The sequence below is a fragment of the Bos mutus genome, chromosome 24, assembly GCF_027580195.1.
Source record: "Bos mutus isolate GX-2022 chromosome 24, NWIPB_WYAK_1.1, whole genome shotgun sequence".
Lineage (NCBI taxonomy): Eukaryota > Metazoa > Chordata > Mammalia > Artiodactyla > Bovidae > Bos > Bos mutus.
The window spans coordinates 4,839,194-4,983,372 of NC_091640.1; the positions used below are offsets into that span (position 1 = coordinate 4,839,194).

The 144,179-nt window shown below is 38.7% G+C and overlaps 1 long non-coding RNA gene across 1 annotated transcript; it reads left to right on the forward strand.

Annotated features, from left to right (window-relative positions):
- The first annotated feature begins 30,088 nt into the window (after positions 1–30,088).
- On the forward strand, positions 30,089–94,762 carry LOC138985447 (uncharacterized). Its single transcript, XR_011462510.1, has 4 exons — positions 30,089–30,533; positions 62,751–62,823; positions 93,204–93,570; positions 94,586–94,762. It is a non-coding gene; the product is annotated as an uncharacterized lncRNA (long non-coding RNA).
- Positions 94,763–144,179: the final 49,417 nt, after the last annotated feature.

Here is a 144,179-nt window from a genome sequence, read left to right on the forward strand (position 1 = left end):
AAGAATTGGATATGACTGAGTGCACATGCACACACACACACACACACACACACACACACCCTTGTTTGCATCTAGAACAGTTTGACATGCTTGTTCACCCTTGCTTAGTGCCTGTGTTTACTTCTCATTACTTATGTGCCTGCTCAATCATGTCTAACTCTTTGCAGCCCCATGAACTGTAACCCACCAGGCTCCTCTGTCCATGGAATTTCCCAGGCAAGAGTACTGGAGTGGGTTGCTATTTCCTCCTTCATGGGATCTTCTCAATCCAGGGATTGAACCCATGTCTCCTGTTTGCCTCTCCTGCATTGGCAGGCAGATTCTTTACCAGTTGATCCAACTAGGGAGCCAATAATATAATGGCATGTCTGCTATTGTTTCTGCCAACTTTATTGTATTTTTGAGCAAGATATCTCTGCCTTTCAACACCTTTGTATCTAAAATGAAAGTATTGCACTTCAGTTGTCTATTCAATAAGGCATACGTTAGCCACACATAGCTATTTAAATTAAAATTAAACTAAAACTTCAGCTTTTCATTTGCACTAGCAACTTTTTCTGATGCTCAGTAACCAAATGTGAATAACTCTCTTATTAGATGGTGAATGTTTTAGAATATTCCCACTATCATAGAAATTTCTGGAGCTGCTACTGATTTACTGTCCTCCTCTCTGGCTATGTTGTACAATAATTAATATCTGGCTTATCATTTGGCATACATAAATGTCATGTAAATTAAAATGTTACATGCAAGATGGAAGAAATAATTTTTTCACATCTTTACCATTCTAAGCAAAAACTCATTGATATCAGCTTAAAATTGCATTGTCATTTTCAGAATTAAACAGCCCAAAGGATGATGTATAACAGAAAGATATTTAATTATCAACCATCTCCTCACTTTCTGCTGTTCAACACTCCTAACGGAAAAAAAGAACATATTTTTTCTTATTTTCAACTAAAAGTCTTTTTTGGAGAAAACTTTTTCTATTCCTTCCATTTCCTTGTTCTTCCTTTTCTGATAATAAATGTCATATTTTCAAAGACTAAAGTGAGCTTAGATAGTTTTTACAGTGAAGTATATAACTGAACGTATAATAAAAACTCAGCAGTGATAGATGCAGACATTTTTGAATCTTAACATGGTTCTCAAAGTTATAGACAATTTTATATCTCTTTGCCCTCAAATTGCATTTAATATCAAACCAATGCTTTTGTAATAGTCTTACCATATTCTTTTGTAGAAAATGTACGGAGGTGTATCACTGATTCATGGCAGATTTCTGAATTCTCCTTTCTTTCTCCATTACTGTTAAGTACCCAAAGAACCTTGTATAATATTTTGATTCTATATGTAATCATTATGCAAAAAACCACAAATGTCTGTTTGCAGTTTCTGATCACCTTTCTTTTGATGAAAACAGTTGAATTTAAATATTTAATTTACATAAGAGCACAGATTCAAAGACAGAATTAATTTATAATTTTATCAGAGAATATAAAGAAATATATTGTCACTTATGAGTACGATTAAATAGTTCACCATGGACTTAAAAAAAATCTTATGAAGGCATGATACCCCTTAGCTTCCTTGTCAATGCTTTTTGCCATACTAGTGTATATATTTATAGCTCGTTACAGATTTAGTTTTCATTTCCCTGATGAATTATACTCTTTCCTGTGCTAATGGCCATTTATATATTTTGTGAATGCTCTGGTGAAATATCTTGTCTAATTTTTATTGGATTATTTGTTTTGTTTTAAAATTTTAGTACACATATATTTACATTTTAATATATAATTTTAGTTCTGTATAAGGATAGAGGCAGCACATACACTTTTTGTGGGATTCCTGAATTTCAAATAAACACATATCTATCAAAGTGAAAGTGAAAGTCGCTCATTCATGTCCGACTCTTTGTGACCCCATGGACTGTACAGTTCATGGAATTCTCCAGGCCAGAATACTGGAGTGAGTAGTATTTCCTTTCTCCAGGGGGCTCTTCCCAACCCAGGGGTCGAACCCAGGTCTCCTGCATAGAGGCAGCACATACACTGTTTCTGGGAGTGCCGAATTTCAAATAAACATGCATCTACCAAAAGTTCATTAGTTTATTCTAGCAGAAGGTAGCTAAAAACCTGATTGGCCTAGTCAACCTCAACTTGGTGGTCTTGGCCTTTTAAGACCTGCAGGAAGCAGAGGAGACTTACAGTCTAAGAATCCTCTTATTTTAGAAGATATAGTCAGTATTTCTATCAGATTCTCTCTTTCTCTCTCACTTGTTGTCACTCTCATCCTTACTTTGTCACTCTCTAAAGGGGTGATAGCATTTCATGTTATTTTGAGAAAGTTGAAAACGATATGTTGAAAGTCATTTCTGAGAAGTTTGTAGTTCCTCCAACTATATGTTAATTCATTTGAAATATCTACTGACTGCTGATTGTATATGATGAACAAATGAATTTAGATCATGTAGCTAATTCCTCATGAAAAAGTCAAATATAGTATTCCATGAGTAAGGAGAACTATTCCAATCATTCAAGTGGTAACTATTTCAAAAATGCCATCATATAATTCAAATATACAAACCTTGATGTGTAATATGCTCTTAATAAAATTTGAATGGCTTGTTAAAAAAATGTGAACACTGAAGAGTTCTTGATCTGTATTTCCATCTTTCTTTTTTACTTAGTTATTTAAATTTTTGAAGTCATCCAAAAGTTTCTGAAATATTTCTGAGAGGTCATTTCTTACCAATCCCAATGATGAGATTTAACTGAAAAATGATACCATTCCTGGCATTCAGAAGAACATGATTTTCAATGAATCATTGGAAATTTCCAGTGACAATAGAAATTCTGAACCAAAGACACATGACTTAGACCATTTGTCAGTGAGTGATGACTGCTCTAGCAACTAAGCAACATCATTCATGATCGATTGTACATGAGCTGAGTCAAGGTCAAACTCTGCCAGGACCTTCACCCCATAAGGGCAGGGAGGGTGGGGCTGGTCCTGGGCTGGGATACAGCCAAAGGGCATGAATCACAATGAGACTGCAGTCACCAAAGAACATGAGTCAGCAGGGGAGTGGTGCAGCCTCCTGCAAGGATGCAGTTGGCTTGAAAGCACCTAGTGCAAGGAAATACCTGAAGTCTTCATAAATTTTGTTTCTTAAGGGAAAAGGTAATTTCATAGATATGAAGGATCATCAAAATGTAATAGAAATAGGCTTTAGAGTCATTTGACCTGGGATTACATCAATGGTCTTTGTCTTACTGAGGAGTCATCAGCCTCTTTGAACCTCAGTTTACTCTGTGGCCACCTAATTAAGTTGCTTATGTAAAAATTATCATTAACTGTGTGCATTGGAGAAAAGCAGAGTAGAGATGGAATAATATCAGATTTTTTTTGTCGTCAATTTCACTGCTCACCTGAAAATATCTCATTGAGAGCTGCTCTGGTCTCTGTCTTGGTCTTTGCATGCCTTGAACACAGCTTTTATTTATTAGAATAAGTTCACTAATTCTTAGTTTTCCGTGTTCCATTAGTGACTGTGGATGAAAACTTCTCTGCTGGAAGCATGCTGTGTCTTCACAAAGGCTCTGTGGGGAAGATTTCTCTACTTAGTCCTTTAAATCCTCATATAGTATAATCAAAGGGTCTTTGAAATAGTGTGACATCTATTTTATTGAGATATCAGAACTGATGTCCATTGAACAATATTTTTTATCTTCAAATAATGCAGTGTACTGGGTCATCTTACTATATAGGGAGTGTTGACTCTAGACTCTTGACTGTAGGCTTAAGTCAGAGAAGCCAGTTACACCAAGTGAAAAGAGCAGAGGAAACTTCCCAGGGCTTAGCCTGGTACAGAGCACCAAAATATTGGGGGAAAATTTGACAGCATCAGTTTTCAGAACTCTGGGAAATAACCAGGAGATTATAGGAACAAAGCAAGTGCTGAATAAAAAAAAAAAAAGCAACTTGCAAATGGTAGGAAAGTCCAATGGCTGTTTCGTTTGTGCTTAACTCAACCCTTTCCTGGTGTGGGGTCATTCTTAAAGATGGCATCCCTCCTTCCCAGTGTGGGATCCTGATTCCTGGGTCCAGAGAGAGCAGAACAAACCTCACCCATGGAGTTTGTTTGTTTGTTCTAGTCTGTCCAGGGTGATCTGAAGAAAAGATGCAAGCCACTAACCTTTGTTTCAGCTCACCAGCAACTTAGGATGGAAAACTAGTGGGCATTCTTTGAGAACATTATACAATGAATGAAAAACACGCAGATTCCTGCAGTGAAAGATTACAGTTGAAATGAACAATAGATTAACTGAAAATCTGTGAGAAAAATCAGGGGAAAGCATTCTTTGGTGAATTAAGGCCCTGAAAAGTGTCCGTGTACACTGAGGAGTTTGGAGAGCATGCTCATGTCTGTACAGAGGGTGCAGGCTCAGATAAGACCTTAAAAGACTCTAAGCTTCCACCTGCAGTTCATCACTAGGCATGATGCAAGCAGAATGTGAAGACAGAAGCAGAACTGTAAAAAGCCTGGCCAGGTGCTGGCTGATGGAGTGCCCCAAACAAAGCCAACTCACAAAGATTGGAGGATTTTTCCTTTTTCTTTTTATTTATTTCTTCTTTATTTCCTCTTCCACCCTCCCTCCCTTCCTTCTTTTTATCCTTCCTTGCTTCCTTTCTTTTCCTAGTACTCAATGAAATTTCTGTCAAAACACCAGCTAGACAAAAGTAAAAGAATAGAGACTTCACAGATCACATATGACAAAGAATACAGACTGTACAAAATTAGTTTGGCAAATTCACTAAACAAGCATACAGCCCACAGAAAGCAAAGAACTGAAGTGAAACAACAACAACAAAGCTTCCAAACCCTTAGGAAAGAGAAGAATGTGATTTTCAGAGTTACCATAATATTCAAAATGTTCAGTTTTCCATCAAAATCAGGTAGCAGGTGAAAGAACACGAAGATATGATCCAATTACAAAGCAATAATAGAATCTGTTCCTGAATAAATACAGATGTTGGACGTACTAAGCAAAAACTTTAAATCAATTACTTTAAATATCCTCAGAGAGAAGAGAAAAAATAAGGACAAAAATAAATGATCAAATAGAAAATATCAGTAGAGATAGAAATTATTAAAAAAGAACAAAATAGAAATTCTGGAGCTGAAATTTATTAATACAATGTGCTTAGTCAGTCAGTCATATCTGACTCTTTGCAGCCCCATGGAGTATAGCTCACCAGGCTCCTCTGTCCACGGGATTTCCCAGGAAAGAATACTGAAGTGGGTTGTCATTTCTTCCTCCAGGGGATCTTTCCTACCCAGGGATCGCACCCATGTCTCTTGTGTCTCCTGACTTGGCAGACAGGTTCTTTACCACTAGCACCATCCAAGAAGACCCCAAATTACAATAACTAAAAAAAAAAAGAAAACATCAATAGAGATTTTTGACTAAATATTTGAGCAGGCAGAAGAAAGAATCCATGAACCTGAGATAGATTAATTGGATGATCCAGTACGAGGAACTGAAAGAAAAGAATGAGAAAATTAACAGAGTCTATGAAACACCAACAAGAATATGAATGTATTCATAATTGGAGTCCTAGAAGGAGAGGAAAGAGAGAATTGGGCAATAAGAATCTTTGAAGAACTAAAGGCTGAAATCTCCCAAATTTTACAAATGCATGAAATTACACATCAAAAAATCTCAATGAATTCTAATAAGGATGAACACAAAGAGACACTTATTGAGACACATGATCAACTTGTCAAAAGACAAAGAGAATTTTGAAAGCAGCAAGAGAGAAATAACTCATATACAAGAGATTTCCAATAGGATCAACAGGCAATTTCTCATCAGAAACCACTGAGGCTTGAAGAAAGTGGCATGACATTTTTGAAGTGCTGAAAGGAAAAAAAAAAAACCTGTTAACCAAAGATTTTATATCCATCAAAATTCTTTAAAAATGAAGGAAAAAAAGAGACAGTTTCAGATAAATAAAAGCTGAGGGAGTTCATCATTAGTAGACTTACCCTATGAGTAATGCTAAAAGGAGTCAGTCCATCACCTTGAAGTGAACTATGACAAAAACAGTAACTCAAAGCTATATGAAAACATAAAGAGCTCTGCTATACAGATAACTGCAAAATATAAAACCAACATTGTTGATTTTTTGGCTTTGAATTCCTCATTCTGTTATCTATATGATTTAAAGAAACAAGTGCTTCAAATAATAATTGTATGTCTATGTTAATGGGTGTGCAATATATAAAGATATAGTTTGTGGCAATAACAACATAATGGGAAACCAGATTTGTATAGGAACAGATTTTTACATATTGTTGAAGCTAACTTGGTATCAGTTGAGACTAGATTGTTATAAATTTAGGATATTAAAGGAAACCCCATGAGAAACTCCAGAAAAATATCTGAAGATAATTCAGAAAAGAATATGAAAAGGGAATCAAAATGGTGCAATACATACACACATACAACAAAACAATTAGACACAAAAGAAGGAAGTACTGGAGGAAATGGAAACCATGAGGGGCATAAGATATATAGAAAACAAATAGTGAAGTGGAAGAAACATTGATAAGTTCTTCCTTATCAGTAATTCATTTATATGTAAGTGAAATAGACAACTCTTCAAAAAAAAAAAAAAAAACCAAATACAGTTGCTCAGTGTATGAAAAGGTGCTCATCTTCATTCAAATTAGAAAAGTGAAGATCAGAACCACACTGTGATATTACTTTGTTGTCAAAAGTAGGGGTCCAGCTGCTCACCCCTCAAAAGCCAAAAAAGAGACAAATTGGTCAAAAGGCAAGTTTGCTTTTTATGTTGGAGGCTGACAACTGGGGCAGTGGGGTGGACTGTTGTCCAAGGATAGATTCCCTCTCCCCGTGACGCGCCGACCTGCCAATGACAATCCGTGGGCAAGAGCTTTTATAGATGGCGGGAAGGGGTTCCATGCAGAAACAGCACAGTCACCTCTGAAGGTCATCTTGAAATTGGTCATCAGTGGTCTGAAAAGCATCATGTTGATTGTTTTAGGTACAGTTTTCGGTTGCAGGGTTGGATCAGTTTGTTCCCGTTTCTTTGGGTCAGTTCTCAGAATTGTAGCAGTTTATGTCATGGCTACAGCGTGGCCATTATATAGTTAGCTTCTTCCACTTGTTGGGGAGAGGTTTTAGTATCCATAAGGATCCTGCTCACAAGATATGGCTCGGAATATTATCTGTGTCCCATGAAGAGGCACTAAATGTTTACTTAATGACTAAACTAATATTATTTAGTCTTCTTAGGCCATTTTCTTTTGTTCCTGCACTTTCTCATTTCTCTGATTAAACTTATTCTTTGGCTAATGTTTTTCTACAGACAAAAGGCAGGCAGGGGATGGGGGGACAAGGACAAGAGAACTCTCTTCTGTTTCAACTTCACACTTACTAGTGTTAGCCACTCAGTCATGTCTAAATCTTTCCAATCCTGTGGACTATAGTCCACCAGTCCCCTCTTTTCCTGGAAATTGCCAAGCAAGAACACTAGAGTGTGTTGCCATTCCCTTCTCCAGGGGATCTTCCCGATCCTGGGATCAGACTCAGGTCTCCTTCATTGCAGGCAGATTCTTTACTGTCTGAGCCACCAGGGAAGCTCCCTTACCCCCACTGGATAGCTATTATTATTATTAAAACAAATTGTGTAAGGATGTGGACAAAATGAAACTCTCATAAATTCTTGGATTGTAAAATGATATAGCTCTGGAAAACACATTGGTGTTACCTCAAAATGTTAAACAGAATTAGCACAGCTCTACTTTTAGGTATATATCCTGAAGAATTGAAAACAGATACTCAAACAAATATTTATACACATTTGTTTATAGCAGCACATTTCTAGTAGCCAAAATGTGGAAATATTTTAAAATCCATCAATGGATTAATGGATAAACAAAATACACATAGATAGATGAAGTAGGAAATGGCAATCTACTCCACTATTCTTGCCTGGGAAATCCCATGGACAGAGTAGCCTGATGGACTACAGTCCATGGGGTCACAAGGAGTTGGATACCACTGAGCATACATTAAGAATTAAAAAACAGGCAATAGAATACTAGTCAGCCATAAAGATGATGAGAGGGCCCATACATTCTGCAATGTGGAAGGATGTTTAAAATACTATGCTAAATGATAGAAATCAGATACAGAAGGTCAGGTGCTATATGATCTCATTTTTATGAAACTCCTCAAACAGGCAAATTCAGAGGAGAAGGTAGACTGGTGGCTGCCAGGGGCTGAAAGAGGGGGAAGGGAATGATTGCTTAGTTGGCCTGTGGTTTTCTTTGAGTCTGACAAGAACACCGTGAAACTAAATAGAATGATATCTACACCATATGGTGAATGTAACAAATGCCACCGAACAGTTTTTCAAAAGTTATATGAGCAATAAATATTGGACTTGTCATCTGGTCCATGGAAATTTTATAAGGGTGAATATTCATTCTAATTTGCACTGGCCTTTTCTTATGCAGCATCTTTTTCCCTTTGTGAAATCTTTGAGCTGTGTTCCAGAAAACCTTGAGCTGCCCGAGTGGAAACTGGTTAATCTTGACTGATCCAAGGATACAATGGATCATGCACTTTCTGATTTTGCTGACCCTCCAAGCACAAGGTCTCTGTTTACTATTTAAAGAGAAGATTTATATTACATACTGCACCTGCAATTTTCTGTAATGTGTCAGGGCCCTTTTGGTGGGGGGTTAAACTTGTCAAAAATTGGTTGTTAAAAAACACCACCAAGGAGGACTTTATTGTTAATGATGGCCTTTTATTTTTTCATGACATATAATGATCTACTTCTAAACAGACTGGAGGTGACTTTCAATACAAACACAAATTAATCATGGTCACCAGAATTAATTAAACAAAATTACTACTCTGTTTTGCTCTAAGGGAATTAGTCTATCATATATTTCACAACGCTCTGGTCCACTTGCCCATACTTCTGTTTTTCTTCCATTCCCCTCATATCAGGTTTTGTTATTAACATATCTGTTTTGACACTGTATTTATTTATTATTTTTTACATTTTATTTATTTATTTTAATTGGTGGCTAATTACTTTACAACATTGTGGTGGTTTTTAAATTCTTCCTTTCATCCTACTTTTATGTATCCATACGTGCTTTGATTTGGGACACTTCATGTAACCATGGGCTGGTGTGCTGAAGTCCATGGGGTGGCAAAGAGTCGGACATGACTGAGCCACTGAACTGAACTGACTGAGGTAACCATGGTTATCCTCTGTCCTCTGCAAGCCTTGATTCTCTGCTCCCCACGCTTCTAACACCAAGAAAAGGGCTGAGTATGGATGTAACTCCATTTCTTCACCTCTATTCAAGAGCCATCACTCAGATTACAAAGCAGGTCTCAGATTGGTTGATCTGCCAGATTTCGGGTAACTTGTGGTTCTGCCTAATGAAAAAGAACACATCTGTACATTCAAGATGAATATGTAAGTTCACATGGTGTCACCTGCCACACCCCTTGGTTCATAAATAGAGGATGTGGTGGAGGGGACGTGCCCTGATCCTACTCTTCAGTGATGCTCTATCCATGCTGACTGAGGGAGAGGAGCAGGGGGAGATGCAGCTGGTTTCAGAGGTCTGGGGTCCCCAGCAGGGCCCTTTGCAAGGCATACAGAAATCACCAAGAAATGAAGATGAGAAGGGAGAATTTAAAATTAATTTTATCATGTCATATTGGGGTTTCCCTGGTAGTTCAGCTGGTAAAGAATCCTGTCTGCAATGCAGGAGACCCCAGTTCAATTCCTTGGTTGGGAATATCTGATGGAGAAGGGATAGGCTACCCACTCCAGTGTTCTTTGACTTCCCTTGTGGCTCAGTTGCTAAAGAATCCACCTGTAACACGGGAGACCTGGGTTGGGAAGATCCCCTGGAGAAGGGAAAGGGTATCCACTCCAGTATTCTGGCCTGGAGAATCCCATGGATTGTATAGTCCATGGGGTCACAAAGAATTGACACAACTGAGCAACTTTCACTTTCACTTTTTTCATATGAAAACAACAGAAAAATCGAAAATAATTTGCTAATTTTTGGTGAATAGAAAATTCATCAAATAACTAGGATTTTCAACCACAGCAATGGCCAAATAGGAAATCAGGATAAATCATACCTATATCTCTAGGAGCTACTCAAACTATAAGGTTCTTTTGTATGAATAAGGAGTTTCCCAGGTGGTGCTAGTGGTAAAGAAAAAAAAAGTGAAAGTGAAGTCACTCATTATTCGACTCTGCCACCCCATGGACTGTAGCCTACCAGGAACCTCCCTCCATGGGATTTTCCAGGCAAGAGTACCGGGGTGGGCTGTCATGAACCTACCTGCTAATGAAGGAGACATAGAGATGCGGGTTCCATCCCTGGGTAAGGAAAATCCCCTGGAGGAGGACATGGCAACCTACTCCAGTATTCTTGCCTGGAGAATTGTATGGACAGAGGAGGCTGGCAGGCTACAATCCATAGGGTTGCAAAGAGTTGGACACGACTGAGGTATGAATAAACCAACAAATATATGTGCAAATTATTCATGGAAAAATAGCTCAAAAATATAAAATCAAATGTGAATGCAAGGAGAGAGAGAACCATGTTTGTGATGGTAGAAACCTATATTATAAAGATGAGACTTCTCCACAAGGTGAAGTGAAGTGAAAGTTATCTTGCCTGCCATAATGATAGATATAAACTCCTCACAAATAGCAATTTTATTGATAAATTAAAAAATAGTTTAAAGCACACAAGTTAACTTTAAACAGTTTTATGAAAATAAATATTACTCAGTAGTGTCTGACTCTTTGTGACCCCATGGACTGTAGCCCACCAGGCTCCTCTGTCCATGGGATTTTCCAGGCAAGAATACTGGAGTGGGTTGCCATTTCCTTCTCCAGGAAATATATATATTTATGAAAATAATTTCATTGTAAATAAGATGTAATATTACATACATTTAGACACAAATACTTATAGTAACAGCAGATGTATGTTTGCAGACCACATCAGTGAAAATAATTCTTGGATTTTGGGGCAAAATTGTGGAAAAATTTAAAAAGACTTGTTCCTCTACCTCAGGTTTCTATAAGCGAAAAAAATGAAATCAGGAATGTGAAAAATGGAACTTCAAGTATTACTTAAGCAAGTTCAGCATTGCTGGCATTTTTACCACTTAAAGTATGGTGATTACATAATATGTTGTCAACAAAAATAGAGATAAAATCTATAGCTCTTTAAAACGTTTGGTATATAAGGTTTCTCCACGGATGGGGGCTTCCCAGGTGGTGCTAGTGGTAAAGAACTTGCCTGCCAATCCAGGAGACATAAGAGACTCAGGTTCAGCCCCTAGGTCAGGAAGATCCCCTGGAGGAGGGCATGGCAACCCACTCCAGTATTCTTGCATGGAGAATCCTATGGACAGAGGAGCCTGGTGGGCTACAGCCCACAGGATCTTACAGAGTGGGACACGACTGAAGCAACTTAACGTGTGCACACACACACATGCACAAATAGTGGGGTAGGTCTTTAAAGATAGTATCCTTCAAAGATACCACAGGAAAATCTGGAAAGGAAAGCCTGGTTGGGAAGTTTAAAATGTGCTGAAAGGAGGCTTTTTGCTGAGGAAGGAATTTATAAGGCTCTGAAACAAAGTTGAGTGACTAAAGAAAATTGCAGTGAAAGAGGCAAAGATGACAATGAGAAAAGATAGATAAATAAAGTTTACCTTGGGTGCTAAAGTCCTGAAACCACAGAATTCTGTTGGGTAAGTGTAAGAGGCAGTGCAATGTTAAGCTGATCACAGAAACTGTCTTTTAGAAAATTTGTGTCCTAATCCTCCTTCCACACCTGGTCTCTGAAAATTCAGACAATCACTCACATTCCCATTTCTCTAGGTTGACAGCATGCAAAATGAGGTCAGTGGTGCTTGTCATGTCCTGAGGCACAAAATTATTACCAAGGTTAATACAATATTATACAGGTGATTTTAGGCTAGTAAGTTAGTCTTAATGACTTTAAATAATATTGTTTGAAATGCATTTGTCTTCACAAATTGATTTCAAAGGATATTCAAGTCACACATTGTAAGCCACTCTAGGGGGTGATTTTGAGGCTGGATTGAGCTGTGCCTTGATCAGTGATGACACCAAAGAAAGTAGGAACATTTATTTACTTGGGTATCAAAGTGATTAAGAATATGTGATGGAGCCCAGTGGCCTGGGTTCAAATCCCAACTCAGGGTTTGTTACCTAAGTGGGCAATTTGAATGAGACATTTGGTAATTCATTTTCCTTATTGGTAAAATGAAGATAATATGAATACTTTCCACATACAGTTATTATAAGTATTATATCACATAGAATACATAAAACTATGATAGATGCACAGTTAATATTGCTATTACATGATAAATAGCAATGCTAAATACAGGACTGGATCTTCCCTGGTGGCTCAGATGATAAAGTGTCTGCCTACAATGCGGGATACAGGACTAGAGTTGGATTGGGAAGCACAAATTTAAGTTTAAGAAATGCTCCTATGATGGTTATAAAAGCTAAGACAGAACTGACAGCATAGTGAAGTAAAATGTAGGACAAAACCTTTAAATTGTTGTTGCTGTTTGTTGTTCAGTTGCTCAGTCACGTCCAGCTGTTTGTGACTCCATGGACTGCAGCAGGCCAGGCTTCCCTTATCAAACTCACGTCCATTCTGTCGGTGATGACATCCAACCATGTCATCCCCTTCTCCGCCTGCCTTCAGTCTTTCCCAGCATCGGGGTCCTTTCTGAGTAGTACTTGTACTTTAAGACTCTGAGACAAACATGGACTTAGACTGAATGACTTCCTCACTGGAAGCTTTAAAGCAGCTTTGACGCCCTAGGTACCCCTCTCTACCTGTCAAAATTCCAACCATTTTTTCAGTCCACTTTGTGGTTCTCAGTAACTGAACAGAACACTTCCTCTCTGTACCCACACCCTTCTTCCAGCAGCACTTAGAATTTCTCTTTTGAACATTTACAAGTTTTGAATTTTAATAGTTTATTTCTTCCTTGTCTCATGTGATAGACTAGAGGTTCACAAGTGTAGGCTATAATGACTCTCAGGGAACATTGATAAGATGTTTTGGGTTATCATAGTTGGTTATCATAGTTGGAGATGCCCGAAGGGCGGCGGCCAAGAGGAGTTACCCCACGTCCGAGGTCAGGGGCAGCGGCCGAGAGTACCAGACTGCGACGGCACAGGAACAGCCGAGAGGAGCTACCCCGCGTCTGAGGTCAGGGGCGGCGGCCAGGAGGAGATACCCTGCGTCCAAGGTCAGGGGAGGCGACGAGAGGAGTTACCCCACGTCCCAGGTCAGGGGCAGCAGCCGGGAGGAGCAACCCCACGTCCAAGGACCCGTGGCTGCACGGGTGCAGGAGGGCCTAGAGGAGCTACCCCGGTTGAAGGTCAGGAAGGGCGGCGGTGAGGAGATACTCCTCGTCCAAGGTAAGGAGCAATGGCTGCACTTTGCTGGAGCAGCTGTGAAGAGATACCCCACGCCCAAGGTAAGAGAAACCCAAGTAAGACGGTAGGTGTTGCAAGAGGGCATCAGAGGGCAAACACACTGAAACCATACTCACAGAAAACTAGTCAATCTAATCACACTAGGACCACAGCCTAGTGTTAGTTAGACAACTAACTCAATGAAACTAAGCCATGCCCGTGGGGCAACCCAAGACGGGCGGGTCATGGTGGAGAGATCTGACAGAATGTGGTCCACTGGAGAAGGGAATGGCAAACCACTTCAGTATTTTTGCCTTGAGAACCCCATGAACAGTATGAAATAGCAAAATTATAGGATACTGAAAGAGAAACTCCCCAGGTCAGTAGGTGCCCAATATGCTACTAGAGATCAGTGGAGAAATAACTCCAGAAAGAATGAAGGGGTGGAGCCAAAGCAAAAAGAATACCCAGTTGTGGATGTGACTGGTGATAGAAGCAAGGCCCAATGCTGTAAAGAGCAATATTGCATAGGAAACTGGAATGTCAGCTCCATGAATCAAGGCAAATTGGAAGTGGTCAAACAAGAGATGGCAAGAGTGAATGTCGACATTCTAGGAATCGGAGAACTGAAATGGACTGGAATGGGTGAATTTAACTCAGATGACCATTATATCTACTACTGCAGGCAGGAATCCCTCAGAAGAAATGGAGTGGCCATCATGGTCAACAAAAGAGTCCAAAATGCAGTACTTGGATGCAATCTCAAAAATGACAGAATGATCTCTGTTCGTTTCCAAGGCAAACCATTCAATATCACAGTGATCCAAGTCTATGCCCCAACCAGTAATGCTGAAGAAGCTGAAGTTGAACGGTTCTATGAAGACCTACAAGAACGTTTAGAACTAACACCCAAAAAAAGATGTCCTTTTCATTATAGGGGACAGGATGCAAAAGTAGGAAGTCAAGAAACACCCTGGAGTAACAGGCAAATTTGGCCTTGGAATACGGAATGAAGCAGGGCAAAGACTAATAGAGTTTTGCCAAGAAAATGCACTGATCATAACAAACACCCTCTTCCAACAACACAAGAGAACACTCTACACATGGACATCACCAGATGGTCAACACTGAAATTAGATTGATTATATTCTTTGCAGCCAAAGATGGAGAAGCTCTATACAGTCAGCAAAAACAAGACCTGGAGCTGACTGTGGCTCAGACCATGAACTCCTTATTGCCAAATTCAGACTGGAATTTAAGAAAGTAGGGAAAACCACTAGACCATTCAGGTATGACCTAAATAAAATCCCTTATGATTATACAGTGGAAGTGAGAAATAGATTTAAGGGCCTAGATCTGATAGAGTGCCTGATGAACTATGGAATGAGGTTCGTGACATTGTGTAGGAGACAGGGATCAAGACCATCCCCATGGAAAAGAAATGTAAAAAGAAAAATGGCTGTCTGGGGAGGCCTTACAAATAGCTGTGAAAAGAAAAGAAGCGAAAAGCAAAGGAGAAAAGGAAAGATATAAACATCTGAATGCAGAGTTCCAAAGAATAGCAAGAAGAGATAAGAAAGCCTTCTTCAGCGATCAATGCAAAGAAATAGAGGAAAACAACAGAATGGGAAAGACTAGGGATCTCTTCAAGAAAATCAGAGATACCAAAGGAACATTTCATGCAAAGATGGGCTCGATAAAGGACAGAAATGGTATGGACCTAACAGAAGCAGAAGATATTAAGAAGAGATGGCAAGAATACACAAAAGAACTGTACAAAAAAGATCTTCACAACTCAGATAATCACGATGGTGTGATCACTGACCTAGAGCCAAACATCCTGGAATGTGAAGTCAAGTGGGCCTTAGAAAGCATTACTATGAACAAAGCTAGTGGAAGTGATGGAATTCCAGTTGAGCTATTTCAAATCCTGAAAGATGATGCTGTGAAAGTGCTGCACTCAATATGCCAGCAAATTTGGAAAACTCAGCAGTGGCCACAGGACTGGAAAAGGTCAGTTTTCATTCCAATTCCTAAGAAAGGCAATACCAAAGAATGCTCAAACTACCTCACAATTGTACTCATCTCACACGCTAGCAAAGTACTGCTCAAAATTCTCCAAGCCAGGCTTCAGCAATATGTGAACCGTGAACTTCCTGATGTTCAAGCTGGTTTTAGAAAAGGCAGAGGAACCAGAGATCAAATTGCCAACATCTGCTGGATCATGGAAAAAGCAAGAGAGTTCCAGAAAAACATCTATTTCTGCTTTATTGACTATGCCAAAGCCTTTGACTGTGTGGATCACAATAAACTGTGGAAAATTCTGAAAGAGATGGGAATACCAGACCACCTGATCTGCCTCTTGAGAAATCTGTATGCAGGTCAGGAAGCAACAGTTAGAACTGGACATGGAACAACAGACTGGTTCCAAATAGGAAAAGGAGTTTGTCAAGGCTGTATATTGTCACCCTGCTTATTTAACTTCTATGCAGAGTACATCATGAGAAACTCTGGACTGGAAGAAACACAAGCTGGAATCAAGATTGCCGGGAGAAATATCAATAACCTCAGATATGCAGATGACACCACCCTTATGGCAGAAAGTGAAGAGGAACTCAAAAGCCTCTTGATGAAAGTGAAAGTGGAGAGTGAAAAAGTTGGCTTAAAGCTCAACATTCAGAAAATGAAGATCATGGCATCCGGTCCCATCACTTCATGGGAAATAGATGGGGAAACAGTGGAAACAGTGTCAGACTTTATTTTTCTGGGCTCCAAAATCACTGCAGATGGTGACTGCAGCCATGAAATTAAAAGACGCTTACTCATTGGAAGAAAAGTTATGACCAACCTGGATAGTGTATTGAAAAGCAGAGACATTACTTTGCCAACAAAGGTTTGTCTAGTCAAGGCTATGGTTTTTCCTTTGGTCATGTATGGATGTGAGAGTTGGACTGTGAAGAAGGCTGAGCACCAAAGAACTGATGCTTTTGAACTGTGCTGTTGGAGAAGACTCTTGAGAGTCCCTTGGACTGCAAGGAGATCCAACCAGTCCATTCTGAAGGAGATCAGCCGTGGGATTTCTTTGGAAGGAATGATGCTAAAGCTGAAACTCCAGTACTTTGGCTACCTCATGTGAAGAGCTGACTCACTGGAAAAGACCCTGATGCTGGGAGGGATTGGGGGCAGGAGGAGAAGGGGATGACAGAGGATGAGATGGCTGGATGGCATCACTGACTTGATGGACGTGAGTCTGAGTGAACTCCGGGAGTTGGTGATGGACAGGGAGGCCTGGCATGCTGCGATTCATGGGGTCGCAGAGTAGAACACGACTGAGCGACTGATCTGATCTGATCTGATCTGAGTTGGAGATGAGGTATATTCCTGGCATGGGTTGGGTAGAAGCCTTGGATGCTGCCAGACATATGCCCGTGCTCAATCACTTGGTCATGTCCAACTGTGCAGCACCATGGAGTATAGCCTGCTAGGCTCCTCTGTCCATGGGATTTTCCAGGTAAGAATACTGGAGTGGATTATCATTTCCTCCTCCAGATGCTAGACATCCTACACAAAACAGGGCAGACCTCTACGACAAAGAATGTCAGTAGTGCTGCTTTGAGAAACTCTGTATTAGATTATAAAGTCATTTTTGATGGCAGAGCAGATGTCTTATTTGCCTTTAATACCTGTATCTAGTGGATCGTTCACACAGATATTTCAGTAAAGATTTATTGATTTTTGAACTTAGAGCAATTGTGTAAATAAAGTCTTTGGGAGAAAATGTTTTTGTGTGAACCATTTCATGCTATAAAAGTGCTTTGGAGAAGATACTTATCTCAAAATGCTAGTACACAAGGATAATAATCAAAATGTTTCATAGAGTGTGCAACTAAGCAAGAGCAGATTGGAGGCTTGGACAAGCATTACTGTTACACCGGTGGCTGCCGGCTGAGTGCTGGTTGTGCGTCTACACTGAACATGCCACTTAACTTTTTTCACAAATGCACTGCAGAGATCATTAGTTCTTTTAATAAGCCTCTATTAGAGAAGGGATATTTTATGATACAGCTACTCTATGTAAATAAAGTAGATCCTCCCTTTAAAAATAAGGGCAAAAATGATTGGAAACATGAGTTCTGAACTTAGCTTCCATCAGGCTTTTACCAGAATTTATTTATTTATTTATTTTTGGCCATAGACTTTAATTACACTAGCCCAAAGGAAATAATAAGTTTAACGTTTAAGGCATACTTTTACTCTTTATATTTAATTTCTCCATTTATCACACCATCACACATGATACTATTTAATCACTTGATAAATTGACTTAATAATGCTGTTCACACAGCTAGAAGATAAATGAATGGAAATTTTATTCCTTCTGAAAGGTAAAAGTCTCTTCTGAATTATCTCAGAATGTATCATAAACTGTGTACTTTATGATAAAATAATTAAATATTCCACATGGCTCATTGAGTCTTTCTTGAGTAACACATTTAGGGAATTAAACATTGGTTTTGAATGATTTCTTCTCCTTAGAGAATTATTATATTTTCTAGTAATCACAGATTTAAGAACATTTGCCTAGTTCTTAGGGCTATCAATGCTGTACTTCATTTCTTAATTCTGGGTGACTCATATGCCTCTCCAAAGAACTAGGCATTTAAATGTAAAGTTTTCAGTAGGGATTTCTTAATTAGCTTTTAATAAGAGAAAAAAAATTAGCATCTGTGTGTCATTCTTTTTATTCAAAGAAAGGTAAGAAGTTATAATATTAAACAACACCATTATTCTAAATTTTTTGGAACCCTCAAGAACAAGAATTGAATTGATAATGCAAGACATAGGAATTTGTAAGTAATAAGATCAATACTTCCAGTTCATATAGTGTGCATGCTTTGAAATTAGAGTTAACAGGATATTTATGAAACCTAATCAATATAAACCTTCTTTCTTGGACAGTGAAAAGAAAATGTTAACAGACATAACAGAATATATGTTTTGATATTACTGGAAGTGGATGGTCCTAAATAAATTTAACTTAATACAAAGGCATTTGCTAATGTTTCCTTCAGTTACTTAACAAGACATTGAACTTGTAAAGTGCCTTACACTGTGTGGAACAGAGAAGGTGCAACGAAGTGAAACCCTTTGTAACCTATGTAACCCTCCCAAAGGAGTTTATTCACTTGATGTATTATTCAAATTCCATATATTCATACTTCATAGTTTTGCTACTTCCAGCAATATAGTTCAAAGTTTTATTTTTCAGAATTTTTATTTTTTCAGAATTTCATCTGTCTCCTGCCCTAAAGATCACAATACTCTTTATATTTGGAATGTCTAACATTGAAACCCCTTTCTCCTCTCATTCCTGCCTCTTTCAAATAAGCAAGTCATCACACATTTAGAATACACAGGCAATAGTGCAGCTGCCATTAAAATCAGAAAGTAGATGAAGGGTTCCCTCAAAGTAAGGAAAGATGGGGAATCAACAGAGATCATTTTACAAGAAAGTACACTTTAAAAGTCTCCTCTATTGGATGAGGTCACTTATTCCTACTTTTCAGTAGCTTTGACAAAGGCAGAAAGAAAGGTAAGTTTCTCATGGATCACACTGTCTCTTAGTTAAGTTGATCACTTCTTTACAGAAGAAACTAACTTTCCCCTTTTTACTGCATTCTGAAAGAGCCTTTATTAGAATATAAGGAATAAACAAAACCTTGTTATATTTTAGTAATATATTTAGTTTTTATAGAAAAATTTTATATGGACATGTATTTTATCAAGCAATTAATAAAATTTAAGGATATATCTTTAAATTTTACTTCAAAGACATTAGTATCAATGGCACAATGAATAAATGAAATGAAGATCACAAAGCACATCTCAGGATTCCTGAGGATTAATTATTTAGTCTTTTTGCAAAACTTGTATGTATGTACTATCTTTCATTTGCATTACATGATTAGTGTAATAAATAAAAATTGTAACAAAGGTTACAAAAGTAGTTAATAGCAAACAGTAGTTAATTTTTTGACATAAGCCATTACACAAATAATAAGGAGGACATTTATTTTTAAAATATGTTTATGATTCCTATGTAGGAGAAGAAATATGATTTTCAAAACATAAAAACAATCAAACATGGATCAGACATCTCATGGTTTTCTCCCTTAATTTCTTTATCAATAAGATTACCTCAAAAAGAAATTTACCATTAATTTAAAGTTTGGGCAATCTGTTTCTCTTATCATTACCATAAAAAGATCCCCAAGAATGGCTTTATACAAGGTATGCAGTTCATAATCCTTTTTCATGTTATTGTAACATTTTTAATTGTGACTTCATTTCTGCAATAATTTCTTAACCAATCCCTTGTCTCCTTTTTTCTTCTTTATTCTTTGACCAAACCAGACTAGAGTTTCCAAACCACAGCTCTAATTATATTATTTTCAGAAGAAGAAGGCTTCATGTATGGATGCCTTAGCATGAAGCCAAGTCTTCTCTACCTCAGAATCAATCTAGAAATCAAGACCATTCAGCATTTAGAACCACTCTTGATTAATGGACATTTCACTTTCTTGGCAATTTTGTTTCTCCTTCCAATTAAGTTTGTGCTTTGCTGCTCCTCAACTTTATTCACTATAGATTTCTGCCTGTTGAGACACTATATATAAATGAAGCTAGATTTCAATTGCAGATTTCCTTGTTAGAAACGTTCTTGGAGTTAATAGATTGCTCAATCCCTTTTAAGCAAATAAGGGGCCCAAGTCATTGATCTGACAAAAATGAATAGCCTCTCTAACTGTGTAACTAGACTTTCCAAACTGAACTGTATGAATGCTTGTGTTCATTGAGAAGGCTATTAAATGCATTTGATAAACACTAATGTAGTTTAATTACTGGTGTTAATTGGCTACTCCTAATAGTTATTGGTGGGGGAATGTATTGGTCAATGAAGATTTTTCTTAGTTTTCCCATCTTTGTTGTTAATTATTCCATGTACATCTTCTGTTTGTTAAGGATCAGGATCATGGCAAATCCAGAGGTGAATAATGTGGTTGTTGCATCAGGAAGCAGGCAAAGCATTGGGCTATATGCATCCAATCAACCCACTCCAGTACTCTTGCCTGGAAAATCCTATGGACGGAAGAGGCTAGTGGGCTGCAGTCCATGGGGTTGCTAAGAGTCAGACACGACTGAGCGACTTCACTTTCACTTTTCACTTTCATGCACTGGAGAAAGAAATGGCACCCTACTCCAGTGTTCTTGCCTGGAGAATCCCAGGGACGGGGGAGCCTGGTGGGCTGCCTTCTATGGGGTCGCACAGAGTCGGACATGACTGAAGCGACTTAGCAGCAGCAGTGGCAACAGTGGAGATTACAGAACAACTAGACAGTTTACTACCATGGCTCTCTGATAACAGACATTGTCTCTTGCTTTTCTGCATGTTTCTCTGATATCAGTTCTAGTTTATTCTAGCAGTTCTGAGGGTGAGGTTCAGCTGCATATTTGTTAAAAATCTCTCAAGATGATTGTAACATTCAACCAAAGAACGAATATCAAAACTGAGAAAATTGGCCTCTCTTAGGCTTGCAGAAATATTTCAGCAAATTGGGGCAGTTGTAGATCGGTCAGGTCACAACTCGTAGTTAGCTACCTTCTTCTGAGCAGCTATTTTTCCATTTACTCCTCCTGGGTTCTTTGGACTGGGTCACTGGACACCTGCCTCTGGAGGTGAGCATGAACAGAATCAGAGAAACCCTAACACATGCAGAGAACATCCAGGGGGGATTTTGAAGTATCTGAAGCTGATGTCTGAAAACATTTGTATTGACAGGCTCCAATGTCACCCCATTGTGTCACTTCCTATCGGGGCCCTTTCACATTTCAATTTCTGTTGTCCTTGTTCTTGGTGACCTCTGTGACCTTTTGTTAATCTGAATTCATAGTCTGTGATTTCTCCTGTGTAATCGCAATTTTGCTCATTCTTGGGTGTACGCCCTTGACTGAGGTTTATCCCTCACACCCCGAGTGAGGGGGGCAGATGATCTCAGATGGCTCAGAAATGATTTCTAATTTGGTTCAGATTTTCCTGGTAAATATAGCTAAGACAGGCCTGGCACAGAGAACATTCTTGATAAATGTCTTTTAAATTAACATTAAAGGGGGAGGAGCCAAGATGGCGGAGGAGTAGGACTGGGAGAACACTTTCTCCCACACAAATTCATCAAAAGAGCATTTAAACGTCGAGTAAATTCCACAAAACAACTTTTGAATGCCGGCAGAGAACATCAGGCACCCAGAAAAGCAACCCAACTCTTCGAAAGGAGGTAGGAAAAAATATAAAAGACAAAAAAAGAGACAAAAGAGGGAGGGATGGAGTTCCGTCCCGGGAAGGGAGTCTTAAAAAGAGAGGTTTCCAAACATCAGGAAACCTTCTCACTGCCGAATCTGTGCCGAGCTTTGGAAGCACAGAGGGCAACATAACAGGGAGAAAAAATAAATAAACAATTAAAACTCACAGATTGCGAGCCCTACGGTAACTCCCCCAGCGGAGAAGCAGCGCAGACGCCTGCACATGCCATTAGCAAGCAGGGGCTGGACAGGGAGGCGAGGTGCGGGCTGCATCGCTTAGAGTAAGGACCTGGCCTGAATACCCTGAGCGCTATCTGAGTGAAATAATCTGGGCTAGCAAACCAGACTGTGGGATATCTATCACGCAAAAAGCCAGCCCTAACCTAAGACACCACCAGGCCCGCGCACGGAACCAAGGACTGAACAGAGATAGCCGGCTGCAGACCTTCCCCCTCTGGTGACACGCAGCCAGAGCCGGAAGGGGGCAATTGAAGCCCCAGAGAGACATTATCTATAAAACTGTAAGCAGGCTTCTTTGCTAACTAAAACTTCTTGGCGGGGTCTGGACAGTCAACATCTGCCTGAGAAGGTGCGCCCAGTGGTACACCTAGATAACCGAGCGGCGGGGAGGCGATAAGTTGCAGCAATCGCGCTCGCCAAACACCTCATCACCTGAGCTGCTCGGACCTGGGAAGGGCACAAAACGCAGGCCCAACCTAGTCTGCGCCTCTGAGGACTACCCGAGTGCCTGAACCTGAGCGGCTTGGACCTAGGAGGTGCAGGCAGCCCAGGGCCGGACACAGATGGTCCCCGGCGGAACAACCTAGAGCCTGAGCAGTGTGGGCAGGGAGGCTACATGCGCCGTGAGCGGGGGCAGACTCAGTGTGGCTGAGGCACTGCGAGCACACGCCAGTGTTACTTGTTTGCAGCATCCCTGCCTCCCTCCCCACAGCATGACTGAACAAGTGAGCCTAAAAAAAAAAAAAACAAAAAAAGTGTCCTCCACTGTCCCCGTTGTGTCAGGGCGGAAACCAGACACTGAAGAGTCCAGCAAACAGAAGAAGCTATAACGGAGGGAACCTCCTTGGAAGCTACAGGCAATAGATTAAAACCCTGTGGTTACTACCGACTACATAGGAAGGGGCCTATAGATCTTGAGAAATAAAAGTCGGACCAAGGAACTAGCCAAAAATGAGCTGAATCCACAATACTCACAACAAAACCAGAGAAAGTCCTCGATATATATTTACTATTTTTATGATCATTCTTTCTTTCTTTTTTTTTAATTAAAAAAAATTTTTAAGTCCTCTTTTATTCCTTTAATTTTCACTTTTATAACCTATTACTTTGCAAAAAAAAGACCCTATTTTTTTTTCAGCAAAATTCATATATATATTTTTTATAATTTTTTGAACTTTTTTTTTATTCTTTAACATTATATTTTTGAAATCCCAAATTCTACTCTAGATTTTTAATTTTAGCTTTTTGGTATTTGTTATCAATTTTGTACCTATAGTTTTTTATAATTTCTGTGACTTTTTTTTTCTCTGTTTCTTTCTCTTCTTCTTTTATATAACATTGTATATCTGAAATTCTGAACTCTACTCTAGATTTTTAACTTTTGCTTTTTGGTATTAATGATCTATTTTGTACCTATATTTTCTTTATAATTTTCCCAACCTTGTTTGTTTTTGTTTGTTCATTTTTTCTCTCTTTCTTTTCCTTAACATCGTATTTTTAAAATTCCAAACTCTACTCTAGATTTTTAATTTTTGCTTTTATGTATTTGTTACCAATTTTGTACCTTTAAGAACCCAATCTTCAGTACCCATTTTTCACTAGGGAATGAGATTACTGGCTTAACTGCTCTCTCTCCCTTTGGACTCTCCTTTTTCTCCACCAGGTCGCCTGTGTCTCCTCCCTAACCCCTCTCTACTCTACCCAACTCTGTGAATTTCTATGTGTTCCAAACGGTGGAGAATACTTAGGGAACGGATTACTGGCTGGATCTGTCTCCCTCCTTTTCATTCCCCCTTTTATCCTTCTGGCCACCTCTGTCTCCTTCCTCCGTCTTCTCTTCGCTGTATAACTCCATGAACGTCTCTGAGCGTGCCAGTTGTGGAGTGCACATAAGGAAGTGATTATTGGCTACCCCACTCTCTCCACTATTGATTCCACCTCATCTCATTTGGGTCACCTCTAACTCCCTCCTCCCTCTTCTCTTCTCCATGTAATGCTGTGAACCTCTCTGGGTGACCCTCACGGTAGAGAAACTTTTTATCTTTAACGTAGATGTTTTATCAATGGTGCTGTGTAGAAGGAGAAGTTCTGAAACTACTGTAAAAATAAGACCAATAACTGGAAGTAGGAGGCTTAAATCCAAACCCTGACTCCAGGGAACTCCTGACTCCAAGGAACATTAATTGACAGGAGGTCATCAAACGCCTCCATACCAACATTGAAACCAAGCACCACACAAGGGCCAACAAGTTCCAGGGCAAGACATACCAAGCAAATTCTCCAGCCAACAAAGGAACACAGGCCTGAGTTTCAAGATACAGGCTGCCCAAAGTCACCCCCAAACCACAGACATCTCATAACTCATTACTGGACACTTCATTGCACTCCAGAGAGAAGAAATACAGCTCCACCCACCAGAACACCAACACAAGCTTCCCTAACCAGGAAACCTTGACAAGCCACCTGTGCAAACCCACACACAGCGAGGAAATGCCACAATAAAGAGAACTCCACAAACTGCCAGAATACAGAAAGGACACCCCAAAATCAGCAGTTTAAACAAGATGAAGAGACAGAGGAATACCCAGCAGATAAAGGAACAGGATAAATGCCCACCAAACCAAACAAAAGAGGAAGAGATAGGGAATCTACCTGATAAAGAATTCCGAATAATGATAGTGAAATTGATCCAAAATCTTGAAATCAAAATGGAATCACAGATAAATAGCCTGGAGACAAGGATTGAGAAGATGCAAGAAAGGTTTAACAAGGACCTAAAAGAAATAAAAAAGAGTCAATATATAATGAATAATGCAATAAATGAAATTAAAAACACTCTGGAAGCAACAAATAGTAGAATAACAGAGGCAGAAGATAGGATTAGTGAATTAGAAGATAGAATGGTAGAAATAAATGAATCAGAGAGGATAAAAGAAAAACGAATTAAAAGAAATGAGGACAATCTCAGAGACCTCCAGGACAATATTAAACGCTACAACATTCGAATCATAGGGGTTCCAGAAGAAGAAGACAAAAAGAAAGACAATGAGAAAATACTTGAGGAGATAATAGTGGAAAACTTCCCTAAAATGGGGAAGGAAATAATCACCCAAGTCCAAGAAACCCAGAACGTCCCAAACAGGATAAACCCAAGGCGAAACACCCCAAGACACATATTAATCAAATTAACAAAGATCAAACACAAAGAACAAATATTAAAAGCAGCAAGGGAAAAACAACAAATAACACACAAGGGGATTCCCATAAGGATAACAGCTGACCTTTCAATAGAAACTCTTCAAGCCAGGAGGGAATGGCAAGACATACTTAAAATGATGAAAGAAAATAACCTACAGCCCAGATTATTGTACCCAGCAAGGATCTCATTCAAGTATGAAGGAGAAATCAAAAGCTTTTCAGACAAGCAAAAGCTGAGAGAATTCTGCACTGCCAAACCAGCTCTCCAACAAATACTAAAGGATATTCTCTAGACAGGAAACACAAAAATGGTGTATAAATTTGAACCCAAAACAATAAAGTAAATGGAAACGAGATCATACTTATCAGTAATTACCTTAAACGTAAATGGGTTGAATGCCCCAACCAAAAGACAAAGACTGGCTGAATGGATACAAAAACAAGACCCCTACTTATGTTGTCTACAAGAGACCCACCTCAAAACAGGGGACACATACAGACTGAAAGTGAAGGGCTGGAAAAGATTTTCCATGCAAATAGGGACCAAAAGAAAGCAGGAGTAGCAATACTCATATCAGATAAAATAGACTTTAAAACAAAGGCTGTGAAAAGAGACAAAGATGGTCACTACATAATGATCAAAGGACCAATCCAAGAAGAAGATATAACAATTATAAATATATATGCACCCAACACGGGAACACCACAGTATGTAAGACAAATGCTAACAAGTATGAAAGGAGAGATTAACAATAACACAATAATAGTGGGAGACTTTAATACCCCACTCACACCTATGGATAGATCAACTAAACAGAAAATTAACAAGGAAACACAAACTTTAAACGATACAATAGACCAGTTAGACCTAATTGGTATCTATAGGACGTTTCATCCCAAAACAATGAATTTCACCTTTTTCTCAGGCTCACATGGAACCTTCTCCAGGATAGATCACATCCTGGGCCATAAATCTAGCCTTGGTAAATTCAAAAAAATAGAAATCATTCCAAGCATCTTTTCTGACCACAGTGCAGTAAGATTAGATCTCAGTTACAGAAGAAAAACTATTAAAAATTCCAACATATGGAGGCTGAACAACACGCTGCTGAATAACCAACAAATCACAGAAGAAATCAAAAAAGAAATCAAAATGTGCATAGAAATGAATGAAAATGAAAACACAACATCCCAAAACCTGTGGGACACTGTAAAAGCAGTCCTAAGGGGAAAGTTCATAGCAATACAGGCATACCTCAAGAAACAAGAAAAAAGTCAAATAAATAACCTGACTCTACACCTAAAGCAACTAGAAAAGGAAGAAATGAAGAACCCCAGGGTTAGTAGAAGGAAAGAAATCTTTAAAATTAGGGCAGAAATAAATGCAAAAGAAACAAAAGAGACCATAGCAAAAATCAACAAAACCAAAAGCTGGTTCTTTGAAAGGATAAATAAAATTGACAAACCATTAGCCAGACTCATCAAGAAACAAAGGGAGAAAAATCAAATCAATAAAATTAGAAATGAAAATGGAGAGATCACAACAGACAACACAGAAATACAAAGGATCATAAGAGACTACTATCAACAATTATATGCCAATAAAATTGACAATGTGGAAGAAAAGGACAAATTCTTAGAAAAGTACAACTTTCCAAAACTCGACCAGGAAGAAATAGAAAATCTTAACAGACCCATCACAAGCTCGGAAATTGAAACTGTAATCAAAAATCTTCCAGCAAACAAAAGCCCAGGTCCAGACGGCTTCACAGCTGAATTCTACCAAAAATTTAGAGAAGAGCTAACACCTATCCTGCTCAAACTCTTCCAGAAAATTGCAGAGGAAGGTAAACTTCCAAACTCATTCTATGAGGCCACCATCACCCTAATACCAAAACCTGACAAAGATCCCACAGAAAAAGAAAACTACAGGCCAATATCACTGATGAACATAGATGCAAAAATCCTTAACAAAATTCTAGCAATCAGAATCCAACAACACATTAAAAAGATCATACACCATGACCAAGTGGGCTTTATCCCAGGGATGCAAGGATTCTTCAATATCCGCAAATCAATCAATGTAATACACCACATTAACAAATTGAAAAATAAAAACCATATGATTATCTCAATAGATGCAGAGAAAGCCTATGACAAAATTCAACACACATTTATGATAAAAACTCTCCAGAAAGCAGGAATAGAAGGAACATACCTCAACATAATAAAAGCTATATATGACAAACCCACAGCAAACATTATCCTCAATGGTGATAAATTGATAGCATTCCCACTAAAGTCAGGAACAAGACAAGGGTGCCCACTTTCACCATTACTATTCAACATAGTTTTGGAAGTTTTGGCCACAGCAATCAGAGCAGAAAAAGAAATAAAAGGAATCCAAATTGCAAAAGAAGAAGTAAAACTCTCACTATTTGCAGATGACATCATCCTCTACATAGAAAACCCTAAAGACTCCACCAGAAAATTACTAGAACTAATCAATGATTATAGTAAAGTTGCAGGATATAAAATCAACACACAGAAATCCCTTGCATTCCTATACACTAATAATGAGAAAACAGTAAGAGAAATTAAGGAAACAATTCCATTCACCATTGCAATGGAAAGAACAAAATACTTAGGAATATATCTACCTAGAGAAACTAAAGACCTATACATAGAAAACTATAAAACACTGGTGAAAGAAATCAAAGAGGACATTAATAGATGGAGAAATATACCGTGTTCATGGATTGGAAGAATCAATATAGTGAAAATGAGTATACTACCCAAAGCAATTTATAGATTCAATGCAATCCCTATCAAGCTACCAACGGTATTCTTCACAGAGCTAGAACAAATAATTTCACAATTTGTATGGAAATACAAAAAACCTCGAATAGCCAAAGCTATCTTGAGAAAGAAGAATGGAACTGGAGGAATCAACCTACCTGACTTCAGGCTCTACTACAAAGCCACAGTCATCAAGACAGTATGGTACTGGCACAAAGACAGAAATATAGATCAATGGAACATAATAGAAAGCCCAGAGATAAATCCACGCACATATGGACACCTTATCTTTGACAAAGGAGGCAAGAATATACAATGGATTAAAGACAATCTCTTTAACAAGTGGTGCTGGGAAAACTGGTCAACCACTTGTAAAAGAATGAAACTAGAACACTTTCTAACACCATACACAAAAATAAACTCAAAATGGATTAAAGACCTAAATGTAAGACCAGAAACTATAAAACTCCTAGAGGAGAACATAGGCAAAACACTCTCTGGCATACATCACAGCAGGATCCTGTATGACCCACCTCCCAGAATATTGGAAATAAAAGCAAAAATAAACAAATGGGACCTAATTAAACTTAAAAGCTTCTGCACATCAAAGGAAACTATTAGCAAGGTGAAAAGGCAGCCTTCAGAATGGGAGAAAATAATAGCAAATGAAGCAACTGACCACCAACTAATCTCAAAAATATACAAGCAACTCCTACAGCTCAACTCCAGAAAAATAAATGACCCAATCAAAAAATGGGCCAAAGAACTAAATAGACATTTCTCCAAAGAAGACATACAGATGGCTAAGAAACACATGAAAAGATGCTCAACATCACTCATTATCAGAGAAATGCAAATCAAAACCACTATGAGGTACCATTTCACACCAGTCAGAATGGCTGCGATCCAAAAGTCTATAAGCAATAAATGCTGGAGAGGGTTTGGAGAAAAGGGAACCCTCTTAACACTGTTGGTGGGAATGCAAACTAGTACAGCCACTATGGAGAATAGTGTGGAGATTCCTTAAAAACCTGGAAATAGAACTGCCTTATGATCCAGCAATCCCACTACTGGGCATACACACTGAGGAAACCAGAAGGGAAACAGACACGTGTACCCCAATGTTCATCGCAGCACTGTTTATAATAGCCAGGACATGGAGGCAATCTAGATGTCCATCAGCAGATGAATGGATAAGAAAGCGGTGGTACATATATACAATGGAGTATTACTCAGCCATTAAAAATAATGCATCTGAATCAGTTCTAATGAGGTGGATGAAACTGGAGCCTATTATACAGAGTGAAGTAAGCCAGAAGGAAAAACACCAATACAGTATACTAACGCATACATATGAAATTTAGAAAGATGCTAACAATAACCCTGTGTACGAGACAGCAAAAGAGACACTGATGTATAGAACAGTCTTATGGACTCTGTGGGAGAGGGAGAGTGTGGGAAGATTTGGGAGAATGGCATTGAAACATGTATAATATCATGTATGAAACGAATTGCCAGTCCAGGTTCGATGCACAATACTGGATGCTTGGGGCTAGAGCACTGGGACGACCCAGAGGGAGGGTATGGGGAGGGAGGAGGGGGGAGGGTTCAGGATGGGGAACACATGTATACCTGTGGCGGATTCATTTTGATATTTGGCAAAACTAATACAATTTGTAAAGTTTAAAAATAAAATAAAAATTTAAAAAGTCAACATTAAAGAGATAAATTGTTTTTTAAAAAAACTAAAGGATAAAAATGTTCCCCCCTATATTTTTCGACAACAAAAGGAAATTCAAAATTACGGAGAATGTGTAAAAAGAGTACAAGTATACTCAAACAGCTTAAAAATCATCTTCTACCTTCCTTTATTGTTCTCCTGAGAATCTCTGTTGCTTTGGTTGGTTTTCCAGATGGCTCAGTGGTAAAGAATCCACCTGCCAATGCAGGAGATGCGGGAGGTTCAGTTAGATCTCTGGGGTGGGAAGACCTCCTGGGGAAGGGAATGGCACCCCATTCCAGTATTCTTTCCTGGACAGACAAACCTGGTGGGTTATAGTCCATGGGGTCACAAAAGAGTCGGACACGACTTAACTATTAACACAACAGCAACAACAAAGGAGAAACGTGTTTCCCCCCATATTTTTAGACAACAAAAGACAGTTCAAAACTATGGAGGACATAGAAAAGGAGGAGTAAAAGTGTGTTCACATAGCTTAAAAAAACTGTCTCTTCCCTTCCTTTATTGTCTCGAGAATCTGAGCTGCTCTGGATGGTGATTTATTTCGTGCCCATGAGTCAGGAGATTTCTTTGGTGAAGCTGCCGCCTTTCATTATTAATCTGATCAACAAGCTTGAGATTTTTGGAGGTAAGGAATGTAATCACAGTTGTATTGAGGTTTCTCTTGACAATCCTTTCAACAAATGGACATGCAGTGTAATTACTCTTGTCGTTGAGGCCTTCCAGTGGACAAGGAAGCTTAAAATAAAGCATGTGCATTCCAAATAGGCAAACCCTCAAGGGCGATTTCCCAGGGAACGCTAGCTCCAAGTGGGGGGACAATTCACGTAAATTTATAGCTATGTACTTTGAGGTAGTATAAGCATTTGCCCATAGTTTATTATTGGTTTGATATATTTTGTCTCTGTCAATTGGTTATAGAAAGTTGTTGTCATCATAACTGGTTTCCTTCAGGCTTTAGGTTCTGGTTACCTTGGTGGCTCATTCAGCTTCTCCCGTTCACCAAGCTTTGTTACACTTCAAGTTTCTCCTTCTCTGGAATTAATCATATTGTTCTGAGAGCATAACTGAATGCGGCCTCTGGCATCTCCACAGCAACCTAGCTGAGCAGTGTGCTCCCTCACTTCTTTGATGTCAGTCTTACTGCTAATGGACAATTGTGTTCCCATGCCCCCTACCAGACTGAAATCTCCAGGTTCCACAGCTATTTGGAACTCCACAAGCCAGAGTTCCCTAGGTCCCCTGGACTATTCTAATGTACACTGTTAATTAAGCAATGGTTATGTCACCTTCCATGTCTCTGATTCTACTGGGTCCTCAGGTTTTCACTTTATTATTGATACTCCTTTATTCAGCACGCATGCTCAGTTGTGTCCGAGGACTGTAGCAACCCCATGGACTGTAGCCCACTGTTCTGTTCATGGAATTTTTCAGTCAAGAATACTGGAGCAGGTTGCCATATCTTTCTCCAGAGGATCTCCCTGACCCAGGGATTGAACTTGTGTCTCTTGAGTCTCCTGCATTGGCAGGTGGGTTCTTTATCAGCTAAGCCACCAGGGAAGCCCTGATACTCTAATATCAATATGGTTGATATTCCACTATGTCATGTAAGTTTGCCTAAGAGATATTTTATATTTGGAGATTCCACTGAACAATCTAGGGTTTATTTAACCAACATCTAAACTATCATTTCCCACTAATTCTCTGCTCCCCCTCCACCACCACCAATCTGGGATGTGTTCAAAGTTGGGATGCTGTCAAATGTTCAGCCCCGAACGCCTGGAAATCACAAGTCATGGTTTGTTGGTCCTCTGGCACCTCCCATCCCCACACATGGACATGCTGATGACCCCCAAATTCCTGTTTCCCCAAGAATTCAGCCTCATAAATGTCCAGGTTCCTCTAACCTGTAAACTATTCCTGACAGGAACTGAGGCCTTTAGATTAACCAGCGGTTGCCTACAAAGCTCTCTTTGGGCAGCAAAGCCATAAGTAGGTCATTGATGATACAGCATGGACATTACCTGTGTCTTATTTGTCTGTTCTTGTTTTTTTCTCCCTCCCCAGGATAGTCTGGCCTGGGATGGAGGTGGGTGGACAGTGAATAAACTTTTTGTGTTTCAGATCAGACTGGGCAACTCCAAAACATTTCTTTGTGGGATTTCTAGGCCCATCAAAGGATTGGTCAGGGATCTAAGACAGCGGTCCCAAACATTTTTGGCACCAGGGACCAGTTTTGTGGAAGACAATTTTTCCATGGATGAGAGGTGAGGGGGAGACCTCAGATTCCTGCCCATCCCTGAACCAATCACAGTGGCAACTGACTGGGATGATAGTTACAAATCACTGTTCTTTAAAATTTTTAAATGAAATTTAAAAGTTTGATATACCCTCTAAATACCTACCATGTTTAGAATGTTGACTTTAGCCATCTGAGGAACTGTAAAGTCAAATTCTTACAGGTATTTAATATATTCTGGAAGCAAAATTATTATTTGCAACTTTTATGGCTCTGCTTGAGAATATGGAATGAATTAAGAGTTAGGAAAAAAGACCAGATGCTTCATGTGCTATCTGCATATATCTTGTCATTCCAGAAATGGCGAGACCCCAACCATCCTGAATATAGAATTTCAGAAGACGAGTTTTAAAACTCTAAACTGAGGCTCTTCCATGGAAAATTTAGAGTGTAATTCAAGTGATAAGCTAGCTTCTTTCAACCAAACATAATCATAATTTTTTGGGGGGAGGGGTTGAGGGTTGTTTTTTTTTTTTTGGTTGCATAGTGCAGCCTATGAGATCTTAGTTCCCAAATGAGGGACTGAACTCATGTCCCCTGCACTGGCAGAGTGGAGGGGAGTCCTAACCACTGGAATGCCAGGGAAGTCCCAAACAAATGTAGTTTTTAAACTCCTGTGGAAATAGGCATGGAAATTGCCCACATTATCTAGCAACATGTTCATTTATAACTCATTTTCCATATGTATAAAATGCATCAGACATTTTCTATATTAATTATCCATGTAGCTTTGCTAAGTCGCTTCAGTCGTGTCCGACTCTGTGTGACCCCATAGACGCCAGCCCACCAGGCTCCCCCGTCCCTGGGATTCTCCAGGCAAGAACACTGGAGTGGGTTGCCATTTCCTTCTCCAATGCAGGAAAGTGAAAAGTGAAAGTGAAGTCACTCAGTCGTGTCCGACTCTTTGCGACCCCATGGACTGCAGCCCACCAGGCTCCTCCATCCATGGGATTTTCCAGGCAAGAGTACTGGAGTGGGGTGCCATTGCCTTCTCCGCCATGTAGCTTTAAAGATAGTATAAAAATAAACTCATATATTTTGTTGTGAAAAGGAAACAGTGACAAGTTTAAGATACTTGTGTGATATACGGTCATATTATCTGATCATGTTGTTCGTAGTCGAGACTTACATTCTGTGATATTTGAATCTATCTTGTTCAGGACTTAGAGAATTTAATTATGCTTCTCTGTGACAAAGGGAAACAGTATAAGGTTAGAAACAAATGGCTTAGGATAGTTCTAAGCTAAGCAGGTGCTTCCGATTTTGTAGGTAGCAGGCATGTAAGACACAGTGATTTGAATCTACGGAATGAAGAGTTTGAAGCTAAAAAAAAAAAAAAAAGAAACAAGGGGGAATTGAATGCAATACGCTTATCATGGAGAAGGAAATGGCAACCCACTCCAGTATTCTTGTCCATAATTCCATGGACAGAGGAGCCTGGAAGGCTACATACAGTTCATGGTGCTGCAAGAGTCAGACTTGACTGAGCAACTAAACCACCAGCATGCTTATCTTTGCCCAGAATAAGCTGGGGATATACATAGGCAGCTAGAAATGTCTATTCTGTGTGTCTGAATTGCTGTTACAGGCAGACCTCAGAGACACTGTGAGTTTGGGTCCAGACCATCTTAAACTGATTTTCTAAACTGCTAATGGTAAAAGAAAACGAAAAGGGGAAATGCTGGAGCATAAATTAGATTTAGGAGATACAGTAATCAAAATGAACACATAGGCCTTATTTAAATTCAGAATTAAATATCTATACTAATACAAACAATTGGTGCATCAACAGGAAACATCTGAACATGCACAAAATATTAAATAAGATTCAAATAATACTAAGTGATTTAAGGTCAAATTTGTTAGGTAGATTAATGGCATGTTGTGGTGTAAAATTTAATATTTTTTCAATTAAAATGCATACAGAAGTTTCAGTGTAGAAATGATATGATATGTAGAATTTGCTTTAAACACTCCAGCAAAGATTAATTAAAATAAATAAATCCTGAACAAATACTACGCAAGAAAAATACAGGGGTGGTGACCAATATACAAGACTGACAATATGTCATAATTTGTAAAGCTGGTTGCTAAATATGTGGAGGTTTATGAAATAATATTCTCTCTATTATGCTTCAAATCACCACAATAAAAATTAGAAAATAATGTTCTAGTTTTATATAATCTTTTTTCTACATCAATAATTTTCTCTTCCTCACTGGTATATTCCTTTTAGCATATAAACATGCCACCTGTAGTCCCATATAATGAAACAATGTTGACAAATAAACAGACATATTTTTTTTTCCAACTGCAAAAGCATTTTTTGTTGTTGTTGTTCTTCTGAAAAGTAGTTCATTCTTTTTTCTTCTCACAAGCCTTTAGCTAAAAGTACACTCCTGAAATACATGGTTCAGTTCAGTTCAGTCACTCGGTCATGTTTGACTCTTTGAGACCTCATGGACTTCAGCACACCAGGCTTCCCTGTCCGTCACCAAGAACCGGAGCCTACTCAAACTCATGTCCATTGCATTGATGATGTCATCCAAACATCTCATCCTCTGTCATCCCCTTCTCCTCCTGCCTTCAATCTTTCCCAGCATCAGGGTCTTTTCCAATGAGTCAGTTCTTTGCATTAGGTGGCCAAAGTACTAGAGATTCAGCTTCAGCATCAGTCCTTCCAATGAATATTCAGGACTGATTTCCTTTAGGATGGACTGGTTTGATCTCCTTGCTGTCCAAGGGACTCTCACGAGTCTTCTTCAACACCACAGTTCAAAAGCATCGATTCTCCAGTGCTCAGCTTTCTTTATAGTCCAACTCTCATATCCATAAATGACTACTGGAAAAACCATAGCTTTGACTAGACAGACCTTTGTTGGTAAAGTAATGTCTTTGCTTTTTAATATGGCTGTTTAGGTTGGTCATAGCTTTTCTTCCAAGGAGCAAGTGTCTTTTAATTTCACAGCTTCAGTCTCTATCTGCAGTGACTTTGGAGCCCCCCAAAAATAAAGTTTGTCACTGTTTCCATTGTTCCCCCATCTATTTGCCATGAAGTGATGGAACTGGATGCCATGATCTTTGTTTTCTGAATGTTGAGTTTGAAGCCAACTTTTTTCACTCTTCTCTTTCACTTTCATCAAGAGGCTCTTTAGTTCTTCTTTGCTTCCTGCCATAAGGGTGGTGTCATCTTCATATCTGAGGTTATTGATATTTCTCCTGGAAATTTTGATTTCAGCTTGTGCTTTATCGCATTTCACATGATGTACTTTGCATATAAGTTAAATAAGCAGGGTGACAATATACAGCCTTGAAGTACTCCTTTCCTGATTTGGAACCAGTCTGTGTTTCCACGTAAAGTTCTAACTGTTGCTTCTTGACCTGCATACATATTTCTCAGGATGCAGGTCAGGTAGTCTGGTATTCCCATCTCTTGAAGAATTTTCCACAGTTTATTGTGATTCACACAGTCAAAGGCTTTGGCATAGTCAATAAAACAAAAGTAGGTGTTTTGCTGGAACTCTCTTACTTTTTGTGTGATCCAGAGGATGTTGGCAATTTGATCTCTGGTTCCTCTGCCTTTTCTAAAACCAGCTTGAACATCAGGAAGTTCACGGTTCACATATTGCTGAAGCCTGGCTTGGAGAATTTTGAGCAGTACTTTGCTAGCGTGTGAGATGAGTGCAATTGTGTGGTAGTTTGAGCATTCTTTGGCATTGCCTTTCTTAGGAATTGGAATGAAAACGGACTTTTTCCAGTCCTGTGGCCACTGCTGACTTTTCCAAATTTGCTGGCATATTGAGTGCAGCACTTTCACAGCATCATCTTTCAGGATTTGAAATAGCTCAACTGGAATTCCATCACCTCCACTAGCTTTGTTCGTAGTGATGGTTTCTAAGGCCCACTTGACTTCACATTCCAGGATGTCTGGCTCTAGGTCAGTGATCACACCATCGCGATTATCTGAGTGGTGAAGATCTTTTTTGTACAGTTCTTTTGTGTATTCTTGCCATCTCTTCTTAATATCTTCTGCTTCTGTTAGGTCCATACCATTTCTGTCCTTTATCGAGCCCATCTTTGCATGAAATGTTCCCTTGGTATCTCTAATTTTCTTGAAGAGATCTCTAGTCTTTCTCATTCTGTTGTTTTCCTCTATTTCTTTGCATTGATCTCTGAAGAAGGCTTTCTTATCTCTCCTTGCTATTCTTTGGAACTCTGCATTCAAATGGGTATATCTTTCCTTTTCTCCTTTGCCTTTTACTTCTCTTTTTTCTCAGCTGTTTGTAAAGCCTTGTCAGACAATCATTTTGCCTTTTTGCATTTCTTTTCCATGGGGATGGTCATGATCACTGGCTTCTGTACAATGTCATGAACCTCCATTCATAGTTCTTCAGGCACTCTGTCCATCAGATCTAATCTTAAATCCATTTCTCATTTCCCCTGTATAATTGTAAGGGATTTGATTTAGGTCATACCTGGATGGTCTAGTGGTTTTCCCTACTTTCTTCAATTTCAGTCTGAATTTGGCAATAAGGACTTCATGATCTGAGCCACAGTCAGCTCCCAGTCTTGTTTTTGCTGACTGCATAGAACTTCTCCATCTTTGGCTGCAAAGAATATGATCAATCTGATTTCAGTATTGACCATCTGGTGACGTCCATGTGTAGAGTGTTGTCAGAAGAGGGTGTTTGCTATGGCCAGTGTGTTCTCTTGGCAAAACTGTTAGCCTTTCACCTGCTTCGTTTTGTACTCCAAGGCCAAATTTGCCTGTTATCTCTTGACTTCCTACTTTTGCAGTCCAGTCCCCTATAATGAAGAGGACATCTTTTTGGGGTGTTAGTTCTAGAAGGCCTTGTACATCTTCATAGACATTCATAGAGTTACAGGTTTACTGTAGCATGGTCATTTGAATCCTGTCTTGTTATCTGCCCAATAGTTTACTTTCTCACTGGACGTTAAAAGCAGTTTATATAACATATTGTTGACATGGCCAGTGGCCAAATACTTAACACTGTGCCTTGAATTTTATAGTCTCCAACATTTGTGAGCATAAACTGGAACAAATCTTTACTGCCTAAGTCTCTGGCTTGACTCACTATTTGTGGGATAAATTATGGGCAGCCAGCAATATTCAATCAACACAATTCCATGTTAACTTATGTTTTTTAGCAATGTATAGCTTAGTCAAAATTTCCGAATAGCTCAAGATTGATACTCATTTTATTAAAATTCAATGTGAGGCTTTATTTTTGTCTGAGTTAGCTTGAGATACTTTGCTGTTGTTGATGTTGTTCAGTTGCTAAGTTGTGTCCAAATTTTTGTGACCCCATGGACTGCAGCACACCAGGCTTCCCTGTCCTTCATTATCTCCTGGAGTTTGCACAAACTCATGTCCATTACTTTTTAAAATCATAGGTAATTTCATTGACAAATGTATTTAAAATAAGGCATTTAATTGCCTTATAGTTTAAAAAATCTGCTTAATTTGAAAAATTTTATGTTTGAGTTTCCTACATTAACACAATAGGTTCAGACAAGGGTGACTTTTCTGTCCACTGACATTAATGAAAAGAATTCAGATTTTGCTGTTTGAGGAGCGTGATTCAGAGAAACCTTACCTTATCCTCCCATGAGAAACTGAGGCAGTATCATCATGGTGGAAGCAAACCAGTAGGACTTTTGTACCTGTTCCTAATTTTTCTTTTTATTTTGCAAAGTTAGATGGTTTGTCTTCCATTTTAACAAATGGCAATCATGCAGGGCAAGGTGTGTTATTTGTGACTCATTGCAAGATTATAGAGAAAACAAACAAATACCAAAGTTACCTGAAGTTGGGTGTCAGATGCGAAAGTCAGTATAACTTTGAAATTTATTTGTGAATTGATGAACAAAAAGAGTCAGAAAAGATGATTTTTGTAATTTGGATAGGCTTCATTGATTTTCCAGAGATCATGTAATTATGGGGCTTCCCAGGGAACTCATGGTGAAGACTCCACATGCCAATGTAGGAGATGTGGATCCAATCCCTGGGTTGGAATGATCCCCTGGAGGAGGAAATGGGAACCCACTACAGCTTTCTTGCCTAGAAAATCCCATGGACAGTGAAGCCTGGTGGGCTACAGTCCATGGGTCACAAAAAGTTAGACACGACTGAGCAACTGAACACACAGCACACTTGTGTAATTATAAATTCTTGACTACTTTTCCAGGCCTTACTGTTGCCATGAAACTCCATCTCACCTGGTCTTTACAGGGTTGTTTTCTGGAATTATGCAGCAAATGGGATTCCCTTTCCTACCAGTACCAATATGAAACTATCTTTTGAGTCCTGGGTTCCCCTTGAAATTATTTAAGCTTCATTTCTGGCCAAGGTCTTGATCAAACATTTTGCTTCTTGGATTCTTTTGTTGCTATTGTTCAGTTGTTAAGTTGTGTTCACTTCTTTGGTAAGCTCATCGACTGTAGCCTGCCAGTCTCTTCTGTTCATGGAATTTTCCAGACAAGAATACTGGAGTGGGCTGCCATTCCCTTCTCCAGGAGATCTTTCTGACTCAAGGCCCCAACCCATGTCTCCTGCATTGGCAGTCGGGTGCTTTACCACTGAGCCAGCATGGAATTAGGTTTGGGCAATTCATTTCTAATTTTGCTACAGAATCGATCCAGGTTCTGATATGCAGGCTCATTCACTGTAGACCTCAGTGAGACACAGTCTCTTGTATTAGAGAATGGGAACACTTGTGATACGATAGATCCTTTAAGAATAAGAGAATGCTCTCAGACAGACTTCTCAATTCTCAAGCACTTCATTATACAGAGACTTTGACTGGAATCCTGCCAGTGGCTTCAAATATGATGCTATTTTACAGATTGGAAAAAAGGACTCAGGGTTATCTAACAAGTGCACATAAATTGGATTGAATACATCATTCCTAAAATGCAATTCATGCCATCTCTGAGAATTTGCTATATACAAAATATCCTTGGCATTTCAAATTATTTTGATACTTAAAAAGTAGTTTTGTGGCACAGATTCTATTTTACTATGTATTTATTGAATAAATTCCACTTCACTATATTTTTCTAATATATTTTAAGACATTTTTTCCAATAGCTATCATTGTGAAATATTCAGCTACTAATTGTTAGATAAATGTTATCATCACTCTTAATCTTCAGTTCAGTTCAGTCACTCAGTTGTGTCTGACTCTTAGCAACCCCATGGACTGCAGCACGCCAGGCTTCCCTGTCCATCACCAACTCCTAGGGCTTATTCAAACTCATGTCCATTGAGTCAGTGATGCCATCCAACCATATCATCCTCTGTTGTCCCCTCCTCCTCCCGTCTTCAATCTTGCCCAGCATCAGGGTCTTGTCCAATGAGTCAGTTCTTCACATCAGGTGGACAAAGTATGAGAGTTTCAGCTTCAACATCAGCCCTTCCAGTGAATACTCAAGACTGCTTTCCTTTAGGATGGACTGGTTGGATCTCCTTGCAGTCCAAGGGACTCTCAAGAGCCTTCTCCAACACCACAGTTCAAAAGCATCAATTCTTCTTTGCTTAGCTTTCTTTATAGTCTGACTCTCACACCCATACGTGACTACTGGAAAACCATAGCTTTGACTAGATGGACCTTTGTTGGCAAAGTAAAGTCTCTGCTTTTTAACATGCTTTCCAGGTCGGTCATAGCTTTTCTCCCAAGGAGCAAGCTTCTTCTAATTTCATGGCTTCAGTCACCATCTGCAGTGATTTTGGAGCCCCCCCCTCCCGCCCCACAAATAAAGTCTCTCACTATTTCCATTGTTCTATTTGCTGTGAAGTGATGGAAATGGACCATGATCTTAGTTTTCTGAATATCGAGTTTTAAGCCAACTTTTTCACTCTCTTCTTTCACTTTAAAGGCTCTTTAAAGTGGCTCTTTAGTTCTTTAGTTCTTCTTCACTTTTTGCCATAAGAGTGGTGTCATCTGCATATCTGAGGTTATTGATATTTCTCCTGGCAATCCTGATTCCAGCTTGTGCTTTATCAAGCCTGGCATTTCACATGATGTACTCTGCATATAAGTTAAATAAGCAGGGTGACAATATACAGCCTTGACATACTCCTGTCCTGATTTGGAACCAGTATGTTGTTCCATGTCCAGATCTAACTGTTGCTTCTTGACCTGCATACAGATTTCTCAGGACACAGGTCAGATGGTCTGGTATTCCCAACTCTTGAAGAATTCTCCACAGTTTGTTGTGATCCACACAGTCAAAGGGTTTGGTGTAGTCAATAAAGCAAAAGTAGGTGTTTTTCTGGAAATCTCTTGCTTTTTCTATGATCCAGAGGATGTTGGCAATTTAATCTCTGGTTCCTCTGCCTTTTCTAAAACCAGCTTGAACATTTGGAAGTTCATGGTTCACATACTGTTGAAGCCTGGCTTGGAGAATTTTGAGCATTACTTTGCTAGTGTGTGAGAAGAGTGCAATTGTGCGGTAGTTTGAGCATTCTTTGGCATTGCCTTTCTTTGGGATTGGAATGAAAACTGACCTTTTGCAGTCCTGTGGCCACTGGAATATTGAGTGCAGCACTTTCACAACATCATCTTTTAGGATTTGAAATAGCTCAGCTGCCATTCCATCACCTCCACTAGCTTTGTTTGTAGTGATGTTTCCTAAGGCCCACTTGACTTCACATTCCAGGATGTCTGGCTCTAATCTTAATCACCGTTAACAGCCAGATGAATGATATTCCAGATTTCTCTATTTATTTTAAAATATTTTGTTACAGAATACTGAAAATATGCTCTATGTACCAGTAGACCAAATGTTACTTTTAAAGTCAAAGGTATTATGTCTTTTATCTAAGTGCTTTTGATACCTACTCTTTTTCACTGTTCTTTTGCACACCCCCTCTTATTTCTAGGTGTAGTTTTCTTCATATCGAATCTTACTTTTGGTTATTTTACCAGGTTTTCTGATGTATAATTTATATGACACGATTCACTGATTTTTCTGTACAATTCAGTGATATTTAGTAAACTCATGGAATTGGGCAACCATTACCACTGTTTGGTTTTAGAAATTTGCCATCACGTCAGGGAAATCTCTGGGATTCCCTTGGTGGTCCCGTGGTTAAGGGCCCCGCAGTTAAGGGTCCCGTTGTTGAGGGCCCCTGTGGTTAAGACCCTTGCTTCCCCTGCAGGGGGAGCTAAGATCCCACATGCCCTGAGGCAGGGCCAAAAAAAAAAAAAAAAGAGAATCTTGTCCCCAATTCCAAGCAGCCAGCAACCTTTCATTCCTATAGATTTTCTGGCTCTGCTTTAAGTTTGTGGCACTTCTTGAATCTGAAGCAGGACATGCTCTTTTTGAAATATATTGAACTTTTTTTTTTTTTTTTCCTTTCTATACATCATGAGCAGACTGAAAATTCTGGATATCTTCTCTAACTCTTACCTGCTGCTTTTTTACTAGACTTCTCAGCCTCTTAGGCTCTAGGAATTCATAAATACATTGAGGGAAAAGCAGAAGCAGAGTACTTACCAACTCTGGCACCTGGACTCTCAGTGCTAAATGCCTGAGGGGACTAATTTTTGTCTTTCTAACACGATATCACTGCCTAATATCACTGATCAGCTTTTCTTGTTTCAGCTTCTTTTGTAAAAATGTAGTTCTCAGTTTCATAAAGAAAATTAATATGAATACTCTGAGTTGGAGCTTTCTGTATTACATCAACATTCAGAGCATAAAGAGAATTAAAATAATTGCTCCCTTAAGAATCATTATTTACATATATTTCTCAGGACTCATACAGGAGACATGCATATGGCTAGAAATTTGCTAATTTCTCCACTTTGTAAGAAAAACAGTCCGTCAATGTGAAAAATATTGTTTCTTGGAAAGTCTTCAAAATTCGTCAAGTTCATTGATTTTTTGAAATGTTTCATTTATCTTGGAATCTTATGCTATCTTAGGTACAATAGATTATATTCTATGGTTGAAAAATATTTATTACTCTGCATGGTATTCTGCCTGCTGTAGAAGATGTATTCCTTTATAATTAGTTCTTTAGAGCCCTCACCATATTTTTATGATAAATTTCTAGTGGAGTGAATCTTTATACTTCTCAGAAATGTTTTGATAGCTGTAATCTTCAATAGAAAAAAAAATCTTTTTGCCAAGAAAAATTGATAAGAAATAGCACAGATCACTGACATAGATGTTTTTACATAATAATGAATAATTAAAGTCTAGGTTTGTTAGGTCTGGTTCTCAATAACGCCATCCCCTTGAGAACAATCTAGTGCTAGCAGTGCTTCTGAAAGTGTGCGTGTGTGTTCTCACTCAGCTGTGTCCAACTCTTTGCAACCGCATGAGCTGTAGCCCTCTAGGCTCCTCTGTCCATGGGATTTCCCAGGCAAGAGTACTGGAGTGGTTGCCATTTTCTTCTCCAAGGAATCTTCCTGATCCAGGGATCAAACCCGCATCTCCCGTGTCCCCTGCATTGCAGGCTGATCCTTTATCCACTGAGCTATTTATGTGGCTCAAAGATCACCTGCATGAAAATTCTTGCTAATTTTTTTCCATAGCAGATTTTTCATAGTTAACAATTTGAATGGAAACTAACAGCGGGCATCATTTCATTAAAAAGAAAATCCTATCTTTAAAGAAAGCTTTTGTTCCAGTTATCTTTTACCACTTAGCAGACTATCCTGAGTTTAGAGGTTAAAAATAATGACCAATGTATTAAATCTCATGATATTGTGGGTTTGACTTTCAGGCAGGTCTGGGAAAGTCTCTGGTTCATCTGATGTTGAAGGGTTTTAGCTGGTAGCTGTGCAGCTGGGCCAGGTTGTCTAAGATGACTGGTACCTTGGTGGGGGGCATGTGAAAGGAGGGGCTTAATGGGCTCCTGTGTCCCTTCTGTGTGGTCCCAGGGCCACTTCATGAGGGTTTTCTGATAGAGCAGTCATACTTCTGACTTGTCACCACTGGACACAAGAGGGCAAGGGGGGAGCTGGCTCTCCTCTTAAAAGCTATTAATATTTCCATAAATGCTGTATCACCTCTTGCACTGTACTTCTTACATCAAAGAAGTCACAGACTAACCCAGTTTCAGGGAGAGTGGAAATAGATGCCACTTTTCAATAAGAGGAGTGTCAAAGAAATTGTAGCAATCATTACCAGCCACAAGTCTGAAGTATTTTCATAAAGTATCCACCGTTTATACTGATGATTTAAAAATTAAAGCTGTGAGTTAAAATTTAAAGTCAGAGTGGTTGTACTTCCATAAAAAATCAGCATTATTGGTAACACTATTAACGAAAATGAATGTACACTTTTGCAGTTTCTCATTTTAAAACACTTTCTCTAAATGCATACCAACAGGAACACCATTATTACTTGAATCGGGTTAAAGCCATTATTTTAGAAAGTGTAATAATTCCTTCCTGATTATTTTGAGTAGTTTATATTATCAGTAATTTAGATGTAATCAACATATTTCCTGAGTAATCTATGAGTGGTCTCTGTGTTTCAATTCTCTGAAATATGATAATTTATTTTCCAGGTTTAATTGTCATGTTTTATATACAAAAATGATATGCCACAGATGTCTCAAAAATTCCATTTCTAGCATCATTTTCTTTGAGATTCTGTTTTGTTTCTATAGACATATAGAATGATAATATAAGATTATGTGACCTATGAATAATGATATTAAACCCAAGAACACGGTAAATGACCAGGATGAGTTGAAGAGTTGCCCAATGAACTTAAATACTAGAGTATAATTAATAGAATATAATAATTCAGAATGTCTATAAAACTAATGGGGAGAATTAAATAGAAACATAGAATGGATTAATGCTGAATTTATAACCAATGTTCCATAGTAAAATCAGATATACATTGAAGTTAGATATATCTTTAGAAGTGAAAATACTTTGTGGCAGTTTCATGTGAAGAAAAATCAGAACTTTAATTTGAATCTTTTCATTTGGTAGTGATCTGTAAGACTAAAGAAAATCACTATAAGAACTGAAAATATATTACCTACAAGAATATTTTTCCATCGATGTTTTCAAAGATCCAACTTGTGTAGTTAATAACAAGACTTTAGACCCCATAAACTTTATAAGTTGGAGATAAAAATTATTTCTATTTTTGTTTTCATTTAAGAAGATATTTCAAAGTGCACTGCTGCAGAACAGAATCTTAAAAGAAAAGGCATCAGATACTTATGTCTTCACTACATAATCATTTTAATCTTCCAGTCATTGTTGACTGATACATGTAGTTAATGCTAGAACTTCTATGGAGGAACTTGAATTTAGAGATTTTCTGAGAAGGGGTAAAAGGGGATTCTAAATCCTTAATAAGATTAATCAGGTTATTAGCTAAAAAAAGAACGAGTTCATTCAACCTACTTAGGAAGCAGATTCTAGTATCGTAAGTTACATATATATACATATATGTGAACTACATACTCATTTATCTATATATTTCCATTCATAATGAACTTTTAATAGAAAAGTTAAATCACCATAATGCTAAGTTAATGGGAAAAGCCAAATGAAGGATGTAACATTGTGAACCCTGAACAGATGTCCTAATCAGATATCATTAAAGGAGACTATTAGGTGAATTAAAATTGAGCCTTTCATTTGATACCAAAAATATATCCTTTAATTTATAATGAAGCTGTTATAGGTTGAAATACTCACCTGTGCAGTAGATGGAAAGTAGGTCTGACTTGTCTGGATTAGTGTCTGTAGTCCTTGCTATCCTAGGCCCCTAAAAAGAGATTGGTTACCTCATGCTGTTTGCTGAAAACAGTCAAATGGAAAATCAGACAAACTCAATTTCTTAAGCTTAGTTTCATGGAGATTCAGAGATGGATCATAAAGTCTTTTAGAATATTTTATAAGTTGGTTTTAATTAAAAAAAAGATATTTTATGTTTTATTTTTAATAACAATTTCCTGTGGGAATTTATTTTTTCAAATAATATTTTAGATTTTTGGGTCAATGTTTCTCAAACTAGGGAATGAAGCATGACCCCTGTAAGCCCTCTAGGATGTTTGAGGTATATATTTTATTCTTTAACAGAGGCCTGTATGATATTCAAGTGTGGGATGTAAGTAATATTTTTAGAGAGAGAGAGGGAGAAGTAGCATGCTCACTCAATCCTGTCGAACTTTGTGGGTCCCCATGGACTGTAGCCCACCAGGTTCCTCTGTCCATGGGATTCTCCAGGCAGGAGTACTGGAGAGGGTTGCCATTTCCTCTTTCAGGCAGGGAATCCTCCCTATCCAGGGATCGAACCTCCATCTCCTGTGTCTCCTGCGTTGCAGGTGGATTCTTTACCTGCTGAGCCATCAGGGAAGCCTCCTATTCAACCAAATAGCATATATTATATTGCATATTACTTCAAGAAGGTGTGTGTTTTATTTATTTATTTATTTGGAGTTTGCTGTACACCAAAGCAGAATATCAAAAACAGGTTTAAGTGTTCCTTTTCATACTGATCTTTCTGCATCAATTTATCTGTTTGACAATTCAAACTGACTTAGAAAGACAGATCTAATAGAGAAAGAGAGGACCTAGTTTTATTTCAGAGTTTCATTCAGACTGTTTTTCCATAGAGTCCAAACCTCAGAGTCTTTTGACATAGGTAGAGAGGGCTATTGTAATCTTTCCCCAGAGTCTTCAGTTTACAAGTGTGACACTATGTTAGATAAAATGCAGTTACTATAAAACTGGCATTTAGATATCCCCAGGTTGCATTTAGGATTTCCCACACCTATTGGTTGCATAATGTCCTTCTGGCTCCAACAAAGGAGATTTGTTTTGTTTTTTCGTGAGAGGACATGTGCAATGATTAAATGCCACAATTTGCTTTCACTATTCACACAGCTTCTGACAGAGGTGAGCCCTGTCAAAGGGTTGGGCTTGCAAAGTGAAAATGTTAGTCACTCCATCACGTCCTCGGGTCTGACTCTTTGTAAACTCAGCCTTCAGACTCCTGTCTCCATGGAATTCTCCAGGGAAGAATACTGGAGTGGGTAGCCATTCCCTTCTCCAGGGAATCTTCCCAATCCAGGGATTGAACCTGGGTCTCCCGCATTGCAGGCGATTGTTTTTTTTTTTTTTTACCATCTGAGCCACTAGGACTTGCAAGAGGGGCCATCTTTTCTTCCCTTTCTCATTGCACATATTGTGAATTCTCCTTTGCTTTCACAGCTATTTCAGTCACCATGTAGGCGTCCAGACATCCATCAGCCACACTCACCAACAACTAGGATTACCTAAGTATCCTTTTATTGACTCCATTTCTGGATGGGCTTGACCAGACAGATGAGGGCATTCTTGCTTCATGGGAAGTTGAGGCTGTCATGGGTGCCAAGACAGCCAGGCAATAAGAACCAAGGAGTGTGATGAACGGGTAGGCAACCTGGCACCTGGTGTCCATGGCAAGTATTTCTTTCATGGGACATATGGAACACAGCCAGTTGGTTTTTCCTCTTACTTTTCTCGGAGTGTTTTTATTTATCAGGTGTTTTAATTTCACTAAGCAGGCAAGAGAGTCAGGTTTTGGAATGTTTATCTCTTTTTTCCTGATTATATGCCAATTACCTACTGACTGCCAGAGAGTCAATCAACGACTAAGTAAACATTGGCAGGGATGAACACGGGTTGGGTACACTCACCTCTACCAACCTAGAGAGGACGGTGATGGTGTTATCTAACTCACAAATATGTGATTATATTCTTGCTATTTTGATCTATTTGCTTGGCACACTCCATGTGATGATTAACATTTATGGTTTCCTTGCCAAAAAGTACAATGCGTGTTTGGATACATGATCTCAACTGCAGAGTCATTTACAATTTATTTCTGTATGCCATATCATAGAGCTAATCACTTCTAGGAACTTAGTGCCAGGAATGAAAAAGGCGTAATGGAGCTTTATCCACAGCTGTTTAGGAATCAAGGATTATGTCTCCATGAGGGATGTTTTTAGAAAGGGAAATATGGCTCCTTTTTCACTACTTTTTCCTTATTTCAAGTTTAATGCATGTATATCTTAAAATTGTGACTTATAGGAGAAAATTAAATGAATGAAATTAAGATATTATCTATTTTAACATTCTGCCAGAAATTTTGCCCTCTTAACTCACAATCTTTCTTACTATACCATATCTGTTGCCTCAAAAAGATTCATATGAACTTAGGAATTCATATGCATGGGATGCATGGGATGTATGAAAAATTATTTTCTGCAACTTGGTAATTTAAGGGGCCATAAACAGCAAAACCATCTTGAAGACTAAAGATGAAAGATATCCTCTAATTGATATTAAGGAATGCTGTGGAGTGACAGGGCTTCCCAGGTGGCTCAGTGGTAAAGAATCCTCTTGCCAGTGCAGGAGATGAGGGTTCGATCCCTGGGTCAGGAAGATCCTCTGGAGAAGTAAAAGGCAACCCACTCCAGTATTCTTGCCTGGAAAATCCCATGGATAGAGGAACCTGGTAGGGCTACAGTCCACGGGGTCACAAAAGAGTCAGACACAACTTAGCAACCAAACAACAACAACAATTGAGTGACAATAATTAAGACCATGAACTAATGGCATTTGGAAAGACAAATGGACCAGCTGACAATCCAGAGATACACCTGTGCATACATACATGGTTATCTGATTTACAAAACCTGGTGCTATGTAACTCAGGGGGAAGAAATACATCCTACTCAATAAATGATGCTGAAACTAATGTATATCCATATTAGATATCTCAAAGCCCACACTAATTTGAGGTAGATCATAATCATAAATGTGCAAGCTTAAATTACAGTGCTCTTATAAGAGGACATGAATTGATATCTCTGTGAATTTGGGTAGACAATAGTCTGTAAAACAGAACACAAAAATAAGTAAGAGAAAAAGTTTATACATTTAAGTTCATTAAAATTTGCAACTAAAAAATTTAGATAAAAACCTTATCAAGTAAAAGATACTTACAGATAACTTAGAAGGAAATTTGCATACTGGGGCATCATTTTGTACACAAGGCATTCCCAAGGGGTGGTCTGCTGATCCCTTGGGGTTCTCGAGAGACTTTCAGGATGTCCGTGAGGTTGAAACTATTTTCAGAACAATTATGAGAATATTTACCCTTTTCACTGTGTTGACACTTAAACACGGATATTGCAAAAGCCATGGTGAGTGAATCATTGGAACATTAGCCTCAACAAGTGAGTGGTGATGAACTACACTTCTGTCATTTTATTTCTCCACAGCGCCACTCACAGGGGAAGGAAAAGGGCCAATTTTTACATAAGAACACACTTGGTGAGGCAGTGTGTGCTGTGTGAACAAACCTTGACCCTGGTGTCTTCATAGCACACGAAATGGGCAGTGTCCCAGAGCACACCTGCTTCATAAGGCAGTTCCACCGTTGCCTTTGGAAGAGCATCTATGTGGTCCTTTGAGTTTTAGGCAGCCACTTGTTTCCTGGACACCATTTTCATCTGAAGGAATGACTGGCAGACAATGTTTTTTTTAGCCTTGAGTGCTTGGCAGACCTTTTCTCAAAATGAACCAGGTGAGCCTGCTACTTTTTCAAGAAGCATTTGTTACAAATGATAAAATCCCAACTTTCACAAGTAAATTAAAATTATGAAAAACTTATATTTTTCACTGTGTGGTGGACAGCCCTCCAGGACATGAAGTATTTTGCATCCTAGGACCAGATCACCCATCACAGCTGCTGCATACAATGGTGGTGACCACGCCCTCATGTTGAATGTACTCTTCATGCACACTGATTAATGATGTGTGAATTTCCTTTCTTCCTTTATTCAATAACTAAAATATGATCACAGTAATTATTCTTTCAGGCTAATTATTATAACTGACCAAACAGCCCTGTTTCAAAGGGGTCTTTGGAAGTGTATACATTTGGAAGTGTATATAATTTGTTGTTGTTCAGTCACTAAGTCATGTCTGACTCTTTGCAACCCCATGGACTGCAGGACATGAGGCTCCCTCATCCTTCACTACCCCTTAGAGATTGCTCAAATTCATGTCCATTGAGTCAGTGACGATATCCAACCATCTCACCCTCTGTCGCCCCCTTCTCCTCCTGCCCTCAAACTTCCCCAACATCAGGGTCTTTTCCAGTGAGTCGGCTCTTCACATCAAGTGGTCAAAATATTGAAGCTGCAGCTTCAGCATGAGTCCTTCCAATGAGTATTCAGAATTGATTGCTTTAGAATTGACTGATTTGACTCCTTGCAGTCCAAGGGACTCTCTATATAATAGAACAAGTTTAAAATAAGCAGATGAGCAAGCTTGGGAAAGAAAATATTAAGGTTAAAAAAATAGGATAAAACCATTTGTAAGTTTAGCATCCAAATGGCCTGTAGAAATTTACACTTAGTTTCTTAGAAGCCAGTGAAGGCATTAAACAATCCACCTGCCTAATGCATTGCAAGATCTGAGCTACCATAAGAGAAGACTGGCCAGGAGAAGCACGCCTATTTCTGTCACTGCAATCCAGAAGAAAATGCTCCCAAGAGTTCACATCAAGAGGAATCTTAGTGATCTGTAAATAACATTATCAATAATAACTTTTATCCTTACTTGAAGAAAAGTAATGTGTGCCCTAGAATTTTTTTCTTAGAATCTTCCTCTTTTTGAACTGACAGAAAAATGCCAGAGCATAGCTTGGTAGGTGTCAAAACAATATGATCCTCATGTAAAATCCTCCAGACAAAATATCTTGATATAATGTATCCTATTATGATATGTATCAGTGGCTCAGTGGTAAAGTGTCTGCCTGCTAATGCAAGAGTCACAGGAGATGTGGGTTTGATCCCAGGATCGGGAAGACTCCCTGGAGTAGGAAATGGCAATCCGCGCCAGTATTCTTGCCTGAAAAATCCCTCAAACAGAGGAGTTTGGTGGGCTACAGTCCAGGGGGTCTCAAAGAGTCAGACACAATTGAGTGATTATATGCATGCACACACACACACACACACACACACTCATATTATCCTACTGGTTCTGTTTTTCTGGAGAATTTTGATTAATAACCTCCCCACTGGAATCCATTTATTTCCATAAAAATCCACTTCATTCTGGGGAAGCTTGAAGCTACTTATTCAGGACAGAAGGAACTGGAAAGGCTAATGACAATGCTGTAATTATCATGCCTGACAAATCTATGATGTGCAATTAATTTAAAATTTTACTTGCTATTCTTCATACAATTCAGAATGGCTTGTTTAATTGCTGTTTCCATATATATTCATGTTTTTGTTTTGCATTATGTGCTAGCTCAGTCGTGTCCAACTCTATGCAACCCCACAATGGTAGCCTGCCAGGTTCCTCTGTCCATGGTATTTCCCAGGCAAGAATCCTGGAGTGGGTTGCAGTTTACTCCTCCAAGGGATCTTCCCAACACAGGGATCGAACCCACCTCTCCTGCATTGCCAGGTGGATTCTTTACCACTGAACTGCCAGGGAAGGCCTCACACATCACAGAAAATACAAATTTCCAGTGTTATTATTTTTCATTATCTCTCCCACCCCTACAAAAATATAGACACTGCACCCAGGATGTATTTTCCTCTTCAGAGTTGTAAGCTTGGAGCTCAAATTGAAGAGGGCCTGGCATAGTAGATGCTCAGATGTCTGCAGATTAACTGAACACAATCTAAATACAAACAGATCTATGACAGGTATCATCCATTTGTGGTTAACAACAAAGGTTGTCTCCTAAAAAACGGAGTGTTTAAGATGTAGCTTTCCCAGTAGTAAGAGCATTATTTTGTAATTTTGTAGAGAAATACAGTTTATACTGTAAGCCATTCCTTCAGATGTAATACTTAAATTCATTCACTGTAGGTGAAACAATCATAATACCTGAGATAGAAGTCTGAATGATTAATATTCAGTTTTCTTGAATTTTGAATACATACGGAGATTATCTAGATATAGGTAAAATGTGTGATTCAGAAATAAGTAACTGGCTTCTTCACCTCATCATTTACAAAGAGCATATGAATATAGAACATCCTACAGGGCAATGCCTTACACCAATTAATATAATGTTCTAACAGATGGTAGAAAAAATGGTGCTTCTGTTAACATTTTGAAATACCACAAACATATATACTCAAGTAAAATTTTACTCAAATAATAGTAGGAAAAGGTTTGATTGCATTTTATTAAACATTCATTAAAATTGAATTTAATACATTTTAATGAAATCCAACTGTAAAAGAACACAATACAAAGGTAGAAATTGCTCTTATCTATTCTTCACATGCCCAGGATCCCGGTCTTGTCTTCTGGCTGCCCTCTCCTAATTTCAAATCCTCAGTGCTACTATTGACTCTGCAGGCATAGAGAACAGACTGTGGACACAGAGGGGAAAGGGGAGGGTGGGAGGAACAGAGAGAATAGCATTAACATATATACACTAACGTGTGTAAAATAGCCAACTAGAGGGGACCTGCAGAGAAGGCAATGGCACCCCACTCCAGTACTCCTGCCTGGAAAATCCCATGGACGGAGGAACCTAGTAGGCTGCAGTCCATGGGGTCGCTGAGGGTCGGACAGGACTGAGCGACTTCACTTTCACTTTTCACTTTCATGCATTGGAGAAGGAAATGGCAACCCACTCCAGTGTTCTTGCCTGGAGAATCCCAGGGACGGGGGAGCCTGGGGGGCTGCCGTCTATGGGGTCACACAGAGTCGGACACGACTGAAGTGACTTAGCAGCAGCAGCAGCAGCAGCAGTGGGGACCTGCTGCATAACACAGCAAGTTCAGCCTGGTGCTCTGTGATGACCTAGAGGGATGGGATGGTGGGGGAGTGGGAGGCTCAAGAGGAAGGGGATATATGTACACTTATGGCTGATTCACACTATTGTACAGCAGAAACCAACACATCGTTATAAAACAATTATCCTCCAATTAAAAATAAACTTAAAAAATCCTTTAGTGCTTTTATATTCATATATACATATGTACACATATTTTTATATCACCTTTTATGAGTGGGATTAAATATGCTGTTGTGTTTTCTTTTAGCAATTAGAGAGTTTCCATATATATATTCATTAATATATTTTAACATATTCATTTTATAGCTACTTTGTATTTTTAACATGATATGTGTTCTTGGTCATTCAGCTGTGTCTGACTCTTTGCGACCCCATGGACTGCAGCCCACCAGGCTCTCTGTCCATGGGATTCTCCAGGCAAGAATACTGGAGTGGGTTGCCATGCCCTCCTCCAGGGGCTCTTCCCAACCCAGGGATTGAATCCAGGTCTCTCACATTGTGGGAGGATTCTTTACCATCTGAGCCACCAGAGAAGCCCATAGCATTATATACTACAATATATTTAGCCTTTACTCAATGACAAATGGGAGAAAGCGATGGCACCCCACTCCAGTACTCTTGCCTGGAAAATCCCATGGACAGAGGAGCCTGGTAGGCTGCAGTCCATGGGGTCGCTGAGGGTCGGACACGACTGAGTGACTTCACTGTCACTTTTCCTTTCATGCATTGGAGAAGGAAATGGCAACCCACTCCAGTGTTCTTGCCTGGAGAATCCCAGGGACGGGGGAGCCTGGGGGGCTGCCATCTATGGGGCCGCACAGAGTCAGACACGACTGAAGCGACTTAGCAACAGCAGCAGCAGCAATGACAAATATTCAATTTTCAGATTATTACTTAACATAATGCTTTAAAGAATATCTTAAAAAATATGTTTTCATTGTTCAGTTGCTAAGTTGTGCCCGACTCTTTGTGACCCCATGGACTGCAGCATGCCAGGCTTCCCTGTCCTTTGCTATCTCCCACAGTTTGCTCAAACCTCATGTCTATTGAGTCAGTAATGCCATCCAACCATCTCATCCTCTGTTGACCCCTTTTCCTCCTGCCCTCAATCTTCCCCAGCATCAGGGTACATCTGTACAAATAAAGTGGTTTCATTGATGGCTCTGCTAAGACATGAAGCTTTCACTGCCCAAAAAATCCAATTGGCTAACAGTGACTTGTGAGCTTTGAGAGATTTGGATAATTCTTTCTCTGCTATTGTAAATATGGAAGGAAGACAGACAAGACTACAGGAAAAGATTCAATGTCTCTCTTGAGAATATGTAAATTCTCTAGTGTACTGCTGTCACCCGGTGAGATAAGATTTAGTTATGATTCATCATTCAAGCAATTTAATTTATTACATTGGTGATATCATAGCAAAGCCAAAGGATTTGTGAGAACTGCTCTAGGACGTATTACTAGGTGGGGTTGGTTTATTTGGTCAGATAATATATAGGGTCAGCCTAATCACTTAAATTCTTGGATATAACTTGAGTTAAAGAGCCAAGAGACATTCCACAGACAGCACAGGATAAATGTTTGTCTTTGCTAAATCCTACCAATAAGAAAGATGTGCAATGCCTTAGGTGGTTATCTGGTTTTGAAGGACACATGTGCCTCACTTGGGTTTTTTGTTAGCTATTATAGATAAAGTGACCAAAAATAAATATGAATTTAAATGAAAACCAGTATAAAAAATTCTTGCTGAAGGCTGTAGACTCAAGAGGTACTATTAAGAATGTATAGTTTCCATAAAAACAAATAATGTGAAGCATTTTTTTTCTACACTCATTCACCATTTACATATCTTCTTTGAAGAAAAGTTGTTTCATATTCTTGGCTTATTCATTGATTGGGGTTTTTCTTTCATATTATTGACTTTTTAGATTTCTTTATGCATCTGGATTCAAGCCTTTTATCAGATATGTGGTTTTCAGAGATTTTTCGTGTGATAGAAGGCTTCTATTTCTAAACTCTTACCAGTAGGTTTTTTTCGTTTTTTTTTTTTTTTTAAAGCAAAGTTTTGCATTTGGGGCAGCCCTATTTATCAATTTGCTTTTTTATGGTTCTTGATTTCTTGATTTTAGTTTTATATATAAAAATGCATCACCAAACCCAACAGATTTTCTTATTACCAGAAGTTTTATAGTTTATGTTTATGTTTTATATTCTGGTTTATAATCCATTTAAATTTAGATTTTGTGGCAGCAGGTCTGAGGTATGTGTCTGTTTTATTTTTATTTTTGCAAATGGATGTATACTTTTTCAAGTATCATTTGTTGAAGGATTGTCCTTTCTGTAATAAGTTACCTTTGTGCACATGTCAGTATTAGTTGAAAATGCTTTAGAGGTCTGTTTCTGAGATTTATATTCTTTTCCATTTATTTACATGCAACTATTCTCAATACCTTTCTGCCCTTTTATATAGTATGTCTTGGAATTATGCATTGTGAGGGTGCCAAGTTTGTTCTTTTTTAGTATTATTTTGGTTTTTCTTGTTCATTTGCCTTTAGAGTATATATATTTTTTAATTTAATTTAATTTTTAAACTTTACAATATTGTATTGGTTTTGCCAAATATCAAAATGAATCCACCAGAGGTATGCATGTGTTCCCCATTCTGAACCCTCCTCCCTCCTCCCTCCCCATACCATCCCTCTGGGTCGTCCCAGTGCACCAGCCCCAAGCATCCAGTATCGTGCATGGAACCTGGACTAGCGACTCGTTTCATACATGGAGGGTATGTTTTTTAAAAGTTATCCCAGGGTCAATAGCACTCATAGTAAAAAGGAGTTGAAGCTACATCTGTAATTTTGTGTCTCAAGAAAGCTTCAAAAGGAAACAATCTTCAGTTTCTTTTCTCCTTGTGGGTGGTCATAAAGAGTAATGGAAAGAACCTTGTTCTGTTAGGGGTCAGTTAACAGTAGATAGAATATGTTCAAATATGTCCACTTTTCCGTTACCCCTTCCTCACAGCCTGACCCCAACTCTGCCCTGCAAACCATAAACTGAACTACTCATTATTAATTCTAATTCTCTGGGTTCCACTTATACCCAATTTCCATGTATGGAAAGACTAAAGTTGGAGAATACATGTCTTTATGACCGCATTGTGCCAGACTGACTGTCTAGCCTAAATTTCTGATGCATTAATGGGGGCTGAGGGCAATTCTGTTGTTTGCTGTTCCTTGAACATGAGCCATACCTTGAGTCAGAAAATCAAAGTTCTATTGAAAAATCTACCTGCTGACACTTTCAGTTCACTCCCTCATTTTATTTTTTTTTCTTTTAAATTTTATTTTATTTTTAAACTTTACATAATTGTATTAGTTTTGCCAAATATCAAAATGAATTTAAAATCAGCTCATTAATGTTTACAAAAAGAAACTTTTTGAGATTTTTTTTTTCCTGGGAGGGTGATGAGTCCATAGATTAAGTGGTTAGGGTAAATTTCCTAACAAATGTTGGGTCTTCCTTTCCATAGAAATGGCCTAGCTCTCCTGTTATTTAGGTATTTGTTTATTTCTTCTGTCAGTAAGAGAAAAGAGGTTTGCTGCCAATATGATGCAATCACCTGATCATTGTGTTGCAGGTAATCTGCTCTGCCTTCTCTATCTGAAGTTTAGTAAGGCTGGGCTAAGGGTTTTTATTTATTTGGGCTGGTGAGTGAGATAGTGGTGATGATAGAGATATTTCATTCCCCCTGTTAGTCATAAAAAACCTGTTACTGAGAATTCAGCAGGCCTCCTGAAGACAGAGATTCTTACTAAATTATACTTGCAGCACACTCTTCTCATCTGTCAATGCCTCCCTTTCCCCACTTTCTCCTTCCCATTCTTGTTTTCTCAGCTATATAACATCCTGCTGAAAATGACTGAAAAATAGAGCATCTGAAAGTTTATGGAGGAAAAATTCTCAAATGTGTCTGAGAAGCATCCAAAGGGTCTGTGTGACTTCTCAGAATGACTAATGACCCTTACAACATAAATATAGCCCATTCCTTCCTCTTTTCATAAGTATACTGCAAGATTCTGATTAACAAATCCTTCCATGCTTGTCTGCAAACTACCTGCTATAATTTAAATTTGAGAAAGTCCACTCCTCTTCTAACCTGAGTTAAATCTACTTAGGTAGTGTGATCAAGAGTGGACAGTGCACATTTCAGCGTTGGTCATCCTGGGGTATTTCCAATGATAGGATGAAATTAGTATTCACAAAAGAGCTGCTTCTGCATTCCACAAGCATAACATAATTTAGCTGATAAAGTGCTGCAGGGCTTTCAGTGTTTGATGAAACAATTATCTGCTCATTTCAATCACTTCTGATTACCCAGCAAATCTAAGGCAATTAGATTGATTTTTTTACTCTCTAAAAATACAGGTATAGATGTGTACATTCATACATACACATGAATGCATGCATGCACATATATGTAACATTTATAAAGTGTATTGTGTGCATGCATGTGTACCATTAAACTTGTTATGTATTAAATCAGTTTAAAAATCACATGCTGGCATTATCTTTGCCTCTTGTTTTCTTTTTAATTCTTTTTCTTAGAGGTCACTTAACTAAATCTTAAAGGAATCCTAAACACAGTACCAAAAATCTAGAAAACAGTTCTTTAAGAAAATACAAGAGCAGGCTTTTGCATGGACTATTGATTGGATATCAATTCAAAGCATTCAATATGTATTTAGTAATGTAACAACAGATGTTATATATGGTGACCTACATTGGATGCATGAAAGACGTTGCTTAAAATGGGTAAGCCAAAGTCTCAGATTTTAGAGTCGAATGCATAACATAAGTGAGTAAAAATAACAGAGTCCTAAAATGTTTAGCCAATATATTCATGTGAGCTCAGACAAGAACTGCATGATACTTTTTGCTGTTGTTCAGTTGTTAAGTTGTGTAAGACTCTTTGCAAGCCTGCAGACTGTAGCCCGCCAGGCTCCTCTGTCCATGGGGTTCTTCTGGCAAGAATACTGGAATGGGTTGCCATTTCCTTTTCTAGATACCTTTTGGGGGGTAGTTAAGAAAGGGGCCAGGAAGGAAGGGTTGCACAAATGAATTTTTGGTATGATTTGACACTAATTCTTATTATTAAGTTATTACTTTATGATGATGAACAAGACCAGCAAGGGCACAGAATTTGTCATGAGAGGAGAGATCAGCCTTAGCAGGAGGCTAGAGGCAAGGAAAGCAACTCTGGCCATTTGGATGTTTGGTAACACATGTATAAGTCATGTAGGGGGAAGTGGAAGAGAAAGCTAGAACCTAGAAAACACAGTATTTCGTGGATTTAATTAAGCACTGTAGGCTGCTATTGACTTTCATTTTAGGTGTTACTCTCGTGTCTCAGATGGTAAAGAATTCTTTCCTAGAGAATCCCATGGACAGAGAGCCTGGTAGGCTACAGTCCATAGGGTCAAAAAGAGTCAGACACGACTGAGCTGACACGCACCTTGCAGAGCATATAGGGCATCCAAGAGAAAGAATGTAAAGGCCGAAAGTGTGAACTCTGCTTTAATGATTTATTATCCTAGTTTTTCAACAATCAAGTTCATATCTATAATTTATTCAACATTTGTGGTTAAGCTTCTTTTAGTACTAAATTATACATTTCCTCAAGGTTTTGTATTTAAGCAGATAATATGGAACTAAAATATAAGAGCTCTTGTCCTGAGGAGAATCTCATTCTGCTATCACAGAAAGGTTGTTTAATCAGCCCAGAAATGCTCGTATTTGTGGTCAGTTTTGAAATAGAAATCAATGAATTTGGCACAGTTAATCCCTCTTTTACTTTCTTTTTCATTTGTCAGCATTAGAAAAAATTACTGCTGCTTACTACAACATTCAGAATTGGTATCTTGATCAAATCTATCCTAGCAACATAACCTTCAGAGTTATTAGTCATTGGTATTTCTGCAAGAACATGTCTATTGGGAAATGTTATAAGCAGGAGTTAAAAGATTATGCTCAAGAGAAGCAGAATTACTGCCAGTTTAAATTAGGAAAGATTATGAGAAATAAAGAATGAAAGTAAAGACTGTATAAATGGTTTGTTGCCGGCATCTTGATCACTTAATTTTAATTTTGTATGGAAAGTGCCATTTTGTAAGACATTTAAAGAACAAGCTTCAGGATTAACTTCAGTTTTCACAAAGAAAATTAATAAAGGCCTGCGGTAGCATACACAATATTAGAATCACACTAAGATGTTCTGAAAAGTTTCAGAAGTCATATTTGAAGGTTGGAAGAAATTAAATACAAAATGCCTAAGAATTATTCAATCTTGAATACCTCCATTAAAGAGATTTCAGTGTAATTACAAAATCTTGACTAAAGTGCTTTCATTATGTGGGCATATAATTTGAAGCTCTAAGTTAAATTCACTTTATTTGTGCTAAAATCTCTCAGCTCTCATGGGTGTAGCAAATTAAGATAGTTGTCCTGGGCTTCATCGCAGAACAGATTTGATTCCTGTAGAGCCTGTTAACAGGGCAGTGACTCCAGGAGGCAGCTGGTAGGAGAAATGAAGGTAGCTACACCATTTGGTGCCAAACAAAGCCATGTGGCTTATAAATTCATCACAGTCAGCTTAGCAAGTAACAGTGTAAGAGTTACCCTCTTGATTTGAAAAATGAGGCAGAACAGAGTTACACATGCACAAAACATCCTATGTCCTTTCCTTCGTTCTTTCAGAAAGTATTTATTGAACGCCAAAATTCCAAGTTAGTACTAATGTCAAACACCCAAAAGAGGACATTAATAACATTGAGGGGAAGGTGAGCAAAAGAGTAATAAAATTCAAAGTGAGTGATGGGCAGCTTTTTTTCTTTTTTAATGGGTTGTTTGAGTAAAGTTACAAACAAAGAAACCTGAATGAAAAGAACATACATTTCATTTGGGAATAATTGTATATGCAACCTCTTGGAAGAAGAAATTATCCAGTTTTGTATAAAATCAGCATTTGTTTTGAGTGAATATTTTGCATTTAGAAAAACACTTTCCATCTTACTCGAATAGGGTTATACTCTTAACCACCTTAGTGATTATTCACAGTGGAATTTCTCTTCTTGGCAAAAAAGGAAGTTACTTAAGGGTTTATAAATTTACGCTTTTCCTCATAAGTTTTCTATTTAAAAAAAATGTTCATGCTAACATTGCGATTGTTTTAGGAAAACTTGTTAGTTGCTGATGATCCTCCGTAAATAGTCTGTGAGAGCCTATTAAATAGATCGTCACTTGCGGGGGCGTTCCTAATGGAAATGAAAAGGTAGATATTTTGAAAGAAAGAAATTGAGGATTAAAAAAAAAAGAATTACTAGCCAAAAGAAAGCAGATAATTATGTTGTATTTCTGCACAGAGCTGATTAATTCTTGATTTCTTTTTTTTTTTTTTGAGTATTGCTCAGTTATGTCTGACTCTTTGAGACCCCATGGACTATACAGTTGATGAAATTCTCCAGCCCAGAATACTAGAGTGGGTAACCTTTCCCTTCTACAGGGGATCTTCCCAACCCAGGAATCAAATTGGGGTCTCCTGAATTGCCTGTGGATTCTTTATCAACTGAGCTATCAGGGACGCATTAATTAAACCTATTTTCCAGTCAGGAATGAGACGCCAAAGTAGAGCACAAACATGTGGACCAGGTGGAAAGGAGAGGGTGGGATGAATGGAGAGCAGCACTGACATACACTGCTGCTGCTGCTAAGTCGCTTCAGTCGTGTCCGACTCTGCGACCCCATAGACGGCAGCCCACCAGGCTCCCCCGTCCCTGGGATTCTCCAGGCAAGAACACTGGAGTGGGTTGCCATTTCCTTCTCCAATGCAGGAAAGTGAAAAGTGACATACACTACTACGTGTTTAATAGGCAGCTAGTGGGAAGCCACTGTATCCCTCAGGGAGCTCAGCTCAGGCTCTGTGATGACCTAGATGGGGGATTCAGAGGGTGAGAGGGAGGCACAAGATGGAGCGGATATATGTATAGATATAGCTAATTCACGAGGTTATACAGCAGAAACTAACAACACTGTAAAGCAATTATATTCCAATAATAATAAAATTTAAAAAGTCAACGTCCCAATCTATTCAATCCCCATGCTGTCAGTTCAGTTCAGTTCAGTTCAATTGCTCAGTCATGTCTGACTCTTTGTCACCCCATGGACTGCAGCATGTCAGGCTTCTCTGTCCATCACCAACTCCTGGAGCTTACTCAAATTCATGTCCATTGAGTCAGTGACACCATTCAACCATTTCATCCTCTGTTGTCCCCTTCTCCTCCCACCTTCAATCTTTCCCAGCATCAGGGTCTTTTCCAATGAGTCAGCTCTTCGCATCAGGTGCCAAAGTATTGGAGTTTCAGCTTCAGCATCAATCCTTCCAATGAATATTCAGGACTGATTTCCTTTAGGAAGGACTGGTTGGATCTCCTTGCAGTGCAAGGGACTCTCAAGAGTCTTCTCCAACACCACAGTTCAAAAGCATCAATTCTTTGGCACTCAGCTTTCTGTATAGTCCAACTCTCACATCCATACATGACTACTGGAAAAGCCATAGCTTTGACTAGACGGACCTTTGTCATCAAAGTAATGTCTCTGCTTTTCAAGATGCTGTCTGAGCTGGTCATAGGTTTTCTTCCAAGGAGCAAGTGTCTTTTAATTTCATGGCTTGCAGTCACCATCTGCAGTGATTTTTGAGTCCAAGAAAATAAAGTCTGTCACTGTTTCCATTGTTTCCCCATCTATTTGCCATGAAGTGATGGGACCAGATGCCACGATCTAAGTTTTCTGAATGTTGAGTTTGAAGCCAACTTTTTCACTCTCCTCTTTCACTTCATCAAGAGGCTCTTTAGTTCTTCTTCGCATTCTGCCATAAGGGTGGTACCATCTGCATATCTGAGGTTATTGATATTTCTCCCAGCAATCTTGATTCCAGCTTGTGCTTCATCCAGCCTGGCATTTCTCATGATGTACTCTGGATATAAGTTAAATAAGCAGGGTGACAATATACAGCCTTGACGTACTCCTTTCCCAATTTGGAACCAGTATGTTGTTCCATGTCCAGTTCTAACTGTTGCTTCTTGACCTGCATACAGATTTCTCAGGAGGCAGGTCAGGTGGTCTGGCATTCCCATTCTTGAAGAATTTTCCACAGTTTATTGTGACCTACACAGTCAGTCTTTGGCATAGTCAATAAAGCAGGAGTAGATGTTTCTCTGGAACTCTCTTGCTTTTTTCGATGATCCAGTGGATGTTGGCAATTTGATCTCTGGTTCCTCTGCTTTTTCTAAATCCAGCTTGAACATCTGGAAGTTCATGGCTCACATACTGTTGAAGCCTGGCTTGGAGAATTTTGAGCATTACTTTGCTAGTGTGTGAGATGAATGCAATTGTGTGGTAGTGTGAGCATTCTTTGGCATTGGCTTTCTTTGGGATTGGAATGAAAACTGACCTTTTCCAGCCCTGTGGTCACCCCTGTTGAGTTTTCCAGACTTGCTGACATATTGAGTGCAGCACTTTCACAGCATCATCTTTTAGGATTTGAAGTAGCTCAGCTGAAATTCCATCACTGGCACTAGCTTTGTTCATAGTGAGGCTTCCTGAGGCCCACTTGTCTTTGCATTCCAGGATGTCCAGGATGTCCCATGCTGTAAATATAGACAAATGACCAACTATATGATATCATTATTATTAGCTCTTATTTTAAACATCTTAGTTATTTATGATATGATGTATAAGTTAAATGATTAAATATAAAAGCAAATTAATCTTGGATTAGTATCTTATTCCAAAAATATGAAATGCTATAAAATTAATGATATTCAACTACAATGAAAACTTCAAACAAAGAAAAATCATTTAACCTGTTTCAAATTTTCCATGGAGTCCACTCTGGTGAAAGAAGATCTATTTTTATAATAGGCACATACGCAGAGATATACACATATGCACATAAAAATATCAGTACAGACTATGGATGCACTGATTTACATCCTATTTAATAGATGCTTAGTCTGAAGAACATTTCTATAACAGAAGTATGCAGAATTTAGTGCTAACGTAGAATTTAATAGGTTTTAATTGTAGCTTTGCTACAAAGCTAGAATTTAACTATATACATACATATATATATATATATATATATATATATATATATATAACACTCAGTATTGCACAGGCTCTCACTTTATGATTTTGTAAAAAAGGTCACATTTTTCTGTTTGGTTTTCTAGGCTATATTTTGTCTTGCTACTTCTGTTCTATTTAAGCATGAGGCTCATCTAAGGTATGACCCCTTTAGAAATAAAAATACTCTGCAGTGGGCCTGCCCAAGCCTGTCATTTTTCTCTTTTCTCTCCTTAGAAGTGAGGACTGTCTTCTGGTCTCAAAATTCAAGAAAAGACAGAATCTTTCCCACAAGCAATGTCCTAGATGGTCCTGTTTCCCAAGTGAAAAACAAACAAATCTGGACCATTATTTCCTGTGCTCTAAAACTAAATTGAGAAGGGCAGCCTGACTTTAAGGTTTGCAGTTTGGGAAATTGAAGCATTGGAAAAGAAAGGACAGACTGCTTCCTCCATGAGAGCTCAGGTTCCCTGGGCCTTTGTTATCAACTTTCCGTGTCTATTTCTGAACTTTCTATGTTTTGTTTTATCTTAGCAACCAACTAGAAGAGATGGCAGCCAAGTCACTTGCAGGAGTAGGGGACTGTGAAAGAAGGATTTCCTCCTTGGTGAGTGAGTCTTCAGAAAGATTGGGGTGGTGAAGGTGATGGGCTGAGGGGGAATTAAGGCAGAAGGAGAGGAGGGGAGGGGGGAAGGAGGGTGAAAAAAGGAGTGAAGGGGAAGGGGAGGGAGAAGAGGAAGGGGAAGAAGGGAAGGAGGTGGTGGTGGTTTCTTTGCTAAGGCCTGTCCAACTCTTGCAACCCCATGGACTGTAGCCTGCCAGTGCGTGGAATTTTCCAGACAAGACTCCTGGAGTGAGTTGCCATTCCCTTCTTCAGGGGATCTTCCTCATCCAGGGATCGAACCCACATCTCCTGCATTGCAGGTGGACTCTTTATGGACCGAGCCAGGAGGAAAGCCCCATAGCTTTTTTTTTTCTTGATCCTTTTGCCACTACAGTCAATGTTGCATAAATACCCTTATAAATGGGCTATGCTGCTGCTGCTGCTGCTAAGTCGCTTCAGTCGTGTCCGACTCTGTGCGACCCCAGAGACGACAGCCCACCAGGCTCCCCCGTCCCTGGGATTCTCCAGGCAAGAACACTGAAGTGGGTTGCCATTTCCTTCTCTATAAATGGGCTATAATTTCTGTCAAAATAAACTCATGTATCCAAGAACATTTCAAGACCAAAAGATCTTGAAAAGATTTGAAATGTCAATATACACAGTGAGGTTCCTTTCTGAAAGTGTAGCATTTTATTCTCCTAACAACAAGCATCTGTCTAGTTTTCTTCCTAACACAGGGTAGAACCTAGAACAGGCTGGGACGAAACTACCTGGGTTCAAATGTCAGCTCCTGCGCTCACTCGATGTGTGCTTCCGTTAAGTTTTCTAAGCTCTGGGTCTAAACTCTCTCATGTGTAACCTGTGGACACTAACAGTATCTCATCCTCAGAATGTTATGAGGATTAATGCAGTAATATTGATCAAGGACCTACACTGTATCTGCATCGTCTGAGAGATCTGTGTTTGTTAAAGAAATCGTAAAACTGTGAATGTGAAATTTTGCCGTCTAATTACCTTTCAAATATGTGTGCTCCTGTGCTCAGTTGATTCAGTCGTGTCTGACTCTGCGTCCCCATGGATGGTAGCTCGAGGCTCCTCTGTCCACGGGGTTCTCCAGGCAAGGTTGCCATTTCCTCCTGCAGGGGAGCTTCCGGACCCAGGGATCGAACCCCCATCTCCTGCACTGCAGGTGATTCTTTACCGCTGAGCTACTGGGGAAGCCTATGTTTCCTTAATACCTAGGAGGTTGAGCCATTTCCTATTTTGATAGAACATCTATATATATATATATTTCTTATTCTGTTCTTACCTCAGTTTATAGGAAGCAGCTGTTTTGGCTCCTATTCACAACAGATCGTGTTTCATTCTTAATCTTTTGACAGTTGTAGGCTACCTTTACATTCAGGTTTTATCAATTGTGGCTTATCCTTTTTAAGCGCTGTTAGTTCTTTCTTTCACGTTATATCTGCATAGTTCATGAACACATATCTGTGATAAATCCAATAAAAACAGAACGATTCAAGTGTAACAATCTGACCCTTCTCTTCAAATAATCAGAGGACTGTCTTCATTCTTTCTGATTAATTACAAAGTCAGGATCGTCACCTCTTGTGTTCACTGAAGTATCCCCAGTGCACGGAAGAACGCCTGACCACATAGTCATCTTAAATGAATGTTTGCTGAATGCATCTTCGGATTGTTCTCTTTTTTTCCAAAGTCATTTTCAATGTAATAATAATAAAAAAAATCAACAGAGCAGAAACAAGTTCTAAACCAAACCATGCTTTGAGGCTGATTGGCTCAGATTATTTTTTTTGATTATTCACATTATGTGTGCAAATCTACCAGTCTTTGAGGTCTGAATGCAGGCACTGGTCCTAGTCCAGCCTTGGCATAAAAATCCTTCCAACCCCCTGGGCACCACAGTCTCAGCTGCTGCTTTTGCTTGTTTCTCCATTTCTGTTTATTTTAATTACCTCTGCCTCTTCTTCTGTATTTTGCTAGGAGAGGAATATAAAAAAGACAAGGCAAAGGACATTATGCAATGAAATGAGGGCAAAGATTAGTTGGATTCAAGAAGATCGCTGAACAAAGAGCATCAATCTAAAAAGCTGAATTTGTGTTCTGACACAAACAGGTTAAAATGCTTTAAAAATTTTTAATTGCTTATGCTTTTTATGAAATGTTTATCTTTAAAAGTTGGAAAGCAATAGATACTGTCAGACCAAAAATATGGAGAAAAATTTGTAGAGGACAATATGCTTTGTTTTTTTAAATTAGTTGATTTCTTTTTTATACAGCATTTCTTTAACTTTATCAAAGTAATATATGCCTGAGTAAAAGTATAGAATTTATGATCAGAATGTTAGTCACTCAGTCGTGTCTGACTCTTTGCCACCCCATGGACTGTAGCCCACCAGTCTCCTCTGTCCATGTGATTTCCCAGGCAAGAATACCAGAGTGGGTTGCCATTTCCTTCTCCAGGGGACCTTCCTGACCCAAGGGTTGAACCTGCATCTCTTATGTCTCCTCCGTAGGTAGGCAGATTCTTTACCCTGAGACACAATCTCCTAATTACTTTCACATATATTTTATTATTGTATGAGTTTCTACTCTAAGCTGCTTGTTGGAAATTAATTGGATTTACAACTAGGCCTTCTGCTTTAAATAAATTGTGAAATTATTGAATGATCCCCAAACTAGACATATTCAAATACTTTAAAATTAATTTTTCAGGATGATAGATATTATTTCTAACAGAGTTCATTTCCTTAAGATGCCCTAGGAAGTCAAACTACTTGTATTACAATGACAAACAATTTTCTACTTTATATCATTAAGCATTCATTAATAAATCACATGTCTGACATGAAGTTTTTCCTCTCTGGTAAATAATTTATTTACTCAATTTGCAATAGTGTCTGTAGACTCTTCATCCTTTAGCATTTGTGTTTCTTTTGGCTGGCTCCCAAAAGAAGCCAGTTGGGTTGTTGGGTTGTTTCCTTCAGAAAAGCACTAGGGGAGAATAAACAGTCTTTCTCTTGATCACAGACAGCTTCAAGGGAGGTAGAAAATAAGATTCCTTTTACCTGACTTTTCAAAATTCTGTCCTTAAAAATATAAATAATTGGAAATTCTTGCATTATGTTTTGGCTACCTCTGAACTGTGACCACTTACATGTTTAAATATTTGGCCAGCCTTGTCAATTTCATGCATGATCCTATTATGGTTAGTTCTTATACTGGGTGAATGACACTTGTGTCTTGCTTGGAGGATTTTGTGTTAAAACTGAAAGGTGGAAATGGAAACCATTTTGTAACTACTCATTACATATTCTCTATTGAAATGATTTCCAATGTTCATAACACATTCAATAATCAAACTTAAACACATATAGCCTTACAGAACGCTATTATGATTACTACATGCAGATTAATTAAAAGTCATCATCCATTCACTTATTTAATAACTAAAGTATGAAATAAATGCCTCCACATAGTTTCTGGAAATTTAAAGATAATTAACAAAATCACCACTCTTAAGAAAGTCGTGAAAGCACGAAATAGAATTTTACATTTTATAATGCAAAGTGGCTATTAAATGATAATAGACATTCTATTTGTCCATCAACTCAATATTGCTTATATTATCAAAATAATAATGATATTATTGACATCTTTTTAAGCATGAATGCTCTTTATATTTTTAATTATAATTTTAAGTTGTCATTTCTTAGTCTATGTACTACCCTGACTCTATTCACTGCTACTGCTGCTAAGTCGCTTCAGTCGTGTCTGACTCTGTGTGACCCCATAGACAGCAGCCCACTAGGCTCCCCTGTCCCTGAGATTCTCCAGGCAAGAATACCGGAGTAGGTTGCCATTTCCTTCTCCCTATTCACTGCAGTAGGTGAAATATTATTAATAAAATTTAGCACTAAGACATGATCAATGCCATTTCTCTAACTATACAATATGCCCCTGTTTTTCTGAACTTCTAAAATTCCTTGAATAAGAATTCTCCTCTCCTGAGGCAGTTCTTTTCTCTAGGAGCACACATTCCTTTAGCATTAGGAAATTTTTACCCTTCTCTGGTCCTTCAGTTATTCTTGTTAACTTCACCTGCTACTGTTGTCTTTTTTGACACATTTAGGTTAAGTTTGATGCCTCTGCTGTAAAATTTTATATCATCCTATATGTTTGTGTTGAGTCTGGCAGGCTACAGTCCATAGGGGCACAGAGTTGGACACAACTGAGCAGCTAAGCACAGCACAGCACACACTACTGGGTTATGTTACTTAGCATTCTGAATTATAACACCTTGTTGGCTGTCTTCCCAACCTCATTTTAAACTCCGTGATGATGGGGGTCACTATCTGGTTGATCAATGAGGTCTTCATGTCTTACAATGGTGCTGGGAATGTAGCAAGCCTTGTATCAGTAATGAAATCAGATACATGGTTAAGCAGGTAAACTACACTATAATATTGTGAGTGCTTACTATGAGCATATTAGTGCTGGGTGATTTATATGCCTTGGTCTTATTTAATCTTCTGAAAGTCTCATTACTATGGTGCTGAGGAAGACTCTTGAGGGAAGTCTGGTGTGCTGCAGTCCATAGGGTCACAAAGAGTCAGACACGACTGAGCAACTGAACAACAGCAACAACAACAAAAGCAACAAGGGAATTAGACTTTAATCCTTTAACAGGTCTGACAACTTGCTCAAAGGTCAGGTGGCACAGTTCACTTCAGTAGCTCAGTTGTGTCCGACTCTTTGCAACCCCATGGACTGCAGCACACCAGGCTTCACTGTCCATCACCAACTCCTGGAGTGTGCTCAGACTCATGTCCATTGAGTCCGTGATGCAATCCAACCATCTCATCCTCTGTCATCCCCTTCTCCCATCTTCAATCTTTCCTATCATTGGGCTCTTTTTCAATGAGACAGTTCTTCACATCAGGTGGCCAAAGTATGGAGATTCAGCTTCAGTATCAGTTCTTCCAATGAATATTCAGGACTGATTTCCTTTAGGATGGACTGGTTTGATCTTGCTGTCCAAGGGACTCTCAAGAGTCTTTTCCAACACCATAGCTCAAAAGCATCAATTCTTTGGCACTCAGCTTTTTTACAGTCCAAGTCTCACATCCATACATGACTACTGGAAAAACCATAGCTTTGACTAGACGGATCTTTGTTGGCAAAGTAATGTCGCTGCTTTTTAATATGCTGTCTAGGATGTTCGTAGTTTTTCCTCCAAGGAGCATGAGTCTTTTAATTTCATGGCTGCGGTAACCATCTTCAGTGATTTTGCAGACCAAGAAAATAAAGTCTATAGCTATTTCTACTGTTTCCCTATCTTTTGCCATGAAGAGATGGGACCAGATGCCATGATCTTAGTTTTCTGAATGTTGAGTTTGAAGCCAACTTTTTCACTCTCCTCTTTCACTTCATCAAGAGGCTCTTTAGTTGTTTTTTGCTTTCTGCCATAAGGGTGGTACCATCTGCATATCTGAGGTTATTAATATTTCTCTCTGCAATCTTGATTCCAGTTTGTGCTTCATCCAGCTAGGCATTTTGCATGATGTACTCTGCAAATAAGTTAAATAAGCAGGGGGATAATATACGGCCTTGACGTACTCCTTTCCCGATTTGGAACCAGTCTGCTGTCCCAACTTTGCTTCTTGACCTGCATACAGATTTCTCAGGAGGCAGGTCAGGTGGTCTGGTATTCCCAACTCTTGAAGAATTTTCCACAGTTTATTGTGATCCACACAGTCACATGGCACAGTCCCGTGGCACAGTCCCATGGCACAGCCAGAGTCAAAATTCTGTAGTCTGTCTCACAACTAAATGAACATATTTGTATGCAATGAATATGCTAATTTATGATACTTAGGAGGATAATTAGTACTAGGTTTTAGCTTGCGTTTGACCTTAGTGGTTACCTAGTGTCAATAATTAATCATGTCCTTTTATGAGTTTCCATAATGTTTTGGGGGCTTCCCAGGTGGCACTAATGTTAAAGAACCCGCCTGCCAATGCAGGAATGTAATGACACAGGTTCGATCCCTCACAATTTCTTGTCAGGCAAGTGTCACAGCAACAGTTGTATAACATGATTCCTCTAAAATCTCCTTGGTGTCTGGTTTCTACTCCTGTGCTCTCCTGAAATGCCAACCAATACTGCAAATGGCAGTTGCAGTCCCAGGTACCTTCTGCCACATCTTTCGAGGAAAGGGTCTATTTTACCATATGTTTGGACTAAAAAATGGAAATCTTCAGAAGTCATTTTGAATGAAAGTTTCCAGTTTTGCATAAATAACATGATTCCCCGGGGAAGGAAGTTGGATGTTGTGATCACTGGGCATGTTTTTCTATAACTTAGCTCATCATAATATAGTTCAGTTCAGCTCAGTCGTGTCTGACTTTTTGCGACCCCATGAAATGCAGCATGCCAGGCCTCCCTGTCCATCACCAACTCCTGGAGTTTACTCAAACTCATGTCCATCGAGTTGGTGATGCCATCCAGCCATTTCATCCTCTGTCATCCCCTTCTCCTCCTGCCTCCATTACCTCCCAGCATGAGGGTCTTTTCCAATGAGTCAACTCATCGCATGAGGTGGCCAAAGTAATGGAGTTTCAGCTTTAGCATCAGTTCTTCCAATGAACACATCATAATATTAACATTTCTTAAAAAGCAGAGATATCACTTTGCTGACAAAGGTCCATATAGTCAAAGCTAGGGTTTTTCCAGTAGTCATGTACAGATATGAGAGTTGGACCAAAAGAAGGCTGAGCACCAAAGAATTGATGCTTCTGAATTGAGGTGCTGGAGAAGACTCTTGAGAGTCTCTTGGACTGCAAGGAGATCCAACCAGTCAATCCTAAAGGAAATCAACCTTGAATATTCATTGAAAAGGAATGATGCTGAAGAGAAACACCAATACTTTGGGTGCCTGATGTGAAGAGTCAACTCATTCAAAAAGCCCCTGATGCTGGGAAAGATTGAGGGCAGGAGGAGAACGGTGCAACAGAGGTGATGGTTGGAAAGCATCACCAACTCAACGGACATGAGTTTTTCAGACTCCAGGAGATAGTGAAGGACAGGGAAGCCTGGCATGCTGTGGTCCATGGGGTCGCAAAGAGTCAGACATGACTGAGCAACTGAATAACAAAATAAAAATAAATAAAACCGGTCTCACATTATAGTATGCCTGCAGTGATGCAGATCAATTTCAACTCTCAAAATTGTAGCATTTATATAAGTAAACAGTACAATCATGCCCTTAAGGATTTGTGTAAATCACTCATGAAAATCTTTTATTTCTAAACTATAATCAATTGTTTCTGATTCACAGATAAGTTATCAGCTTCAGGTTCCAGTTATTTAACTGGATGTCAGCTCATTCAGTAGCTTGTTCTCATCATATGTGTCTAGGTCATTATCTATTTGAATATATTTGACTCTTAGGCATTTCGAGCATGTGTGAAGTTTGATCTTGTGAGTTTGATCTTGGATGAATAACTACCCAGTGACTCCCCTTAACTCTCTCAGAAGCAGAGAAAACAGGAATTTTCTTTAAGTGTTTACTAGAGCCACAGAAATTATGTCCTTTTTTTTTACCCTGAGTTTTTAAAAGATCTGTGCAAAAATTCCTACCCCTTTTTTTCTCCCTCTTTCTCAACTTTTCTTACTTCTGTTTCTTCTCTTCATTGTTACTGAGGAAACTAAATTAATATTCAGCAGTTAGGTCACTTGTACACTCATGCCACACTCTGAAATTTTCATTTATTTCAAAGAAGTTTCTATAATAGACACATATTCATAGACAGAGGGTGTGAATCATTCAAAGGGAAAAAAATTACATAACTAAGAGGTTCACAAATATTCACTGGATTCTATGAAAAATAATATATTTTGTTTTAAATTACAAATATTATTACACATACTAATTTTTGATTAAAAAGTCTGCCTATTTTTTTAGGTTTGAAAACAAAATATTAATACACCCCTGATTTCTAATTAATAACAACCCATCACTGTAATAGAAAATGACCTTATCCATGAACCCAGGAACCTGTGGTACCTCCGTGTCCCAGCAATACAGTTTATCTCCCCTTTGCTGGATGGAACATGTACAATAGAGTCATGATCGTCTGAGCACAATTCAACCAGTAAATTGCTTACAAATGGCAGACAGCAGCAGAAGCTCACTTTCTTTGTTAATCACAAGCTTTTCTTTTCTGTCCCTGTGCTGTGACAGCCTTGGATGTAAATGTGGTGTCCAAAACCAGGGTGATTTTACTTAGAATGACCAAGTTTTTTTGTTTTGTTTTGTTTTCAGTAGACCCACGGTTATGTGGGCAATGCCTAAGGTATAGAATTATTCAAGTAAAAAGCTTACTGATTTAGAAAAAATCACTATAATCATGAAGAAAATTATACCACATGTTGATAAAACCTGGGATGTAGAATTAGTCATTCTAAATCCCATAAAACATACTACTGCAAGGTGAGTGGAAAAATTGCATTTCTCCTCTGCTCTTAACTTCTATATTCAGATTTTCTTTCTGCCAGGAGAAAAAAAAAAAAAAAGCAGGAGAACGATTTAACTAAAATTTCTCAAAATACATTCAGCCACATTCCCTGGGACCAAAGAACACCATATCTGATCAAATTACCCCCAAATCCCTCTTCTGTCTCTACCCAAGTTAATATCAAAACCCTACTAATATATCAAGACTAAATTAGGTCAGAAAAATGCAAATTTGAAATGTGAGGTTGAAAGTATGTCAATCTCTCTTTAATTTCTTCCAGTTAGTTGTTGTATCATTTTAATTTAATTTTTTAATTTAAATTTATTTTAATTGGAGGCTAATTACTTTACAATATTGTATTGGTTCTGCCACACATCAACATGAATTCGCCACAGGAGTACACATGTTCCCCATCCTGAAGCCCCCTCCCACCTCCCTCCCTGTACCATCCCTCTGGGTCATCCCAGTGCACCAGCCCCAAGCATCCTGTATCGAACCTGGACTGGTGATTCATTTCTTATATGATATTATACACATTTCAGTGTCATTCCCCCAAATCGTCCCACCCTCTCCCTCTCCCACAGAGTCCAAAAGACTGTTCTATACATCTGTGTCTCTTTTGCTGTCTCACATACAGGGTAATTGTTACCATCTTTCTAAATTCCATAATATGCATTGGTATACTGTATTGGTGTTTTTCTTTCTGGCTTACTTCACCCTGTATAATAGGCTCCAGTTTCATCCACCTCATTAGAACTGATTCAAATGTATTCTTTTTAATGGCTGAGTAATACTCCATTGTGTATATGTACCACAGCTTTCTTCTCCATTCATTTGCTGATGGACATCTAGGTGGCTTCCATGTCCTAGCTATTATAAACAGTGCCGCGATGAACATTGGGGTACACGTGTCTCTTTCAATTCTGGTTTCCTCAGTGTGTATGCCCAGTAGTGGGATTGCTGGGTCATAAGGCAGTTCAATTTTCAGTTTTTTAAGGAATCTCCACACTGTTCTCCATAGTGGCTGTACTAGTTTGCATTTCCACCAATAGTGTAAGAAGGTTCCCTTTTCTCCACACCCTCTCCAGCATTTACTGCTTGTAGACTTTTGGATCACAGCCATTCTGACTGGCGTGAAATGGTACCTCATAGTGGTTTTGATTTGCATTTCTCTGATAATGAGTGATGTTGAGCATCTTTTCATGTGTTTGTTAGCCATCTGTATGTCTTCTTTGGAGAAATGTCTGTTTAGTTTTTGGCCCATTTTTTGATTGGGTCATTTATTTTTCTGGAATTGAGCAGCAGGAGTTGCTTGTATATTTTTGAGATTAGTTGTTTGTCAGTTGCTTCATTTGCTATTATTTTCTCCCATTCTGAAGGCTGTCTTTTCACCTTGTTTATAGTTTCCTTTGTTGTGAGGAAGCCTTTAATTTTAATTAGGTCCCATTGTTTATTTTTACTTTTACTTCCAATATTCTGGGAGGTGGGTCACAGAGGATCCTGCTGTGATTTATGTTGGAGAGTGTTTTGCCTAGGTTCTCCTCTAGGAGTTTTATAGTTTCTGGTCTTACGTTTAGATCTTTAATCCATTTTGAGTTTATTTTTGTGTATGGTGTTAGAAAGTGTTCTAGTTTCATTCTTTTACAAGTGGCTGACCAGTTTTCCCAGCACCACTTGTTAAAGAGATTGTTTTTTCTCCATTGTATATTCTTGCCTCCTTTGTCAAAGATAAGGTGTCCATAGGTGCGAGGATTCATCTCTGGGCTTTCTATTTTGTTCCATTGATCTATATTTCTGTCTTTGTGATAGTGCCATACCATCTTGATGACTGTGGCTTTGTAGTAGAGCCTGAAGTCAGGCAGGTTGATTCCTCCAGTTCCATTCGTCTTTCTCAGGATCGCTTTGGCTATTCAAGGTTTTTTGTATTTCCATACAAATTGTGAAATTATTTGTTCTAGCTCTGTGAAAAATACCATTGGTAGCTTGATAGGGATTGCATTGAATCTATAGATTGCTTTGGGTAGTATACTCATTTTCACTATATTGATTCTTCCAATCCATGAACATGGTATATTTCTCCATCTATTAGTGTCCACTTTGATTTCTTTCACCAGTGTTTTATAGTTTTCTATATATAGGTCTTTGTTTCTTTGGGTAGATATATTCCTAAGTTTTTATTCTTTTTGTTGCAATGGTGAATGGAATTGTTTCCTTAATTTCTCTTTCTATTTTCTCATTATTAGTGTATAGGAATGCAAGGGATTTCTGTGTGTTTATTTTTTGTCCTGCAACTTTACTATATTCATTGATTAGCTCTAGTTATTTTCTGGTGGAGTCTTTATGGTTTTCTATGTAGAGGATCATGTCATCTGCAAACAGTGAGAGTTTTACTTCTTCTTTTCCAATTTGGATTCCTTTTATTTCTTTTTCTGCTCTGATTGCTGTGGCCAAAACTTCCAAAACTATGTTGAATAGTAGTGGTGAAAGTGGGCACCCTTGTCTTGTTCTTGACTTTAGGGGAAATGCTTTCTATTTTTCACCATTGAGGATAATGTTTGCTGTGGTTTTGTCATATATAGCTTTTATTATGTTGAGGTATGTTCCTTCTATTTCTGCTTTCTGGAGAGTTTTTATCATAAATGGATGTTGAATTTTGTCAAAGGCTTTCTCTGCATCTATTGAGATAATCATATGGCTTTTATTTTTCAATTTGTTAATGTGATGTATTATATTGATTGATTTGTGGATATTGAAGAATCCTTGCATCCCTGGGATAAAGCCCACTTGGTCATGGTGTATGATCTTTTTAATGTGTTGTTGGATTCTGATTGCTAGAATTTTGTTAAGGATTTTTTACATCTATGCTCATCAGTGATATTGGCCTGTAGTTCTCTTTTTTGTGTGTGTGTGGGATCTTTGTCAGGTTTTGGTATTAGGGTGGGTGGCCTCATAGAATGAGTTTGTAAGTTTACCTTCCTCTGCAATTTTCTGGAAGATTTTGAGTAGGATAAGTGTTAACTCTTCTCCAAATTTTTGGTAGAATTCAGCTGTGAAGCTGTCTGGTCCTGGGCTTTTGTTTGCTGGAAGATTTCTGATTACAGTTTCAATTTCCGTGCTTGTGATGGGTCTGTTAAGATTTTCTATTTCTTCCTGGTTCAGTTTTGGAAAGTTGTACTTTTCTAAGAATTTTTCCATTTCTTCCACGTTGTCCATTTTATTGGGATATAATTGCTGATAACAGTCTCTTATGATCCTTTGTATATCTGTGTTGTCTGTTGTGATCTCTCCATTTTCATTTCTAATTTTATTGATCTTAATTTTTTTTATTTTTCTCCCTTTGTTTCTTGATGAGTCTGGCTAATGGTTTGTCAATTTTATTTATCCTTTCAAAGAACCAGCTTTTGGCTTTGTTGATTTTTGCTATGGTCTCCTTTGTTTCTTTTGCATTTATTTCTTCCCTAATTTTAAAGATTTCTTTCCTTCTACTAACCCTGAGCTTCTTCATTTATTCCTTTTCTAGTTGCTTTAGGTGTAGAGTTAGGTTATTTATTTGACTTTTTTCTTGTTTCTTGAGGTATGCCTGTATTGCTATGAACTTTCCCCTTAGCACTGTTTTTACAGTATCCCACAGGTTTTGGGATGTTGTGTTTTCATTTTCATTCGTTTCTATGCATATTTTCATTTCTTTTTTGATTTCTTCTGTGATTTGTTGGTTATTCAGCAGTGTGTTGTTCAGCCTCCATATGTTGGAATTTTTAATAGTTTTTCTCCTGTAATTGAGACCTAATCTTACTGCATTGTGGTCAGAAAAGATGCTTGGAATGATTTCAATTTTTTTGAATTTACCAAGGCTATATTTATGGGCTAGGATGTGATCTATCCTGGAGAAGGTTCTGTGTGCACTTGAGAAAAAGATGAAATCCATTGTTTTGGGGTGAAATGTCCTATAGATATCAATTAGGTCTAACTGGTCTTATGTCATTTAAAGTTTGTGTTTCCTTGTTAATTTTCTGTTTAATTGATCTATCCATAGGTGTGAGTGGGGTAAAGTCTCCCACTATTATTGTGTTATTGTTACTTTCCCCTTTCATACTTGTTAGCATTTGTCTTATATATTGTGGTGCTCCTATGTTGGGTGCATATATAATTGTTATATCTTCTTCTTGGATTGATCCTTTAATCATTATGTAGTGTCCTTCTTTGTCTCTTTTCACAGCCTTTGTTTTAAAGTCTATTTTACCTGATATGAGTGTTGCTACTCCTGCTTTCTTTTGGTTTCTATTTGCACGGAATATCTTTTTCCAGCCTTTCGCTTTCAGTCTGTATGTGTTCCCTGTTTTGAGGTGGGTCTCTTGTAGACAACATATATAGGGGTCTTGTTTTTGTATCCATTCAGCCAATCTTTGTCTTTTGGTTGGGGCATTCAACCCATTTATGTTCAAGGTAATTATTGATAAGTATGATCCCGTTGCCATTTACTTATTGTTTTGGGTTCGAGTTTATACACCCTTTTTGTGTTTCCTGTCTAGAGAATCTCCTTTAGCATTTGTTGGAGAGCTGATTTGGTGGTGCTGAATTCTCTCAGCTTTTGCTTCTCTGTAAAGCTTTAGATTTTTCCTTCATATTTGAATGAGATCCTTGCTGGGTACAGTAATCTGGGCTGTAGTTATTTTCTTTCACCACTTTAAGTATGTCTTGCCATTCCCTCCTGGCCTGAAGAGTTTCTATTGACAGATCAGCTGTTATCCTTATGGGAATCCCCTTGTGTGTTATTTTTTGCTTTTCCCTTGCTACTCTTAATATTTGTTCTTTGTGTTTGATCTTTGTTAATTTGATTAAATATGTGTCTTGGGGTGTTTCACCTTCGGTTTATTCTGTTTGGGACTCTCTGGGTTTCTTGAACTTGGGTGATTATTTCCTTCCCCATTTTAGGGAAGTTTTCAACTATTATCTCCTCAAGTATTTTCTCATGGTCTTTCTTTTTGTCTTCTTCTTCTGGGACTCCTATGATTTGAATGTTGGGGCATTTAACATTGTCCTGGAGGTCTCTGAGATTGTCCTCATTTCATTTAATTCATTTTTCTTTTTTCCTCTCTGATTCATTTATTTCTACCATTCTATCTTCTACTTCACTAATCCTATTTTCTGCCTCCATTATTCTACTATTTGTTGCCTCCAGAGTGTTTTTGATCTCATTTATTGCATTATTCATTATATATTGACTCTTTTTTATTTCTTCTAGGTCCTTGTTAAACCTTTCTTGCATCTTCTCAATCCTTGTCTCCAGGCTATTATCTATGATTCCATTTTGATTTCAAGATTTTGGATCATTTTCACTATCATTATTCAGAATTCTTTATCAGGTAGATTCCCTATCTCTTCCTCTTTTGTTTGGTTTGGTGAGCATTTATCCTGTTCCTTTACCTGCTGGGTATTCCTCTGTCTCTTCATCTTGTTTATATTGCTGGATTTGGGGTGTCCTTTCTGTATTCTGGCAGTTTGTGGAGTTCTCTTTATTGTGGAGTTTCCTCACTGTGGATGGGGTTGTATGGGTGGCTTGTCAAGGTTTCCTAGTTAGGGAAGCTTGTGTCGGTGTTCTGGTGGGTGGAGCTGGATCTCTTCTCTCTGGAGTGCAATGAAGTGTCAAGTAATGAGTTATGAGATGTCAATGGGTTTGGAGTGACTTAGGGCAGCCTGTATATTGAAGCTCAGGTCTGTGTTCCTCTGTTGCTGGAGAATTTGTGTGGTATGTCTTGCTCTGGAATTTGTTGGCCCTTGGGTGATGCTTGGTTTCAGTGTAGGTATGGAGGTGTTTGATGAGCTCCCTTGAGCTCAGGAGTTCCCTGGAGTCAGGAGTTCTCTGGTGTTCTCAGGATTTGGACTTAAGCCTCCTGCTTCTGGTTTTCAGTCTTATTTTTACAGTAGTCTCAAGACTTCTCCATCTATACAGCACCATTGATAAAACAACTAGGTTAAAGATGAAAAGTTTCTCCACAGTGAGGGACACTCAGAGAGGTTCACAGAGTTACATGGAGAAGAGAAGAGGGAAGAGGGAGTTAGAGGTGACCTGAATGAGATGAGGTGGAATCAAAAGAGGAGAGAGCAAGGTAGCCAGTAATCACTTCCTTATGTGCACTCCACAGTCTGGACTGCTCAGAGATGTTCACGGAGTTACACGGAGAAGAGAAGAGGGAGGAAGGAGATAGAGTGTCCAGGAGGATAAAGGGGGAAGTCAAAAGGAGAAAGACAGATCCAGCCAGTAATCAGTTCCTTAAGTGTTCTCCACCATCTGGAACACACAAAGAGATTCACAGAGTTGAGTAGAGAAGAGAAGGGGGAGGGAGGAGATAGAGGCGACCTGGTGGAGAAAAAGGAGAGTCCAAAGGGGGAAAGAGCAATCAGGCCAGTGATCTTACTCCCAAGTAAAAATGGGTACTGAAGATTGGGTTCTTAAAGGTACAAAATTGATAACAAATACCAAAAAGCAAAGATTAAAAATCTAGAGTAAAGGTTGGACTTTCAAAAATACAATATTAAAGAAAAGAAAAAAAAGTCACAAAAATTATTAAAAAAAAATATATATATATGAAGTTTGCTTTAAAAAATAGGGTCTCTTTTTTTGCAAAGTAATAGTAGGTTTCAAAAATGAAAATTAAAGGAGTAATAGAGGACTTAAAAATTAAAAAGATTAAAAAAAAGAATGATAGTGAAAATAGTAAAAATATATCTAGGACTTTCTCTGGTATTGTTGTGGGCAGTGTGGGGTCAGTTCATTTTCGGATAGTTCCTTGGTCCGGCTTATATTTCTCAAGATCTATAGGCCCCTTCCTATGTGCTGCTGCTGCTGCTGCTAAGTTGCATCAGTCATGTCCGACTCTGCGATCCCAGAGATGGCAGCCCACCAGGCTACTCTGTCCCTGGGATTCTCCAGGCAGGAACGCTGGAGTGGGTTGCCATTTCCTTCTCCAATGCATGAAAGTGAAAAGTGAAAGTGAAGTCGCTCAGTTGTGTCCGTGTAGTCAGTACTAACTACAGGGTTTTAATCTGTTGCACCTGTCACTTCCAAGGTGATTCCCTCTGTTTTAGCTTCTTCTGTTTGCTGGTCTCTTCAGTGTCTGATTTCCACCCTGACACAAGGGGGCGGTGGTGGACACTTTTTTAGGACACTTGTTAAGTTGCGCTGTAGGGAGGGAGGGACGCTGCAAACAAATAACACTGACATGTGCTCACAGTGTCTCAGCCACACTGGGCCTGCCCCTGCTCACCGCACATGCACCCTCCCTGCCCACACAGCTCAGGCTCTAGGTTGCTCCTCCGGGAACCCTCGGAGGCCGGCCCTGGGCTGCATGCGCCTCCCCCGTCCCTGCCTCTCGGTTTTCTGGGTGTACAACCAGTGCACCTTCTCAGGCAGATGTTGACCATCCAGAACCCCAAGAAGTCTTAGTTAGGAAAGAAGCCTGCTTGCAGTTTGGTAGATAATGTCTGTCTGGGGCTGCGATTGCCCCCTTCTGGCTCTGGCTGCCTATCACCGGAGGGGGATGGTCTGCAGCAGGCTAGCGCTGTTCAGTCCTTTGTTCTGTGAGCAGGCCTGGCGGTGTCTTCAGTTAGGGCTTTTTGCCTGGTAGTTATCCCACTATCTGGTTTGCTAGCCCAAGTTAGTTCCCTCAGATTGCCCTCGGGGCACTCAGGCCCGGTCCTTACTCTTAGCAATGCAGCCCGAGCCTCCCTGTGCAGCCCCCGCTTGCTAGTGGAGGGTGCAGGCGTCTGCACTGCTTCTCCGCTGGGGGAGTTACCGTTGGGCATGTAATCTGTGGGTTTTAATTATTTATTTATTTTTCCTCCCAGTTATGTTGCCCCCTGTAGTTCCAAGGCTCGCCACAGACTCGGCAGTGAGATTGTTTCCTGGTGTTTGGAAACTTTTCTGTTTTTAAGACTCCCTCCCCTGGATGGAGCTCCGTCCCTACCTCTTTTGTCTCTTTTTTGTCTTTCATATTTTTTCCTACCTCCTTTCGAAGACACTGGGCTGCTTTTCTGGATGCCTGATGTCCTCTGCCAGCATTCAGACGTTGTTTTGTGGAATTTACTGTTTAAATGTTCTTTTGATGAATTTGTGGGGGAGAAAGTGGTCTCCCCATCCTATTCCTCCACCATCTTAGGACCGCCCTAATTTTATTTTTAATTGTGTGTATTCTTTCAGCTATTCTTCTAGGGATTTCTCAAGCCTTTTAGCAAATTAGCATCAATTCGAGGGCTTTATGGTCTTCCCATGGGGTGCTAGTGGTGAAAAAAAAAACCCACCAGCCAATGCAGGAGATGTAAATTCCATCCCTGGGTTGGGAAGATGGAACCCATTCCAGTATTCTTGCCTGGAGAATTCCATGGACAGGGGAGCCTCTTAGGCTACAGTCTGTGGGGTCTCAAAGAGTCGCACATGACTGAAGCAACTTAGCACAATGAGGGCTGTAACCAAAACACTGGTTCCTCAGCCTGACATCCAAAGACTGATTTAATTGAGTGGAGATAGGTTCAAAGCTCCTGAGGAGATGCTAATGCCTAGTCAAGGCCAAGAACCACGAAGTGCCTTTGTCTTTGCCTATTATTGTCCATGGTTCATAGTAGAGTCATTGATGGATTATTACTGGAAACCCTTTACTGGAGAGATGCCTGATCCCTCGCTGGGCTTGGCCACCCCATCTGTCGTCTTTCCTTTTCTCCCCTCATTCCTCCCCTGCTTCCTTCCTTTCTACCCTCTTCCTTTTCTTTTTTCTTTCTTAAATGTTATTGACAAAATTAAGTAATCTTCAGCAGGTAAGTCACTGTATACCAATGCCACTCTGCAATTTTAATTTAATTTAAGAAGTATCTATAATAGATCTCTATCATTCACAGAGATAGGGTGTGAATCATTCAAGGAAATGAAAAGAAAAGAAAAAGGCACAAGTAAGAAGTTTAGAAAATATTGCCTTGAGATGTTTAGGCTTTATTTCTAATTTCTTTTAGAAATAGCAGGCTCTCTTTCCACTTCCTCTCTTGTCATACAGTTGTGTGACTTATATACTAAAATTAGATTTTCCATCTCTATTCTCCAGCTTCTTGGAATATTAGGAGGAAAATCACATAGCTATTCGTTTATGTGAAATATGGAGTTACAAAACAATTAAGCTTCCTACAGAAGTTGTTTTTCTAAAGAATGGTTTCTCTTCCTGAGTTTCTTTAATGTTTTAATTATGAAATATTTCATATATTCAAAAGAGTATTTAACGTACTTATTGATGTTTATTTTTAAAATACTTTAAACAGTCTGATTAATCAATAAAACATAGCCAGTGATTTTATTTTATTGACATTTCTTCCATTGGTAGAGAGGCTGATCATGGAGTTCTATAATCACTGGCCCTTTATACATCCTTTTCTGGGAAATACCTGATGAAGAAATACTTTTGACCCTAGGTTCTAGTTGATATCCAAAGTTGCCTTCAACTCCTGAACTAAATATTCCTACATCATTTCTTTAAAATTTGAGCTTATGATTAAATCGTAAATATGTGACCTTGAAAGAGGTACTCATCATGAGTATTTTAGCTCAAGTAGGATTTTCAAAATGATTAACATTCTAAGAGTAAGGTGGGACACATATCAATTTGTTGAGATGGAAGTATACATTTTGTGTATGTCATAATTTTTCATAAGATTCAACTTTGTCCCTTGATTCAAACTAAGAATTACATTGATTGCAAGTGAAAATAGCCAACCTTCTTGGTATCTGTGTATGTTTTGTGAGCATGCTGCTAATATTTTTAAAGCTTTGTGCTTTCAAGACATTCATCATTCAGCCCATAGCCCTACATGTCAGACACTAAGGTATACATGAGAAAGGAGAGAAAAAAGACTTCAGTATCCTCTAGACAAAGCTTAAAATCCTAGAGAAATTCAGATGGAAAACAAATTTAAAAGAATAAAGAGTGTAAGGACTTTCTGTATAAAACCTGAAAAATAATCTGACTATATCTAAATATAGTGATTCTTGTTATCCACTATTCTTCTATTCTATGAAGTCACCTTAAACACTGAATTAGTGAATATTGAACTATTGTTCCTCAAGGAGAAGGAATCAGGTTTCCTTCAGCCTCTGGTCACAATATTTTTTGACAGCAAATCAATTCAATACATAACCTTGCTTTATGTGTGCTTCTGTTTAAAGACACCTTATTTAGTACTTATTGTTGATTCATGAACACTGAATTCTCAGACAGCAGAACAGTAACTCATGCCCAGAGGGAGCTTAACTAATCCAAATCCAAGTGTTTTCTCCCTAAGGTTCATCGTATTTTTCTTGTGGTTAGGAATCCCACACAACACTTCATCAGGACACTCATGGGCCATTTAAAATCATGAATCCCCAGCAGAAACCACAAAAATGGGGGAAAAAAACACTGGCACGAAAGACAACAAGAAAAGGACATGTACAGTATGAGCTGAAACGTGAAGTGGGAAAGATCACGTGGGACTATTCAAATCTCTTACCCCTCTGCACATGTCTGCAAATGATCTGAAAAGTGGCACACACATTATTTGAGGCTAAAATGCATTTTGTCGACAGGCAGATTGGTAAATAATCACTGAACCCATGAATAATGAGAATAACTGTATTTTCATAGGTTTGAAGCACAAATGTGTCTTTATATAAAAGTTGAACTGACCATAAGCTGCTTGCTAACTATTGGCCTGCATAGGTGTGCCAAAAATCTAGAAGTAGCAAAATTAATATCACCAGAGCAGTAAAACTGGGTTTGTTTTACTGGGCATAAAAGAACAGTTTAAAGAATTGAGAGCTCTAGAACCCAACCTGCTATGAAGTTCAGAGGCAGAATGTCATGAAAGTGAAAGTTGCTCAGTTGGTGTCTGACTCTTTGTGATCCCATGGACTATAGAGTCCATGGAATTCTCCAGGCCAAAATACTGGAGTGGGTAGCCTTTCCCTTCTCCAGGGGATCTTCCCAACCTAGGAATTGAATCCAGGTTTCCCACATTTTGGGCAGATTCTTTACCAGCTGAGCCACAAGGGAAGCCCGCAAGGGAAGAATGTCACAAGATGAATTATAAAGTGAAAATGAGGAGGCTGTTTAATATCTACCATGACTGGTTATTCCAGTGGGGGCTTTCAGCTGGAATGGGATTGGTTAAAAGTGGTTATTTTATACCATTTTATGAAGATGACTTACATTTCTTTTCTGATGAACAGAGGCATTTAAGAAATAATGTCAAGTTCATGAATCAAGCTAGATTGACTTTTGCTTACATGGCTTGAATGGTTTTGTCTGCTCAGGGAATTCTCAAGTATGGTCTTCATTCTGTATTTTACTTTAAGAGGGGGACAATGTGAAAAAATCATATAACCAATGTGACAACTATTGATGGGAGAATGTTATAATGGATGGCATTCTCTTATTGTTTTTTGGGGAGGTGGGGATTATCACTATCAGCCTTGAATTTCAGAGTCTGTTAGTCAAATGTCCAGACAGATGCATTTTCTGTGTGTTTTCTTTGGCTTTCCAAATATTCTTCAAAGAACTAATTGACTTTAATTTTTTATCTTCTGTTATCTTAAGCATTCATACTATTATCCTACTGTTGAATTGCAGTCACAGAATTCCCACTTTAAAATAGCACTTTTGAATCCACAGCTTTCATATGCATTTCTAACTTCTTCCTGACAGAGTGGGCATGGCCCAGAATTGACTTACAACACATTGAAAATTTGAGAAATAGATAAATATTTTGATCATCAAACGGTCCAAACTCGAGTCTATATTTTTCCATCATCACTTGAGAGCTGAGTCAAACTGAAACAGAATAAGGAAGTGATAATGTCTAGAAACCATGGCATTATTATTCAGTTTTAAGTTTTCGAAGCTTTCAAAGACTTGTGCTCAAATGACAAAAAAAAAAAAAAAAAACACTCAATTATGGGTATCATTTTTTTCTTTTCGTCAGTATAAGAAGTGAGTTGAGGTCAAGCAGAAAAGTTAATTTCAAAATATGTGTATGTATTTTATTTTTTTTTTATTTGGAGATACGTGTGTACTTAGATGTTGGTACAGACCTTATAAACTTTACATTCTGTTCTGTGGAAAAAAATTTACTGATTAGCACAGGATATATGTTTGTTTTTAATTGCTTAGTTATTTCCCCCCATTTTTCAGGTCGTCATACATAAATAAAGAATATAATACTCACTGTGTGATGCTTGGAATTTTTCCCAGTAGTCTACAACTGAACCAATTTGTTACCTTCCACAATTAGTTCTTATTAGCTATGACTACAGATTATATGCAAGCACAGCAGTATTTAATATTATACATTATTTCAGAGATGGTGTTAAATAATTCAAAAAATAGTATTTGCTAATTATCAAGCTATCAGGGAACATTACATACATTGAGGAATTTAAAATCTTGTAAGCCCAGTTGTAAGATCAGCTGGCAGACATTCTGCCACAAAAATGAAAACTGAGATAGTGCAACCTTACTATGAAATAGTGAGGTTGGTTCTAGGGAGCAAAGAGTTTTTGTTTGTACAGGAAAATTGCTTGGTAGTGACAGAGATTCATTAAACCTTTCATGAAATTTTGTATGATTTCCCAAGAGATGTCTCCGGGGGTCAGAGAAGAATGGGGAACACAAACATAGCTCTTCTATTCTGGCTGGAAAGGAACAAAATTAATATAGGGGGATTTGAGCAGTGTCCATTCCACTCATGGAAACAAGTGCTTGTATTAGGAGTTGTTTGTCAGTGAGACCCTTTCATCTCCACCCACTTCTATTACCCAATTTCACAGGTGTCACTCTGACATAGAAACTGATGGGGTCAATCATAACATTAACATGGTCTTTGGGTTCTTCTCATAACACCAACATGTGTCTGATTAATGGAGGAAATCAACAGTGTTGCGAGCACCTTCCTCAATGCCAGGCACCAGGTAATAGTCAATGATATTTGGTAAAATTTGAATAACCTTTAATGTATGCTTTTAGTAAGCATAGGGCTTCCCTCATGGCTGAGAGGTAAAAAATCTGCTTGCCAATGCAGGAGATGTATGTTCAGTCCCTGGATTGGGAAGATCCCTTGGAAAAGGAAATGGCAACCCACTCCAGTATTCTTCCCTGGGAAATACTAGGGACAGAGGAGCCTGGCAGTATACTGTCCATGGGGTCACAAAAGAGTTGGACATGACTGAGTGACTAAACAACAACAATGAGTTAACACAGATGCTTTTGAACTGTGGTATTGGAGAAGACTCTTGAGAGTCCCTTGGACTGCAAGGAGATCCAACCAGTCCATTCTGAAGGAGATCAGCCCTGGGATTTCTTTGGAAGGAATGATGCTAAAGCTGCAACTCCAGTACTTTGGCCACCTCATGCGAAGAGCTGACTCATTGGAAAAGACTCTGATGCTGGGAGGGATTGGGGGCAGGAGGAGAAGGGGATGACAGAGGATGAGATGGCTGGATGGCATCACTGACTCTATGGACGTGAGTCTCAGTGAACTCTGGGAGTTGGTGATGGACAGGGAGGCCTGGCATGCTGTGATTCATGGAGTTGCAAAGAGTCGGACACAACTGAGCAACTGATCTGATCTGATCTGATCTGAAAGGAGAGAAGTGTAACATATAAAAACTATTAGCAAGGAGATTCATGGCTAATGGTGAAAGGATAACATAACACAGCTTCCATGGGAAGGGAATTTGAAGAGACTCAACACAATTAAATGTAAATTCTTTCACTCAGAAATGCCATTTCTAAGGATTTATTTTTTGAATGTTTGTTGAAGTGTTCTTTAAAATATTAAAGGTTAGGAGTGCTATAAATATCTAAATATCTCATAAAAACTACTTAAGTGAATTATGATGCTTTGATAAAATGCCATGCAGCTGCTAAAAATTCTCAGCTTCATGCATATTCTCTCATAGAATTTCTAAAATATACTGATAACTAAACAAGTGAGACACAGATAATTATGTACAGTTTGCTATCAGCGTCAGTGTTAGTCACTCAGTTGTTTGCTATAATTTGTGAAAATAACAGAAGCACGTGTGTCCATGGATTTATACATATTCATACAAATACATTTAGATTTGTGTACATAGTCAATACTCAAGATATCCAAGGTCCTTGGAAAGATAACTGAATGGTCAAATGTCTGTGGAAGGAGGTGAGAAGGAGATTTCCTATCTAATTTTGTGCCACTAGAATGTATTATTTTATCCAAATAATTAAAATTTATTTTAAAATTATTGAAAGAGCAAAAATACAAATTAAACAGTGAAATAAAGAGTTTTCATGTACTTTTGTGGTGTCAATTTTGTGGTTAAATGTATAGACATCACTTCAGTGTTCACAACTTTTTCTATTTAAAGCTTTCAGAAACTATCGGACTTTGTACCATTAATTTGGAAAACTCAAATTCAGGAAGTTGATTGTTGAAAACAACTGAGGTAACTCAGTGGGTGAGATGTCCCTATAAATATATTTAAACACAACAAGCAATTAACTGAACATTTTGAATTGTTTAAGTAATGTTTGTCCGAATTTTAGCAGCTCATGATTCACAATCCTTTAAAAGGATTTGTTTGTCTGAGTAAGTCTGTTTAAAAATTTCCCTTAAATTACTATACACAACCAGTAATTTGTGATTTTTTAAAAAAACTGGTTCCCCTGAGTCACACTGTCAAGAACCTCATGGTCACTTCAGTGGGGAAATTTCAAGTAAAATCACTTAAGTACTGAAAAGCCTTACTCTTTATTCTGGAACAATAAAAAGCATGTTTACTCAGAGCAGCATGCAATTTAGATTATTCATGAAATTAATGCCACACAAAAAAAAGAGAAGATGAGAAAAGGAGAACAATTCTCTATAAAAATTCAGTTCATGTTCAGTCCCTCAGTTGTGTCCAACTCTTTGCAACCCCATGAACCGCAGGATGCCAGGCATCCCTGTCAATCATCAACTCCCGGAGCACACTCAAACCCATGTCCATCGAGTCAATGATGCCATCAAACCATCTCATCCTCTGTCATCCCCTTCTCCTCCTGCCCTCAATCTTTCCCAGCATCAGGCTCTTTTCCAATGAGTCAGCTCTTTGCATCAGGTGGCCAAAGTATTGGAGTTTCAGCCTCAACATCAGTCCTTCCAATGAACACCCAGGACTGATCTCCTTTAGGATGGACTGGTTGGATTTCCTTGCAGTCCGAGGGATTCTTGAGAGTCTTCTCCAACACCACAGTTCAAAAGCATCAATTCTTCAGTGCTCAGCTTTCTTTATAGTCCAACTCTCAAATCCTATACATGACCATTGGAAAAACCACAGCCTTGACTAGACAGATCTTTTTTGGCAAAGTAATGTCTCTGGTTTTTAATATGCTGTCTAGGTTGGCCATAACTTTCCCTCCAAGGAGTAAGCATCTTTTAATTTCATTGCTGCAATCATCATCTGCAGTGATTTTGGAGCCCCAAAAAATAAAGTCAGCCACTGTTTCCACTGTATCACCATTTATCTGACATGAAGTGATGGGACCGGATGTTGAGCTTTAAGCCAACTTTAACACTCTGCTCTTTCACTTCCATCAAGAGGCTCTTTAGTTCTTCTTCACTTTCTGCCATAAAGGTGGTGTCATCTGCGTATCTGAGGTTATTGATATTTCTGCTGGCAATCTTGATTCCAGCTTGTGCTTCTTCCAGCCCAGGGTTTCTCATGATGTACTCTGCATATAAGTTAAATAAGCAGGCTGACAATTTACAGCCTTGACGTACTCATTTTCCTATTTGGAACCAGTCTGTTGTTCCATGTCCAGTTCTGTTGCTTCCTGACCAGCATACAGGTTTCTCAAGAGGAAGATCAGGTGGTCTGGTATTCCCATCTCTTTCAGAATTTTCCACAGTTTATTGTGATTCACACAGTCAAAGGCTTTGGCATAGTCAATAAAGCAGAAATAGATGTTTTTCTGGAACTCTCTTGCTTTTTCCATGATCCAGCAGATGTTGGCAATTTGATCTCTGGTTCCTCTGCCTTTTCTAAAAACAGCTTGAACATCTGGAATTTCACGGTTCACGTATTACTAAAGCCTGGCTTGGAGAATTTTAAGCATTACTAGTATGTGAGATGAGTGCAATTGTGTGGTAGTCTGAGCATTCTTTGGCATTGCCTTTCTTTGGGATTGGAATGAAAACTGACCTTTTCCAGTCCTGTGGCCACTGCTGAGTTTTCCAAATTTGCTGGCGTATTGAGTGCAGCACTTTCACAGCATCATCTTTCAGGATTTGAAATAGCTCAACTGGAATTCCATCACCTCCACTAGCTTTGTTTGTAGTGATATTTCCTAAGGCCCACTTGACTTCACATTCCAGGATGTCTGGCTCTAGGTCAGTGATCACACCATCGTGATTATCTGGGTCGTGAAGATCTTTTTTGTACAGTTCTTCTGTGAATTCTTGCCACCTCTTCTTAATATCTTCTGCTTCTATTAGGTCCATACCATTTCTGTCCTTTATCGAGCCCATCTTTGCATGAAATATTCCCTTGGTATCTCTAATTTTCTTGAAAGATCTCTAGTCTTTCTCATTCTATTGTTTTCCTCTGTTTCTTTGCATTGATCGCTGAAGAAGGCTTTCTTATCTCTCCTTGCTATTCTTTGAAACTCTGCATTCAAATGGGTATATCTTTCCTTTTCTCCTTTAAAATATAATTAAAAATATATAAATAATTTCAGCTCCATAAAAATAATTTCATCTATTTAATGTAGAATTAAAGATAGATTAGAAAAATCATCATAGGGCCACCAATACAAAAACTGATTCTGGTGAAAACCATCAATGGATAGTAAAAGACAGGAAGAGAGATAGTTGAAAAAGTTATTCAAGTGGGACCCAGTTACCTACAAGGTTTTAGTCATTACTAACAAAGGGAAACATTTACCTGTACTTGGGGAGAGCTTGTGATCACCATGGTAACCAAGTGAGCAAACTTGGCATGGCCAACATTTTCCAGACGATAGACTTCTTTATGTACTACTTAAAAAGAGCAAACAATTACCCAGTATTGTTGAGGAATTCTTGTTGGTCTGAAACCCAGTCCTGAGAGACATAAACACACCCAGAACACTAGAATAAAATTAACAATTTAGAATAACCTTGCCTTTCAAAATATATTGTCAGGGAAAACATTGGGTGAATTTTGTAGTCAAGACTCACTAAATAGCCAAACATAAAAACCAAATTCAGCATACAAACGTTGATTATATCTTAGATCAAGTCAATGTTCAGTTCAGTTCAGTCACTCAGTCATGTCTGACTCTTGTGATGCCATGGACTGCTATACACCAGGCTTCTCTGCCCTTCATAGACTCAAACTCATGTGAACTGAGTTGGTGATGCCATCCAACCATCTTATCCTCTGTCATCCTCTCTCCTTCTGCTTTAATCTTTCTCACATCAGGGTATTTTCCAATGAGTCAGTTCTTCACATCAGGTGGCCAAAGTACTGGTGTTTCAGCTTTAGCATCAGTTCTTCCAATGAATATTCAGGACTGATTTCCTTTAGGATGGACTAGTTGAATCTCCTTGCAGTCCAAGGGACTCTAAAGAGTCTTCTCCAACACCCTAGTTCAAAAGCATCAATTCTTTGGCATTCAGCTTTCTCATATTTCTTTATGGCTTTCTTAACCTCCAAAATCACTGCAGATGGTGATTGCAGCCATGAAATTAAAAGACACTTGCTCCTTGGAAGAAAAGGTATGACCAACCTAGACAGCATATTAAAAAGCAGAAAGTGAACTTGCTCAGTCATGTCCGACTCTTTGCATCCCCATGGATTGTAGCCTACCAGGATCCTCAGTCCATGGAATTTTCCAGGCAAGAATATTGGAGTGGGTTGCCATTTCCTTCTCCAGGGGATCTTCCAGACCCAGGGATTGAACCCAGGTCTCCCACATTGCAGGCCGACAGTTTACCATCTGATCCACCAGGGGAGCTGCCTATTAAAAAAAAAGAGAGAGAGACATCTTAAAAAGCAGAGACATTACTTTACCAACAAAGGTCCATCTAGTCAAAGCTATGGTTTTTCCTGTAGTCACATGCATGTGAGAGTTGGACTATAAAGAAATCTCAGTGCCGAAGAATCGATGCTTTTGAACTGTGGTGTTGAAGAAGACTCTCGAGAGTCCCTTAGACTGCAAGGAGATCCAACCAGTCCATCCTAAAGGAAATCAGTCCTGAATATTCATTAGAAGGACTGATGCAGAAGCTGAAACTCCAATACTTTGGCCACCTGATGTGAAGAATCGACTCATTGGAAAGGACCCTGATGTTGGGAAAGAGTGAAGTTGGGAGAATGGGGATGACAGAAGATGAGATGGTTGGATGGCATCATCGAAGCAATGGACATGAGTTTGGGTAAACTCCGGGAGTTGGTGATCGACAGGGAAGCCTGGTGTGCTGCAGTCCATGGAGTTGCAAAGACTCAGACATGACCGAGCAACTGCACTGAACTCGACTGAGCTAACCTTCTGTGCCTTAGTCCCAGGATGATGATCTCTAGAGACTGTGTCATTGAAATTCTTTACTTTAAAATTTTTAAAAGCTGATTTGTATTATAATATGAGGCACATTTATTTTATCCTTTCTGGAAGGCAGAGTCTTGACTGTAATTATAATGGTGTTAGCTAAATTATGAACAGAGTACTGTGCTGCCCTGGGCTCAGTGTTCTGCACGTATGATACATTGTGCTTGAGTGCTTAGTTGCCCAGTCGTGTCTGACTCTCTGCGACCCCAGGGACTGCCGCCCACCAAGCTCCTCCACCCATGGGATTCTCCAGGCAAAAATACTGGAATGGGTTGCCCTGCCCTCCTCCAGGAAATCTTCCCAACCCAATGATCAAACCTAAGTCTTCCACATTGCACGCAGATTCTTTGCCTTCTGAACCACCAGGGAAGCCCTAATTCACTAATAGTAGGTGTTTATATGGAGAAGGCAATGGCACCCCACTCCAGTACTCTTGCCTAGAAAATCCCATGGATGGAGGAGCCTGGTAGGCTGTAGTCCATGGGGTCGCTAAGAGTCGGACACGACTGAGCGACTTCCCTTTCACTTTTCACTTTCATGCACTGGAGAAGGAAATGGCAACCCACCCCAGTGTTCCTGCCTGGAGAATCCCAGGGACAGGGGAGCCTGGTGGGCTTCCATCTATGGGGTCGCACAGAGTCAGACACGACTGAAGCGACTTAGCAGCAGCAGCAGGTGTTTATATATGACAAACGGAGAAGAGTAAAGGTGTTCTGTGGGCTTTCCTGGTGGCTCAGTGGTAAATAATCTACCTGCCAGTGTGGGAGACGCAAGTTCCTTCCTTGGGTTGGGAAGATCCCCTGGAGAAGGAAATGGCAACCCACTCCAGTATTCTTGCCTGGGAAATCCCACGGAGACAGGGGAGCCTGACAAGCTCCCCTGTGGGGAGTTGCAGTCAGTGGGGTTGCAGAAGAGTCAGACTTAACTTAGCGACCAAAGAACATCAAAGGTGTTATGTAGCTACACATTTTCTGGAGACGTTTTAAGCATTTGTTAAAAATGGATTAACTTCCATGATGAAATATAAAGCATCTGCATTTTGCTTTACATTAACATGAATGTAAGTACTGTGCTCAGTCTGAGTAAAATTATCTCATTAGTATTGAGATAATTTTAAGAGAAAAATATGTTACGTGTCTTATTGCTGCTGCTGCTGCTGAGTCGCTTCAGTCGTGTCTGACTCTGTGCGACCCTATAGACGGCAGCCCACCAGGCTCCCCCATCCCTGGGATTCTCCAGGCAAGAACACTGGAGTGGGTTGCCATTTCCTCTCCAATGCATGAAAGTGAAAAAATAAAGTGAAGTCGCTCAGTCCTGTCCGAAATACTCAATACTCAAACACTAGTTCCAACAGTTAACATATTTTAAAGACTTTACTGCAACAAAATAACACTCACCCTTGAGTTTATTTACTTCATGAGGTAAAACCATTTAAACCACTAATTAACGAAAAGGTCAACACACAATGAGTAAATAATCTTCTGACACCGAAACATATACTCAGTCCATCTGTTGTATTAAAACCTTTGGGCCTTCAAACATTGTTCCAAAAGTTTCTTTTTAATCTAAGTGAAAATTTTTGTTAATTTCTAGAATGTGTTGCCAGGTTACATCTGGGTATCAGATAACTCTCTAATTCCTAACAGCTGACATTTGTGAAGCTAATCATGCTTGGGAAAAATAAAATCACTAGATGTCTTATTTTGAAGCCCAGCAAAAGCAAACTTAGCCTGTTGACATCAAGAACAGATTACTTTGAATATCTTCTGCTCTGTATGACAAACTTATTTTGGTAATGATCATAAAATGTTTTCACGTTATTTCAAAGGGCTACAGGTGTCGCTTCAATTATCTCCACTTTTGCCCTATTAATTAATTAAATTCCACTAGATCAATATTTTCCATGTTGACAAGGGCCTCTCACATGAAATTCTTATTGAATTCAGAATAATCAGAAGCTAGTGGCTGCTTTCACTGAGATAACTGCAAGTTTCTCCAAATTCCTGCAGGATAAGAAGTATGCCCTTTTTATTCAACAGTTCTATATCTGCCTAGACTTTTGAATTTTGATTCTTTGGTTTCTTGGAGCTATTACATTGGTTTACATGGTTAAATGGCAACTAACTCCTTGATTCTTGAGGCAACATCGCTTTTCTATTTAGACTTGAGTTCTGTCCTTGAATCTTGACTGAATGACAGTCTGTTCTCATATTTTCTTGGCTTTTATTCCTTGATCTACTTGTCTGTTTTGTTTTTTGAACTCCTTATGGTTTCCCATGAAGCCAGAGGGATTGAAGGGGAGGTACATATTTGATGAAGAATAACTCATGCCTTGACATTATATTTTATTAAACTCTGGTTACTGCACATACTGAAATAACAACCAAAATATTTACATTTGGATAGGAATGGGTTACTTTATCAAGGAATAAAAGGACAGGTTACCAGTCTTTGAGCTTCCCTGGTGGCTCAGTGGTAAAGAATCTGCCTGAAATATAAGAGACACAGGTTTGATCCCTGGGTCAGGAAGGTCCCATGAAGAAGAAAACGGCAACCCACTCCAGTATTCTTGCCTGGGAAATCCCATGGACAGAGAAGCCTGGTGGGCTACAGTCCACGGGGTGGCCAAGAGTCAGACACGACCTAGTGACAAAAACAACAGACAAATACTAAAAGCAAAATATTGGCAAAAGTTACACGTTTGACAGCTAATAGACTGGTCCATTAATGTTTATGTTTTGAGTCATTTATTTGTTTTAAAGACAGCAACTCAAAATTAAACTAGGAAAATAAATTTCAAGTTAGAAAATATTCAAAGATTGTATATAATTTGTACAAAGTATAAATCATTACACCTCACATTTCACACGCTTTAAAATTTTAAACTCAAATGAAAAAATGTAGCAATACAGATTTGAGGTCTTAAAGACAACAAGTCCTGTTCTTATCTGGACTTGGTATCAATTCCTACCACATCACACCTATGATACACCAAGGGACATAGACACTTATGATGCTGCATCTTTGGAGACAAGGAGAAAGATTTTAAATTAGTGATTTATTTCAAGATGAGAACTGGTTGACATTCCCAAATGAGGTTTCTCCCAATTGGCTCCTATAATACATGTTAAAAAAAAATGAAAGGAAGGAAATACATTATAATATCAAACATTACATTAATAATAAGACATAGAATTTATAAAGACTTCATCCCAATTTTTTTAGATGCTGGAGAAGACTCTTAAGAGTCCCTCATACAGCAAGGAGATCAAATCAGTCAATCCTAAAGGAAATCAACCCTGAATATTCATCAGAAGGATTGATGCTGAAGCTGAAGCTCTAGTACTTTGACCACATGATGCAAAGAGCCCACTTATTGGAAAGACCCTGATGCTGGGAAAGACTGAGGACAAGAGGAGAAGGGGATGACAGAGGATGAGACAATTGGATGGCATCACTGACTCAGTGAACATGAGTTTGAGCAAATTCTGGGAGATAGTGAAGGACAGGGAAGCCTGGCATGCTGCAGTCCACGGGTTTGCAAAGAGTTGGACATGACTTAGCGACTGAACAACAGCATCCTAATTTTAAGGTAGGTGAACTGGAATGAGAAATTTAGAGTAAGATAACTTTAATATTCTTGATTTATTTAAAAGGAGAGTAAAGAGGAAAGGATATATATATATATATACACACACACAGAGGATATGTATATATATAGTTATGACAGATCTGTGTTATATGGCAGAAACCAACACAATATTGTAAAATTATTCTCCTCCAATTAAAAAATAAATTTAAAAAAGGAGAGTAGAAATAATGAATCATTTTAGCCCTCAATAATTTAAGCATGCATAGCAAAATTTGAAGATTAAGTCCATTAAGAATCCAGGTAGAATTTATAAGTTACAAGCATTGTTGGGAAACATAAAAAAGTATATAAAACATTATGAGGAAAAAATGAGAAATTGAGGAACTAATGAAAATAAAGACAAAAGAAAAAATAATGACAAAAATACATCGAGGTATCATTGTATCAAAATACAGAGAGCTATCATCTCCATAAGGAGAGACTGACAAATTCACCATTATTGCAGATAATTTTTTAAACTGGCATAAAGCACTTAAGGTTAAAGAATATTTAAACAACATGCAACTTGATTGTATATTGCCAAGTTAGAGGATGTAAATTTTTCCCAAGCATCAAATGACAGAAATTGCCTACCCAATAGGCCACAAATCTTAAGCTGTTTTTATAAAATAAGCGTCACACAAGAAGTTAGCTTCTTTGATTAGCGTACAATTGGCCAGAAATCAATAACTGAAAGTTAAGGTTACACTTGAACTCCAAAAGAAAACCAAACTTCAGACTGTCACACAAAATAAGTAAGAAATAACATTGAAGTTACAGGGTGTTATAAACTCTGCCCAAACCCAACTAGATGCCAGACTGTAAAGAATTGTCCAGCCTAGATCCTGAATCCTTGCAAATTTTCTTCCTTAATTCCCTCAATATGAGACACTATTTAGATTCTGTCAAGTAGTGTTTTCTCTTACTGCAACAAATCTAATAAGCTCAATTTTTCTTGATTAACATGTTTTTGAAGGCTTCTGGGGAGTCAGCATCTGACAGAAGGCGTTTCCTCTGGAATTACATTAAGGCATCTTAATAGATGAGCATTATCTAAGACCTGGATTTCTGTGTTTTCACTGAATTGGGCTGAATAAGAGCCGCATGGCTAACATTTTTCTGCTTACTTACAAGACGAGGAGCTCAAACCTTTCTTCCACAAGATAGCACTGAAAGGTAACAAAAATGCTACCAATCAAAACTTCAGAGATGTAGTTTAAGAAGATACTGTGGAAATTTAGAGTTTTAGGTGTATAAGTTAAATAAATAATCACTCAATTTTAAAAATTATTATGCAAACATCCAAATAAAGAAGTCAGGGAAAGATGCAAATGATACAGAATATGCTCATAGGAAATGAAGTAAATGACAAAAAAGAAATGCATTAGAAATCAAGATATAATAGAGATGTTCAAGAGATGACCCTATGCAAGTAAAAATGTCCTATAAGTAGACAGTTTTACTTTTTACAAGGAAACATTAGTTGCTAACTCATGTCTGACTCTTTGTGACCCCATGGATTTTAGTCCATCAGACTCCTCTCTCCATGGGATTCTCCAGGCAAGAATATGGAGTGGTTAGCCATTTCCTTCTCCAGGGGATCTTCCTAACCCAGGAATTGAACCCTGCTCTCCCACAGCACAGGCAGATTCTTTACCATCTGAGTCACCTGGGAGCTGAAGCCAGTGAGCCTGGTATGACGCTTTTAAACAAGTTTAATCATCCTTCAATGTCAGGCTTTCTAAGATATTTTTAAAATGCAAAATTGAATTTCTCTTCTTAAAGAATTGGGTCAGTCTTTACTGGTAGAAATAAGAGAGGGCAGAAAGAATGGGTTTCTTCTTTTTACATTTTTTTTCTCCTTTTGAACTGAAAGGAAACACAAAATTCAAAACACAAAAGCTTCTGTGGTGCCTTGTTTATCACTAAATCTTTTCCTGGTTTCATTAGATCTTTACCTGATTCCAAGTGCTAATTCTGTTAACAGAAAGAATGAAAAGGAATTGATTATTTGATCCAAAGATAGTTCATTTCTGGTTTAATTTTATCACCCACAGGCATGCATGTGGGAGGGGCATATTTATCTATCTATCATCATAATCGGAGAAGGCAATGGCACCCCACTCCAGTACTCTTGCCTGGAAAATCCCATGGAAGGAGGAGCCTGGTGGGCTGAAGTCTATGGGGTCGCTAAGAGTCGGACACGACTGAGCGACTTCACTTCCACTTTTCACTTTCATGCATTGGAGAAGGAAATGGCAACCCACTCCAGTGTTCTTGCATGGAGAATCCCAGGGATGGGGGAGCCTGGTGGGCTGCCGTCTATGGCGTCACACAGAGTCGGAAACGACTGAAGTGACTTAGCAGCATCACCATAATCACCTATTTTTGTTATTTAAATCTAAGGATGTACACACTACAGAAATGAATAACAAAAGAGGCTCTTCAATACCAGCTGCTCAGAGTTAACAATGAAACAGATATTTTCAACCTCAGATTCTTATTGGTAATCTACATTTACTATCACAGCATTTTAGTCTCACGAACAAACACAGCTTTATTCTTCTCTGTGCTTTCCATTGATTGTTCCAGGGACTAAAACTTTGAAGTCTCAAGATTTGAAACTGCCTGAATTTTCTGTCCGCCTGAACATTTTCTATAGCACCCAGATTTTATTCTCAGATTATTCAAACTAGAATTTTCCATGTAAATATTCATGACTTCCTCCCCTTGTATCTAAATAGCCTTCAATTCACATGTCAAATGTGGCAATATTCAGTGTCCTTTCAATGTGAAGTAATATTTCACCTGGGCAAAAGAGCAAGAAAGCAAAGGTTTGGTCTTATAAATAGATGAACAAATACTATACAACCACCCTGAAATTACTTCTGCTCTTTAAAAGATATGTGGATACACTTGAGAACATCTTTGTAGCAAAACGCAGTCTTTGATTTTGATATGCATTTCTTAGATTATGAATGGTTTTCGGTACTTTCCCTATATTTTCTGGCAATTTCCAATTTTTTTCTATCTTCTGTGAAATAATTGCTTGTTTCCCTTACAAAATTTTTTACTTTGTACATTTTTAAAAATCTTTTTGTGAACTTTTTTGTAAAGTAAGGATATAAATCCTTTGTCTTACTTTTTTAAAAAGACCTCTCTCAGTGTCTTGTTTCATTTTGTTTTAGCTATTTTAACTTTCTTTATATAAGATTTAATTGATATGGAGACAATTTAGTCTTTTTATGGATTTTTCATGTCTTAGAAAAGTCATGGGCACTTCAGAACTAGAAATAAATTTATCTAAGTTACTTCTTGTATGTTGAAGATTTCCTTTTATTTAATTTTAGCTATTTGATGTGAACATTATTTTGCTGTGAGTCTTTATACTTATTTATGAACAAGGAGCTTTTTTTTTTTTTTTTTCTGTAGCTAGACACACTGTTATTGTATACCTTTCTTCACTGATCTGAAATGATCAAATTGCTCACACATGTCCATGACAGATTTTATGTTTCAATGGTAACCACACCAATATAATCCCACTCTCTAAACATCTTCTTTCTACATGGCAGTGACTCTCCTCCATTGAGAGATGGGTCTGTGTTTCCTCCCCTTCGAACTGGGAACACCCGTGTATCCAGTGGCTGGTAGAAGATGGCAGGAGTGGCACTGAGTGGCTTCTGAAGTTCAGTCGCAATATGCAATAGAGCTTCTTCCTGGGCTAATGTACCCTGGGAGTCACGCACTCCAAAGTCAGCCCAAGCATCCTACAGCCATCAGTGGAGAAGATAAGTGGTGAGATCACAGACAAAGAGAGAGAAAAATGTGTGAGGGCACTCAGGTGTTCCAGCCCCCAGCAGTCTGAGTCTCCCCAGTCCGAGGCCAGACACTGAGCAGGAACACCATTAGGTGGCTCCAGCCACCAGGCTAGTCACATCCCCAGGATACCAGAAGGATCAGAGAGAAGGCAGCTGCCCCTTGGAGCCCTGCCCCAATTGCAAATTTGTTGCTGGAACTTTTGAGGTGAAGTGTCTTACAGCAATAAATAAATAGGATAATTCCCACTTAGCTCCCATTTTATCTATGCTACTATAATGCGCTATTCTTTTATCCCTCCACACTTATCAGCTTTTAAATGCTGTTGTTGTTTAGTCCTGTCCAGCTCTTTTGAGACTCCACTGACTGTGGCCCCAGCCAGCTCCTCTGTCCATGGGATTTCCTAGGCAAGAACACTGGAGTGGGTTACCATTTCCTTCTCCAGGGATTTTCCCCACCCAGGGATTGAACCTGCCTTGCAGGCAAATTCTTTACTGCTGAGCCAACAAGGAAGCCCTTTTTAAAGTTATTCTACCTTTTAAAAATAAAACATGGTAGAAGAAAAGTTTCTCTGTTACTGAAAATTTCTTGAACTTTTTCTGTCTCTTCTCATTTGTTCTTTCTTCCAGAAAAGCAAATTAATTTAATAACCTCAAGAAAAAAAAGAACAACAACAAAACAAACAAACCCTGTTTAGTTAAATTGTTATCCTATTAAATGTTAAGCACAATTAGGAGATAATTGTCCGTTTCATTTCATCAGCTCCAAGAGCAAGCTATGTTTTAAAATTTATTTACATCTTTATTTTGATTCAAACAAAAGGTTTTAAAATTTTATTTGTGTAAGTTGTTTCAATATAGACTATTTCCTGGCAATGAGTGCTCAGTAAATTTAGCTAATGTGGTAGTTTTGTGGGTTTTTTATTTTTTTGTTTTGTAAGACAATCTTGATTTTCAATGTGTTTTCTTTACTGTTGTAAGTGGGATTTTTAATTCAGTTCTATTTTAAAGGTTGTTTCATTTTTAATATTGATTTTTGCATATTAATTTTATTACTAATTACCTCATTACATTCACTTTCCATTTTCAAGATTTTAGATGATGCTCTCTAGGGTTTTCAGTTCTTCAGTGAAGACATAAAAGCCAATAAGTTGCTATTTTATTTAAAAAATTACAATTATCAGGACTTTCCTCGTGGTCTAGTGGTTAAAACTCTGTGCTTCCAATGCAAGGAACTCAGGTTCCATTTCTGGTTGAGTAACTAAGATCCCATGTGCTGTGTGGTGCAGCCAAAAATTTTTTTTTTAAATTATCTGTTCCTATCCCACAATAATATTTTTATTCTCATTACTATCTTAACCTCTTGGCAGTAATGCAAAGCAGGAAGATTATTCCATGCAGCAGGACTCACTAGAAGTCCTGCTAGCCAGGACTTCAACCACAAGGATCTCAACCTTCACAATAACAGTGAGACGGAGTGATGCTTTCAGTGGCTCTGAAACTCCAGGGAGGTACAGGAAGAGCCTGCCAAGATCCAGGATGCCCAGGACACAGGTGTGGTGGACTCCTGGGCCAACCCATCAGCTGCCCACAGAGCTCTTCTTGGTCCATCGAAACAGCTGCTCACAAAATGTGCGAAGCCTCCTGCCAGGTGGGATTAGACGGGGTAGACCTTCCATCCACCAGCGCTCTGCTCCGCCTCCTCGCTTGTGTGTGGTTTCTCACGTCATTGTTGTTTGTTGTTTAGTCGTGTCTGACTCTTTGAGACCCCATGGACTGTAGCCAGCCAGGCTCCTCTGTCCATGAGATTTCCCAGGCAAGAATACCGGAGTGGGTTGCCATTTCCTTCTCCAGGGGATCTTCCCAACCCAGGGATTGAACTCTGCTCTCTCGAATTGCAGGCAGATTCTGAGCCACCAGGGGCCTGAGGCCAGCGAGCCTGACGTGACCCTTGCAGATAAGTTTCAGGGGCGGGGGAGCCTGGTGGCTGCCGTCTGTGGGATTGCACAGAGTCGGACACGACTGAAGCGACTCAGCAGCAGCAGGACTCATCCTTCAGTGACAGCCTTTCTGAGACATTTTTTAAATGCAAAATTGAATTTCTCTTCTTAAAGAATGGGGTCAGTCTTTACTGGTAGAAAGAGGAGAGGGCAGAAAGAATGGGTTTCTTCTTTTTACATTTTTTTCTCTTTTTGAACTGAAAGGAAACACAAAATTCATATTGGCAAAGCTTCTATGGTGCCTTGCTTATCACTAGTTCTTTTCCTGGTTTCATTAGATCTTTTTCCTAATTCCTAGTGCTAATTCTGTTAACAGAAAGAATGAAAAGAAATCGGTTATTTGGTCCAAAGATAGTTCATTTCAGGTTTAATTTTATTACCCACAGGCATTGTGTGTGTGAGGAGCATATCTATCTAATGATTTCTATCTATCTATCATCATAATCATAGAAAAGGCAGGAGTTAAGAAGGTCTTCTTCTGAATGCAATTCTGCTGTTTATTCTTTGATTTTCAGAATGCTTCATTAACAATTCAAGCCTTGGATTCCTCATCTAGTAAATGGAATAATAATATTTACTACAGGGAGAAAGGACATTTTGGCTCATTTTTTTTTTTTTTACTAATAGATGCTTCTATTACCCATCCTGGTTGTCTTCCAATAAAGCATGATTTAAAATTCTTACTTGATTATTTAGCACTGAAGACAATGTTTTGGAATAATTACTGGTGGTTGATGTCATTCTGTCCTAAAAAGCCTAAATTCATCTTCCTTCTTTCTTCCTAGTTTCAGGGGTAGTCAGACCCAGGCAGGGTCAACAAGCTTGGGGAAGTCCAGATATGTGAACCCTTGACTATTACAGGTTCTCTATAGCTGGATGGATCCGGAGACTCTCGGTTCCACTTGGAATTTCTCTTTCTCTGTATCTCTCTCTCTCTCACAATTACTCTTTCCCCGAATATAAGGGGTCAGGCTCCCTGTTACTGATGGGGAGATGTATGTTTACAAAAATGTTTTACTTAAGCACAGTGATTGCTTGCTATAATGGGAAGATCTAAGTCAACATTACCAATGTTCAGAGGTATTTGTCATTTCATAGAGTGTGTAAATTCTGACACTCTCAGAAACCAGGTTAGCTCATATTTAATTCTATCAAATCACCAATATTTTTGTCTGCTTCATACAGACAATCTAGAGCAGAGATTTGAAAGTGCACAAAATTAGATTTGGCTGCAATTTAGAAATGCTGTCACCCATGAAAAGTCGTATTCTAATTATCACATTTATATTGTCTTTTTTTCCCTGATTATGTCTAGTGGAAATTGTTTTATTTCACTCTAATGTTGCTTCTGTGTTTTGACAGTCTCAATCCTTTTTCTGTAACAAAAAATTGGACTTGATTTTTAACTGTTAAGATGAGGCTTAGATATGCACAATTAAACTTTCTTTTAATTGTCATCTTATATTATTAAAATATTTCCATGGCACAAGTCTATGTAAGTTACTCAGTTCTGAAAAATTCATGATGAGTTTCAAGTAAATCTCAAACTATATTTATATAAGATTCAAAGCATAAAATGACATAGAGTTGAATGTTTGATGACTTCCATTTTTATTCCCCATACCATAGCTTGCAAGCATTTCCATACCCCATACTCTGTGACTAGTAACATAGATACATGTAAAGTAATTCAAGAGTTAAGAGCAATCCACTCAAGATATCTTTATTGTGCTGTGTGCCACTGATTTTGAATGCAGACCTTAAAAACACAGGTGTTGGGCTGCCAGCAGTTATGCATTTTTGATTGATTACTGCATTACCATGCTATTGTATAAGAAATATCTCCAGACAGGCAATTGCCTTGTGAGATTGATCTAGACTCACAGGTGAATACAGCTTCTAAAAGGATGGCCTGGCTGTAATTCTTTACATGCCCGAATTGTCATCCTCACATTTTCTTCAAGGATTATTGGCTACTCCAGAGTGGGCGGTTTCTGTCCTGAAAAGTATGTGGATGTTCAGTTACAGCTCCCTCCCATGTTAAAATAGAGTAGCCGCATCCTTGAAAATTGCACATCGATCACCTAATTTTCCTCCTCCCCCTAAAGCATTTAGTGCTTATGCTTCATCTGGAGTGCTGTTTTCCTTCATCAGAAGCATGGGCTTCAGTTTGGAGGTTTCCTGAAGACAGCTGATGGATCGGGCAAAGCTTCCATGTCTAACTGTCAGGGTTCAGTCCCCCTCATTGCACTGACTTGCTTCCTGCTTGTTCAGTCATACTCGTTTCACTTGCCACCTGACTGACCATGAATATGCACTGAGGTCACACCTGCTGCCTCACTGACTCCTCCCTGCCATATTCTGAGTTCTCTCCTCTTAAATACTCCCTCTCACTGTTATACCTCCCTCCAACCCTTCTTCAGGGTTTCCTTGGTGACTCAGATGGTAAAGAGTCTGCCTTAAATGCAGGACACCCATTTTTTGATCCTTGGATTAGGAAGACCCCCCAAAGAAGGCAAGGTTGCCCACTCCAGTATTCTTGTCCGGAGAATCTCATGGACAGAGGAACCTGGTGGGCTACAGTCCATGACAGGACTGAGTGACTAATATCCCTTCTTTAATGATGATCCTTTTGCAGGTGTTTAGAAAATCCACATTGTGAGATAAATGTCTTACCCTTTTAAAGTCTAAACTGCTAGAGAAAATCATCTGGCTATCCCTCTGACACGTAATTCTTAGCAGGACAGAAATCCAGATGGTTTTTACTCAAATTTCCTGTTTCTTATCAGCTTTCTTTTTTTTTTTTTTTTTTTATATATTTTTTTTTTTTTTTTTTTTTTCTCTAATTTTATTTTATTTTTAAACTTTACATAATTGTATTCGTTTTGCCAAATATCAAAATGAATCCGCCACAGGTATACATGTGTTCCCCATCCCGAACCCTCCTCCCTCCTCCCTCCCCATACCATCCCTCTGGGCCGTCCCAGTGCACCAGCCCCAAGCATCCAGCATCATGCATCGAACCTGGACTGGCAACTCGTTTCCTACATGATATTTTACATGTTTCATTGCCATTCTCCCAAATCTTCCCACCCTCTCCCTCTCCCACAGAGTCCATAAGACTGGTCTATACATCAGTGTCTCTTTTGCTGTCTCGTACACAGGGTTATTGTTACCATCTTTCTAGATTCCATATATATGCGTTAGTATACTGTATTTATGTTTTTTCCTTCTGGCTTACTTCACTCTGTATAATAGGCTCCAGTTTCATCCACCTCATTAGAACTGATTCAAATGTATTCTTTTTAATGGCTGAGTAATACTCCATTGTGTATATGTACCACAGCTTTCTTATCCATTCATCTGCTGATGGACATCTAGGTTGCTTCCATGTCTTGGCTATTATAAACAGTGCTGTGATGAACATTTGGGGTACACATGTCTCTTTCCCTTCTGGTTTCCTCAGTGTGTATGCCCAGCAGTGGGGTTGCTGGATCATAAGGCAGTTCTATTTCCAGTTTTTTTAAGGAATCTCCACACTGTTCTCCATAGTGGCTGTACTACTTTGCATTCCCACCAACAGTATAAAGGGTTCCCTTTTCTCCAAACCCTCTCCAGCATTTATTATTTGTAGACTTTTGGATCGCAGCCATTCTGACTGGTGTGAAATGGTACCTCATAGTGGTTTTGATTTGCATTTCTCTGATAATGAGTGATGTTGAGCATCTTTTCATGTGTTTGTTAGCCATCTGTATGTCTTTTTTGGAGAAATGTCTATTTAGTTCTTTGGCCCATTTTTTGATTGGGTCGTTTATTTTTCTGGAGTTGAGCTGTAGGAATTGCTTGTATATTTTTGAGATTAGTTGTTTGTCGGTTGTTTCATTTGCTATTATTTTCTCCCATTCTGAAGGCTGTCTTTTCACCTTGCTAATAGTTTCCTTTGATGTGCAGAAGCTTTTAAGGTTAATTAGGTCCCATTTGTGTATTTTTGCTTTTATTTCCAATATTCTGGGAGGTGGGTCATAGAGGATCCTGCTGTGATGTATGTCGGAGAGTGTTTTGCCTATGTTCTCCTCTAGGAGTTTTATAGTTTCTGGTCTTACATTTAGATCTTTAATCCATTTTGAGTTTATTTTTGTGTATGGTGTTAGAAAGTGGTCCAGTTTCATTCTTTTACAAGTGGTTGACCAGATTTCCCAGCACCACTTGTTAAAGAGATTGTCTTTAATCCATTGTATATTCTTGCCTCCTTTGTCGAAGATAAGGTGTCCATATGTGCGTGGATTTATCTCTGGGCTTTCTGTTTTATTCCATTGATCAATATTTCTGGCTTTCTTAGTCTCTTTCTTCCAACCTCGTGTTCTCCACATTGTGCAAACATTCACTCTGGGAGGTACACTCTACTTTAAAAGATTTTTTTTTTTTTTTGATGTGGACCATTTTTACAGTCTGCATTGAATTTTGATGGTGTTGTTCCTGTTTTATGTGTTGGCTGTTTTGGCCCCAGGGCATGTGTGATCTTAGCCCCGACCAGGAATGGAGACCACACTCCCTGCCTTGGAGGGCCGAGTCTTAACCACTGACCACCAGGGAGGTCCCCGAACTGCTCTCTATTTAAAGCTTCAAAACACTTACAATTTTCAATTAATTTATTTTCATATTTTCCACATTATATTTAATTCCATGAATTCCAAATTTGCCTAGACTTTTGACACCCAAACGAGGATTATTTCAGCCATAGGTACATGATACTATGAGAGGTTTGGTTATATGGTGATTTATAAAATCTGAACCTTTATAATGAGAACTTATTTCTTGCTCAAGCTTGAAATCCGTAAACTTCATTCTTTCCTCTTTTATGTATACTCCTGGTTGATAAGATTCATACAATATATTCTAGGTGTAAAGTAATGTGTTTAAAAGCATGTGCATATGTGTGTATATAATCTATAGATTCTAAGAGTTGGGGAATTAATAGGGAATCTTAGTTTGCTTTCCTTCTGAATCTAGAACATATTTTTGAACGAATTATCTCAACACGTGCTTTCTGAAACATTGTTAAGAAAGGTTTTGATTTCTTAGTGAAAATGCTTTAATGTAAATAAGTTCAGTTATTTATATTGACCATGGTCAATGAGGCTGAGAAAAGTAAAGAAAATAAACACAGATGCCTTGCAAGCATATAGATTTTGCTGTAGAGCGTATTTACCAATGGCTAAGTGAAGTGTTTTAATTTTATATCCTTAATGCTTTGGTTGCTGCATTGAATATTTATATTTTGACAGTTTTATGTCCTCGGAGAGAATGTTGCACTGTTTCTTTCTTTAGATCATTTATAATTATCTCTTAAATGTACCCATCAGGAAAAGTCAAATTTTCCTGATTTTCATGATTGGATTAAATCCTCATATCCCGAGCTTCCCTGGTGGCTTAGATGGTTAAAAGTCTGCCTGCAGTGTGGGAGACCTGGGTTCAATTCCTGGGTCAGGAAGATCCTTGGAGGAGGAAATGGCAACCCACTCCAGTGTTCTTGCCTGGAAAATCCCATGAACAGAGGAGCCTGGCAGTCTACAGTCCATGGGACCACAGAGAGTCCTACATGACTGAGGGACTTCACTTCATTTAAATGTACCCATCAGGAAAAGTCAAGTTTTCCTAAGATTCTTGATTAGATTAAATCCTAATATCCTAAACATAGTTGTAGTTTTCATTAATACATATCATGATTTTATTCATCTACTTTACATGATTTTATTCCATCTACCAAATTATAAAATCTGTAAGGGTAAAAGACATATCAATATTTGACTGTCAGTGTACTTGTATTAGTGAAGCCTCAACACAGTAGCCCCTTGACCAAGATTTCTCATTAAATGGATCAATGCAACATATTTTTGAAGGCATTATTTTGTAGATATCAATCTTGTAAAGGGCAGATAGCATGATTCAAGTGTATTTAACCTCTAAGGCAGAGAACATTTCCAATAATCTGAGAAGAATTAAAATAAATGATGTCCCATTTAAACTTTTCAAATTGTGCCCTTCTTGTGAGATTAATTTTGACCCCTTTGTACATTAATAAAAAGACCAGCACACATATATATATAAATACACACATATATAAATAGAGCCTTGCTATAAAAGCCAAAACCTTTCAATTGCAAATGATGGCCAGTCTTGCTCAAATAGGATCGACTGACTCATGAAACCAAGAAATACAAAGATAAGGTTGACTCAATAAGACCTGAACAAGAAGGTGCAAACAATGTCCAGTGTTATAAAAGTTTACTATCTATCCACCTGTCACCTATCTATCTATCTGTCCATCATCTATTTTCTATCTATACTCTGGGCTTCCCAGGTAGGACTAGTGGTAATGAATCTGCCTGCCAATGCAGGGGACCCAAGAGACTTGGGTTGGATCCCTGGATCAGGAAGATCTCCTGGAGTAGGAAATAGCAGCCCGCTCCACAGAGTCGGACACGACTGAAGCGACTTAGCAGCAGCAGCAGCCACTATTCTTGCCTAGAAAACCCCATGGAGAGAGGAGCCTGGTGGGCTACAGCCCATGGGGTGGGTCACAAAGAGTTGGACATGTCCGAGCACACATGCACACACACATCTGTCATCTATTATCTATCTTCTATCATCTGTGTATCACCCATCACCTATCCATCCATCCATGCATCTCTCATCCACTCTCCCATGCTCTCTCTCTCTCCTTCTCTCCCTCCCATCCTCCTCTTCCCTCCTCCCTCCCCTCCTCCCCTCTCCTTCCTCCCCCTCCTCCTCTCCTCCCCTCCTCCTCTTCCCTCCTCCCTCCCCTCCTCCTCCCCTCCTCCCCTCCTCCTCCTCCTCCCCCTCCTCCCTCCCTCCTCCTCCCCCCTCTCCCCCCTCCTCCCTCCCTCCTCCTCTCCTCCTCCCCTCCCTCCCCTCCCCCTCACCTCCTCCCTCCCCTCCTCCTCCTCTCCTTCCTCCCCCTCCTTCTCTTCCCTCCTCCCTCTTCTCCCCTGTCCCTCCTTCCCTCTGTCACTCTCATAAGAACTTCATTTTATTCTCAGACAGGTTCCTTCAGAGTGATGGAAAAACGGCCACTGGCAGTTCTCATCTTACTGCCTTCTCATTAAGCAATAGAGAATCAAGAAAGCATCTTTTTCTAAACATCAGTTGCAAAATTCCCTTATAAAATTGTCTTTGATCTACAAGGTGTCACCCACCAACTGCTGATCCAATCACTGGAGTGACTGAGCTCAGCCCTGGGGCTTTGGGAGTGAGAACAGACCCATCTAAACAATGATTCAGGATGGGAGAGAGGGAGTTTCCAAAATGGTTTTGGAGGGAGCAAAACAATGATGCTGTGGCATGGGTGGTGAAGAGTGATTTCATTCCTGATCCAGAAGTGTGACATAACAACATCTTGTCTTTTATACACTTAGTGGGGAAAAATACCCTATTGAATGACTCATTTTACTTGTGCCTGTCTTTTGGGAGGTTTTTATTTTAAAATATCTTTGTTCCTTTCTCAGCCACAGAACTAAGATTCACATATACCTGCTACTTAAAATCCTCTGAATTCAGAAGTCAGGGTTTGGAGGGGAGCTTTCTGTTAAGCGCACTGTTGATGTACAGCCTTTATCTCTGCTTCTCTGTGCACCTTCACCTGCATTGACTTCTTTTGTGTACGTATGTCCTTTTCTTACCTAGAGTTGATATCAACTTAACCTACTGATTGGCTCTAGCATCCAAATATTATATTCCTCCTCCCCTTCTTATAAAATTAGAGCATAAATTGGAACAATATTTAATGTATCTATAACTGTTGCTCTTTAACTATTGATTTACTTTTATTAATTAATTTGTATGTATGTGCTCAGTCACTCTATTGTGTCTGGCTCTGTGTTTGTGTCTGGCTCATGTGTTTGCAGCCCCATGGACTGTAGCCTAGCAGGCTCCTCTGTTCATGGAGTTTTCCAAGCAAGAATACTGGAGTGGAGTGCCATTTCCTTCTCCAGGGGATCTTCCCCACCCAGGGATTGAACCCTCCTCTCTTGTGTCTCCTGCATTGGCAAGTGGATTCTTTGCCACTATTACCATCTGGGAAGCTCCAAATAATTTGTATCTGTATTAAAATATCAAACATGTGAAAACAGGTGTTATGAGGGATATAGAGAAACTCAGTCATCTGTGCCTTTTTAGGAACATGTGATTTAGTTGAGGGGATAGTCATAGTACTGTTGTCAAGGAACAGTGTTTCAAATCTGCACCGGCGGGAGATACATTTACAGGGATTTAGATCATTGTGAGAGGATGTTTGCTGGGGTGGCCACTCAAGGTAGGACTTTTAAGTGTGGATTGCAGTTCAGAAGTTATTGGAAAGCAGGAGAAAAAGTGTTATAATTTTGCACCTTTCTCATCCAAATGGAAAATTTGTTGCCACAGAAAGATTTGTTGCCTGGAAAATCCCATGGACAGAGGAGCCTGGTGGGCTGCAGTCCATGGGGTCACTAAGAGTCAGACACGACTGAGCAACTTCACTTTTACTTTTCACTTTCCTGCATTGGAGAAGGAAATGGCAACCCACTCCAGTACTCTTGCCTGGAGAATCCCAGGGACGGGGGAGCCTGGTGGGCTGCTGTCTATGGGGTCCCACAGAGTTGGACACGACTGAAGTGACTTAGCAGCAGCAGCAGCAGACTCTGATAAGTGACTTTTTTTTTTTATCATTTATTCAACTCTATGAACAATACTCAGTTTAGGTTATAACTGTTAAAAAATATAATGATGATGTTAAGAATAATGGATAATAATTATTGACTTTTAATATGATGATCATTATTTTTGCCCTTTTACTTATATTAATTTACTTAATTATTTAATTATTTCAAACTGCTATTACCTTTAAAGCTAAGAAAATTGATAACATTTTCACCAGATTATTATTCTAACGTTATGTCATCCTTCAAGTTTTCATTTTTATTGTGTAACTTTGATCATTAAACACATTTCCATATCTACTTTTTTTTTCTATATTTTAGCTATAATATAGAAGCTGTTCCACTTTAAAAATGCAATAAAATAAAACTAAATAAATTTTTCTTTTAACCTTGGTTTTGAAAGATTGTTTTTCATTTCCTAACTGACCTGGGCAAGCTGTGAGTTGCTAACTTTTTGTTTTAATTTTCATTTGGTTTCAGTCATTTCACAAGAGGAGTAGAATCACATTTCAACTACAATTTATTAAGGCTATTTCCACAGTTAAGTGGGATTGTATAAACTAATATGTATCATAGAAACTTGAAGAAACAATACATTTGCTATTTGTAATTTTCTTAAAGATCTTGTTATAGAATTTATCAGGTACAATGCAGTTGTTTCGCTGTTCAATTTACAGTAAAAAATGCTTTGTATATTCTAACTAAATGCATCAGCTTACTGTCATCCATTAGTGTTTTTAATTTCATAATTTTCAAATGGGATAACCTGGCTTTGTATCAGTTTCATTGAAAAGAGACAAATCAATAAGATCATATTAAAGTATTTATTGATATAAAGGATGCATATTTTTGTTCTGTATGGAGGGACTTCATAGCGTCTTAGGCTCCTGTTAATTAATCATACTTTGTCTCTTTGAAAACAGTGTGAGGAGATTACACAATCTGTGTGTTCATTAGATGAATTACATTTGTAAACATGTGTTTGTATGAATGACTCATTTTCCTGAAAGTGATATAAATGACTGTAATTACCCCCCTGGCATCATCATTTATGTGGCATGATTTTTACAAGTTATATTTTCTCACTGACTAACATGTATCATTATTTCATGCTATGACATGGCACTTAAAAGTAACCTATTGCAATTTTTGATGAAGATTAGATAAAATTATACATGTTTGGTGCATGCCCCCACTCTCTATGCTTAGACATTGGTTTTACAATCTTCAGTAGTACCTGTAGTAATTATGTTATATATTTTCACATACTTGTTTGATAGGGATTGTAATTACACTATGAATAATTTTTACAAGGTCCTATATTTTCAAATGAAAGCAAGTCATGGCTTCTTTATGTGTGTTTGATTTGTAAACAAACCAATAATACCATCTGAATCTTGAATCCAGGGTTTTCTTTGGAAATTTACTATGGAAATATTAGATAAACCTCGAACCATTTAGTATGTTAGAACTGGTGAGATCATAGCTTAAATTAAAATAATGTCTTATTATCCATGAAATAATTTGTTTTGTATATATTTGTTAGATAATTTATAATGTTATTTTCCTATAAATGATTTTTAAAGACATTTCTAACATATTATCTCATAAATTTTATGCAACTTTGTCCATTAATGCCAAGAAATAAAATCTTTAACTACATTACCTCTGGACAAGATATTACAGGATAGTCCTTGAAGACAAATTCAAGAAGCGTGACTACCAATTAAGGAAAAATATGAAAATAAGGAAATAACTGTCATCAATGGTTTTGCATCAATTATTCTAATAACCTGGAATATTTCCAACACCATTGACAACATGGACAAAATTTGAGAAGTAGGTTGATGTGATCCTCAGTTTGTCCTGGAGCAAGTATATACACAGTTTCCTGACCCCTCCCTGCCAACACACCCATACTTAACTTCCCATCTCCCCATCAACACCCAAGCCTCCATGTTTTTTTCAGCTTCACTAGGTAAGTTTCTTCTGGAGAAGGAAATGACAACCCACTCCAGTATTCTTACCTGGAACATGCCACAGACCGAAGAGCCTGGTGGGCTACAGTCCATGGGGTCAGAAAGAGTCAGACACGACTGAGTGACTCACATTTTCACTGTCACTTTCTTTATTCTAAGACCCAGACCTCCCTTTACTGAGAGCGTTTACTTCAGATAACTTTTAAATTTTCTCTGCCTCTTTGAGATATAAATCTATTAAAGAAAATCTTTTGGCAGTTTCAAGACCCAGGAAATGCCTTTCTCAGTGACCTGGGATCCACTCCAGGAGGTATAATCCTCAGGAAGGAAGACCCCACCTCCATCTCAGTCCCCATGGGATGGGGAATGTCAGTCTCTAATGGGCTGCTGCTGCTGCTACTAAGTCGCTTTAGTCATGTCCAACTCTGTGCAACCCCATAGACAGCAGCCCACCAGTCCCTGGGATTCTCCAAGCAAGAACACTGGAGTGGGTTGCCATTTCCTTCTCTAATGTATGAAAGTGAAAAGTGAAAGTGAAGTCTCTCAGTCCTGTCTGACTCTTAGTGACCCCATGGACTGCAGCCCACCAGGCTCTTCTGCCCATGGGATTCTCCAGGCAAGAGTACTGGAGTGGGGCCATTTCCTTCTCCCTCTAACGGGCTTCACTTGTCAACTTGTGAACCTATCTTCTGTGATGGTGATGGGAAAGTTTGCTTTTCCTTTGGGCAGGAAACACAGATGGCCTAAGATTCCCACTTCCCAATCCTAGCTCTTAAAAATTCTCCAGTCCTTTCCTTTTGCAGTAAATTTGAGCTCAGACTGAGTTCTCTCTTCTCTATTGCAGTAACCATGAATAAAGTCTTCCTTACCTCTTCAAATCTACTCTGTGCAACGTTTGCTTTGACAATATTCCTGACAAATCTCCTCTTTGCCTCTTTTTCCCTTTCTGTATCTGTAGCCAACTACACTTGCGTTCATATTGACACCTGTCTTTGGGCATACTGAATGCCTGCTGTTAAGGTATGTGGTCAACTGGGCAATCTAAACAAGTAGAAAGTAGCCTATAATTTACGTGCTCAAAGGAAATCTGCCTGTTTCCTCATTAGTGTTTTCATTTAGTCTTAAAAAAATTTGTTTTATTCTGTATTGGAGTATATCTGATTAATAACGTTGTGATAGTTTCGGGTGAACAGTGAAGGGATTCAGCAGTGTCCTGAGTAACAGTGAAGGGATATACATGTATCCATTCTCCCCCAAACTCCCCTCCCATCCAGGCCATCACATAAAATTGAGCCGAGTTCCTGGTGCTCTAGAGTAAGTCCTTGGTGGTCATCCGTTTTAAATATAGCAGTGTGTACATGTCCATCCCATCTCCCTAACTATCCCTTCTCCCAATTCTTCCCCTCTGGCAATGATAAGTTAGTTCTCTGTGAGTCTGTTTCTCTTTGATAAATAGGTTCATTTGTATCATTTCTTTTTAGTAGATTCCTTTTCTAAAAGGAAACTTTTGATCATCTGATGAACTGGTATGAACACTCTTATGCTTGGGGAAAGAGTCCATTTCTCACACACAGAGATGTGTACATATGTTTATCTGTAGCCTTGAAATTAGTTAAAGTGATAGAAAACATATGCTCATAAAAAAGCAATTAGCTAGACAATTTCTCCTTCTTGCCTTCTAGTTTTGTTCTGTGGCCATATAAACAAAAGTTGTATACTTTGGTTAAAGTTGGTGAAAAATAAATTAATGGTGAAAACAATATTAGATACAGCAATTACATGCTATGAATGTGTATACATGAAAATCAATATGGTTGGTAAAAAACTGTTACCATTTGTTAAGGTAGTAAAATCAGTGACCCTCACTCATATTTAACATGCAAAGGTCTAAAAACCTACCCAAGTATAATATAAAAAATTTACTAGATGAGAATTTTAGTTGGAACTTTAGCTTAAAATATTAACTATAATTTAACTATAATCAAAGCTATGGTTTTTCCAGTAGTCGTGTACAGATGTGAGAGTTGGACCATAAAGAAGGCTGAGTGCCAAAGAATTGATGCTTTTGAAGTGTGGTGCTGGAGAAGACTGTTGAGAGTCCCTTGGACTGCAAAGAGATCCAACCAGTCCATCCTAAAGGAAATCAGTCCTGAATATTCACTGGAAGGACTGATGCTGATGCTGAAGCTGAAACTCCAATACTTTGGCCACCTGATGCAAAGAGCCAACTCATTGGAAAAGACTCTGATGCTGGGAAAGGTTGAGGGCAGGAAGAGAAGGGGATGACAGAGGATGAAATGGTTGGATGGCATCATCGACTTAATGGACATGAGTTTGGGTAAACTCTGGGAGTTGGTGATGGACAGGGAGGCCTGGTGTGCTGCAGTTCATGGGGTCACAAAGAGTCAGACACGACTGAGCAACTGAACTGAACTGAACTGAACATCCTAAATGGTACGAGGTTTATCTAATATTTCTATAGTAAATTTCCAACATGCTACAATCCATGGGGTCACAAAGAGTCGGACACGACTGAGCAACTGAACAACAACAAGGTCTAAACATACACGTGTGAAGTATATATTAAAACGTTGGAGGCTAAGAGGGTATCATCAAGATACCCTTCAGGACACCATTCTGTGCCTTGCTAGCACATAATAAATTCTGCCCATTTCCAAGCAGTAACCCAACCTGTAAGGTCCATTTCAAAACCACCCAGATTGAGCTCCCAAACCACATGAATACTTTCTCCAAATTTACTTGTATTGAGAAAATGCTAAGGCTGTCAAGGTACTATTATATCATATTGCAATAACTCTAAAAACTAGATTCAACTGCTCAGCAATTTTACCCAATCTCATGAATTCAGTAGTTAGCACCATCCATAATAATTAAAAAAATTTAAATTATACAGAGGAAAATTTTTATGGTAGCTATTAAATAAAAATTTCCAAAAGATAAATAGCATTTTGAAATCCATGCCTTGTTTGATTTTAACGTTAATAATATCTTCATGAAATTTTTAATATACCATATATTAAACTAGTTTAAAGAGCTATCTCTCACTGAGAAAATATTTCAGGTGTATGAAAAAAATAAAGTTAGCTTTCTTGCTTGAAAGTATCCTTTAAAAAATATAATGTGACTTCTCTGTTATTGACAGATTAGCTGTGAATGTAAGAGTTTTTACTTTTTCTTCTTGAAAAGATTGAACCAAAAGCTAGGTCATTTAGTGGTGCATCTGCCGTGTGTCGGGGGTGTGACAGAATGAGAACACTTATAGCCCAAATTAAAATGTCTCCTGGTGTCTCCCAAGTGATTCCGAAATGGAAAAAATAAAAGCCAAGGTCAGAAAAATGTCACCATTTGAACAAGCTGTCAAGCAGCCTCCAAGGAAATATGTTCAGATGACTTCTATATACATAGAGTAAGTTAGTTAAGTGAGAGGATACAATTCTTAATGTGCCTTCATTAAGCCTATCAGGGATTGAAAGAAAGACATATTCATTTCTTCTGGGAAGAAAGGGCTTACTTTTCTTTCTTCCTTTAATTCTCTCTGCATGCTCACTCACTCAGTCGTGTCCAACTCTTTGTGACCCCATGGACCGTGGCCCATGCTCTGTCCATGGGATTTTTCAGGCAAGGATCTTCCCCACTCAGGGATCAAACCCACGTCTCCACATCTCCTGCATTCGAAAGTGGATTCTTTACCACTGAGCCACCTGGGAAGTCCTAAATTCTTTCTACTCCTCCAAAATTCTGGGGTGGGGATCAAGAAATTGCCTCTGTATTATGGTATCAAAAGGGGTTCCCTTTGGCATGGGGCATCAGGGGAAGAAGGTCACTAACAAATGAACTTTCTAGGTCTTTGCAGCAGGAACTGTGAGACTGTTAGGTCCAGAAAGTGCTTACATATACTGACTCCCTCACCAGCAGACTCTAGTACCCGCCTGTCCACCTATATGTCAGTTTCACATTGGTGTTAACAGGTGTATTAATATAAACTATTGATTCCCCAAATTTGCAAGGATTGTAGTCACAAAGTTTTACTATTTGTCTTAAATATGGGAATTCCATAATCTTGTAGTTGATTGTTTAAACATTTATAAGAAAATGAAAAAAAATAAGGTTTTTACTCTCATGAAGGAAATAAATGGTATAAATGAATCATTTACTGGTAAGAGATGCAGGAGTAGGAAATTGTTCTTTCTGCTCAGCTCACTGGGACAGAAACTGAGAAGAAAGAGAAGCTCTGTTGTCAAAGAGATGCAGACACATCATGGGACATTACTCTATGACATGCATGTGTGTATGTGTGTGTGTGTGTGAGTGTGTGTGTGTGAGTATTCAGTCTTTCAGTCATGTCCAACTCCTTGTGACCTCATGGACTAGAACCCACCAGGCTCCTCTTGTCCTTGGAATTTTTCAGGCAAGGATTCTGGAGTGGGTTGCCATTTCCCTCTTACAGGGCGTCTTTCCGACCCAGAGATCAAACTTGCATCTCTTGTGTCTCCTGCATTGACAGGCAGATTCTTTAACACTATCATCACCTGCGAAGCCCGCTCTATAACATAGGTCCTCTAAACTCTTTTCCTTCTGCTGCTGCTGCTGCTAAGTCGCTTCAGTCGTGTCCGACTCTGTGCGACCCCATAGATGGCAGCCCACCAGGCTCCGCCATCCCTGGGATTCTCCAGGCAGGAACACTGGAGTGGGTTGCCACTCTTTTTCTCCATACAGTTAAAACCTCATGTCTGGGCTACACTGGCTTGGTGCCTCAACAATAATGCCTTAATTGAGCTGCCGTGGACAGCTATGCCCTTGTCTCTTATCAAAGATTATTTTAAGGAATAGCCATATGGAGAAAATTATCTTATTTTCAGCAAAGTGCAGATCGACATTATCCAGTACAGTAGTTAGTGTCTCTTAAGACTTTATACCATATATATATTTTTAAAACATTGAATACTGTGTGTATCTACTTAGTATGTTGCATATGTATGTATATACTCACACACAGTCTGGCTTTCATGTTTCTTTTTTGAATGAAATCTACCTAAAATCATGTTTCAGTTTTATTTTCTTGGAAAAGCAAAGTTAAACTGATTTTGTTGTCCTCTTTGTTTCCTAAGACTGTTTCCTCCTTCCTTTCCATCATTTTATGTATTTCTATTTCAGGGCTTTTACTTTTATTTGTTCAGTTTTGTATGCCTCTTTTAAGCAAATGTAAAGTTTTGGAAGTTGTCAGGGAATCAATAAATGCTCAAAGAATTGTTTTGAATCTATAATAATGACGTGTACACATCACAGATTTACTTGTAGATGAAGCAACTGAACATCAGAGATGTTAATGAACCTGCTCATTCCCACAGTCGGCTTATAGTACAGGGAGGTTTGACTGAGCAGACTCAGAGCTGCATTCATTATTCATAGAGTTCAGGCACCCTGCTTTCAGTTCCCTCAGCACAACTTCTCTCAGGGCCTGAAAGCCAGTTTCCTTTAGTTATGCTCGTGTGGGCCTTGGAGGCTTTCTCTGTCTTAAATGTCACATTCAGTCTCTGTAGGCAGGGGTGGTGCAAGAAACTAGCTTTCAAAATGGGGACTCCAGGAGGACAGAAGTATTGAGAGATACTTGAAAACAAAATGTAAATCCACTTAAAAGAGACTACTTCTAGTTGTTATCATTCAGTGCCCTTCAAACCACAAAACAGGTCAATAAATTCTGGACATTGTTTTTGATGTCTATGATATTAATGCCATCATAAGACTTCCTTTTAAATAACTCTTCATGAAAAGAAAATAGAAAAAGTCTAGGTGGAAGCAACAAATCTAGAAGAAGCATCAATTGTAAAGGAAAAATTGTTAAGGACTAAAAGACTAATGATAGTGAAATGATTCTGAGACAACTGGCAGTGATGAGTCTTATCTCATATTGAAATATTCAACCTTGTTATGGAAGATCCTGTGGACGGAGGAGCCTGGTGGGCTGCAGTCCATGGAGTCACAAGGAGTTGGACATGACTGAGTGACTTCCCTTTCACTTTTCACTTTCATGCATTGGAGAAGGGAATGGCAACCCACTCCAGTGTTCTTGCCTGGAGAATCCCAGGGACGGGGGAGCCTGGTGGGCTGCCATCTATGGGGTCACACAGAGTTGGATATGACTGAAGTGACTTAGCAGCAGCAGCAGCAGCATAGAGATTTAGGGGCTTGCCTGGTGGCTCAGTGGTAAAGAATAGGCCTGTAATGCAGGAGACACAGGTTCTATCCCTGGGTGAGAAAGATCCCCTGGAGGAGGAAATGGCAACCCAGTCCAGTATTCTTTCCTGGGAAATCCCATGGACAGAAGGGCCTGGTGGACTATAGTCCATGGGGTCGCAGAAGAGTCTGACATGACTTAACAACTAAACAGCAATAGAGATTTCACTGTGGTTTGATCTGGTCTATACAAAATAGAATAGATTAAAAATATACACTTCTAGGGCTTCCCTGGTGGTCCAGCAGTTAAAACTCCATGCTCCCACTGTCAGAGAGTATGATCTCACATGCCAGGCAGTGCAGCCAAAACAAACAAAAGACAAGAAGGGGACATGTGCCTTTTTAATTTAGCCTTTCTTGAAATTTTGTGTTATTCGCAACATTAGAAGAAGAGACAATGCATTTTAGGGTTCATGGTAAAGGATAGTAGAGCCAACTTTCTGGGAAATGGAAGAGAGCTGGCTGTGTTACATCATCACCAAATAAAAGTGAGGCTCCCATGGTAAAGGCAGTCAACAAGTCATGACAATATTTTTTAAGTGTGTAAAATTTGAGAAGGGGAAAAAGAAATAAGGGCAGTAAACATAATGAAGATGTAATGTGATAAGTACCAAATGAGATGGTGTTCAGACCATTCCAGAAGAAAGGAAAATATGTCACCAGATTTGGTCTACTGCTTCAATGAGGAAAGAGTGCATTTTCAGCCCGATGCACAGAAAACACTAGTAGATTTGGAATTGTGCATGGAGGAGATAAAATGCTGTAAAATTCAAGTGAACTAACTTTGGGGAGAAATAAGCGAGGCTATTGAAAGAAGCCCAAATTCAATTCATATAATTTTTAATTTAGAGGAGAAAATCTGGAGAATAAAAAACATACATGTATTCAGACTCATTGAAAAAGACCGTGATGCTGGAAAGATTGAAGGCAGGAGGAGAACGGTGCAACAGAGGATGAGATGGTTGGATGGCATCATCAACTTAATGGACATGAGTTTGAGCAAGCTCTGGGAGATAGTGAAGGACAGGGAAGCCTGGTGTGTTGCAGTCCAAGCAGAGAGTGGGACAAAAGTTGGTCTCAAAGAGCCGGACACAGCTGAGTGAACAACAACAGTATAGAGATCTACCTCTCTATCGTCTTCTCACGTAGATGAAACTATGCATTTAGGAAAATCTGTTATTTCTTGTGCTCCCATCTTACTGAAAGTGAAAGTGAAGCTGCTCAGTCGTGTCCTACTCTTTGTGACCCCATGGACTGTAGCCCACCAGGCTCCTCCGTCCATGGGATTCTCTGCGCAAGAAAACTGGAGTGGGTTGCCATTTCCTTCTCCAGGGGATCTTCCCAACCCAGGGATCGAACCTAGGTCTCCCACACTGCAGGCAGACGCTTTAACCTCTGAGCCATCAGGGACAGTAATTTGGAGAAACAGGTTGAAGAAAAAGGGAAACCAAGCTGCATTTCAACTGGAAAATGGAGTTGGAATATGCAAGTCCTCCAAAGGAATGTGTGTACTAGGTAGGGCTACTACTGCGTAACAAATAGCCCAAGATTAGTTTCTGAAAACAACACCCAATTGTTACCTCAGGTTATGGCGTGGCTGGTTGCATTTCTCAGGGCCTCACAGGGATGCAGTCACTAACACCATCATTTCCCCTATTCTGCTTTCCTGCTTAGCCCTTTTCAGTGTCTAAGGTTCTTGTGTTGTTTACTCATACATTTTCATTGTCTTCCCCATCAGTGGAATATACACTCTGTGAAATTTTGTCTGTTTTGTTCACTCCCATAATACCCAGTATAATATAGATTTTGGTATATAGACTTTGGCATTTTACTTGGCAGGAGTGTTTTATTCCTATGAGTCATAGAGGGCATGTGGTCCTGGTGTGGGAGGAATTTTCCACACCAAACAATGCTGGTGATCGCTCATCAGGTGGGACCACAGGACCGGCTCTGCAGCACAACAGCCTCAACCACATGGCACTTCCTTAAAGGTTAAAAACATGAAGGGGGAAGGATGCAGCAGCCTTCTATTAACCAAAGCGCTCTGTGTTAAAATAAGCACTGGGCATTCCCAGTAGATATTTTAAGTGACTGTAACCAACTATTATGTGCAACTGTGTTCAGTTAAACCAGTTCTACTTCACTTAAAATTGGAAGAGAATGAGTAGCTTCAGCAACATTTCTTATCCTTAAAAAAAAAAACAACTTTTTAGCATACTTCAGAAATCATCATACAAAGTAGACAGTTGGAAAGATGCCTTTGTTTTTAATCTCATAATTGTTAATATTTCTGTTTGTCACAAAAACTGAAGATCATAGTATTTACATGTTATGCAAGCATGGATATGCCTATAGAATAATTTTGACCCATTTTAAGTGATATTATTATTATCTTTTAAAATTTTAATTGGAGTATAGTTCATTAACAATGTTGTGTTAGTTTCAAGTGTATAGCAAAGTGAATCACTTATACATATATATATATATATATATATATATATATATATATATATATATCCACTCTATTTTAAGATCCTTTTCCCATATAGGTCATCACAGTGTATTGGGTATTTCCCTGTGCTTTTACAGTACATCCTTACTAGTGACCTATTACTTTGGCCACCTCATGCTAAGAGTTGACTCATTGGAAAAGACAGAGGATGAGATGGCTGGATGGCATCACTGACTCGATGGACGTGACTGAATCTGATCTGATCTGATCTGATTTTATATAAAAATGTAGATCTGATCTGATCTGATTTTATATAAAAATGTAGTAGTGTGTATATATCATCTCCAATCTCCAAATTTATGACCCCCTCCTCCTTTATTCCCTGGTGACTGTAAGTTTGTTTTCTATACCTGTGACTCTATTTCTGTTTTGTAAATAAATTCATTTTTACCCTTTTTTTAAGATTCTACAAATAAGTGATATCATATGATATTTGTCTTTCTCTGCCTGACTTATTCACTCAGTATGACTACCTATATCTTTATATTTTTGTTCTGTGATTCTTTAAATTAATCTGGAATGCTTTTTAATGACATGATGAGTGACGTTAACCTTACATTTTGCCTATGAACAGATAATTGCATAAATTCCATTATTTACAGTGTTCCCCGTTGATTTGCAAAAGACCCTGATACTGGGAAAGAATGAAGGCAAAATGAAAGGGGGCAGCAGAGGATGAGATGGTTACATAGCATAACCCACTCATGGGGTCACCAAGAGTTGAACATGACTTATTGACTGAACAAAAACAACCATTAATCTGAATGTAATGCTTTACTAAGTTTGCCAAAGGGTTGACCCCACAAAAGCCAGCTGAGACTTCTTTCTTGCTTGGCTTCATTTTAAGGTAAATATTGGGAGGCTTATGCATGCACTTACCTGGATTCCTTTGCTGATAGAGGTAGTCATGGGATTTAGTTCTTAAAGCTGTTTTGAAGAAAAAGAGAAGCAATTTTTTATAAGGCAAGAGCACAGTCCTTATAGAGTTGGGAATTTACCTAAAGAAGATGTCTTACTAAGTGCTTACCTTTGAGAATTTGAGAAGGTGAAGCCCTTCTGGGGTTCGGGTTAGATTTTTGCTTGGTGACATAATTTACTGTTACACAATGCGAGGTTACCTGTGTGCACCTGGATTTTAAGGGATCATTCTACAAGGAGGAGATGAGAGACAAATCAAGTTGTGGCAACTAGGTGTCTTGGAGACGATCGCAGTAAAAAGAATGTCACACGACCAAGCAACTTCAGTAAATCTGATGTGTAGCATTGAACTTTGTTTTACATAATCTTTATTTTTTAGGAAAATTTTAGAGTTTCCACAGAAATATTTAGTGGAAAGTGCAGAGATTTCCCATATATTCCCTGTCCTCAGTCTCCCCCATTATCAGCACCCTCCCACCAGACTTGTATACTTGTTATGATTGCTGAATGTATGCCAACACATTATTACTCAGAGTCTGTGGTTTTCATTAAATTTCAGTCTTGGTGTTACAGATTCTATGGGTTTGGGCAAATGTATAATGACATGTATCCACCATATTAGAAACATTAAGAATAGTTTCATTGTTCCTAAATTACTTTGCCATATACCTATTCATATTTTCTCCCTCCAGCTTCTGGAAAACACTTATTTTTATTGTCACCAGAGTTTTGCTTTTTCCAGAACTTCATCTAGTTAGAATCATACAGAATGTAGCCTTTTCAGATTGTCTTCTTTTACTTAGTAATAAGTATTTAAAGTTCCTCCATATCTTTTCATGGTTGGATAACTTATTTCTTGAGATCCAACCAGTCCATTCTGAAGGAGATCAGCCCTGGGATTTCTTTGGAAGGACTGATGCTAAAGCTGAAACTCCAGTATTTTGGCCACCTCATGCGAAGAGTTGACTCACTGGAAAAGACTCTGATGCTGCGAGGGATTGGGGGCAGGAGGAGAAGGGGACGACAGAGGATGAGATGGCTGGATGGCATCACTGACTTGATGGATGTGAGTCTGAGTGAACTCCAGGGGTTGGTGATGGACAGGGAGGCCTGGCGTGCTGCGATTCATGGGGTTGTGAAGAGTCGGACACGACTGAGTGACTGAACTGAACTGAACTGAATATTCCATTGTCTGAATGTACTACCATTTATTTATCCATTTACCTACTGAAGGGCGTCTTGATGGTTTCCATGTTTTGACTGTCATGAATAAAGCTGCTATAAACATTCGTGTGCAGTTTTTTGGACATAAATTTTTAGCTCCTTTGGGTGAATACCAAGGAGCATGATTATTTGGATCATATAGTAAAAGTATGTTTAGTTTTGTAAAGAAACTGCCAAACTGCCTTCCAAAGTAGCTTCCAAAATGGTACTACTTTGCATACCCACCAGCAATGAAGCTTCCTATTTTAACTTTCTTTTCTCTACTGGCTTGTACTGTAAAATACCCCTATTAATTTAGCCATCAGTAAACATCTGTTCCTTATTATCTGTTAGTTTTGGTTTTGTGGAATACAGGAAGGGAGGCAGTGATAGGCATGATTCAAAGTGGTACAGAGAGAAAATGACATCCATGGCAGACAAAAAACGAAGAAGGTGGTGGTTCCCTGGAAGAAAGAAATAAGGGTTAATGGGTCCCCAGGAAAACATAAACCCCTTGGGAATAGGCAGAGCTGTTGTATGTAAGAATGATCCTTGAATTCCTATATTATGCTGGATGTGAGCTCAAATAATCTTAGTTGAAATTTAAAGTAAAATTTAAAGATGTGTAGATGTTCCCACATTTCTTATATTTTTCAGGTATCTCTCCAATGTGAGACACACGCACAGTGAGATTTGAATAATTAGTGAAAGCGTTTTTACATAACTTATCTTTGTATGTTTTCTTTGGTTGTGAATTTCTCACGCATCTTCAAAACAATGTGGGCCAGGACTTTCTCACACACCTTATTTATATCATGTTTCTCTCTTGTTACACACATAGCAAATTTGAAAGTTCACTGAGAACTTTCCCCAGAGCTTCTGCTTTCGTAAGCCTTCCTCCAGTATGTGTTCTTACGGGCACTCTAAGTCTGTAGGAACAGCCAGTCTTCCCACTTTCCACACTTTCATAAGGCTTCTCTCCACTGGGAGTTTCCACGGTTTGGTAATGGATGAGGAATGAACACATTCATTATATTTTTAACACATATATTGAACTTTTACAGTGTGACCTCTGACATGAGCCCTAAGGATGATGGACAGTCGTATTCCACAATTTATAAGGTTGTCTCCATTTATTCCCATTTACAAGGTCATCTTGAAGAAGGTAATGGCACCCCACTCCAGTATTCTTGCCTGGAAAATCCCATGGATGGAGGAGTCTGGTAGGCTGCATTCCATGGGGTCGCTAAGAGTCGGACACGACTGAGCGACTTCACTTTCCCATTTCACTTTTATGCATTGGAGAAGGAAAGGGCAACCCACTCCAGTGTTCTTGCCTGGAGAATCCCATGGATGGGGCAGCCTGGTGGGCTGCCATCTCTGGGGTCGCACAGAGTCGGACAGGACTGAAGCGACTTAGCAGTAGCAGTAGCAGTATAAGGTCATCTCCATCTTGGATTATCAAGATGTGATTGTGTTAGTCATTTAGTTGTGTCTGACTCTTAGTGACTCCATGGACGGCAGCACATCAGGCTCTTCCGTCCATGGAATCCTCCAAGCAAGAATAGCAGAGTGTGTAGCCATTCCCTTCCCAGGGGATCTTCTTGACACAGGGATTGAACCCAGGTCTCCTGCATTGCAGGTAGATTCTTCACCATCTGAGCTACCAGGGAAGCCCAGGTTCTCAAGTTCAGTTCAGTTCAGTTCAGTTCAGTCGCTCAGTCGTGTCCAACTCTTTGCGACCCATGAACTACAGCACGCCAGGCCTACCTGTCCATCACCATCTCCTGGAGTTCACTCAAACTCACGTCCATCGAGTCAGTGATGCCATCCAGCCATCTCATCCTCTGTCGTCCCCCTTCTCCTCCTGCCCCCAATCCCTCCCAGCATCAGAGTCTTTTCCAATGAGTTAACTCTTTGCATGAGGTGGCCAAAGTACTGGAGTCTCAGCTTTAGCATCATTCCTTCCAAAGAAATCCCAGGGCTGATCTTCAGAATGGACTGGTTGGATCTCCTTGAAGTCCAAGGGACTTTCAAGAGTCTTCTCCAACACCACAGTTCAAAAGCATCAATTCTTCGGCACTCAGCTTTCTTCCCAGTCCAACTCTCACATCCATACATGACAACAGGAAAAACCATAGCCTTGACTAGACAGATATTTGTTGGCAAAGTAATGTCTCTGCTTTTGAATATGCTATCTAGGTTGGTCATAACTTTCCTTCCAAGGAGTAAGTGTCTTTTAATTTCATGGCTGCAGTCACCATCTTCAGTGTTTTTGGAGCCCAGAAAATAAAGTCTAACACTGTTTCCACTGTTTCCCCATCTATTTCCCATGAAGTGATGGGACCAGATGCCATGATCTTCGTTTTCTGAATGTTGAGCTTTAAGCCAAACTTTTTCACTCTCCACTTTCACTTTCATCAAGAGGCTTTTGAGTTCCTCTTCACTTTCTGTCATAAGGGTGGTGTTATCTGCATATCTGAGGTTATTGATATTTCTTCCAGCAATCTTGATTCCAGCTTGTGCTTTTTCCAGGCCAGCATTTCTCATGATGTACTCTGCATATAATTTAAATAAGCAGGGTGACCATATACAGCCTTGATGAACTCCTTTTCCTATTTGGAACCAGTCTGTTGTTCCATGTCCAGTTCTAACTGTTTCTTCCTGACCTGCATATAGGTTTCTCAAGAAGCAGGTCAGGTGGTCTGGTATTCCCATCTCTTTCAGAATTTTCCACAGTTTATTATGATCCACACAGTCAAAGGCTTTGGCATAGTCAATAAAGCAGAAATAGATGTTTTTCTGGAACTCTCTTGCTTTTTTCATGATCCAGCAGATGTTGGCAATTTGATCTATGGTTCCTCTGCCTTTTCTAAAACCAGCTTGAACATCTGGAAGTTCGTGGTTCATGTATTGCTGAAGTCTGGCTTGGAGAATTTTGAGCATAACTTTACTAGCATGTGAGATGAGTGCAATTGTGTGGCAGTTTGAGCACTCTTTGGCATTGCCTTTCTTTGAGATTGGAATGAAAACTGACCTTTTCCAGTCCTGTGGCCACTGCTGACTTTTCCAAATTTGCTGGCATATTGAGTGCAGCACTTTCACAGCATCATCTTTCAGGATTTGAAATAGTTTAACTGGAATGCCATCACCTCCACTAGCTTTGTTTGTAGTGATGCTTCCTAAGGCCCACTTGACTTCACAATCTAGGATGTCTGGCTCTAGGTGAGTGATCACACCATCGTGATTATCTGGATCATGAAGATCTTTTTTGTACAGTTCTTCTGTGTATTCTTGCCATCTCTTCTTAATATCTTCTGCTTCTTTTAGGTCCATACCATTTCTGTCTTTTTTCAAGCCCATCTTTGCATGAAATGTTCCCTTGGTGTCTCTAATTTTCTTGAAGAGATCTCTAGTCTTTCCCATTCTGTTGTTTTCCTCTATTTTTTTGCATTGATCACTGAGGAAGGGTTTCTTATCTATTCTTGCTATTCTTTGGAACTCTGCATTCAGATGCTTATATCTTTCCTTGGCTCCTTTGCTTTTTGCTTCTCTTCTTTTCACAGCTGTTTGTAAGACCTCCCCAGACAGCCATTTTTCTTTTTTGCATTTCTTTTCCATGGGGATGGTCTTGATCCCTGTCTCCTGTATAATGTCACGAACCTCATTCCATAGTTCATCAGGCACTCTATCTATCAGATCTAGGCCCTTAAATCTATTTCTCACTTCCACTGTATAATCATGATTATAAGGGATTTGATTTAGGTCATACCTGAATGGTCTAGTGGTTTTCCCTACTTTCTTCAATTTCAGTCTGAATTTGGTAATAAGGAGTTCATGATCTGAGCCACAGTCAGCTCCTGGTCTTGTTTTTGTTGACTGAATAGAGCTTCTCCATCTTTGGCTGCAAAGAATATAATCAATCTGATTTCGGTGTTGACCATCTAGTGATGTCCACGTGTAGAGTCTTCTCTTGTGTTGTTGGAAGAGGGTGTTTGCTATGACCAGTGCATTTTCTTGGCAAAACTCTATTAGTCTTTGCCCTGCTTCATTCCTTATTCCAAGGCCAAATTTTCCTGTTACTCCAGGTGTTTCTTGACTTCCTACTTTTGCATTCCAGTCGCCTATAATGAAAAGGACTTCTTTTTTTGGGTGTTAGTTCTAAAAGGTCTTGTAGGTCTTCACAGAACCGTTCAACTTCAGTTTCTTCAGTATTACTGGTTGGGGCATAGACTTAGATTATTGTGATATTGAATGGTTTGCCATGGAAACAAACAGAGATAATTTTGTCATTTTTGAGACTGCATCCAAGTACTGCATTTCAAACTCTTTTGTGACCATGATGGCTACTCCATTTCTTCTGAGGGATTCCTGCCCGCAGTAGTAGATATAATGGTCATCTGAGTTAAATTCACCCATTCCAGTCCATTTTAGTTTGCTGATTCCTAGAATGTCAACGTTCACTCTTGCCATCTCCTGTTTGATCACTTCCAATTTGCCTTGATTCATGGACCTGATATTCCAGGTTCCTATGCAATATTGCTCTTTACAGCATCAGACCTTGCTTCTATCACCAGTCACATCCACAACTGAGTATTGTTTTTGCTTTGGCTCCATCCCTTCATTCTTTCTGGAGTTATTTCTCCACTGATCTCCAGTAGCATCTTGGGCACCTACTGACCTGGGGAGTTCCTCTTCAGTATTCTATCATTTTGCCTTTTCATACTGTTCATGGGGTTCTCAAGTCAAGAATACTGAGGTGGTTTACCATTCCCTTCTCCAGTGGACCACATTCTGTCAGACCTCTCCACCATGACCTGCCCATCCTAGGTGGCCCCACAGGCATGGCTTAGTTTCATTGAGTTAGACAAGGCTGTGTTCCTAATGTGATTAGATTGGCTAGTTTTCTGTGATTATGGTTTCAGTGAGTCTTCCTTCTGATGCCCTCTTATACCACCTACCATCTTACTTGGGTTTCTCTTACCTTGGACGTGGAGTATCTCTTCACGGCTGTTCCAGCAAAGCACAGTCGCTACTCCTTACCTTGGATGAGGGGTATCTCCTCACCGCCACCCCTCCTGATCTTGAAAGTGGAATAGCTCCTCTAGGCCCTCCTGCGCCTGCACAAATATGAGTGATACTTGTAGGCTTGTCCACATTCCTTATACCAATAGAAATTGTGTCCAGGTGGGATCTGCTATGATCCCACTTTCATCTCTACAGGATGAAGGATCCATGAGAGTATTTTTCACAACATCCATATGGTTTTATCCCTGTAGGACTTTCTTTCAGCATAATAAGATTTAAAATCTGAATGAAAGTTACCCTGTGTTGATGACCTTTACTTTCATAGAGGCCACCCATCAAATGACCTCTCAGATGCCTTTTTGTTCATGTGATGAACTTCAGTGCCATATTATTCCACATTTCTCTTCAGTGGAGGACTAGGAATTATTCTTTGTGATTTTTTCCCTATTTTCTGTTCATTGGAATTTTTTGTCCATGAATATGGTGCTGAGCAACCAGTTCATTGGTTATAAGTTGAGTCTCACATGGTTTTGGTGCCAAGTTCCTGGAATTTTCAAAAATTACACCCCAGTGAGATGACTTTGATTAGGATCCAGCAAAGCCCACTCCTGAGAGATGTTCACAGCCACATCCTGAAGGACCACAGCATCCACAAACAAGGCAGATGGAGAAACTCCTGGACCATCTGCAGGCAGTGCTGAGATTCAGCACCAGGGATGTAACAGCGTGGGCTGAGAATAAAGACATCCATGATAAAATCTCCCAAGGGGAAACTCAGCCCAAAGACATGCTCCTGGGATATTGATCCCTGAGGAAGAGGCGTCTTCTGGTTCAAATAGTTAAAAGTCTCTGTTCAAATCAGCAATACCATCCATGGGGCAATTTAAAGATGGAGTTAAAGAGGGTAGAAGAAGGACTGCCTTGAAAAAACTGCACTTGGTTGAAAAGAGCTTGGACTACAAAAGCAGGCAGGAAAGGTGATGTGTTTGATTCCCACCCCACCCCCAAACTGATCCCTGATGTTTTCTTAGATTGTTTATTCAACTCTTATTCTTGTTACAGGTGAAACCAGGATAATAAGGCACATGAAAACAGAATGTTAGACCTGAGAACCTGAAAGAACCTTAAACAAGCAATTTGAATATCACTAGCTTACACAATTTAAAGGGCAGCTTGGAAATTTCTTAATAAAAATAAATGTTTGAATTTGAGCCTGTGTCTCCCAGACCAGAATAATTGCTGATGCTGAAAGAAACTGACACTTGCTCGAACCACATCTCAACAGGACGACACGTTTCAGAGCTTTTGTCATCACTTCCGATTGCTGGGTTCCACAGTGACGGCCTGGAGAAAAACCATTTCTGACGTTGCCGTGTTCTCTTAAGTTTCTGGAAAGAACTTTCTTTAGAGAGGCTTTTCTGTGACCACATGTAACATGTGGTCTAGTGAAAAATAGAAATTAGAAACTACTGAGCTGGGATCACTGTCATCTTCTGTGGCCTTGAAGAGTTTCTTTGTTTCTCTGTGAAATATCATCCCTTCACTTTGCACCCACTGCCATGCTTCTCAACACCAATCTTTTTTTTTTTTTTTTTTTTAACTTTACATCAACACCAATCTTAATATACAGTGAAAGAGAAATACTTTAAAGGTAAATACTATAGTTAAAGGTATTAACTACAGTTAAAAGTAAATAAATTCTACCTTTTGGGATACTGGTTTAAGACAGTAAGTCAAGAAGGAGTTAAGGAATATAAAAATATTTTGAGGATTTCCCTGGTGGTCCAGTGGCAAAGACTCCAACCTCCCACTGCTGGGGCCGGGGTTCAATCCCTAGTCAGGGAACTAGATCCCACATGCTACAACTTAAGATCTGGAGTGCCTCAACTAAGACCCTGCACAGCCAAAATAAAGAAACAGATCTTTAAAAATATTTTGAAATTCGCTTCTCGGGTTAATTTTTCCTTAGCATTTATCTTTTTTGGCTGTGCTGGGTCTTCACTGCTGCACGGGCTTTTGTCAGGTTGCAGCGAGTGGGTGCCACGCCATAGTTGAAGTGCACACACTTCTCCCTGTGGTTGCTCCGGTTGCTGCCAAGCACGAGCTCTGAGCACAGGCCCAACAGCTGTAGCACACAGGCTTAGCTGCTCTGCCGCACGTGGGATCTTCCTGGCTGCTGCTGCTGCTGCTGCTAAGTCACTTCAGTCGTGTCCGGCTCTGTGCGACCCCATAGACGGCAGCCCACCAGGCTCCCGCACCCCTGGGATTCTCCAGGCAAGAACATTGGAGTGGGTTGCCATTTCCTTCTCCAATGCAGGAAAGTGGAAAGTGAAAGTGAAGTCGTTCAGTAGTGTCCGACTCTTAGCGACCCCATGGACTGCAGCCTGCCAGGCTCCTCCGTCCATGGGATTTTCCAAGCGAGAGGACTGGAGTGGGGTGCCATTGAACAGGGATCAAACCCGTGTCTCCTGCATTGGCACTGAGCCACCAGGGAAACACTTATATTAATTTATTTAGTAAAAACTTATAATTTTCAGAATTTATGGTTATCTATAGCTATACATTTATATATATATATACCTTGATCTATTTAGTCTATGAAGTTGACAGGAAGTCTCCAACTATTTTTGGAGAAATGAGAAAATCTAAAGAATAAACACTTTTTAAAGAATAATGTATAAGCACAGAAACTATTTTCTTGCTTATTGTCTTCACCTGTTGTATAGATTTTGAGCTATAATGTATATTAGAAGTCCTTATAAAAAGAAAACATACTTTGTCATCATTCAACATTTTTCTATCCAGGAGCAGAAAGAAAGTAGATGAAGACAGAAGTCAGAAGAATATACTAAAAAGTACTTTTTACCCTGCTCCGTTTAATTTCATCTCCCTAAATACACCAACTTTAGGGGGAAGGGGTAAACTGACCCAAGACCACTGGATAATCCAATCAATCTACTGTTCTATTAAGAATATTGGAGGAGAACTCTGGAAATAAAATCTGCAGTTTACTGCTGAAGATAAAATCAACTTCCGTGTAGATGTTTCTGAGTACTTAAGATTTTATAAAACATGGTACTGAGATTAGGAGTTTTGTTACATGAATCCAAAATAAATTATATAGATTTAAGTGAAATAAAGGAATCAGAATAGAAAAATCAGTAAGACTCCTAAAAGAAGTGAAGAAATTTATATTCCAATTTATATTAAATTTTTAGAATTTTGTTTTTATTGTTGCTAAAAAACATAGCTGGGTTTTCTGGGAGTGGGGTTTTGTGTTTATATGCATATCTGTTCCCTAAGAATGGAAAAATAGATGCATTTCCTTTACAAAGTTGAAAAGCTGCATTGATATTTGTATGATTAATGTTGAGCATAATGTTTACCTAAAATGATTTCAGAAAAGTTTTGTAACACTTTAATCATTTTTATTGTGTAGCTTGTTGTTAAATGTCATGTGTAAGAAATTTGTAATTACTCAGTCTTACTTCAAACAACTTAAAAGTGAATCACCTAAACATGCAATTAATAATATCTTTGGGATATTGACAAAAGCATTTAAAAATTATAACATAGAGAGAGTAATTGAAAATAAAATGCTCTAAGGGCCTAGCATGGTTAAAAATGATTAAGTAAGAATTTATATCAGATGTTTAATTCAGAAATGAATTTGTGGTAAATCAAGAATATAACAGTGCTAGTTGAAAGTAGGATGCAAAATATAGGTTAATTTAATGAATTACAGAATAAACTATGCATAAGTGTATATATTTATATACAGAGAACAAAAACAAATTAATAAATTATTAATAATAAAATTAACATATACATATAAATATGCAAACAAAGACTATTTAGAGTGTTCTGTACAGCACCAGAGATGTTCAAAGCAATACAATTTGGGAAGAAATGCAATTTCTATAGCTATTAAGTAATATTTTCATATCAGATAACTACATTAAAATGAATTTTATATTTTGCCACACTAATCAATGTAACAGATGTCACAAAACCCTTAGGCAAATTAAAAATAAGAAAGGCTCCCAAGAGCAAAGAAAAGCAAAATGATAATTAGGAAAATCAATCTAGCAGAAATCTAGAAGTAGAGATAATAGAATATAAAATTGGTTGATCAAGCATTGGTTGATCAGCTTTGAAGTGTATTTGATTCTTGCTAACTCTTTTTTTTAATCCTGGATCCTTCTCTTACTGAAACAGTACTGAAGGATGAGTTTCTGGACTTAATACACCAGGGAAGGAATGATGGGGACAAAGATAAAAAGCCAGTTTGCTAACTTAAGGTTTTAATACATGTTATCAAATTTATGGAACAAGCAGGACTTTGATTTTAAATAATCATGTAGTTTTAACTTCGATGGATTTAATGCAGAATATTTTTGCAACAAAAAAATTGATAACGAAAACGATCACATAGAATGATTTTCTTAGTGTTTTTCCAGGGGAGGAAGGAGAAGAGAAAGTCTCCATTTACTTCTTTTGTTCCTCCTTTAGAACAGGAATGTCTGTAGTGTTTCTCCTCTGATTATTCCACAGCTGGATTTTGGGAGCAGGTAATTTGTCTTTTTAGTCTCACTATCCCACAGTTGGTGAGGAAGTAACCTCCAAAAGCTGCGGTGAATGGATTATACACAGGAGTCTCATCTACACCTGAACCTGATTTAGGTATGGATTTTGAGTTGATGAGATTTACATAAAATTTTGCAGTTCCTATTAATGAAATGAGGCTCCCCTTATGACTCAGCTGGTAAAGAATCTGCCAGCAATGTGGAAGACCTGGGTTTGATCCCTGGGTTGGGAAGATCCCCCAGAGAAGGGAAAAGCTACCCACTCCAGTATTCTGGCCTGGAGAATTCCCTGGGCTGTAGAGTCCATGGGGTTGCAAAGAGTCGGACATGACTGAGCAACTTTCATTTTCACTCTACACAGAGGTTAAATAAACAGGGAGTCAGTATACAGCCTTTACTTAGTCCTTTTCCAATTTTGAACCAATCCATTGTTCTCTGTCCGGTTATAACTGTTGCTTATTGAACTGCATACAGGTTTCTCAGGAGGCAGGTAAGGTGGTCTGGTATATCCGTCTCTTCAAGAATTTTCCATTGTTTGTTGTGGTCCACATAAAGGCCTTAGAGAAGTCAATGAAGGCTTCAGTCTAGATTTTCATTTCCAATTGCTGAGAATACCTCATAGAATTTGGGTTTCTCAGTGCAATAGAAAAAACACATTTTTTTTTATGGATGGTGTTAACTATCTCACTTCATGTTTTTGGCCACCTCTATATGTTTCATTCCTCAATTACATTACAATTTCTCTCTTTTTCTTTCTCTCTGACCTGTGCTTTCTAAAAGATTCTATTTAGCCTCTGCATTTGTGAGCACCTGGAAACAGAATGGAATTCAATTCACTTTATGGAGTGCTTTGAACTGTCTCTCTTTGGCTGGATTTGTAAAATGTAATAGAGGGTGTCATGGAGGGAACTTATTTTGGAAATCCAGAACTCATTTGCATCCATATTGTATTTTTGTGTCAAGGATTTAAGAAGGTCAAACACTCTCACTGAGTTCATAGAATAGATAGAGGTCATTCTTCCCTGCAGACAGAAATCCTTGATGATATTTATTCATGAACCAGGAGAATCTCAACAGTAAAATAATTCATTGCCCAAAATATCTTTGCTGGAAAATTCAAATAGCCAGATGGTGGTGGTGCAGCCTTATATCCTTTCAAAATATGCTGTAGTCAACAGATTACAAGTCAGTGAAAGAAAGAGGAGTTGATATTCAGTGTAAATGTAATATGATCATAACCATGTTATCTCCTGTAGGCAGAGAGGATAAAAGGGCAGAAGAAAATAGTATTTTCCTTAGTACAGGTCATAATATTTTGTGCTGAAAACAAATATACTTGACTTTGACTCTTACTTGATAACTCAATTGTGTAAGAAAGTTCAGGACATCTGGTCTCATTAAAAAGGTAATTGCTAGAATGTATAAAAAGATATGACAAAACCCTTTGTAAAATTCAATAGTTTAACTCTCAATTGCTATTTAACATTAAAGGCAAATCTATCAAGTCTTTTCCCCTATTTTGCCATTAACAATTAGGATTAAATGTTACTTCCAACTGAAGAACTCCAAATAACCGCTACCTAGCTCCTGATGTGTGCTCAGTCACTCAGTCTTGTCCCACTCTTTGTAGCCCCATGGACTGTAGCCCCCCAGGCTCCTCTGCCCATGGAATTTCCTAGGCAAGAATTCTTGAGTGGGTTGCCATGCCCTCCTCCGGGGGATCTTTCCGACCCAAGGATCCAACCCATGTCTCATGTCTCCTGCATTGGCAGATGAATTCTTTACCACTAGTACCACCTGGGAAGACCCAGCTCCTAATACAATGTTGACTAATTACAAGGGGCTTCCCAATGCCACTTTTGCTGCTCATGTGGTACAGAATTGGGTCTTAGGAATATTCTGGCCTTAACATTGAGATGTATAATGTTAATAGGTGTAGTATCTTATAAATACAATTATCCACAACAGGCTGCTTTATTTCTTTAAAATTTTTGATAGAGGGGGCAGAGAGCTTTATGTGTTTGAGAAATACGGTAAATAAGAATCATCATTTTAGCTGGATGACTGGTTGCAGAAAACTTGAACTAAAGAAGTAAACATATAGGGAATTGACTAGTGGCCCAGTGGTTAGGACTCCAAGTTCTCACTGCCAAGGGCTCAGGTTCAATATCTAGGTGGGGAACAAAGATCCCACAAGCTGCATTGTTAATTGTTGTTTAGTCAGTAAATTATGCCCGACTCATGGACTAAAGCACACCAGGCTCTTCTGCCCACAGAATTTCTCAAGGAAGAATACTGGAGTGGGTTGCCATTTCCTTCTCCAGGGAATCCTCCCAACCCAGGGATCAAACCTGCATCTTCTGCATTGGCAGGGGGATTCTTTAACACTGAACCACCAGGGAAGCCAACAAATCACAAGCCATAGCTGAAAAAAGAGAAGAAGCAGTCATGTTAAAGACCAATGTATCATTTTAGAGCAAACATATTTTGTTCTACAATTTTCATAAGTTAAAAGCACTCTGTTTGTAGAGGTACAATAATATTCAGGTTGAGAATATTTGTGTCTTTGCTCCATCATGCTTCAGGGCCTTTGTGTATGTTTTTCTCTTTTTAGAATGTGCTCCCTCCACCCTTAGGCCAACCTCCTGTCATTCATTTCTGCATCTGTTAACTTTGCCTCAGGTTTCAGCTATCAACTCAGAGGTAAATTTCTCTGGGAGGCCTTGCTTATTCTTCCCATACTGACTTATGTCCTCTGTTTTCATTTGAATCTTTCTTATTTAGCACTAACTGTAAATGAAACATTATTATTGATATAATTACCTGATTGGTGTCAGGCTCCTATTTTAAGTCGTGTTATTTATAAAGGTAGGCAGTATCTTTGTTTTTTATTATTAGAAAATATTCATAGCCAAGCAAGATTATTGGAGCGGGTTGCCATTTCCTCCTCCAGGGAATCTTTCATACCCAGGAAATGAACCCAAGTGTCTTGCATCTCCTGCATTGGCAGGCAGATTCTTTACCACAAGGATTCTTTACCTGGGAATCCCCTCAATCTATATCTCCTAAAATCTCCTTAAGCCTCATCAGCTTGATAGTCTTTCATTCACCTGCCCATTCAGTTTTCTACCTGGAGATCACAAATACTCCATACTTTCCTTCTTCCCAACTCCTCTCAATACTTGCTCAATCAAAATGTTCTTTAAAAGACATACCGTTTTATGATGCTTCATTAAAACATATTGAAGCTTTCCCAATTCTAAAATAAATTCCAACATCTTTTATGCATTTCTCAAGTCCCATGTGAGTTGGCTACATCTGTCTCTCCTTGTCGAGAACCCTTACCTTTTATACTAAAGAGTAAACATAGCTACCTTTCACTCCAATGGGAGACACTGCCTCTTGTCTTCCAAGGCCTTTGCTGTACAAGCATCTCTGAAAAGATAATATGGAAAAGAAGGTATCCTGTAAGTACAGACATGCAGCAACATGAGATTCCACTAAAAAACTGAATCGCTTCACATCCAGCAATTCTCCCTTTTAGACCAACTCCTATCACATAAAACATTTTTGACTTTTTCAGTTTTGTGATGCTTCTTTTTGGCTCTAAGATTTCAGTTTCTTCTGATTGGTACATCCTTGCCTGGTTGACTCTTGTGTCATCTGAAATCTTGAAGTGTTGAGTCAGGGTCGTGGACTCTTTTATTTTCTAATTGTAGCAACATTTCTGATACATAATAAATTCTTAATGTTTCTTTTATTAAGTAAGTGAATGAGGTCCACCTTGAGATCCATTATTCAGGGAAACATACAGCAGCTAGATGAAAACTGGTGAAACCACATCTAAGTGACCTCTTTGCATCTCCAGGATTTTGTGGATGGTGATATATAATTGCTACCCATCACATATTCTCTGAGGCATGATAGAACTGTTTGGAGAAAGAGCAAAGGAAGTCTTAAAGGAAGGGACTATGGAAAGGAGAATGTAAGGAAAAAGAAGATGACATTAGAAGCACTAACACTAATAAAAAGAAAGATAAAGATACTTTTCAGGCAAGTAAAAGTTAAGAGAATTCAGTACCACCAAACTAGCTTTACAACAAATGTTAAATGGACTTCTATAGTCAAGAAATACAACAAAAGAAAAAAGATCTACAAAATCAACCCCAAACAATTAGAAAATGGCAATAGGAATATATATATATCAATAATTACTTTAAATATAAATGGATTAAATGCTCCAACCAAAAGACACAGACTGGCTGAATGGATACAAAAACAAGACCCCTAGATATTCTGTCTACAAGAAACCCACTTCAGATCTCAAGACACATATAGACTGAAAGTGAGAGGATGGAAAAATGTATTCCATGCAAATGGGAAGCAAAAGAAAGCTGGAGTAGCAATCCTCATATCAGACAAAATAGACCATAAAGAAGATTACAAGAGATAAGGAAGGACACTACATAATGATCAAGGGATCTATCCAAGAAGAAGACATAACAATTGTAAATATCCATGCATCCAACATAGGAGCACCTCAAAACATAAGACAAATGCCAACAGACATAAAAGGAGAAATTGACAGTAACACAATAATAATAGGAGACTTTAGCACTCTACTCACAGCAATGGACAGATCATCAAAACAGAAAATTAATAAGGGAACACAAGTCTTAAATGATTCATTAGATGAGATGGATCTCACTGATATCTTCAGGACATTCCATCCAAATGCAGAAGAATACACCTTCTTCTCAAGTAAACATGGAACATTCTCCAGGATAGACCACATCTTGGGTAACAAATCAAACCTTAGTAAATTTAAGAAAATTGAAATCAGATCAAGCATCTTCTCTGGCCACAATGCTCTAAGACTAGATATCAATTACAAGGAAAAAAAAAAAAAAACTGTAAGAAACACAAACACATGGAGATTAAACAACACAACAGGTTTCTAAGTTATTTCTAAATAATCAACAGGTTACTGAAGAAATTAAAAGGGAAATAAAAAATTTTCTAGAAACAAATGACAATGAGAACACGACAACTCAAAACCTATGGGATGCAGCAAAACAGTTCTAAGAGGGAAGTTTATTGCAATACAATCTTACCTCAAGAAACAAGAGAAACATTGAATAGACAACCTAACTTTACAGCTAAAGCAGTTGGAAAAAGAAGAAGAAGAAGAACAATAACAACAACAAAAAAACCCCAAAATTAGTAGAAGGAAAGAAATCACAAAGATCCGAGCAGAAATACATGAAAAAGAAGTGAAAGAAACAATAATAAAGATTAATAAAACGAAAAGCTGGTTCTTTGAAAAGATATACAAATTGGCAAACCCTTAGCTGGACTCATCAAGAAAAAAAGAGAGAAGAATCAAATCAACAAAATTAGAAATGAAAAAGGAGAGGTTACAATAAACAATGCAAAAACACAAAGGATTATAAGAGACTATTATGAACGACAAAATGATAACCAGGAAGAAATGGACAGATTCTTAGAAAAGTTCAATCTTCCAAGACTGAACCAAGAAGAAATAGAAATTATGAACAATCCAGTTACAAGCACTGAAATGGAAGCTGTGATCAAAAATTTCCCAGAAAACAAAAGCCCAGGACCAGGTGGCTTCACAGGAGAATTCTATCAAACATTTAGAGAAGAGCTAATGCCTATCCTTCTAAAACTCTTTCAAAAAATTGCAGAGGAAGGAACACTTCCAAATTCATTCTATGAGGCCACCTTCACCCTGATATCAAAACCAGAAAAAGACAACACAAAAAAGGAAAACTTCAGGCCAATATCACTGATGAACATAGATGCAAAAATCCTCAACAAAATTTTACCAAACAGAATTTAGCAACACATCAAAAAGCTCAAACACCATGATCAAGTTGGGTTTATTCCAGGGATGCAAGGATTCTTCAATATATGGAAATCAATCAATGTGATACACCGTATTAACAAATTGAAAGATAAAAACCATATGATCACCTCAATAGATGCAGAAAAAGCCTTTGACAAAATTTAGCACCTATTTATAATTAAAACTCTTCAAAAAATGGCCATAGAAAGAAGCTACCTCAACATAGTAAAGGCCATATATGATAAGCAAACTTTTTTCTCAATGGTGAAAAACTGAAAGCATTTCCCCTAAGATTAGGAACAAGACAAGGGTGTCCACTTTCACCACTATTATTCAACATAGTTCTGGAAGTCCTAGCTACAGCAATCAGAGAAGAAAAAGAAATAAAAAGAATCCAGATCAGAAAAGAAGTAAAGCTCTCACTGTTTGTAGATGGTATGATATTGTACATAGAAAACCCTAAAGACAGTACCAGAAAATTACTAGAGCTAATCAGTGAATTTAGCAAAGTTGCATGATACGAAATCACTTGCATTTTTATACACTAACAATGAAAAAGCACAAGCTGGAATCAAGATTGCCAACAGAAATATCAATAACCTCAGATATGCAGATGACACCAACTTATGGCAGAAGGTGAAGAGGAACTAAAAAGCCTCTTGTTGAAAGTGAAAGAGGAGAGTGAAAAAGTTGGCTTAACGTTCAACATTCAGAAAACGAAGATTATGGCATCTGGTCCCATCACTTCATGGGAAATAGATGGGGATACAGTGGAAACAGTGGCTGACTTTATTTTGGGGGGCTCCAAAATCACTGAAGATGGTGATTGCAGCCATGAAATTAAAAGATGCTTACTTCTTGGAAGCAAAGTTATGACCAACCTAGATAGCATATTAAAAAGCAGAGACATTACTTTGCCAACAAAGGTCCATCTAGTCAAGGCTATGGTTTTTCCAGTGGTCATGTATGGATGTGATAATTGGACTGTGAAGAAAGCTGAGTGCTGAAGAATTGATGCTTCTGAACTGTGGTGTTGGAGAAGACTCTTGAGAGTCCCTCGGACTGCAAGCAGATCCAACCAGTCCATTCTAAAGGAGATCAGTCCGGGGCATTCATTGGAAGGACTGATGCTAAAGCTGAAACTCCAGTACTTTGGCCACCTCATGTGAAGAGTTGACTCATTGGAAAAGACTCTGATGCTGGGAGGGATTGGGGGCAGGAGGAGAAGGCGATGACAGAGGATGAAATGGCTGGATGGCATCACTGACTTGATGGACATGAGTTTGAGTAAGCTCCGGGAGTTGGTGATGGATAGCAGGGCCTGGCGTGCTGCAATTCATGGGGTCGCAAAGAGTCGGACACGAGTGAGTGACTGAATTGAACTGAACTGAACAATGAAAAATCAGAAAGAGAAATTAATGAAGCAATCCCATTCACCATTGCAACAAAAAGAATTAAATATCTAGGAATAAATTTACCTAAGGAGATGAAAGAACTGTACACAGAAAATTATATGACACTAATGAAAGAAATCAAAGGTGACATAAACAGATGGAGAGATATCCCATGTTCCTAGGTAGGAAGAATCAATATTGTGAAAATGACTATACTACCAAATGAAATCTACATATTCAATGCAATACCTATCAAATTACCAATGGCATTTTTCACAGAACAAAAAATTTCACAATTTATATGGAAACACAAAAGACCACAAATAGCCAAACAGTTTTGTGAAAGAAGAATGGAACTGGAGGAATCAAGCTTCCTGACTTCAGGTTATACTACAAAGCTACAATCATCAAGACAGTATGGTACTGGCACAAAAACAGAAATATAGACCAATGGAACAAGATAGAAAGCCCAGAGATAAACCCATGCACCTATGGGTACCTTATTTTTGACAAAGGAGGCAAGAATATACAAAGGGGCAAAGACAGCCTCTTCAATAAATGGTGCTGGGAAAACTGGACAGCTACATGTAAAAAAATGAAATTAGAACACTTCCTAACACTATACACAAAGATAAACTCAAAATGGATTAAAGACCTAAATGTAAGACCAGAAACTCTTAGAGGAAAACATAGACAGAACACTCGATGACATAAACCAAAGCAAGATCCTCTATGACCCACCTCCTAGAGTAATGGAAATAAAAACAAAAGTAAACAAGTGGGACCTGATTAAACATAAAAGCTTTTGCACAGCAAAGGAAACTATAAGCAAGGTGAAAAGACAACCCTCAAAATGAGAGGAGAAAATAATAGCAAATGAAACAACTGACAAAGGATTAATTTCCAAAACATACAAGCAGCTCATACAACTCAATACCAGAAAGAAAAAAAAAATCAAAAAGTGAGAAAAAGACCTAAACAGACATTTCTCCAAAGAATACATGTAGATGGCTAACAAACACATGAAAAGATGCTCAATATCACTCATTATTAGAGAAATGCAAATCACAACTACAGTGAGATATCACCTCACACCAGTGAGCATGGCCCTCATCAAAAAGTCTACAAGCAATAAATGCTTGAAAGGGTGTGGAGAAAAGGGAACACTCCTGCACTGTTGGTGGGAATGTAAATTGATACAGCCACTATGGAAGACAGTATGGAGATTCCTTAAAAAACTAGGAATAAAACCACCATATGACCCTGCAGTTACACTCCTAGGCATATACCTTGAGGAAACCAAAATTGAGACACATGTATCCCATTGTTCATTGCAGCACTATTTACAATAGCTAGAACATGGAAGCAACTTAGATGTCCATTGACAGATGAATGGATAAAGAAGTTGTGGTATAGATACACAATGGAATATTACTCAGCCATAAAAAGGAACACATTTGAGTCTGTTCTAATGAGGTTGATGAAGTAGAGCCTATTATAGAGAGTGAAATAAATCAGAAAGAGAAAGATAAATACTGTATTCTAACACATATATACAGAATCTAGAAAAATGGTACTGTAGAATTTATTTACAGGGCAACAGTGGAGAAACAGACATAGAGAACAGACTTATGACATGGGGAGAGAGGAGGAGAGGGTGAGATGTATGGAAAGAGTAACATGGAAACTTACATCACCACATGTAGAATAGATAGCCAATGGGAATTTGCTCTATGGGTCAGGAAACTCAAACAGGGCCTCTGTATCAACCTAGAGTGTGGGATGGGGAGGGGATGGGAGGGAGATTCAAGAGGGAGGGGATATATGTACACCTATGGCTGATTCATGTTAAGGTTTGACAGAAAACAACAAAATTCTGTAAAGCAATTATACTTCAATAAAAAATAAATAAATATTAAAAAAAGAAAGACAAGGATACTCTGTTTCACTGTTAGATTAGCCCAGTGTGGGGAGGGGGCAGGCATTTGAAGGAGAGGAGGATGACCTGGAGAGAATTGTGATGCAAAGAGAAAATGGACTCAGTAATATACTGCTGAGGGGGCTTGTGTCACCAGGACCACGGTTGTTGGCAACAGGCAGGGCTGGGAGTCAAAGGTCAGTGTCGGGAGTCATAGGTCAGTGTCAGGGTTCCGGGGGCTTGTCGCGGGTTGTAAGAAAACCCTCCAAGTGGACACTGAAAACGTTGAGTAGATGTGGGGCAAAAAAGAATAGCTTGACCAATTCTGTTAAATGAGAGACAGTGGACCTTGAAATACACAAATCTTTTGTCTATGCTTCAGTTTTCTAAATAAATTGCCCTGCCTTTCACCCAGGTGTGTGTGATTCAGCCAACGTAATGCCTTCATTGGGCACCATTTTTTTTTTCTTGTATGTTGAATTTAATTTAGGCTGGCTTTAGAGACAAAAATAGAATGTTTAATATTCATGTATGTAGGTTCACTATTCACACTTTCAGTCAGCTATTTGCCATATTCTCTAATTTCAAAAATATCAAGAGATGAATTTGAGATGAAGCCTATTATTGCATCAAAATTTGCATATTTGTTTTATTTTGAATATGATTAGGAAGAACATAGATCTTCCTGCTCCCAGGTAAATTCCAAATAAAATGCTGAAAATCAGGTTAGGCTAAACATGAAGTCTTTATTTTGGCGTTTTATTAATAGACCCCTTTGACCATTAAGTTAATCTGCTATAATACATTCTTATCTGGATATAACTAAATTTCATTGCTGAACACATAGGTTCCTAAGTGCAGTTTGTAATTTAGTTTCTGTAATTCACTACAGTTCTAATAATACCAAATGTAGCAATTGGGGAAAAGGATGTCAGAATAAATCTGCTATTGCTGCTGTATATTTCAGAGCCATTAGAATTATATCAAGTAAATTATATCAGGTATTTATAGTAAAATTTCATTGGCCATCATTAAAAATCAGACAAATGAACAAAAACTAAAACTCACATTTCTAAATGATTTCAGTAAATCTTAGGCTTGTAGCCATTGCTTGCTTCTTCTGCCATTCAGTCATCTAAGACAAGCAATCCTGCTTCCACTTTGGATCATTTCCTGGGAACTGATGTTTTTTTCCCCAACTATGTTACATGCACAGTTATACTTTTTTTAAAATTTTTTATTGCATAGATACACTTTTAATGACCATTTACCACTTCCCAGTATTACGCATGGAGTTTTTATCTTTATTTTTTCAAACTTTTATTTAAAAAAATTTTGCAGGTACTGGTTCTTTATATAAATATTGTAGATTATTCATCCTTAAATCTCATAGGAAGTTTGATTATTTTTGTGTGTAGCCTCTTCAGCATCATTCATCGATAGCTTTGCATTACTTTTTCTCATCAGTCCTCATTTAAATGGATTTAGTGCCAAAAAAGTATGGAGTTTTATCAACTTTTTATATTTTGTTTTTCAGTTATCAAGAGATGTAGGAAATTGACTTTTATATGAGCAGAGTGTTCACGAAGGACCTTGGACACCATGCTGAGGAGTTTGCATTAAGATCAGGCACTTTGCACTTTTGAAAAATCTTAATCAAAGGACTCAAATTGTCTGTTCTGCTTGTTAGAGAGAATATTTGAAAAGCTGTGTGGGAAAAGAATTGGTTTTAAAGCAGGAAGCATCATTATGGGAAATCATTGAGTCATTTCAAGATCAATCCCTGCTTCCAATTAATCTTTTCCCCTTTTCTTGTCTCTCCATATTGCTTGCCCTTCAATCTCAAGGATTCTGTTGAAAGAAACACCTTTTTCCAAAGAGAGATTTGTAGGAAATTTTGTTGATTTGCAGTTGAGGCAATTGAAGCCTTCTACACCAGACAGTTGAGAGACAGTACATAGAATTGATCTTACACTCAATAAAATCAATACCACATTTGTTTAAGTACATCAGAGCTGAAATCTGCCTTGAATGTTCTATTGAATCTTTAATTTGCACGTGAACATATGCCTGCTTCACAGAAGACTGTCGTACAGACTGAAGAGAGGGTCAGAATCAATACACTCTCCACTTTTAGTTGTCTTTAACGTCAAGATAGATATTATAACGCTGCCTTGGAGATGCTGACTTGATCACAAGCATGAGACTTAATATTCACACCTATAAAAGATTGCAAAGTATTCTCTTAAAAACTTTCCATGAAATAATCATTATTACAAAACACACATACATACTCCCTTAAATTATTTCTTAATTGCTGCTCTTTGCAAAGAATAATTAGCTTGTCAGATATTGCCACTACTTCCACCTCCACTGTCCACACAAGACGAAGTACAAAAATCATCTCTATCTTTAGCAACTTGTGATGTGTTTAATGAGATAGAATTAATGCCCATAAAATATTTTTTTAACGAATACAGTATAGAGTATAACCAAATGCTAAACTCTTTATGAATCATATCTATGCAAAGAAGTTTTTTGAGGAAGGAGAGATCTTTATAAACTAAAATAATCAAGAAGAAATTCATTAGGAAGGTGAGAAACTTCTGGGTCTTCCATTTGGAGAAAGTTTGAAAATATTGTCAATTAACAAATAGTTAACACGTGCTCTAAGCATATTATATCCATCCCATAATTGTTGGTGCTCAGTTGTTCAGTGGTGTCTGACTCTCTGAGACCCCATGGACTGTAGCCCGCCCATGTAGCTCCACAGAGGACTGTAGGCTCCTCTGTCCATGAGATTCTCGAAGCAAGAACACTGGAGTGGGCTGCCATTTCCTTCTCTAGGGGAGTTTCCTGACAGAGGGATCCAACCTGTGTTTCCTGCATTGGCAGGAGGTTTCTTTACCACTGAGCCATGGGGAAGCCCCAAAATTGGTTCCTTATAAATATCATATGAAACTTTCTTGTCCCCTTTTACCAAGAGAAGGAAGTCTCCGTGGCTGGTAAGATCACAGTGTATCTGCACCTGGGGTTCTTACCCTTGTATTACTTGAGTTTCAACAAAGAAAAGCATGAGCTGAAGGGCACTGGTGCTGAGTGCATTAGCTCATTGCCAAATCCTGTGTTCTGGAAATAGTGATTGTTGAACTGAACCACCCATATTGTCTCAATCAGATCAGATCAGATCAGTCGCTCAGTCGTGTCCGACTCTTTGAGACCCCATGAATTGCAGCACGCCAGGCCTCTCTGTCCATCACCAACTCCCAGAGTTCACTGAGACTCACGTCCATCGAGTCAGTGATGCCATCCAGCCATCTCATCCTCTGTCATCCCCTTCTCCTCCTGCCCCCAATCCCTCCCAGCATCAAAGTCTTTTCCAATGAGTCAACTCTTCGCATGAGGTGGCCAAAGTACTGGAGTTTCAGCTTTAGCATCATTCCTTCCAAAGAACACCCAGGGCTGATCTCCTTCAGAATGGACTGGTTGGATCTCCTTGCAGCCCAAGGGACTCTCAAGAGTCTTCTCCAACACCACAGTTCAAAACACAACTTAAAAGCAACACTTTGGTGATGGCAAATTTCAATCCTGAAATGGAATAATCATTAATCCCAAACCATGGATTACTAACTAACACTTTCACAAAAACTTTAACACTTGCATTTACACTTTCAGCAGGACATAGATCCATGGTTTTTTAATAATCATTAATCCAACTGATAATTTAGAAAGCAAAATGAAACTGGTTAACTTCCTAGTGTACTAAATGTAAATAATATCTAAACACTTTAAAATTTTGGATCTACAAGATACTACTTTCCTAACATCATATAGTTATTGTACAGTTAATGCATATAATAACATCTATGTAGCAAATTACTCTTCATTTCCGTATTTACTATGACAGAGAATATAAGTAGAATTATCACCATCATATATTTTATGCATAAAATATTACTAAACATAATCTTTGTGGCATGAGGATTTTTTTTTTAACTTTTGTTGTGGCAAGATGATATAAGAGGATATCATTTCATTTCATGAGATATCACAAGAATTTGCTTAACAAAAAGTATCCCTATTATGTAAAAGAAAACACAACTTCAGGGTAAGAAAGTGCATCCAGGCAATACTTTTTTTCATAATTATAATTACTTTAGTTTGTTTCCAACTCAGGAGAATTTTTGATGTGTATATTACTTTCAAATTGAGTCTGTTTGCAATCATTGAACAATTTGGAGAGAGATATTTGCAATGCCTAAAATTAGTTATGAACAAATATCTTATGTAAGAGAATCCCAGAAAATGTTAAACTAAAAAGACAAAACCTCATTGGGGAAATTGTCAAAAGAAGATGTAAACAGGCAATTTATATA